Below are 108,302 nucleotides of genomic sequence, written 5' to 3' on the forward strand. Positions count from 1 at the left end.
GTGTGATTTTTTTATTGAGCGGTTTCACCACCACACACTTATTTTTACAAGTTGTGAGCAGCTCTGCCATTTCCTTTATGCATTGCATTGTGGGAGAATAATAAACCGTATTCAATATGCATCATGTCTGTTTTGTGTATGCCAGTGCGAAAACAATACATGCTCTAAATCTGCTCTGAATCAGAATGTAATATGGAATTGGTGTGATAATCCTGCCAATGGATTCATGTTATACTGTTGCTCTTAAGGGGGCGGTGATGCAGCAAGAGATGCAGCAATTTGCCAGCAAAGGCAGTGGAGAAGTAGACCCGTAATAATGGATGCAAACAATGATGCTTTCAAAATGTTCAATAAATTGGCTCTGAAAATGTTCTAAGGGGAAAGACATGCATTCAACACGTGTCCCAAAAAACCCTCCAGGGCACCTTTGAGGTGTTGCTGGTTGTGTGTGAGTTTTTACCATGCTCGAGCTGCGCCCCATTTTTGTTTATCCCTGATTTATGGTTTGTACCGTCCAAAAACACATTAGTGAGCTCTGCTGAGCTGTATGATAATTCTGAACTTTGTTGATGTAACTAAGCATTTTAGTGGAAGCATGCATCATTACTAAATCATTACTCAGCATGACAGCAGGTTTTTAAAAGGAAGTAAATAACTATGACAAATGTTTTTTAAATCACATTTATCATCATTTCTGTATCCAAGTCTGCAGATTTCTCTAAAAATGTAAAAAGAGATTCATTAAAGCATTTATTTGAAATATAAGGGTTTCATTGATGTACACTAGCACAGGTTGATCTTCATATTCCGCTCCACCTGTCAGCCCATCCGTTTCTCGCAAGCTCCATTCAGAGACTGTGGCTGTGCTTAGTGGCATTGTGCTGTCATCTGCTGTTTATACACATCCATCTGGGACACTACAGGATAAGGAGAAGAAAACCATAGACCATAAACATATTGTTGACCTCTGCACTGGGTCATGCACAATGCTGATAGAGTGCACCTGAGTCATCTGAGAGCACAAAGTAATTTATGTTAAAAGTTTGAAAGTAAAGTTAAACAGTCCAAAACAAAAGATGATTTCAAAACTCTACCAGCTCGTTTCAGAGTTAAACATTAATCTGCCGAGTTTATAAACGTATCTTGGTTTAACATTACTTGAGCTGCAGCATCTCATTTTAATCCTGCTTCCTCCTAAAAGATGATGAAGAAGCGTGCACAGCGACACTGCCTGTGGTTTCCTAGGGAAAAAAAAAAGAAAAAAAGATCAAGAGGCAAATATCTCTTTTCGACAATTTTATTCCACTGATGATACATGTTTGAATGAATTATACCTCTGAAGGAGGCACATGCAGTTTATTCATTCGGTTCTCCTTTAATCATTCACTTTCATTTTGTCTTTCACAATGCTGTGAATAAAACTGATATTGCGTTAATGATTTACTAAGTTGACAACGCTGGCTGGATAGATTGAATAAAAGATGCCCGTATATCTACCATCTCGTATTTGAAATGAAATAGCAAAGCGGAGGAAAATATGTGAAATAAACATGCAAAACGAACCTGAACATGCAGCAGAATCCTGTGTTTTAGAATTGTGAGACATCGTGTTTGCAGCTACCAAACAGACAAAATATCTTCATCCACTCTGTCACGTAAAACAAAGAGTAGGAACGGTTCATCCCTTCACAGAGTGGTCTGACCCTTAGCTTCAGTTAAATATTGAATGTCTGTCATATCTGTTGCATTTTGGATAATTGCTTTCTCAAATTTGATCTATAGATTGCACCCCCCCGACCCCCCAAAAAAAATATTCTAAGGCAGCGGGTTTCCAAATTCTTTATAATTTCTTGTGACTCAGAACTGGATTTAGAGGCTGGGTTGTCGGCTGCTCTAACAGGATTTTGTACGCATCAAAGCAACCGAGCATCCAGCCAGTGCTGTGCCCTCCAGAACAATTTGGAGACCTATTTTTAATCTTGCTGCAGTGCATACTTTTGACTACCACCAAACAGCTAAATAATTTATTCCAGAGTCACCACAGCTAAGGTCAACTACATTAATCCTCGTAACCAGTATCACGACATACATTACGCTGCAGCAACTACTTTTGGAGTGAAATTAATTCAGATGACCATGTACAGGATTTAAAGCAAGACAGATTTCAATTTAATAAGATGTGAAACCAGGCTTGACCTAAACAGCAGAGCGTTGCTATGCCGACTTGCCAGAGGTACACGTTATTATCTCTGTCTCTCCTTGCTGACCTCAGGAATGTGTGGACTGTTATTTACACCTTCTGAGGCTATTCTCACTGTGCAGAAACCAGGCATCCTGGCTCAAAGAAATGTCTCACTATATATCTCTTTCCCTCTGTTTCTGGACTGCTCTGATGCGTTGATCTAATCAGATTTTAATGCATTCCTGTCCAGTCCCTGTCCTGGCATCCATATATCACCTGCCAGATCCTAGGACGAATTAAACTAACTCTGCTGTTTTGGAATAACAATCAGGGTGATTCACTGGGTGCTGCTGTGAAGCAGAGCTGGAGGTCACGGCAAGCATTAAGTTGCTGCTAGGTGACTAACTAACTTGTTTTGTGTTGCAGTGTAAACTGGATAAACTCAATTACATAAGGATGATGGTTTCTTTCTTATGCAAGCATTACTTTCCATAAACAGCATTACAGATTATACAGGTGTTACCAGGCAGCACACATCTAACACAGCACTGCTCCCACTTACAAAGACAAAAACCCTGCAACAATAGCATATATCGATTCACAAGCAAGGCCCATTCATCTTTACTTCACAATTATAATTTGGAACTTAGAAATGCAAGACAGGCCTTCTTCTCTGACATCATAACCAAAAACAAAAACAATACACGCGCCTTATTTGCTACCGTGGACAGGCTAACAAACCCTCTGGTGTCGGTAACGGCTACGCTCCAATCCACCTCGGCATGCAATCAATTTGCCTCCTATTTTGCTGATAAAATTCAGAAAATTAGACAAGCAGTCGGTGGCTCCACACCAACCACAGGATATGTGTTGTCCCCATCTTTAAATAGCATCCATTCAAATATCATGACACAATTTCCCTCAATTAACCAAAGAAGCCATTATACAACATCTGAACACATCCTCCTGCTGCTTGGATATTCTACCAACACACTTTTTCAAAAATATTTCACACTGCATGACCGCTGATCTTTTACAAATTGTAAACACATCCCTTCTCTCAGGTGTCTTCCCACAAGCCCTAAAAACTGCAGTCGTTAAACCACTTCTAAAGAAGGCTAGTTTAGACCCCAAAATATTGAAAAACTATAGACCAATATCAAACCTCCCATTCTTAAGTAAAATAATGGAAAAGGTGTTTTTTCAACAGCTGAACAACTTCTTTTCTGAAAATAACTGTTTTGTTGTCTTCCAGTCCGGCTTTCGTCAGCACCACAGTACTGAAACTGCTCTTGTTAAGGTTTTCAACGACATCCACTTAAACACAGACAGTGGCAGAATCTCAGTCTTAGTATTATTGGATCTCAGTGCTGCATTCGACACGGTTGATCATGACATATTACTAGACAGACTGAAAGTCTGGGTAGGACTCTCTGGCGCAGCACTTAACTGGTTTGAATCCTACTTGAAGGACCGACAATACTTTGTGTTGGTAGCTAATTACACATCAGAGCTGACTAGGATGGCATGTGGTGTTCCCCAAGGTTCAATACTGGGGCCTCTTCTGTTCAACATCTACTTGCTTCCACTGGCTCAGATTATGAAAAACAACAAAGTGTGTTATCATAACTATGCAGATGACACACAACTCTACATAACTATATCACCAGGGGACTATAGTCCCATACAAGGGCTGGCTAAATGCATTGAAGAAATCAATAACTGGATGTGCCAGAATTTTCTTCAATTAAATCAAGATAAAACAGAAGTAATTGTTTTTGGTCCCAAGGACGAACGATTTAAAGTCAGCGCTCAGCTTCAATCACTAATGTTAAAAACCTCAAACCAAGCCAGAAATCTAGGTGTAGTTATGGATTCAGACCTCAACCTAAACAGCCATATCAAGACAATTACAAAATCAGCCTACTACCACCTGAAGAATATATCAAGGGTTAGAGGACTTATGTCTCAACAGGATTTGGAGAAACTTGTCCATGCATTTATCTTCAGTAGACTTGACTACTGTAACAGTGTGTTCACAGGCCTCTGTAAAAAGTCAATCAGAAAGCTGCAGCTGATTCAGAACGCTGCAGCTCGAGTCCTCACTAAGACCAGGAAAGTGGATCACATCACTCCAGTTCTGTGGTCTTTGCTCTGGCTCCCTGTCAAACAAAGAATTGACTTTAAAATCCTGCTGCTGGTTTATAAAGCACTGAATGGTTTAGGGCCTAAGTATGTTTGCGATCTACTGCTACCTTATGAACCATCCCGGCCACTCAGGTCGTCTGGGACGGGTCTACTTTCTGTTCCAAGAGTCAGAACTAAACATGGAGAAGCAGCGTTCAACTTTTCTGCTCCACATATCTGGAACAAGGTCCCTGAAAGCTGCAGGTCTGCTGAGACCCTCAGCTCCTTTAAGTCCACATTGAAGACTTTTCTGTTTGCTGCTGCCTTTAACTGAACCAGATTCAATTACTGCATCTCACTACTGCATTTTATTTCTTAAACTGCACTGCAACTTTTATTCAACTTTTGTTTTTTATGTTGCTTTTTCTACTTTCATTTTGCTTTTTGACTGTTTTCTTAACTGTTTTTAAATCTGCATTATGTTTTGATGCTTTTAATGGTTTTATGTGAAGCACTTTGAATCGCCTTGTTGTTGAAATGTGCTATACAAATAAACTTGCCTTGCCTTGCCTTTAATAAGATTCAGACTATGTGACCTGCAAAAGCCTCAGATATCCAGAAGCTTGAGATAAAAGCAAGTATGAAAATTAGGGATGCACCAATCAAATCCTTGGGATAAGCATTCTAACAGCTCTTGCAAAGACCTGGTTAGGCAATGTGAAGCAATCCATTACATGTGTATAAGGTGTTGAGCCTCGGCCCCTGGCTAGCTTTTTACATTCAACCCCTAGTCCTCCATCTCACGAGAAATACTATGCAACATGCTTGGAGACTAAGAGCAGCCACTAAAAGGATTGTTTTCTAATTTGCTGTTTGCAGGGTCAAGATTCCCCCTTAAACCTTGCTTAAAAATGATTCTAGTTTTGTGAAGTGCTACTACCAACACAAGTGACAAAGACTTTCAAAATCCTTGATAAAGGCCTTGTACATAAGCAGGCGGTCTAACTAAAGAGCACACTCTCCAAGGATTGGAAGCAGTTACTTAAGCACCTAGTTGATTAATGAAGTAGCTACAGTACACTCTTACCAAAGAGGAAAATTACCTTGATTCAATATATTAATCAGCTGTGATAAGTGACTTATAGGGATGAAAAAAGGATAAGAAAAAGAAAAAGGACTGATTTCTTCTGCCCAAACGAGCATGACCACAGGGAGGATAGGGACATAAATGAAGTGAGCCAGAAACGGTTGCTAAGTTTTTAAATCACATCTTCCATTGTGGCTGACTTCAACCTTTCATGTGAATCAGTATGATAAACCAGCAGTCCTTCCCTATGCAGGGGAGCAATTTCTTGAATCTTTTCCCAGACCATATGCTACATGTGGCTTGGAAAATCACTGCTCCAGCTGATTATACCACATGTCTTGTGTAGAATAAAACTCTCTTTAAACAGACTCAAGATAGAGGTCGTTTTCTTGTCACCTTAACTGTGATCAAGACAATTCAGTTTGATGAAATCCTGTATTTTCTTAGGCTCAACCGTTAAAGAGTCAACATGCTTCTGGCTCTTGTTTGTTTAACATAATGATCTACCTCAACTCTTTATTTTGACAATTGTCATTGTGACGTTAGCATTAAGCTCAAAGCTCTGCTGTGCCCAAGTACAGCCTCAGAAGCGCTGGCAGGTAGACTCTTGTTTCTGAGCAGAACTTCTCGTCCTTGTTAGTTCGAAAGTTCATTCACAAGCTTGGAAACAGCTGTCAAGAAAATAATCTCAACACTATTAACCCTGTGAGACCCACAGAATCAGCAACATTACTGTTTTTAAGAGGCTGTAGCGAGCTCAGTTTTAATGCCATTAAGATATTGATAATATAAAAAACTTGATCTGGTCGGGAAGACAACCTCAAGCATCCCTGTCTCACAAAATTAACGTTTCCAGACAAGGAAACTGCATTGTGAATTATGTTTTGAGGGGAAAGTGTTATGTTGTGGATAATGTTTGCCTTTGACGTATCATGAATAAGTTTCAAATGTCTCAAAAGTCTGTGTTGGGAAATACCAAGATAGCTGAATGAAATGGGTTTTATGGGTACCCGGAAGTCTCCCCGTTACAGACATGCGATTCAATGCTAATCCCATGCAGTTTTTTGTTGTTGTTGCGTGCATGTATTTGAATATGTCTGTGCACTGGTGTCCCTAAACAGTCTTGGAATAACGTAAATTGAGAATGAGTGTAAAGCTGAAGCTATTGTGGATTTAATGAGCTCAATTGTATTCATTTTTAGTTACCATAGGGGGTTTCTGAGCATTTTCCAGAACAGGAGCTCATCATTCAATGTCATTCTTGCAGAACTTTTTTAAATACCAAAGCACAGCATGAACTTTTCTATGGGGTTCATCAAGGTCTTCATGTGGTATTTTGTAAGGATCATTAATAAATCTTTTAAATGGTCTAAAATAGTAACATTTGCACCAAATCAGTGCAATAATAGGTCTAAGCTCAAAAAAGGCTGCAACAAAATTTGGCCATCACAGACTTTATGCACTCCTAACGAAAACACAAAATGTATTACAGATTCGTGACTAGAAATTATGATATACACTGCTGACCTGCTATCTACCCCTACAGATCCTGTTTCTAAGGCTTAATGGACCTTGTTGACCTTGATTGTTTTTAACTGTTTTCAGGGACAAGAATGTACTGCAAATGTTTAATGCCACCTACATGTGTGCTATCAACACTACAGTCTAGTGTAGCGCTGGAGAGAGAAAGGAAAACCTTTTATTGGTTATGTTACCGCCTGGCTCACGGCTGGCAACAAAAAGGGAGGCCACACTTCGATCTTCAACTCAAACCCTGTTTATTGTCAGGCCCAAACAATTCATGCCATCAAAACCAAGGCTGGTGCAGCAGGTCCTGCTGATTGCGAGAGAGAGAACCTCCCACTTGGGCCGCCTTTTATTCCCTCTTGGAGGCGGACTCCCACCAGGCAGCCATTTTAGGCTGGGGACCCAACTGTGGAGTGGGAGGGTCGTCACACCCCCACCCTTAAGATTGGGGTCCTCCCTGCGGATGATCTCAACCCAGCAACTCGGAAAACTCCCCTCTGCCACTTTGGTACCTAAGCGATTGAAGAGAAGAGAAAACAGAGCAGACTGGAAGAGACACTGCAGGGAATAGAAGAACATAAGTTAACTTAAACACTTACAGCCCGGGACATGGCATCAGCCACTGTATTTTCCGTGCCTTTTACATGACGTATATCTAAATGATATGGCTGCAGGAAAAAACACCAGCGCATCAGCCTCTGGTTTGGGTTCTGGAGTGAGTGGAGAAAGGTTAGGGGGTTGTGATCAGTATATACCACCAAAGGTCTTACCCCACCACCCACATAAACCTCAAAATGCTTCAGCGCCCAGATCAGTGCAAGTGCTTCTTTCTCGATGAGGGAGTAATTTAACTGGTGAGAGTTGAACTTCTTGGAAAAGAAACTCACCTGGCAGTCAACCCCACTTCCATTATCCTGCATCAATACAGCCCCAGCTCCCACCTTGCTAGCATCCGCATACAGGGAAAACGGCTGGTCCATCTGGGGGGCTGCTAAGACAGGTGCAGAACACAACATCAACTTGACAGTCTCAAAGGCTTTTTGACAAGCGAGAGACCACCCAAACTTGACCTTTTGGCTGAGAAGCGAAGTCAGTGGGGCAACTACTGTGGAAAAGTCCCTGCAGAACCCACGATAGTACCCCACCATGCCCAAGAAACGAGACAGTTCCTTCTTGGTAGTAGGAACAGGAAACTGATCCACCGCCAACACCTTTGCTCTCACTGGGCGCACTTGCCCTTGTCCCACAACCTTCCCCAGGTAAATTACTGTTGCCTTAGCAAACTCGCACTTAGCTGGATTAATGGTTAGACAAGCCCAGGCAAGACGGTCAAACAACGCTCTGGCGCGCTGTAGATGATTCTCCCAAGTGTGACTGTAAATCACCACATCATCCAAGTACACAGCACACCCAACCAACCCCGACACGACCTTGTTCATTAGACGCTGGAACGTGGCCGGAGCATTACGTAACCCAAACGACATAACTGTGTAGGAATACAACCCACTGGCTGTAACGAAACTGGCCATCTCCCTAGCTCTGGCCGTTAAGGGAACTTGATCACCAGCACTAAACTCCCGGCGTTCTGCCCGTCGATCATACAGACTTCATTTTATGTTGAACTGCATGTAGGTTCTTTTTCGCCATTTCATTCGCCCGGTGCAGCCGCTGCTTAAAACCGTTTACATGATCTATTAAGTTTTTTGGGGCCTCCTCAGTTTGCCAGTCCCTGTGTAAGGAAGCTAGGGGACCTCACACCGTGTGACCAAAAACCAAGTCATTAGGACTAAACCCCAAGCTCTCTTGAGACACCTCCCTGGCCGCTAACATCAGCCAGGGTAACCCCTCCTCCCAGTCACGGTCCAACTCAGTGCAATATGCACGGAGGAGGGACTTCATAGTTTGGTGAAACCTTTCTAGAGCCCCTTGGCTCTGGGCATGATAGGCGCTGGACTTAGATTGTTTAACCCGTAACTGCCCCAACACCTCTGCGAACAACTTTGAACAGAAGTTAGACCCCTGATCAGACTGAATTACTTTTGGGATGCCAAAAATAGATATAAACAGTCAGCGCCTTTACCACAGACTTTGTTGTAATATTCCTGAGAGGATATGCAGCAGGATAGCGTGTAGCCTGACACATCACTGTGAACAAAAAGTTACTACCAGCTTTAGAGCGTGGCAGGGGACCAACACAGTCAATGATCAGATGTTCAAACGGTTGGTCAGCAACGGGAATTGGATACAGAGGCGCAGGCTTTATTGTCTTATTTGGTTTTCCAGTCAGCTGACATACGTGGCAGGTCTTAATGAAAGCTGAAATGCCTCTTTTCATAAGAGGCCAGTAAAAGTGTCGCTTCACCCGGTCATAGGTTTTTCTTACCCCTAAATGACCTGCAACTCCATCATGAGCCGTCTGCAGTACAGCCAGCCTTGCACTAGAGGGCAGAACAATTTGCAAGGTTTCGTCCCCCATAAAACATTCTCCCTGGGGAACCCATTTCCTCACCAACAGCCCATCCTGGAGAAAATAGCCCTGAGCTGCACTGTCCATGTCCTCCTCTTGCAGAACCTGCTTGTTCAGGGCCTGCAGTGTGGGATCCTGTTTTTGCTCTTCCAGAAGCTCCCTGCGAGAGACAGGCAAGGGGAAAACAGGCACCGGAAACGCAGACTTCTTTTTACTTGACTGTTCGGAACGGGACTCACCCTTGGACCGACTCATAACACGAGTCACAGCACAGGAAGGAAGTACCGCCGCAGGCGTCATGGAGTACTCAACCTCCTCTACCTGGGAGGGTAGAGTATCCAGCAACACATCAGGCCATACCTGACTGCCAGCCAGGTCATTCCCCAAGATGACATGCACCCCCTCCATAGGCAGCGAAGGGCGCACACCCATGACCACGTCGCCTTCCACCAGACTTGAGAACAATGTCAAATGATGTCTTGGGGCAGAAAAGACTGTTAAGCCCATGCCTCGGGCCGCAGCACTGGAACCAGTGTCTGTTTCAGCAGAGAAATCCAACACAGACTCCAAAATAAATGATTCCAGAGCCCCTGAATCTCTTAAAATCTTAACTGGTACTTTTGTCTCATGTCCGACCAGTGAAACATAACCGTCGGATACAAACGCAGCATAACCAGGATCACTCTCATGTTGAGTTGAGGAACCCGTCAGCTCTTGATCCAAACCTGGATCTTCAATCACTGACTGTTCCAAAGACGGCCTTCTGTGTGCCCGCACGGCAGCAATGACACGATCCCTCTCTTCCCCACTCAAAGACACCGCAGCCCCAGATGACTTTGCTGGTAACCCTCAAGGCTTTAACTTTTTTTTTAACACCGGACACTCATTTCGCCAGTGACCCTTGCCAAAACAGTAATTACAGACACGATTGGGGTCCATTCTACCCCGGTCTGCTTTCAGCCTGTACTCGGTGCTAAATAGAACCGGCTGGGCTGATTCAGCCATTCACATTCAGGTCAGACCGTTCAGTGAATGGTGATAAAAAGGGTAAGCTGGAGTGAGGTTTCTAATACTGACTTTGCAACACAGTCGTACGCAGGCCTAGACTGGGACAAAAATTCGGCCCTGGACTTTTTGGTCCAGACTGACCCACCACAATCCGCGCGCAGATACTGTGCCAGCTCAGTCCGCTGATGTACTGTACATATAATCACACAAGCCCTTAATAACACTACTATACTGGAGTGGGTCATTGTCTCCTTGTCTCTTATTTGATGTAATTTAATCTGAAAATGTCCATAAATAAGCTTTCAAAAAAAAGAAAAGCAAGGACAATAAACCATAAACACTGACAGAAACACTTAAAACACTTTAACTCTGGTGACCTGATTTGTAATTATAATTAATCAGCATAGTATATTATTTTCCAACACTTTAGAACTAGATTTACACCACACGCTATCTATTATGTCAAGTAAAGTTCATAGACAACGTTTCTGAACATTTAGTGAATGAGTTAGTGAATGTTTATCCACAACATGTTAGCTAGCACACTCACCTGCTATCACCACCACCAATCTCCTCCTCCCCCTCCCCTATGTTGTAACTTGTTTTATTACATTATTTACTCTTATTGTGAAGAGCATGGAAACAGGAAGTGATTTTACTTTGAAGGCAGAAAGTACAATGATACGTGCTTGTTGACGCTAACTAATGTTGAATGTTACGTGTGGAAAATATATACATGTCGGGTGCAAGAGCGCGTTCTCAATGCTTTAACAGTTGTAATACTGCAGTTCACCAGTAAAGTCAGTCCGTTCATACAGACGTGTCTTGTCCTCATTAGAAGCTCCACTTCATGACACTGTGCCACCATGGCAGCGGGAGCCTCACTTTCACTGTCCGACACCTCCTGAGAGGGACCCGCCGCGCCCGGCGCAGCCAAAGCCCCGGAGCCGGAGGCTCCGCCACCGCCACCGGCTCCCGCAGCAGCAAACATCTTTATTATATTTCTGCTCTCAGCAGTATCAGTTGCGAGAGCTTTTTTTGTTCTTTTCCCTCAGTTTTTCTGCACCGCCTTTTCGTTTTTTCTCCATTTTTGCTTTTTCTTCTCTCACAGATTGCTAATGATGTGTCATTAGCTCATCATTAAAGGTGATTGGAGAGGGGGGGTCTGGAAAATGCGTGGGCGGGACTACTGGGCCTATCATAGGGCCACTGGGCCTCTTATGCGTCTTTACATACAAAAAAAAAAAAAAAAGGTCAGCCACTGCCGGTACTCCATATGGCCAATCCACCACTGGTCGTACGAAATCCAAATAAGAGGATATCCCAGTCATGTCTGATACTCAAACTCTGACCTTGAAGTGAAATAAAGCGTATCAGGGGATTCAGTTTCTCTGCAGATGAAAAACATGTGGAAGTAATACTAACACTCCTGGAGTAAAGCAAAATTATTCGACTGTGAAATATCTTTATTTATTCAATAATGAATGACGGACTGAGTCCAATAAACACAACATGTTCATCATTACAGGAGATCTGTACAAAACAATACATTTTGAAGCAATTAAACCATTTTGTGTCCACATTGGCCAAAGGGAAAGTGTCAAATACTCATAAGACCAAGATTAAGACCACAAAAATAAATATTTTTTTCCTAAAATGAGACTGCAACGCCATGTTAGTTACCAAAGCCGACTTAATAAGTCATACGAACTGTTAATAAATGGCAAATTAGGTCAACATCCAATAGTTAAGTCGTGATTAGGTGAATACTAATCATTTCAAAACATGAATTTGTACTTAGTGAGAGAATAATTATATTAATTTGATAATAATTGTAAAAACACTTACATCTCCAAACAAAATGCAACCATTTTACATTGTATAATATATTCTCTGTATATATACACATCCTTTTTTTCTGTGGTATTATAATTCTGATTTGCATTTCACCCATGTGGTGTTTAATTAATTATTATTCTCCCCTTATTTACAAATAACTATCATTAGTTGAGAGTATCTCAAATATGACAAATGATAGCCATTACTTAACTACTATTAAATTATAACATGCACAGAACAATCACCATTTATCCATTAGATCATCATTTGCCATTTACTAATATTGTACTAAAATGCTTCCCAGCATAAATATTCCACTCCTCTAGTGTATTGTCACGGAGAAAAATATTACTACGTGTGAAACATACTTGATTATTGTGTAGCTTATGCATTGATGGAAATGATCATTGTGTTGTTTGGAAAACAATCTCAATTTGTATTTCAGTTAAATTTCTAGAATATTATACATTTACCAAGGAATGTTAATCGGTGCACTGCAATTACAGGGGCGGCCCGACAGAAAGTCATACATACTTAGTAGTAGTAATCAAACAGCTAATTACTGGACCACATATCGTGTGCAGGCGGGGAAAGAAAAAGACAAGCCTGCTCCCTCCTGGCTGACACGCTCCACTCTGCTACGCAGGGTTTCAGTTGAACCAAGACACTGAGAACTCAGAAGCCTTTTTTCATTCATAACAGGTGAAAAAACCTTGACTAAGTAATCCTGTGACGCAGTGCTTGATCCATATCTATAAAGAACACGCTCAGTGAGAACATGATGGTGTGTCAACACACAGACATTAACTCGTCATAGCTGTTGTCATGTTCACAACTCTACGAATAATACCTAGACACAGTTGCGCGCTCACGCACGCACGCACGCATACACACACAACAATATCTAAAACCTTTCAAAGCAACAATATCAACTTGATAAAATGCACTTTGTCACAAACGCAACACTTTGGTTCAACAAATAAAAAAACTGTATCTCTACACAACAACAAATACAATTTAAGGTCAAACAACAAAAGGTTCAAAAACATACATTGAAAATATTTTTATTTACAATATGTCCTCATAGAAAAATACGTTTGACTTGCACAGTTTTAAACATGGACTCAATTCAACCCAGAGTGCACAAGACAGCATCAGATTTAATCACAAACGTATTAGTTCCAGTGCAGCTGTATTCAATGGATGCAAGGGCATCCGGGTGGAATTTCAACTGGCATGTGGTGTGTTGTACAGTACAATATCCTGCAAGCAACTGCAACTACCAAGCAATGATACTAATGTTGCCAATGATGATCATTTCAATTACGTAGATAAACAAGTTCTGATCACTTTTTACATCCGAGTCTGTCAATCTGTAAAAAAAATGGTAAAACCAACAAACTAGTGTTTAATCTTCCAGGAGTCACAGAAGCCAACAAGCTGCGAAAGTGCACAATCTGCAGGAAAAACAAAAACTACAAACATACAACTCTTTGATTCTGAAGCGAGTGCTGCAGCTGAACTGAGAACCACTGCGGTGTACTACCATAGTGCAAGTGTAACCTCAGGGGCTGAGTCCCGGACCTGATCTGAGGCGGCTGTCGAAAGGGGGTGGGGGGAAGTAAACCAGCCACAATGAGAGGGGGAGGCTGGCGAGGTCGACCCATTGGAGCTGCAGATCTCAGAGCGTGTGTCGAGCTTGAATCTAAATGTCACAGTGCTTCTGTGTCCAGAGGCCCGAACAGGGATGACAAGCGTTGAGTATTTACATCAGCGGAGGGTTACTGCAGGAGTCGGTCTACATGACCACCCGTCAGCAGCAGTCTGGTTGCATCGGGGTAATCTGTTGCAAAGGTCTCAACAGGTTCAAAGTTACCACCATCGCCACATCTTTCACCCCCTGAAGCTCGTGTGTGTGTGTGCATGAATATGCGTGTACATCTACTATCTCAAGTACATTTTGTTTTACTTTACAATTAGACACAATTTTAGCGCAATAGGGACATTCGCAAAAATCCTTGCCATCCCTCAGAGACTGCCTAAAAATTCCGGCACAAAGACTAAGTGACATAACCCACCGAGCAGGTCAGGAGAAAAGGGCCGAACAGGTGGAACAGTGTAGAGGGCCGAGCAGGAGGTAAAGCTGAGCGGCGAGGGATACCAGCAGAGGATCCAATGTACATGTATCTACATGGTGGTAGAGGTGACACTGTCAAAAGAGAAAGGGAAATTATTGTCTCACATTTGATAAGCATGTTCTGTGTCAGGATATTTTGTTTGCATACAGCCTCTCAATGGTGACACAGCTTCAGTTTCCATAATTGCACAAATAATATTTCCAAACATGGAAATGAGTGGATTTCAAGCTTGGAAGGGCAGTTTTAGCTCAGCAGTAGGCCTACTTGCATAATCATCACCATGGGCAAATTTACATTCAGTACTCCAAAGGCAGCTGCTGCTAATAATAGCATCTCTTACTCAGGTTGCCACAGGAATATTACATATGGAGAAGAAGTATTCATTGTTTGTTACTTTCCTGTTTTGCTGATTTTTTTTCTTCTTTCGTGCTCTTAGATTCTACTTTATTTATAAAGTATTATGACGCCTGTGACTGAAAGTATCGGCACATCAAAGAACACAATCTAATCCAGGCGGACGTTTATTGACTTTGTCGGAACTCAACAGTAGCGAGCAAAATCAATCTGTGTTTGCGTCAAAGCTTTGCGGAGCCTCCAGCTCTTAAAGGCTTAACAGACCATGCAGCGAAATAAAAAGGTGAGCGGCTCATTATTCCACGATGCAACAGCGATTGTGATCCTTAAGTGGGAAACCATAAAACACGACTCTGACAATCTTTAACGCTTTGATGCTCTTACCCAACGCCTGATGAGAGGCATGATTAAAACAGGAGAGAAGATGTTTGCTTTGCACGTCATCAAAACCTTTCTGAAATAGCCCTGATGATGTCAAAAGATGGATCTGTTCACTGCAGATTATCTATTTTGTGCATGAGAATAAGATTTACAACAGAAAGACTGTGTTACAAACTGGAGGTGTGGATTGTTCATTATAAGGAGCAGTGTGTAACATTTAGGGGGACTTACTAGCCAGAAATGGAATATATATTGATCACTATGTATTTGATAGTGTACAATCACCTGAAACTAAGACTCGTTGTGTTTTTGTGATCTGTGATCTGGTTCCACAGAGGCCGCTATGTTGCATCAACATGTTTTTACAGGAACCCAGAATGGAAAAAGCCATGCATCTGGTTGTGGAGAAAGCCTTTCACTTTCTTAAGTTACTTGAAGACCACCGTAACTCTTAAACACCCTTTGAAAATGAGGGGTGAGCAGAGGGGTGTTCAGGTGGTTGAAATATGCAACCCTCACTGGCAGATGCCACTAAATCCTACACACTGGTCCGTTAAAACCCCATATTCAAACAGAAGATGTCACCTTGGCCCTAGACAACTTTGTTCTCCCCCTCTTCTTTCTTTCTGCAATCCTTCCATCTCTTTTTTGACGTCAGGGAGTGGTGTCTCCACGGTGAATGGAGGGCCGTCCCCATGTGCCCCCCCCTCCTCCGTGGTCCTTATCTGACTCAGGCTGGCTCTGAGCTCGCTCCGGTTTGGGGTTGGGTGTGCACGGTGGGTCGGGTTGCTGCACTGACATGGTCCTGCGCAGGTGGGAGCGCTTACACAGGAAGTCAGGCTTCGTCGAGAGACCGAAAGAGCCCTTCCTGAGGACCATACGGACTGAAGGGGATTTCTTGGGTCTGGCTCTGTGCCCAAATTGAAGGGTGGAGAGGTGTGCTGCATATCCCTCGCTCAGGAACTACATATGCCACACAGAGAAATGGTTAAAACATAAGAAAGAGTAGGTACAAAACTTTTCAAGTAAAATAGAGAGACAGAAACACTATGAAATACTTATAATAAGAGAGATGAAAGACAATGAAAATGAAACTACCTGGCACTGATTTTGGTACTTCTTCGAAGGTCTGCCAACAATATAAATCTGTGAGGGGCAGAGGCCGAGCATGTTGTAAACGGAGATGTCCTTCATGGAGCCATAAGCAGAGTTGATCTTAATGTGACACTGGTAAGAGAGAGAACAATCAGTCAGAGATGTGTATGGCATATTTGATGCAGCACAACTCAAGGCTACAACGCTATGAGCCTGTGAGTGATGAATCGAATGACAGAAATCAAGATCACTGACGGTGGGAGAACAAAATGTTTCACATGCTTTGTAAGAAAGATGAACGGCCCGGTTAATGTCAGAACAAAGGATTGTCTCAGGAGCGTACCTCCTGCATGAGGTTCCTGAGGAAGATGGTCTTCTGTCGAAGGGGATCATGAACCAGGCCTTCAGAAAAGAAGATCATCCCGTGAGGAAAATTGTGCTGCGACAGCCAGGATACCACACGCTGCTTCTGCATATCAGGGCGGCCTGTGATGTAGATGATCAGATAACCCAGGTCCTGCCAGTGCCTGCAAGTGAATACATAACATCAAACACACTTTGAAGGCTTTCATTTCGATCAGTAGTGGCATCATCATACGGGACACTCTTAAATGCTTCAAGTGCTTGGTGTGTACACCCTCCACAACCTCTTCGTCAATCTCTGAAGTGGGGAATGTCATTTACGGCCACCGCCACACACATCTGGAGGCTGTTAACCGGTTACCTGACAACATCGACAGCTCCAGGGCGAACCTTGGGGTCACTGCCCATGATTGACACACTAGCAGCAAAAGAGCCATCGATGCTGAAGACCACACACTCCATGCCCCGCGGCAACACAGTCACGTAGGCCTCTGCACTTGTTTGATCGCCCCTTGGGAAAGAAAAAGAGGGAGAAACGGCATTTGCTACACATGGTTGTAACTCCCTTCAAGGGACTTTACACCCTCTGGCTAGAAGCACACGCACTTCCCAAATACACAACGTATCATCTTATTTGATAATGCATCACTCTGTAATGCTGCATGGATGCTTACTTGACCACCATTTTAATCGGATAGACTCCCAGGCCGAGCTTCTTGCTCTTGGGTATCGTATATGTGACTCTGCCGCTGCTGTTGGTCACCTCTGTGTCGAAGTGCACCCAGCGGCCGGACTGAGGCTGTGTCATTAGCAGGATGTCCACCTAAGAGGGGCAGGGTGGGTCAACAGCTTGGAGATGCATGTAGGTTTTTCATACACAAAGGTATAGATAGAACAATCTTGTTGCATGTTTTCACCTTTTCTCCAGTCAGAGTGACCATGTCCAAGGGGCCGTACATGAAGCGACCAACCAGAGTTTGATGCCCATCCTCAGTGGCAATGACATCATTCACCCTGTGGTTGGCAGTGACGTTCTGCAGTAGATAAAAGAGCACACAACACAGTTCAGTCAAGGTTTTTATTGCTGCTTATGTGACGGTTTTCAACCTTTTTTCAATGATGTACCACCTGTGGAAAATCAATTTCAGCCAAGTACATCCTAACCAGCACAAAACATTTTTGATTGAAATTATATGTAATACACCGTGCTGTGCCATAAGTGTCTGGATGCTAATTTTAAATATATATATATATATTTTTAAATCTCACATACTTCACGTTCCTCCATTTGAGAACCACTGCTTTAGAGAGATTTTAAAAAATCCAATTAAACCACCTCAGAAGAGCCAGAGATACACGTTTTTTGAACATGAACACATATCTAAAGCTGCTGCAATCTATATTTCAATATTTTCAATGGATCTAATAAACAAGGTTCAATCCCCTGCTCTTACTACCCACGTGTCCTTGAGCGAGACACTGAACCCCAAGTTACAGCAGCCCAATACTCTTATTGTTAGGATGGGTGAAATTTCATGTGTAAGAGCTAAGTTAAAAAAAAAAAAAAATCACCTGACGCAGTTTCTCTCAGCCCTAAGCAGCAAAACTGATCCACTCTCACTGCTCTCGTCAGTGAAACATGATGAAAGAGTTGGATGATGAGGAGGAGCTCCTATTCCTAAAATGAATAAGGTTGCTTTGGTTGTTCTCACGGATGTGAAGTACTTGTCCCAAAATGTTCTGTAGCCTAAAACCTACCCTACACTTTCTTCTGCTTAGCAGCAACTGCTTGCTAACTTGAAGGCGATAGATAATATGTGAATGTTGTGTTTCCAGACTGTTTCTGCGAGCCAAAAGTTAATAAAGGGTCTAAACGTAATGTAACGGAGAAGGTGCATGAGCCAATGCTAAAAGCATTTTATATGGACCGCCTAAAATGTGACAAACATTGTTCACCTGAAAGCCAAATGCTTCAGGGACCTTCCAGAAAAGAGTGTTACCTCTACATTGCTCTTCTATGTCTCATTCTTTTCTCCACTTGGCACAATTCAGCGAGTAGCTCCAAGTGAGTCAGCAGAGAAACCGTAATCCCTAAATCTCTTCTCGCTGAAATGGCAGCATTTCAAAAGCACATTATAAGCACACTAATGAACAGTTCTCCACTCTGTTGTGGGCCACCATAACAGGATTTCAAATTCTCTGATGAACTTCTCTTCTTTTCTGTAACCTAGACTTTATCCGGGAAAGTTTTGCTCGCCACACATGCACTTTTTTTCCACTCCCTGCTTCTCTCCTAAGTAGTATGAAAGCTCTAAATGTGTTTTTTTTCTCTCTGTAGATAGTGTGACAAAATATTACATTTCCTCCACAGGCTTGTGCAGGATTCATGTTTAGAAAGAGCTGGTGAAATGTACACTTTAAAAAATATATAAAACACAAGCATATATACATATACTATAAACTAGATCAGTGTTTTTTAACCTTTTTTGAGCTGCGGCACATTTTCAACAATAAAAAAATCCCGCGGCACACCAACAACCCAAAAAGTTACAGAATGTCACAGTATTCAGTGTTTCCCCTAGGTTTACTGCTTTAGGGGAGGAGCGACTGACGGACATACTACATCGTGGCACCTCACAGTACTACAAAGTAATACTTCACAGTACTAGTGACTCCATCTGTGCTTTTATAAATAATAGAACATTGAAATCACTTTTAAGTAAACACGATTGCTCCATCAGACAAAAACAAATGTGTTATCACTTTGTTAGAAAAATGAAAATAAAGTTATATCCGTGCAAAAAATAACTAATATTTAGTTACAACTAAATAGCTTATTGTGGAAAACAACAAGCTATTTTTTTGCAAAACAGAATGAGTGCAGATGTGTGAGCATAACGTTGTATCATTAATAGTGGCTGCAGTGAGCTTTTGGCGAAATGACAAGAATCGGCGAGTCGTACATGCGCATTAACGCCGTACGGTAAAATCAGCATTTCCTCTTGCGCCCCACCTGTAATACGCCCCAGTTTGATAAATACTGACTTAAAGGAAACATAGTGTTCATTTATTTTAATGATGACCACAAAGTGAGCAGGCTTTGTCACTTGAGTGTGTTTTTCGGGCTTTTGGAAGAATATTTCCAGAGCCTCAGAAACGTCAGAAACGTCATTGATGGAGCGCCAGGCTGCATCCTGTTGGATGTTTGTCTTGACCTGCAAATACCTTAACTGTTGGGCTTTAAACATGAGAGCTCATAGCTTAAAATAGTGATAGCTTAAAGCAGCAAATCCCATTGTGAAAAGCACGCGACATATTTTTCGCCGCTCTCTCTGTCCACTGTGTCTCTCCTGTGTGCATCGCATCGGGGCGGAAAGAGTTGTAGACGCGACTCAGAAATTACAAGCTGTCGTGTACGATCAATAACATACGGCCGTTTAGTTTGTTTAATAGCAGAACAAGGTGCAGACCTGTTCTATAGGAAACTACTAGGCCAGCCACTATATTGCAGGCTCAGACGCTCAACAATTGAAAATTATTTGCGGCAGCTAAATTATATTTTTTTGGACCAATTAAGTGAAATTGGAAATTTTCTCACGGCACACCTGACGATCTGTCACGGCACACTGGTGACAGTGGTTGACAATCACTGCACTAGATTACACCCGTGTCTGTCCAAAGTGTCATCACCTCATCATTTTATCCTATTATATATTTGTGAAATTGTCATAAATAGCAAATGTTCTTGAGTTATAGCCAAAAACATGTGTTTGAAGGTCACAGTAACATTGACCTTTGACCACCAAAAATCCAATCAGTTCAACCTTCAGTGGAAGTTGATATTTGCGCTAAATTCGCAGCCTTCTTCAAAGAGGATTAGAAATATTGCAACAAACAAAAGCAAAACATATCATCTGTTGCTTCCATCTTTGTTTGTTGAAGTAATTTTATCAGGAGCGAGAGGCTGTGATGACATTTTGTTTACTTGAATGCACTGCTGTTTATTGATAGCACTCACCCAAAGATAATGGAGCATCTGCACATTATAAATATTGCTAAGCACTGATGTGATCCAACATGTTGTGGTTGTATTTTACTGTTTCACCTCATCAGCTGATGATAACTGATTTAAAAGGAAGGAAGTTCAACATTTCCAGCTGTTATCCTGGTATTAGCTTTGACAACAATTCATTTTCTGCCAGCACAAAGTCTTACTTACTGATCCAGTGATGGCACGCATGCAGAGTAAGCAAACCATATATGCACACCTGGGCACAGCGCAAAAAACATCACAGCTACTGTGTGGTTTGAGGAGTCCTGACAGTGGTCAATATCTACTTAAATTTCCCAGTCGCAGTTTTCTAGGTTCTCTGTATGGTCATATGTGAAAATTCCATGCACCCCAATATCCCCATCAACTCACAGGCAAAGTGTGAAAGATATGAGTTGGGGAGTCAAACACCCGCCTGCCAGAGAGCATCATGTACAAGAAACAATTGCCAGACTTGCAGTCCCTCTCCAGCCGTCACAACACCTCTTACCAAGGTGAGGAAGATCAGATGAGAATAGAAGCCTCCTCTCTCTGAATAGTACCACTCTGCAGCAGATATGCCGGCTGTGCCCAGATTGAATCAGCACAGAGCGACTCTAAATCTCCACATACTGAAACATATTTAGGATGAGGCAACTTTTTCAGAGCTGCTTTTTTTCTTTGAGCACTTATATCAGAAACGCAGCACTCGGCCAAGGCATGAACAAGATGACAGAGAAAAGAAAACCTTCACGGACTTAAATATAGATGTTTTTATATTGTACTCTAGTTACATAGTTCTATTTGCAGCCTCATGAAAAGCAGGCAGTCACTAAATTATAGTCTTCAGAAAATGCCAGAAAAAAGGAGCACTTGGTGTACAGCCACATTACCTTGATTGTTCTAATCTGCAGGGCTCAGAAGTATCAAGTAATTGTGTGCTTCTGCCTGCTTCTCTGTCTCAAGGTGAGAGTATAGGAGTATTTAAATAAATGTAGGTCTCTGATCACAAAGTCAACAGCAAGCACTACAACCTTAGCAGTTAGCGATAGCTTTATATGTATTATGAATGAATGCAAGGCCATTGCAGCAGAATGACAATATCTGCTGTGTGGGTGGTTGTTTCTCTTTTGAGTTTCCTGAGAAAGAGGGAGACCTTCAAGACAATGTCTCAGGTTGTGCTACAACTGGTGTCTAAGCCAGAGCGCTTTGTTAAAATATTGACAAATTTGTCCAGATAAAGATCGAATGTGCCCCTAAAAGTTAACCGAGTAGCCATAAATCAGATTTTCTGTCAGCAGAGAAAACGTTGGCAAAAGTATCTTTATGCAAAATTAACCAACCAAATAATTCATTACCCTTAGTTTGACATGTGTCCTCCTTCTGAGCCATTTTTCTCGTGGACTGGAGGGAGAGAACAAAGCAGAGCCCAAATTGTCCGCTTCCTGGGTCTTCACACAGTCACATCCCATGAGCTGTCAACAAACACATGCATGTATGAGAGCAGGCATTTCAACACACAGACCTTTGATCTCACATCCTTCTGTTCAGCAGACAGAAGGGATTTTTTTATATCTGTCATAACTCCAGTCTCACCTCAACACTTTCATGAAGTGAAGAATAATAACATGGAAGGCTTACCATCTGAAGCCTAGAAAGAAAATCAGGACTCGTGTTTAGGGATCGTACATCACAATTCTGATGGGACGCTTTTGTGACAAGGGGTGATATTGTAGTATAAATAAAATGACCACACAGAAAGAATCCATGCATATCATTCCTGGCTCTTGGATGTCAAGAGGCTCCTTGTTTCATGCCACACATGTCTAGACATTTCCTTACACCCTGAGCTTGGATTAAGAGAAAAGCAGCCCTTAAATTCCAAAACAATCCTTTAATACAACGCTGCATCCAGTGGAGCTGTAAACCGCTGGACCAAAATAATGATCTACAGGGTTATTAGCTTCCTGATGGCGTCGATAGCACTTATTTTTCCCTGTGTGCTCTCCTTATTTCCCTCACGTTTCCTCACAAAGACGCCATGCTGCAGCAGACAGCGGCAGGGCGTTGTTTTCTCTGGGAGCCCTGCTTTCTAATGACCAGGTTGAAAGAATGCCAGTGTTCCCAGGGGCTTTTAACAGGACATGACGTAATCAGCATTGGTTATTTCTTAATGTCACAATCTTGGTTTTGATTTAGTTTGTTTCCTTTTTTATTTTTGATATTGCCTGCCTCCTGTGTCCTGTGGTTATTTGCCTTCCTGTCCTTGTGGTTGTTCCTCCTTTGTCTGTGATCACCTGTGTTGCATTAGTCTCGTCAGTCTCGCTCTGGTCCCTTGTGTTTCTTCCACCAATCAGCTTTCAGGCCGCCCTCGTGTCTGCATGTTGATACTGGTTACAACATATTCAGTGCTTCATCAGTTTATAAGGAGCCCTTGAACAGCTAAGATTTATATATATATATATATATATGTGTGTATAAAATATATAAAAATGTTTGTCATACATCTTACAAAAAGCTCAATGTATGATGCAGTGACAGCAAAGGGCTTCCTACTGCTCTCATTTGGTTATAACTACATGTCATAAAAGCAATCAAACCTGGAGGCCGTGGGCTTTGAACAGATCACAATTGTCACATCAAAAAAGACACAGTGCCTATGCAAACTTGTGGCCTTAACAAGAGACTGGAGATGTGCCATATTTCGTCACATTGTTTCATCTACTCCCAGAGCAACGTGCTTGGAGAGCCTCTTCATATTTGATCTGACAAGTTCAGTCTTTTTGAGATACCAGGCAATAATTTCAGAGACTACGATTCACACAGCTTCTTTACCCTGCAAAGGGCTTTGTCTTGGTGTGAAGGTTCATTTTAAAACGACCTTTAGATGATGCTCGTTGGCTGCCACTGTTGAGAATAAAGTATGCTAATTATGCAAAGAGTAAATCTTGGTTTTAGCATGCTAATTTATTTAATTTTTTACTCATTTGCGTACTAATTACGGAGACAATACTTTTCTCGAGGGGTGAAATTTGCTGCAGAAAAAACAATAGGTGTCAATAAGGCTTTCCCACCTGCCGGAGAACAAAGGCTGCTACGTCAGTGGACTCCCAGTAGGAGGCATGAAAAAGGTGAGGCAGAGCCACCGTTGGGAAGGCAGTCAGCACATCAGGACAGTACAAAGCATAATCCAGCCTCTTGGAGCCCCACCAGCTGCTGGAAACTGAAACGCACACACATATACAAGCATACATGGGGAAATCTGAGTTGAACTTCAGAGCTGTGAAACTTCATGAACCTGAAAGCATCGACAGGACATAGTTGAATAATGAGAAGGGACAGCTTCTAACTGTCTCCTTCCCTCCCACTCACTGTTCGCGATGGTGTTTCCCAGCTGGCCCACTGAGCAAACTGACATTTCACTTTCCACACTGGTCAGGCTGGCTCTACGGCCTCCTTCTTCTCCGCCTCCTCCTTCAGTCTTAGTCTCAGAGGACGTCTGTGAAGCTGAGCCTCCAGGAGTTTGCTCACCTTCCAGAAACACATTTGAATGACCTTGGATACTCTCCGCTGAGGAGGGTGAGTGAAAGAGAAGAGGCAAGGACAAACGAGGAGGGAAGAGGAAAGGAAATGCTTTGATCACACAACAATTGACTGGCCTCAATCGTAAAATCAATGCTGTTATTGTGCCTAATAAGATAGCCTCTTGCTATGCATCGACTTGCTTTGTGTGTTATCAAACCAAAGACAAGCACCAAGAAGAATGACAGAAACTGCTTCTACTCTTGAATCCAAATGTATTGACTATAACTTTATTAAAAACATCAAGATCTTGGCACCTGTTGACAAGCAGAATCACTTTATCTGGTTTGGTTTCCCTTTCCCATCTCTACGTAGCTCTTTCCTATTTGTTCGGCAATAATATTGTATCATAAGAAAATGAAAATGTTCCCGAGGAAACCTAGTTTCACCAGACATCATGGATCTACTTGCTATTTCCTAAGACGTACGGCATAGAAGGAGCATATTTCATCAATAATTCAATGGCTACCTGCTCAGTTCAATAGCACATGTATCTTACAATTCATAGGTGTCGTTATGAATATTTCTATATTGTCATGTGTAATACACATATTACATTATTTTCATTTAAATATTTATACTTGTGTATATCATATGTATGTTTATTTTTGTATTCCCTTTATCTTCAATATTTGCTTATTTACTTTTAATGCTATGTTCATTAAGTTTCTCTTTTCACAAATGTTGAGTTATTAGGGATGGTAGAGAGGATGTTTGTTTATTTAAAATGAACAAAAAGCCAATGGACATGACATGAGAAGACACTACAGTACATCCTGAGGGCAAAAGGAGACTCACACTGAGTGTAATACAGCTTCCACTAAACAGCAGGGCCTAACATGGCTTTTCCAAGCAGACAGCTGAGCCACACAGGTATGAGGCCCCTTCTCTTTCTTTGAGAACACTCCAACACTGATTTACTCTTCTTAACTCACAATGTTTTTTTTCCAGCCAGACTCTGGAGGGTGCTCATTATCCTGACACCTAGGCCCTGTATGTTGCTGCGGATCTATTATGGCCCTGGATAAGGCTTGACTCATGTCTGAATGAGTCTCTTCTCCACCGCTGCGATACACAGTGTGCTACAGATTAAATGTTGAACTCAGTGATAGCCTACAAACAATGTAATCTATATTTGTACGCATGTCACAAACAAGCCCAGACTCAAGGGCCCCACTTCTGTACCATGTCCTTTACTTTGCTCACAATACTATAATATATATCAATCCAAAGGGATGTCTGCTGTTGTGACGGAGCAGATATAAGGTACAAACGGGGAGCTGAAACAGGGAGCAGCAGGTCTGAGGAGAGCAGAGATAAAAACGGGAGCAGGTGTGCCTGCTAATGTTAACCAGAACACATCGTGTCTGGGTTTGAGAGGATCTTGCTTCATCTCTGGGAAAAAAAACAGATTTTTCAGATTTTTACAGATTTTTCCCAATTACATTCACAATGTACACACAAACATCAGCATTGTTGTTTTATATCATAAAATGACGTCTTACATCTTGTGTCCTAAGTGGCTTCGGTCTCATGTATTTATATCTTCTTTACAGTGTTACGAAAATGAGTGAGCTGTGACCATTAGAGACGTTAGTTGACGCCAGCTAAAAGTTTGACACAGTTTGGCTCACGTTAACACTCGACCAGACCGATGGTTCAGCATCAACAGGGAGAAGAGATATCCGTGTTGCCAGATCTCAGAAGAATGTGTTGCTGAGACAGAGAGAGGTTTTGAACGTTAAGTTAAAGTCAATCTTCTCCGGATTTACGTATTTGTCTGAAAATTGCCATTTTAGTTTTCGAATGTTCGGAATATATGTGGCTTGTGAAAATTGTGGAATATTTAAGAGATAATTTTTTAATATAGACTATGGGGAGAAAGACTGTGCTCACTTCACTTCTTAACATCGGAGTTAATTGACTCAGGACCTGCCACTGTTTTTCTAAAGGGATTTGGTAATCGTGAAATCCACGTGACGCATAAAGAAAATTACTCCAAGTGTGCCATCTTCTTTCTGAACCGTCACTGCGGTTATTTCCCTTGTGTCAGGCATATTGTGCCACTTGACTGGGACTGAGCTGGGGGTGGGGGGGAGATCATCTTGTCATCAGTCAGATTTGCTTCATGAAGCATCCCATTATTGGTGGATTAACCCTTTTTTCAGCTGCCTGCTGGAATGTTTATAAATAAACCGCCAGATGCAGCCATAGGTTGCGTATTTGGTCTTTGAAGGATCGACAACCGTCACAGGAAACATTAGCAGCCGCCCTCTGAGACACGAGGGAGGATCAGGAGGTTAATGAGGCAGGACTCTTAGGATGATGAAGATGATGAAATCTGACACACACTGCGTTCATATCAATGATGCTAGATTACTAGATTGTCTAAGGGTCTGCTTTTGAGGGGCAGAAAATATTACTTTTGTGTTATCTAACCAGAAAATTATTTTTTTGTTAAAACAAACTTACCCTTTAAAATGCCCAAATTCACAAAAACTAACTGATTGAGGCAGACCAGAAACCTCCCTGTTCTGCAAGGGAAATAATACTGTTTTGATACAGTTTCAGTTCCCTGACAGCAAGGTAAAGGGGACAACGTGTTCTAAATATTGCATACACTAAAACTGATTGAGACTACTTTTGCACGGGCTCTCCCAGACCTCATATAACCCTACTTCAAAACATTCAACTTATCTCTTTGAGTGATTCTTTCGGTAAACATGGAAACCATGTTCTATGCCTATATCTCATATAGGAATATTTTCTTTCTCTTGTCTTAACTGTAAACTGAATATCTTTGGGCATTCGACTGTTGGTTGGACCAAAACAAATAATTACATCATTATGGGCTTTTCTTGGATTTTTTTTCCCTCGGATTTATGGACTCCAAAAACTAATCTGAAAATGTAATCTATTTTGAAAAATAAAAATAAATAATAATATAACATTTTTGTTAGCAAAATTCCATGGTGGAAGGCATAGTATTACATTAAAACAACCAGTTGGAGCCCTATGGGAACCACCTTTGGTGCTAATCATTTTTGTTTGTTTTGTAAAATATTCGGACAAAATTTAGAAAGAAAACAATTACTGTAATAAATCACAATCAGGTGACGGTGTGATGACATTGTGGTGCCCAACCACAACAGGTTTCAAAATATCTCAGTAGATTTGTAAAAGACGAGGCAGATTTTCTTAAATTACTGTTCCTGTGGAAAATGGTGGTGAAAGATTGGCATGCACAACAGAATACAGATTATCTCTCTCTCTCACTCTCTCTCTCTCTCTCTCTCTCTCTCTTTCTCTCTCTCTTCCTCTCTCTCTCTCTCTCCCTCCCTTGTGTTAGACATAATCAGGTGAGGCTGATTACTCTGTCCTAAACTCACCTGGTTGGACTGTTATGATGGAAATTGAATGTTACACAAAACCCATTCAATCTCTAATCAAAATGTTGTTTACTTATAACTGAAGACTGGGTCATTGAATATAATGCATTCTGTTTGCAGTGGTACACACACACACACACACACACACACACATCTCTGGAATACGAGCACAACTCCGTCTTTCGTTTACAGCATAATAAACAGAGATAGGCAAAAGGGGAGGGAGAGACTCTTCTGGCTGAGAGAACGATTCACTGGCTGACACATTTTTGTAACATTTCCCAAGAAGGTGAAGAAGCAGAGACGGAGAGTGACAGGAGCATTACAAAACTGCAAGGGCTCGCCTTGAAGATAGGGCGAGTGACAAAGACAGATGCAAAGGCGAGAAAAAAGTACAAGCACAAGCATGCAAGTGTTTTAGTAAATCAGAGAAGAAAAAAGACCAAAAGATTGTGATTTAAGCACAAGGCAGGTGGGAGTGAAACCGCTGATGACAGTGGCAAATGGAAGGACAAGCAGATTATTCATAGGGTGAGGGAGGATGATTGCACTGTGGCCTTGAAACGTCTTAGTGACAAAGAGATTTTTAACTCAGCCCCTTTCCTCCAGTCCTCGCCACGCTCTCAGCCTCCACATACACTAGCACCCCGCTAGGGAATCATTTAATGCAAAAGACACATGTTAAAGCTTAGTATGTTACTTACACGCTTAGCCATGTGATCGATACTGATATAAATTACTGTGATTCCATGTGTATTTGCTGTCTTGGACGATCATATTTCCCGTTGAACCATAGCTTGAAATCAATAGGAAGAGGGCTCGTTCCCTCTATATTAGCAACATTCATCGTAATAAAAGCTCCACTGTTGACGGGTGTTGATGTCAAAGTCATTCGCACAGGAGCCGGATTTGATTGTCTTTTCATGCCTTCATAACGACTAATTACCGTATTACAGAGCAGGAAATTGTTGATGCGTGCTGTTGTTGCTTCTGTGTGTCTGTGTGAGCGCGTGTGTTTGTATGTCTGGCTCTGTCCGTGCGCACCTGTCTATGTTTTTCAATTTAACACATAATTTGACAGCATCCAGGCCCAATCAATGGAACAGGGATGCAGACCCTTAATTAAAACCCGGTATAGCTGGAAGCCTTCGCTGTGCGTCTGCCTTGACACTCCATCACCTTTATCTGCACTACTGGCTCTGAGTTGCGTCAAGCATCTCGTTATGTGAGTGACTGAACCAACCTGATTGAATTAATAAAACACATCTTGGACTTCTGAGTTTACTTGGGTAAAAACACTGATATGTATTACCTTGTGTCAGACATTTTGGGTCACAAACAAGTAAAACATGCAAATTATTTAGCACTGAATTGTCTGCGCCTTGTCTTGTTTATTTTAGAACAACATTACTGTGATTGCTCAGCGAAAACAAAAGACAATTCGACATCACCGGATCTCAGTTTAGCTGGTCCTGATGAAAACACTGCATGACAGCATTCAATTCAGTTGTACTGGATTTCAGATTTGAAAGGTTAGTGATGTAACTGGTTATAAGATAATTGTCCTATTTATACAATAATTTGGCAGTTGTTCGATGTGTGACAAATTATTCTCAATTTTTATTTTTATTTTGGTAAAACGCTACGGAGCTAATTTGTAACTAGCTTGATCTATCAGAATCAGAAACCATTTATTGCCAGGAATGTTTACACAAACGAAGAATTTTGCTAGGCGGAAGGTGCATACATTAGACGAGACAAACAACAATCAACAGTCAACGACAGTGCAATGATATTTAAATCAAGTATAAGATAAAGTGCTCAGACATTAGATAACGTTAATGTAAGTGTATGTTAAAGTGACATGTGTGTTTTAAGTTAAAGTTAAAGTGTATGTTAAGTGGCCTGAGTGTTTAAATATGAAGTGTGCAGTGGAGTGACCGGTAAGAAGAAAAAAAAGAAGGAAAAATAGCCCGAAGTCAGTAAAGAAGGAAAACTGATCATAGATCTGCCATAAATTATCTAATTAGATCTCTACTGTGGTCTTGTCAGAGAAGTCACTGTCGCCACTCACAACCACTTCCAAACTTTTTTAGGACTGTATTTCACAACCTTTTCGTCTTTGTTAAACTGTCAACTTGTAATGTTTGGTAAAGTATGGTTGTCCTCAAGTTTTGTTTGGTATGGTGTATGAAACATGATTATTCTGAAGTCTTTGCATGGATATTTGTTTCAGGCACCTGACAAAACTGCTGTGTCCACCGATAAGATTATCAGAATGACATTAATTTGTAATATATAAAATTCTACCACATATACATAACATTGTGCATGTCTGAGCCAATACTTTTCAATGTTTAAACAATCGGTTTCTGCTCTTGTTGTATGAAATGCGCCATACAAATAAACTTGACTTGAATAAATAACCAACTGTAGGGCTGGGCGGTATGTCCAAAAATTCCTATCACGGTATTTTGTAAGATTCTGGCGGTTTCACGGTATATCACGGTATTTTTTCCCCGAGTAAACACATTCATTCATTGACGCCGAAAAGGACCACTGGACAACTGAGCAGCTGTTCACCGCTCTTTGTTCACAGCTCCCTGTCCAACTCACTTGCAACTGGCAAGCAAGCAGTGAACAGCTGTTTGTGTGGCGTTGTTTTTTTCACCTACATTCCCCTGGGTCCCAAGTCCCTCCATGTTCAGCTTCTTATCACCCTCTATGTACCAATGTACATTTATAGCAAATACCACACAGTAATCGGCGTTGCATATGTGTCTCTTTGGTACAAGTTGTATTGGTGCATCTACGGTCTTTCGTTGTTCCTCCTGCATCGCTGTTTTCCATTTTTTAATGTAGCGACGGAGTTTCTTCTTGTTGTGATAGTGGGCGAGCTGTACCCAGCATGCAGTTCGGCGGTGTAATTTTATAAATGTACAATTATTAGTGTTACAAATTGTTTGTCACAAACTGTTGTGTGGCGGTGTTTAACCCTGTTAAATGGCGTTAGTTGTGGGTTATTAATTGTTGTTATAAAGTTATAACCATGACTCAATCTCAATACATGTAAGACGAGTAGCTCCGACCACTGCGCCCTCAGCGGTGAGTGGTGAACAATAAATTGTGATGCCTGCCAAAGAGCGACAACAGTTGTTGCGGCTATGCACCGGTATGACGGTATATGAAAAATTCATACCATATGGAAATTTGAAACCGGTACAACCGGTATACCGCCCAGCCCTAATTACTACTGTATTGCCCAGTAAAAAGGCATGGATGGAAACAAAATGTAAATATTGTAAAGATGGCCCATTTGACAAGTCTGCTTTGAGTTTTACATATTTCTAATGATTGCATGTTCAGTAAAGGAGTTTTGATTTTGTTTAAAGCCTTGCACCAAACCACAAAGCCTTATCCTCTGATCTGAGTTCATGTTCACAGGCTGTTAGCTCAAGAGATCAGTCGGCGCCCTACTTTCTCTCGGCGAGGTAGGTGCATAGAGGGGCAGGGTATCCAGGCTATGCGTCATCCATGCTGTTTGGAGCGAGTCTCTATGTCCCAAAAGTGTGCTAAAACATGCTTCAAATAATTCAGTGGCTCATTAAGGACTGGCTTTCTACAACCAGGCCCTCAAGAGGGATTACAGCAGTACTCTGCCGTATCTAGCAGACTAATATCTCACAGACTGTGCCTGACCCTCAGAGAGCGATGGCAGGCCAAAGGTACAGCACCACAAGAAGTATAATTACTTCAAACGTCAGGCTTTTGGGGCAGGATTTAGCTCTGCATATGCTGGGCAAGTTCCCAAAGATGGGGCCGAGGCGTGCCTGTGAAAATTCACATTATTAAGTCATAGGATCTGTCTGCTAACATAATTCCTAAAAGATTTCATGGCAGCTTTGAAACGCAAAACCCCAAAATGTATTAATGAAGCAATATAATTATACGAGAAAATAAATTAACCAACGCTCACAAATCGATTTCCAGGGTCGAACCCAACTTCCTACCTATGAGCATTGAGCGTCCATCTCCGAGAGGGTAGCGCTGGTAGCGCGGCACGGCGTAAGGTGGCAACTTGTGGAAGAGAGACTGCAGCAGCGGCTCCAGTCTGGAGGCTGAAGGGTCCGAAGGGTAAAACAAGTTGAAAATCTGAGAGCAGGCTGGATGCAGCTGGCTCACTGAGGGTCAGAAAACACAATGGACAAGCAAAAGCATTAGGAAAAGTGTGAAGCGTACGGAGTATAAAGTGTAGCTAAGTGAGGAGGCGTTGGAAACACAATAGATAAGTAGGGCAACCAAACTTCCAGTGAACATATTTTTTTGTTTATAGGTTTTATTACTTTTGAGGGACTGTCACATAATCACCAGTTTTTATCTTTTTATTTTAGAGTGTCAGTGCTCGCCGTCAAAGGACCTTTTTTGTAGTAAACTACATTGAACAGTAAAGAAGGTATAAATTAAACTTTTTTCTCAGTGCAGAGGTAAAATCCAAGAGAAAACCAGTTTAAACTGATCTGATAATTGATGTTATTTCACTGCAGTCCTCATCAAACTAACTTTGTATAGCACCCTTTATTCAGGTTAGTGTTGTCAAGGGCTTCAGTAGAAATAGAAAGCAAAACAACTGGAGATACAAACTGTTGAATGTGTTTTGAGTCTTACCCTGGACGGCGGGCAGCACGGTGCGTCTCATGGCCAGCACCAGGCCCAAAGGGCAGCCCAACAGGAAGCAGTCGGACACCTCAAAGTCAAATCGACCGGGATTCAACACCAGACCGGTGCTACTGCCACGCAGCTCCACACCTTCCTTCATCAAACTGGGGACGCACAATATTAGAAGTTATCTGTCTGTCGCTCAAAAATAGCTGATGTAGAAAGTTGAATTGCAACAGAGCGTCCGATTAAACCTGGCACAGTTGTAATCGTGCCAACAAATACAGCATATTGAACCACGACAAATAATTACAAATTGTATTGAAGAAATAGTCTTTATTTCCTTTTTTGTTACTAAATTATATTAACAGTCAAAAATGTTAAATTTATAGCAAAGAATAGTTTGACCAGAACTACCATAACCCAAATTATCCAAATAATCTCGAAAGGCTCCTATGCATAGAGTGAACAGGAATTGTGCTGAGAAATATATGCTAATAACAGGTAATTAACAAAGATATATATATATATATATATATATATATATATATATATATATATATATATATATATATATATATATATATATCTTTGTTTATTTAAAATGTTATTTATTTACTATATATATATATATATATATATATATATAAATATATATATATATATATATATATATATATTTATATATAGTAAATCAAGGTTGGAACGACAATTCACCCTAACTAACATATAGCTATTAATTAGGAGCGAATAAAAGCGTACAATATCCCTTTATTACTTAAATTGGTAGTTAACTACTTCTCCCTCGTAAACTCTATTTCTAACAGAGAGAGACCATTAATTCCTCACTATTCTTGTACGCACACAAAGGACTGCACACCAACACAACTATCTAAGGTGACTTTTCTCCGCCAGTCACTAACACTACAGCTGTGCCGCGTTGCATCACCTCAGCTGCACGTGATTGGTGGAACAAACGTCAATATATATCTTTATTTAAAATGGATTGGAGGGAGGCATCGTGAGGACTTTGGGGAAGTGGATTATGAAACAATAACGTAGTGACGGCTGGGTTGCATAAGTGAGACTGTGATTATGCTGCAGGTTTACTTTGAGCAGCTTTTGGGGACATGATAATATATATTGTTCATCACGACCGGGGGGGTGGCGACTGTGGCTCATTGGTGAGCAGGGCTGTCCTTCAATTAGAGGATTGGCGGTTCGATCCTCGGCTCCGCTAGCCCATGCCGATGTGTCCTTGGGCAAGACAATTAAACCCCAAAAGTGCTCCCGTAGCTGTGCCTACGGTGGGTCAATGTAAGCTACTCCTGATGGGCAGGTGGAACCTTAGTCCTTCCCTTCAGTGTATGAATGATGACAAGGTGTTTTTTTAAAAGTTGTTTTCATGACAAATGAACAACACGTAAATGGCTTCAGTTAAGAAATAAAAACAAAAACTCATAATTTTGGGCTATTCCTTTCACAACACTTTGGACTTTCCCTTTTATCTTTAGAACAAAATCTGGGGTAATCATAACATTTGTATGTGTATAATGTGCTTGCTGAAATTGGGAAGGCAAAAGTCAGTGATGCTTTTTGCTTTCTGCTTCATCCTGAATCCACCGTAGGCCGGATAGTTTCAACACTCAGGGCAGCGAGTCCTTATGACTCAGCCTGAGCAGCTCCTCACTCAGTCTTCACACAGGCTGTGTAATTTCCCCATTACAGTAAATCCTGTATGGGGGAAAGAATTAGCTGACAACCATGTTTAAAAGCCAAATCAATAGTGCTTTGATTGCCTTCAGGTTCGATTTGTTTTTTGTCTTCTCTCTAGAAATGTGTCCACTCCTTCACTTCTACCTGCTATGCCATTCACTGTCTGTCCAAATGCATCACTGCTGCAAAACATCCGCACAGGTATTAACTTCCTCCAAACAAAGTGAAAGTACTAGTAGTATCTGTGTGGCTGAAGAGACAGTGAACCATTAGGGGAGTGCATGCAGAGCAGGGATAAGCGTGACTAAACGACTGGACGCTCGTATGTTCTCGACTGAATAGACTCATATCCACTGTTAAATTATTGTCATTCAAATGAAACAGTTGCAGAAATGTTGGAGAAAGGGCCTGGATAGGCTTCATTTCTCTGTGTGCAGCGATAGGGCGACTGTGGATACGTGGTGAGCAGGGTCGTCCTTCAATCAGAGGATCGGCGGTTTGATCCCCGGCTCCGCTAGCCCATGTTGTTGTGTCCTTGAGCAAGACACTTAACCCTAAATTGCTCCTGTAGCTGCGCCTACGGTGTATGAATGGTTGATAATTCTGATGTGGCACCTTGCATGGTAGCTCCTCTCATCAGTGGGTGAATGTAGTGTTAAAATGCTTTGAGTACGGGTTATTGAGTAAGTGGTTGACATGGTTTTATGAGGGATAATAGGTAAAGAAACACATAACGTGTTTTAAAATGCCCGGCTCTCTACTGAGAGCAGCAAATAGATTTGACTGATGCCAACCCATTATACTAAGCCATTGCAAATAGATTTCTTTCTGGGCATTAAGAATACATGAAGCCTTTCAGTAGCTCTGGCTGCACATAATTGTTTCTTTTTTTGGAGCACTTTAGACTAAATAGATGTCCAAATTCAGTCAATTATGTCCATTTCGTCGTTTTTTTTCTCAACTTAAAAGGTTAGCTTTATTACCATATGTTTAAATATCAGTGAAATTAGCTAAAACACACATCCCTAACCAAGATAGACTGTGAGGAAACAAGACCAAGTTCAGTGAAATAAATGGTCACCGTTAAGGACAACAGCACTAATGCGTGCTTCACTGATTGCAGTCTCCTGGGATTTCACAATAAGTGTTGTGACTACTTACATCTGCCAGTGATGGTCAAAGAAGAGCAAGGTGCCTGTGAAAAGAAGTGAACTAGACGTAGACAGCTTTCCAATAGGCCATTCTGAAAGGAGGGATAAGGCGTGCTTGAAAAGGAGCTTTAAGAAGCCCTCTTGGGGACTGGGAATATCCACTGGGAGATGCCGGGGAAAAGAGCACGTCCAGGATCAGAGGTTACCCTCCCCACAGCAAGGCTTGTGATTAATAACAGTGCAACAAGAACTTCAAAGTGCGAGGTGCACCACGTGGACGCAATGTGGCGTAACGGTGAATAGATGGGATCCTATCTTCAGTCACTGTGTTACTTTGTTGGTTAAGCCTAGAAGAGCGTGTGATTTGGAATGGGAACACTGGTTGCTTGAACTGAGTAAACATGGCAGTTGTAGCCCCCCCCAGCCAACCCGACCCAAATAAATTCAGCCGCAGCGTTCGGCCTCCCACACAAACCGACTGGCACAAGCACAAACCGGCTATTTATAGTCCAGCAGATGCAGGTAGGCAGGCCAGTCAAGCTGCTAATATTGATAAAGAGCAGGGGCGAGACAGGGTGACACATTCCAGGAAAACCTGGATGAGGGATGGCATGCAGCATCTGCGTTATCATTTCAAACCCTAACCTAACGCATTCATCATTATTCCACAAATTAAGCTCTAGCGTAAGTTCAGTCAGGAAGACTATACTGTTGTATGCTGAGGCTTGTAGTGTATTTCTCATACATTTGCCATTCACTCCTCATTCATGCTCACTCATAATTCCCTTTCTGTCATTGTTCGGGTCTGTCAATCATGATATTAGCGGGTCTCTTCTATCCAATAGCACAATGAAACAATGACACTATTAGCCTATCCTCTTGCTGCTGTTTTTGTCATATATCATCTGTGAAATTGTAATCTTTATTTCACTAAATCTCCTTTTTCTCCAGAGTATTTAAAGATTGACCGTAACAGATTGTGTTGCTGTAGATTACATATTTGTTTGATTGTACACAGTGCACAGTTTTTGTAAATCTTGTTATGAAGGAGCAGAAGTCTGATTGAGATTTTCACTTTTTCTTTTGTGTGTGCATGTATCCTAATGTATAGTGGGTATGGGCCCGAAACATAATATAACCAATGATTTGGCACTAATGTCAAGAAAGCTCATTTTGAGGATAATTAATAAAAACACTTTTGCACTGACAGAGATCTGATCCAAAGGGTTCTCTTATTTAGAGTATAGTGTAAGGTAAAGTGAGAAACGTCCAGGTTTTCCAAGTAGCAAATGTGGGTATATTTCAAAGGGTACATGTAATTCCAAATCATGATATTGATATATAAAGTGATATAAATCATTTATTAATGATCAATTAAAACTTGTTAATTGATAATTAGAAAGCCAGAGAGGAATGCTTGTTTGTGGTAAATCCAGAAAATAGCTGCAAAAGCTAAGTTCTTAACCTCGGTGATGCAAAGGTGTATATAAAATTGCAATATAACCATAAATCATAAAGAATTAATCCTACTTATTGATTTTTCAACATTGCCCATACTTACCTAATACATCCAGAAATATTAAATGGATAGGTACCTTGCTATAAATAGCATGTCAAGATATTGTATAGTAAACAAAGTAATATTGTCTCACAGCATATATTGTCTACCCTTGTCTGCGGGTATAATCATGTGTACTGTCCCACCTTGAAAAAAAGCTGTGCTGGCCCGAGGACGTGGTGTCTCCATCATAGGAGTCGCTCTGCTTGCGGCTAAGCGGAGGCCCGCTCTGGCCGTGCCCTTCATTGGGGGCGGAGATATCGATGTTGCTCTTACTGAGTCTCTTGCTCGAACTCAGAGTCGGGCTGCTATCCCCAAGTAGGCCCGAGTTATCCTGAGAGGAAGGAGGAGAGTGTGCAACATACTGAAAAGCCTGATACACTTAAAATGAGTGGGTGCACCAGGAAATTACACATAATCAGATGGGAGTTGATTCCCTTAGGTGAACCCTACCTGTGCAAGAGTGACTCTGTAAAGATGTGAGTGGATTGGAAAGGGGGAGGAGAAGAGAGGGAGGGGGCAACAGACAGAAAGTGGGGATCATGCGACGCGTAGCAGGCGGAAAAGGACATCAAATGACAAGCTGCCTCAAGAGTTCAGCTCAAATATTATGATGAATATGTTTCATGCACACAACAGGAACTGCTGAAAGTTGTGCTCAGAAAAATACAGATTGCTAGTATCAAATCACCCAGTGGAAACAGGTGGGTAACCACACACAAAACAGCTCCTTTGTGACTTTTATTTACACCTGTTATGTATGAGACTTTAAAGAACATAGTGCCAAGGACGTTTCCTCTATTGTACAGGGATATTTCTAAAAGTTGTGTATTGATAGACGTGTCGTACTGAAATAAAAAAGACAGGAAATAGACATAGCAGAGGTGACTGTTGTGTATGATAGTCTCCGTTTGTTTACTAAGGTGTACTGGCGGTGCCACTGGTGCACTCTGGGTGTAATTAACTACACTGAGAAAATAAAACCCAAGCATGTAATATTTTGCATTTGGAGTGATATCTTTAAAGATCACCAGTAAAGTGCTGATTCCCCAGAGCCCAGTACAGGTCTGTGCATCACCATCATCTTGTTATCACTGTAACAGCGAGTTCCTACCTTCAGGCTCTCGGTGCTGTTGTCCCTGCTGCTGTTGTTGGGGCTGCCGGGCCTCTGGTGATTGCTAAAGCACAAAGCGTCGAAGCACAGCACGCCTCCCACACAGTCGCCCATCAGGCATACCTGCTCGGAAAAATAGATCATTCAGACAGCCTCCACATATAGCGCACTCAGTCAGGGAAGGACGTAACAGGAGGATAATGGAGAGGTGTGTGAATGGAATAAAGAAAATAAAAAATATATATATTTCACTAGGACAGTAAGGCGTGACACTCATAGTGTCACAATTGTAGACTATATACAAATAGGATACAGTATGTATCACATGCTGTTTTAACAAACTATTTGTGAAAGTAATTATACATTAAATCCATGCATTTTACTATTTTATCCATCTGAGAATAATGTGTAAACACTTCAAAGTCAGCTTGGCTTTCATGTTCTTTCCATTTCATCGTCATTGGGTGAATTCATTATTCGTATGCTTGCTTTTATATATAAACTCAGTATCCTGGGTTTTGACATTTTTGCAGTACGAATATACCACATACGTTTAATTATGATACAGGTAGAAATCAAGTATTCTGATTGGTTGAGAGTGAGTCACGGGGTGTACTGTTTTGAGCCATAATGTAAGCCATTTACTTGATTGCTTACACTGATTGCATGATTGTGCAAATCTTTTCATTATATGCCGATTTTAGCACTTTGAATTATCCAGATAAAACCTCTCCTGAAAAAAATCCTCCATCAATGGCTGATGTCTTAATTGTTTCTAGTTTATTGTAGAAAGATCATCCAAAAACCTTCACCAATGATTCAAAACATAGAGAAATATTGTTGTTATGTATGCGTTATTATGCCATGGTTTTACTGGTCTGGCCCACTTCGATCAAAATGCGCAGTATGTGGCCCCTTAACTAAAATGAGTTTGACACCCCTGCTTTAAGGGCCTGAGCTCCCACAGATTACACAGCCCACTCAAAAGCAATCTGTAATTTCTTTGACAATCATTGGCTTCAATCAAAGTGCCTACAGCTCATTATTCAATGAGGAGAGACTAGAGTCCTCTCTTCTCCAACCAGAATAAGTTTGAGACGGACCTGACCCGTGAATCCCTGGCCGTCCTCTGACTGCAGGAAGCTGTGATAGACCTGGTTGGCTCGGGCGATCACGGTGGCCACGGCATCCTGGTAGCGAGGTGAGACGATGGCGAGGAGGGGGAGGGCAGCCAGGGGCAGGTGGTCCACGCTACTGGACACACAGCTCTCGTCATAGCTGTATGGGTTCAGACTGGAAGAGAATAAATCCAACAGATCATGTAATCATTTAACATCTGAACGAAGCCCTTTGGAGTACTTCCTCAAACTTTGTAAAATGGCAGTCATCTATTTCTAATAAAGAGTAATGTTAAAATAAATGAAAGCTTAGATTATTCAGATGTTTTTTTTAAATACGAAACCCCTCGTCTTCTCTAAATGTATTAATGTCTCATCCAATCTGTTCATGATCTGACTCGAGGCAAGGCTTTTCCCACAATGCTACTGTGTGTGTGTGTGTGTGTGTGTGTGTGTGTGTGTGTGTGTGTGTGTGTGTGTGTGTGTGTGAATATAAAACAATGACAGACGCGGAATAAGACATTTCCTGTGACAACGTGGGGAAGCAGTAAAAGATGGTGTTGCCCACCCTGTCACCATCCATCACATGCTCTGTTTACAGGAGGAAGCATGTGACGCCACATCAAGGCTGAAATATGTCAGGATCAATGGGCACCTACACAGAAGGGCACAACCTCTGTGCAAGTAAAAGGGCAGATAGTTTTGATGTAGCACTGACAAAAAAAATTCTATGATGCCAATAATAATTTCAACTCTGTCTGGTTTAACATCAACACTGAAAGCAAGGAGAGGGAAGGGGAACCTGGCTCTGCCTACCAACAACTTCAAAACCCTTGGGCATTTTTTCCAAGTCCCAAACTGTCTGTGGCACTCAGGCCCAGCGCCTATTTGCTTCTACAAACAAGATAAGGAAGAAGATATATCCGGCTTTGAATATACAGAAAAATGTTTTTAAAAAGCCGATAAAGTTATAATAGGTTTATGCCTTTTCATGGAATGTATTGTAAAAAAAAAAAATACAGAATCTCACCAGTCATGTAAGAATTAAAAAGTCTTAATGAGCAGCTAGCTCACACATTGGGTCTAATTAGCTGATGACCAACAGCTGGGCCCAGTGATCCTGTCCTCATCTCTAAGTTACTGGCTCTGCACACAAACGGCTGACTAGTTTGCCAATATCGCAGGAAAAAGCCATCTATGTAAGGACAGGTTTCTCCCATTCTGGGAACAACTGAGTGACTTAATGTTCTTTCACTGATTGTGAATGTCCCGGTGTAAATTCAGATTAAGCCATTTACTTGATTGCTTACACTGATTGCATGATTGTGCAAATCTTTTCATTATATGCCATTTCAGCACTTTGAATTATCCAGATAAAACCTCTCCTGAAAAAAATCCTCCAGCTCCAATAGCATCCCTTTTTTTATAATCACCATCAGCAATTATGTTGTGCCAGGTCGTAGCAGACGTTGCCTATTTTGGTTGCAACTGCAAAAATGCCATGCTGCTGGCACTGTACAACCTGTTGGGAAGGAAAAAGAAGACAATTGATTGTTGTGCTCCCAGCAACACAGGGTTCACCAGTCAGTCTGGTGGATAAAGCCTCCTCCACAAGCCCCTCTGCTGACACAATAGCAGACAGTGACTGATCTGTGTTGAAGGGTGATTATTTACATCAGCCAGCACAATAAAGGGATTGAAAAATGTCTAAGTCCCTGGTGCCATCCAGCGCATGCTCGAGATGGGCGATACGATGCACATGTGTTTTAGTTTTCCCTCATCGGTTCCTTTCTGCCAAAAGATTATGGAGAAGATCAGCAACAGAATGAGCGCTCAATATTTGAAATGGCTAAAAGTTGCCATCACCAAGAGTGAACATCCAAACTTTGACTTAATAGCTAACGGAAAGCGCTTACTACGCCCATTCATAAGATAAACTATAGACCAGACCACAACTGGACCACAATTAAAAAAGAAAATGTAATCACAGTACAGTAGGAGCAAGCTCAAATCGTGGCACCGGCACCTCGCATAGGCACTTCCTGTGGCAGCTCTCAGGTGCCGCGGCGTGCCACATGGTTTTTGTGGCAAGCTGCCACAAAAACTAGTTTTTATTCATTGGTTTAAACTCAACAGACAAAGACTTTCAAGCTTGTTTTTTTCGTGAGTGCGTGTGAAAACATGCAAAAGCGTGTGTCACACGGCGAAACCGTGAGAGTTGGTAGCTCTGATAATATATACCTTCGAGGACCTTAAGCAAGTTGCGGCACCGCTCTCTCTAACACAGGCAGATGCCTCAAAAACTAATGGCACACGAGGGGCAACTCATAAGTGCCCCGCCACCTGAGACGTGCCATCGGAAATGCTGCCTCTAAAGTAATGGCAGCTTCCGGAACAGCGTCGCCTCCCTCCGGCACCGCGGCGCCTCCCTCCGGCACCGCGGCATGTGCCTCCAGCACTGTGGCAACTGAGCAGTGCCACAGGAAGTGCCTGTACAAGATGCCAGTGCCGCAATTTGAGCTTGCCCTCTCTCTCACAGTAACACCACGTTACTGTGATTATCACGACTTTAATTACAAGAAAAAACTACACTCGACCTGCAACCTGTATTGGGACCCAGCCTCGTACGCACGCTGCTCCAGAGAGTAGCTCTTTGAGACAGATGCTACGCTTTGAGCCGCTTCCATGCAGATTTGTAAAAAAAAAAGGAACCTTTATAAGATATTCTGTGTCACTGGAACGGTACTGCAGACAGTTATTTGCATTACAAAAGTGTCACTTCCTCCAGAGATGCTGCTGTGTGAAATATTCAGCTCAGTTAATTCAAGCAGAGAGATGGCAACGCCTTGCTCCAAGAGGAAGAGTTTGACTCATAGTTGAAACCCACGTTGATATATTTATCAGGTGAGTGTTTGAGTTTTAAGGAAATGAGAAATCCCAACACCCCAGCTGAGTGCCACGGAGGTCCAAACTTTGAAGTGGCCTGGCCTTGATCTTATTGGATTCTTATTTACAACTGCTGCTCACATACTCTCCCAAAAACACATGCTCACTGAGAAAAAAGAAGCTTCAATTAATATTCCAAACACAGCTCTCCCTCTGAACAGAGTTCACAAGTCACAGAACAGGAATAGAGGTTTAACACCTGCTGCTGCTCATTATTTGTGTTGCATAATTACTTGATTATGAAAACACATGTTAGTATTAAGAAAGAGCAGACACTGTTTTACATGCAAAAATGGACACGTAAATTATTGTGAAGCAGTTTGAAGGTGTAGCGTCCTCGTGGACTGTCACTTATTATTTGTTCAGAATGAATGGTTCCTAATTCATAGTTGGCTTTAGATTGGTTGTCAGGTAATCATTCATCCTAAAGCTTTGTAGTTTATTTCTTTTCCAGTAATTACTATGTGAAGTTCTCTCGAAACGATGCTATCAAAGACTCACTCAATAACACCTGAAGGCAGGGTATTAATTACCAAATTATTCCATACTGAGAGACGTACAGAAGTCTTCCTCAGGGTTTCATGGTAATGTGATGATGGAGAGATTCATTAACAACATTGGGGGGAAGATAAGGCTGAGTGAGCCGAATGAGCCGATTAAACCTCGAATCAGCCTCATCTCACGCAGCATAACCTTGAGACGGACTCTAATATGCTGCCCTGCCAACCGCTCGCCATATAATGTCCAACTGAAAACTCTGAAGTCGGTGAAATTCCTGCTTAATTGCTCTCCTTGTTCCTTAATGGCTTAGCTCTGCCAAAAGTTTGCGCAGTTACAATGAACAGCGATGGGCCTCTGCAGAGTCTTCTTAATTAGGGAGAAGGCCTAGAAATAGCAGCGGCATGTCCCCCGCCGCCAATAGCGAAAATAATGAGTCTCTATCTCCCTGAACTGAGGTCACTATTCGTGCACACATACAAAAGAACACCCTGCTCCTCCATCTCCTCTCCCTGATACAAAACTGATCCGGAGACATTGTATCTATCTCTCCTGTTGTTAAGATGAAGTTTTCAACAGTTGAAATGTTTCTTTCTCTTCAGACAGTGACAGAGTCTGTGAGAGGAAATCAATTCGGCAGCCTTTTCACTGTCACTGTTAATTGGACGTGCTCCGACTGTTTTTGTGTGGGATGCATTTGTGCGAGTGTGTTTATGGATTACATGTGTGTGTTGTCTTGACACCCGGCTCCTAACCAGCACTGCCAGGTACGTTCATTAGCAGGCAGAGCTAATAATGAGCGCTCAGAGCCTTCGGGAGCACAGCAGGCATTACACACAAATGGCAACAAGGACGACACAAGCTGAGGAGCATGTTCAGTCTCTGTGGGGACATCCTGCAGCACAAGAGGAATTATGAAGCACTGAGTCAAAAGTGGTTTGTTTATGTGAAAGTTTGTCTTCGAGGCGCTAAGAGGTTTCGCCACCTCCTCCCGCGGTGTGATTTTCAGCTAAGCTGTTTCCCAGAATGAGAGTGAATTAGCCACACAGCAGCAATTCCTTCTCGAGGGGCTGCCTACGCTTCGGTTTATGTTGGCAGGCAAATAAATGAGGCTCCGCACACTGTTAACTGGCAAAAGTATAGTTGAAAAAGTATTGTATAACATATTCACCCCTCATTGTTTTCAGGAGATTTTCAACAAGCTGGTTCTTCATATTATATCTCCTTTTGTACAAAAATTAGGGCTAGACCAAGATATTAGTGGAGTTTAGTGCAAGACATTTCAGGAAAGAAATGCCAAACTAGGTTTGAGATCATTTTCAATCATCATAGTATCATAGTAGTTTGTCAAAGACATTTAAGCCAAGGAATGTACCATTTATAGAAACTGATTATACAGTACAGTCTTGTTACGCACTGCACTTTGAGCGAGCTCTTATACTAGGAAGAGACTGGGAGAACCACGGTTGGATTAACACATGGGGCTACCGGGCTGAGAACCAGAGGTCGCTGTTATTAATTTAGCATTTCTTCTCACACATTCAAAGGGCAAAGGCATTCCCACCAATAACAGAGCCACTAAAGTCCTACTGGAAAACGGAAGGAATAGCCTAAACGTTCACATTAAAAATGTCACAGGAAAGAAACCATCGTGATACTTTTTTTGTTTTTCCTCCTCAGTTTATTTATAGGACATCCAGAGCTGTGTGTCTTGTTATTGTGCTTTTGTGCTGTAATGGTTGACGAAGTGTACCTGTGCTGTATATCCTGTGTATTGAGATACAGGTGGATTTTATTCCATTGGCTTTGAGCGTGTTGAGTATTTAGCCATGTTTTTTACGAGTGAGCACAACAAGTTTTGAAATTGGTCCAGCATTGATTGATCTTGCGCTTCAGCCGCAATTGTGTCCTGTCAATGTTACTTTGCGTCCACTAAAAGTGCTTGTTTTATGCCACGTACAAGCTCAGAGTGTTGTTATAAGTGTCTGACAACATTACAGAAAGGAGCCTACTAACAAGGAGGAGAGAATAGGTGAGGTGAACCAGCTGCTGCAAGGTTGTACAACTTGGGAGACTGGTGAGGTTCCTTTGGGTGCTGAGAACCTATGAGAAATGCTGTAAAGTAGGGGTGCCCAATACGGTGCCCATTCAAAAAAATTAACTTTATTGACAAAACCCTGCTCCCAGCTTCCTTATTAATTACCACTGCATAATACACCAACAAGCATTATGCGCTACAATGCTAAACATGAAAGAGATCATGGATGTGGCAACGAAAATCACCTATTCGAGCGAGAGCTCTTCAAAGACGGCTGTCTGTGCGCATCTGGCTGACTGCGGCCACTCTGACTTCCTGCTAAACCTGGCGTCAGAGCTGGAGACGCAACGGAAGGCGTGTGCGTAACTTGACAGTGCGCGCTACACAGAGCAGCTTGACAAGTGTCTGACAGAGTTTATTTATGTGAGTCAGCCTTTTCCCACATGCCTTTTCCCTGCTGTAAAGAGACGGACCTGTTGCTGCCCGACATTCAGATTTCAGAACGAGGCTTTCTATTTGAGCGGGATTTTGACACAATAACAAACAGACCGGATCAAGTGAAGGGTAAAGGAAAAACGTAATATTTTTTTCTCTGTGGGTTCCTTTAGATAATGTTGACACTTATATATCAGTCTGAGCCTGCCAGTTGCAAAATCAAGCACTGACCCTGCGCAATTGCCCCTGAAGCCCATTTCGCGGCTGCCGGTTACTGCGCTCTCGCTCAATACCAGACCATCTCAAAAAATTGTTGTCCACATTAATCACTCAGACACAAAAACATGGGGAAATAGGATACAGACTGAAAAATACCAAAGTTACCCTTTAACAAACAAAAACAGGAACATTCAATCTTAGTAAAGTCAACAACAGCTTAGCACATGAGGAGGGTGCTTCTTGACACATGTAATCACAGGCTGACGCCTGTTCACTCCCCACGGAGCGACTTTATCCAATGTGCTCTCGGATCTGCACATCCCCATTACCGTAGCTTGTATATGTATTTTTCGTCCTCCACTTTCAACTCAATTTATTTTCTTTCAACATTATTATTATGATGGCAGCCTTATTTTAACATACAATTTATTTTCCACTCCACATGCAAATTATTATATTATTATATATATTAGTCTTGGGGAGGCAAGGATTGCATCAGATTGTTATGATCCATTCAAATACATCAAGTGTGGCCAGTTTACTGACTAGATTGGTTGCTTAAGAACTAGAAAAGGTATACAATATTGGAAAAATATTGGAAAATGCAGTGTAAATTGTATTTTGAGGTTATAACAATTGAGGCTATGAAAATTCTGCTAAAAACAAAACATGTCTACAAATGGACAAATAAAACCCCTGCAGGAAAAAAAATCTAATAAATAAAACATAGATACTGTGTAATCAATTTATTACACACTGCTAAACCTGATTTTGTGGTATGTGCATTTAAATTGATTATATATATGTTTTTTATTTGACCATTTTATTGAATCATTGGTTTGTTTCTTCATGAGGCAGCTTCGGTTCTTTGTGACATAGTGATTTAATATGAATGCGTCTTTTTTCATTGTGTATGTGTTCATGTGTGTGCACAATCTAGACATATTGCAATAACTCAGCTAGACTCCCATGAGCAGTTGTTGTTTATAATAATTCATCTCTGGATGTGGGGAAAGGTAAGCCGACGTCAAGCTGCCGAGCAGCGACAGAACTCAAATCTCTTTACACTGGTCTTGCTTCCAGTCACTACCTCACTCTGTCTAATGTCAATCACAAAACCAGACAGAAGCCTCGCCTTGACTGCCAAACACATTCTCTCAGTCCCGGTGATTAGTGACACCTCAGACAAAAACATCCTCTGCAAATAATTGGAGAGCAGCGGAAACTAAGTGACGGTGTCAAAGATAAAACTGGTCACCACTGGGACATGCGGCGTTGAATGTGAAATGAAATCATTAGTTACACTTCAGCAGTTCTCTGCACAGGCAGCAGACAAGACTTAAAAAAAAAAAAAAAAAGCTAACACACCTTCCAGCAAGAAAGACCTTGTGACCTTTAATGGAGATAAAACTGTTTAATTTATCATAAGGGAAGAATCATCTACTGGCTGCTGTTCATCACTGAGCTACTAACATCCACAATTAACTCCAACCCTGAAATTGGCACCATCAATGTAACCTGCATACAAAGTAAAAGTAAAAGCTAATTATATAGACAGATAATTACACACATTCCTTGCAGAGGCCTCAGGATCAGTAGAAACTGTATAATGTCATTTAGCGATTCATTTTTACCACCTCCAGGACTTAAGGGGAGAATTAACAATTAAAGACAACAGCATTTTAAAAAGGTTACGAATCAAATATTCCACATGGCCACATGCTTGCAGGGGCAGAGAAATGTCTTCAGCATACTGATTCACATTGCCCTGTCTATTTGGGGTCAATACGTTTTCCTCGATTGACCTTCACCACCTGAGCCAACCAGGGATAATTTCCTCTATGCTAATTCTTTCAGCCGTGCGTTCATATTGGACAGATTCCTCAAATACCCCCCGAACAGTCCTGCGTAGTCCGTTAATTGGTACCGAACAGTAATTAAGGCCATCTGTAAAACTTGTGAGAATGTCGGTTGAATACAAAAACATAACACAAAAATCGTAAAGACAAATTAAGCGAAGGTGAACCATTTGAAATCAGTTTGAAGCGCATAATAGTCCTTTTTCACAGCAGACATTTTAAATTATTGTAGCAAAAGAACAGATGTTACTAATAACATTAACTCAGCCATGACAGTGTGTCACAGTACCAGGACCCTGAAACTGAAGCATCATCAATTTACATTTTCACCAAGTGTTTTTCCTACGCCGACACTCTTCTGTGGAAAAAAGGCCTCGGCAGCAAAGACTTAGTTCAGGTAGAGCACTTTAACTGCTCACATTAGCCGTTTTATTAATGCTCAATCACCAGCTGACTAACATTAAATCACATTCACGCAGGTGGACAGCACGGCCAATCAAACCGTAAACTTCTCACTTCTGACTCTTCCTCATCGTGTGTTTCTTGTTGCTAATATAAAATTTCCTCGTCTCTTTCATAGCTTCCTCTAAGAGCAAAGCCTTTCCATCAAATCTCATAATGGTCATTTACTTGGCGTGTCTCTGGCTGAACTGAGCAGATGCTTAAGATGTGTTAATTCATCTGTCTCTCCACACAACTTAACTCTTAACTCCTCCCAAGTGTAACCACGCCAATAAGCAGCTTGTGGAAGTAGCCACTTACAGGGTGTTGCAGCTGATAATGGCAGCTTTAGTGTCACTGAAATTATTATTTTTTCTCCTCGTGACATGTATGTGTCAGAAGGCGGCGGCAGCAGCAGCTGTTGTCATACAGAAGGCATAACATGAGCACCATCAAGTCTCGCTCATAGCCCATCCAAGTGTTTGAGTTTATTAATGAATAGTTATAGCTAGCTAGCATAACTGTTGTTTAAGCACATGTTATTCCTCAGGCATGTTTTTGAGTTACTCAACATCTAGTTGCAGCAGTACCACTGCATGTTGCTTGGGAAAACTATGATGGATTCAGTCAGATCTGGCTGAAGGACACGCATATACAGACGGGTAAGAGATCAAAGGAAATAATCATTATTATTATTATTATTTTTATATGCCTCGCCCCAAGATACCTTGATTGAATTATGAAGGCAACTATCAGTTATTCTTTTAATAAACCTGTGACTGTGAGAGTTGACGGTATGCAAGGTGTTTACCTCTTTTTCCTTGAACACGTTTACATGCTTTACTGTGAAAAAAACACATTGTTTTTCTCCTACTGTCCATCTGACTATACCTGTATTCACCCTCACGCTCCGTTTTAGCGCATGTCTATTTCAGCCCCACTCACAAAAAAAGCACAGTCTGCTCTGATTGACAAGTGTTTTCTGGTCGTCCGCATCTGCGCTTTTGTCTTAGTTTCTGAATACGGGTTGTGAGCATTTCACCATGGATTGAGTGTTTTGATACTTTTACATTATTTATGTAGCACCTTGACCTGCTTTATAAGGATACAAATAAATGGAAATCTAACTATTTTTAATATGGGACCTTTCAATTGTCTGCAGTGTGTATGTGGCCAAATTTAAACAAAAGCCTTTTAAACCACATCTGGATTTTATCTTACACTTGAAAAAGTGTAAACCGGGGCAATGAGACTCCCTGTTCTGGCAACAGCACTCACTTGGACACCAGGGAGAAGGCCTCGGCACACACAGCCAGACATGGCACCAGCTTGATCTTGACGTGTTCCGCGACGGCCTGGAAATGCGCCCGCGTCACCTTCTCCAGCACTGAGGCCAGCGTGTCCACATCGCCAGCCTTTGAGCTGGGGTCTCCGCCTGCTGTGTCCAAGATGTTTCCTCCATGCACCACCAGCAGCAGCACATGCGTCTTACATTTCCTCTGCAAAAGGGTGAGGGCAAGTTTGAGAACAAGAGACTTAAAAGACGGGAAAGAAAAGAGGCAGCATTCTGTACAAACAGTGAGGCCACATATTAGCAAGACCAATAACTGGCTACTTCTACATGCACTCGGCTGTTGGTGGGCGAACTGAGAGGATGTTCGTAATTATCCTACCTCTGTGTCCTCCAGTCCTTCAATGCTGCTCTGAGGGGCACAGCGTGGACCACCCAGCTGGTAGAGACCCTCTGTATTGGATGTGTAAAGGGTAGAAGCAGGAAGTGGCAGGAGGGAAGAGGGAACATAAAGAGAAGAAAGGGTCACTGCAGAAGCTACTTCACCCAGATGCACAAAGCATAAATGAATATTGATCGGTGAATAAGGTCAATATCACTAATGCCTCTTCATTACTCTTCATTCGTACTCCAAACTGGGTGATGGGTCGATGTACCTTTAGGCTCAAATGGCATACGCATAAGATTCAGAAGTCAATACTGACAGTAAACACAGGACCGTGGTTGATTTTCTGCTGCGCCATCGACAGCTGTCACATCCAATTGGATTTTGACCTCTTTGATGCAGAAACAACCATAGACTTATTTTCTAAATACAAAGGATGAAAGGATGGGGACATTTTTATCCCAACTGTGACGACTAGAAGCCTCTATCCCTCTCTCTGTGTGCTGCTCAGCATTTCATGGGAACCTGGCCAAACTCATTACCCTCTCCGGAAGTCGCTGTAGGCTGTGTCATCCTATTCCCGAGCTCTCTCCCGTCTCTCTTACTATTTTGTATCTCCAGGCTCAAGGCAGGGCTCTGTGTTTATTTATACGCAGCTTCCTCGTCTGGGACCGCCTGTCATGGGAGACTCTCACAGATTCACGCACTGTCATCTCTCTTCTACTCGGCTCCCAGCCCACAGCCTGCCTCCGACTGCCTGCTTGTCTAGAACAGCTCAGCACACACAAGGGACTCAGCACACTACACTTTTTTGGTCACAAAGTAAAAGGAAATCAATGGAGGGAGGTTTTCTTTTTTTCTGAAAGCAGGAGGTAGGGAAAAAAAGTTACTCCGAAAACCTTGTTTTGAATTTTAGGGGGAAATCTGTGCGGTGGATTTTAACAGCGAGCAGAGAAACCAATTGGCAACCTCCGATGCTAAGAAATGAAGCCAGCTCTGAAGTGCCAAAAACTGCAATTATTCAAATGTCTGGCTCCAAAAGTGAGTCAATCCCCATACAGCCCCATGTTAAGATGACCATCTTTACAGCACAAATACACATGTTAACAGCCTGGTACAAATAATGATTTAGCAGAAGGTGAATTTGTATATAACTCACCCATTTAAAGCATATAAAGGTTAGGCATACTTAGGGGCGTGACCACTTTGAGTAACAGGCGGTTTTATCTCTTTGTAGGGCTAGATTGTTCAAACCAAAGTAAACTGCAACAATTATGAACAAGTTGATTAAATGATTAGAGAAAATGAATCAGCAACTATTTAATAATTGATTATTTTTGTAATTTTTCAAGCAAAAAACTGCCAAATATTCTCTGATTTCAGCTTCCCCAATCTGTACACTTATCATCAGTGGTGGGCCGTCAGGGCCTGCTAAGCCTTCTCTGCTGGCCTAAACAGAATCACAAAGTTTAAATTTTTTTTTTTTATAATTTGTTCCTCTGTTGCCTTGCCTTCAGCCTGCTATATGGCGCGGCGCAGCCACTGGTTAACAGCGTTCATCGTAATCACATTTCACTTCTGTTTCTGTATGGACTCGAGAGCTGATTAAACCATATGAGAAGGCCTTCTAGCATCTGTTTTAATAACCTAAACCGCAGCCGTCGGTACCCAATCCACGGCCCGCCACTGCTTATCATTGTAAACTGAACTGTTGGTCTGACAAAATAAGACATTTGAAGATGCCACCTTTTTATTGTTTTACTATTTTCTGATCCTTTAAAGACTAAGCAATTTTTCTAATTTCTCAAAATGATATATGACATTTAAAGTCATTGCTTGCCAAGTCACATACATCTCATGATTTGGCTATGATGTCAGAGATTTAAAGCCAAGTCCTAAATGGTATAATAATTGTGTAATGGTTAAGTCTGAAACATGTTATCTTTATTTTCTGCTGCTCTGCCAAACACCTTTCCCTTCAATTGTGCAATATGATTGGCTGCTCTCAGATAGATTCAAAGTATTTCCATCGTCAGGAAAATAAGTAAATTATTTATTTTTTGACTTGCAGAGGATATCACGTCATTCCAAACATTTTATACAGTTGCTCATCTTTTTCAGTAATGAGTGTGAGGATTTACAATATAAATTTCAGTAATTGCATCACAGTTACAATTCTGAGTAATTAAGTAATTAGTAACATGGTCAATAGCCCCTTTCACTGCTTTCTACCCAGCTACGTCTGGCGCCCTTGCTCAGACTACACGCATATTCAAACTCAGCTCAACCGTCAACTCCACCCCTGTAAAGTTTCACGACTGCACCTTGCATGGGTGTGATGATATTGCTGTGATACAATCTGTCCTCAGACAGACAGCAAAACACAGCGCAAAGTACTAAAAAAGCGACTCGGTGGTAGTTCCTGCTCCAGTAGCACACATTCTGTCATGATGACATAGGTGAAAAAGGTGAAAACAATACCAGCGTGACTGTCACAGCTGGTATTGTTTTATGTGGGCAGAGGGCTCTTTAAGTTGGGACCAATCTTCAAGAAATAGTCATTTGATAATTTCCACACTGACAAAACCCTTGAAACAGCATGGCATGACACCCTGGACATATACATGTATTTTAGGAGGGTTAGAGGATTGGCTTTTTGAACACCATAGAAGCCAATTGGGGTCGTTTTTCCTTCTGTACCTCTTGTTCCCCGTGTTTAAGTATTCGTATGAACCCCAAATGAGTTATAATACTTGTGTTATTTACATAATTGTTTCAGAATAAAAAATAAATAAAAAAATGTATATTTAATATATATTTGTATATAAAAAATATATATTTTATATTTTAACACTTTTATAACATATTTTGATCATAACTATGAACATCCAGCATGATTATGAGCAAGATTTGACAAATTCCCTCCGAGCGGTCCTCGAGTTTTTTCAACTCCATGGTTCACCACATCCCACGAAATCTGCAACAAAAATCACTGCAGGTATTTTAGTCAAAAAAGCGTGTCGTTCGGTTCAAAAATAGAAAAAATGACTTGTTTTATAGGAAAACCTTTTTCATCTGAGGCTTGCTGGGTACTGAAATGTTCAGAAACATCCGCTGGTCAACTAATCAAAATGTTTCACAGACTACAGACTACAATTCCTGTGGCTTATTATTGAGTGAAATATTAATTCTCCAGTTTGGGGGACAGGAAACATTGCAGCTACATGAAATGTAGTTTAGCTTTCTGACCCTCCAGCAAATCAAATCATTGATCCTGATTCAGTTGTTCCTTAATCTTTGAAGGCATTCTATTAATTAAGAGCAGTAAAAGGTACACAATTGTTTTATCATAGAATTCACGAGATAAGACAATAATGATGTATTCAAGCACACACTCCAACACACACAATATGAAAAGTCCTGCATCTCACACACAGCATTGTTCTAAAACATGTACTGGCTGCCAATCTGCAGCAAGCAGCTGTGTTCAGCAGATTGTAGGAAAAGACAGTCAGAGGAAATAGCAGAGCTTCACTCGCCTCATCATTTGCGAGAGCAACACACACGCTGGGCTGCTCGTAAATCCAACAATAGGTAAGACTTGTCTGATATTGGAGAACACTGATAAAATCATCTCTTTGTTTGGCTCAGCTCAGTGGTATGAACCGGCTTCCGCAGTTACGAGGCCGATTTCTGTTTTTACAATTCTAACAGCTTTTCGCTTTTTATTTCTCGGAGCTTCCTCTCAGAGGTTTGTGTTCTGCCAGTCAAGATGCACTTCATGAAACTTAGTGGTATTTAGCAGCTCCTTATCGGCACTCATTCTCCACAAACGAATGACCAAACCGATAAAACTCCCTGTGGAAAGTCAACAACAATGCTGTAGTTCAGCAGCAACCGTGGCCATTTCCAGTGGCTTAAAGCCCAGTCAGGCGCACACTCTCACTGCACACAGTGCATCTGTTATCATACTGCAGGCTAAGATATATCTTGAGTTATGTTCGAGGGAGAGGAAGAGAAAATTGCCCCCAAAAAAAGGTTTGTGAAGATGAAAGGGCTCTACAGGGAAGTCTACGAGAGCCGAATGAGAGATGATGAAATATTGATCTGTTGATCCAAGTTTGGATTCCGCTTGTTGTTGTTTTTGTCTGCGCAACGGTACAATATTAATTGTAATTTTCCCATAAAACTAAGGAATGTCTCTTTTTGTCTCCAGCATACAAAGTGTTTGTTTTTAGTTTTGTGTCTTGACGACATTTATCACCTTCGGCTGAGCAGATGGGAGAAAACAAGAACAGGCGAATGAGAGGGAGAGGCAAAATATTACATTCTTCATCGGGAAGATTGGCTTCCAGACTACTGATTTGTATCTTCCCAGGGCAAATGACAAATGGCAAAACCTACTCAATGTGTCCTGCCTGCTGGAGTGGGAATCATCTCATTAGAGAGATTCAGTATCACAATATATTCTGTTCTTCCGAAAAGACGTGCACAGATAAATAAAGATAGATTTCAAATAATTTTTGCCTCAAAGATTTCAAGAAACTGTGGTCATGAGAGGGAGCACTCCTTCACTTATTTGTCATTCAATCATATTTTGGTTCCGTTTTGCTGAAAAATATTCAGTTTGTCAGCTGCCTGTTGCTGGAAACATTGCTGATGATAGAAGTGAGACTGAAGCGAAACAGTGGAGATGCAAACCATAAAAAACAAAACAATTAACTAAAAGAAGCTAAAACGCTTCATGAAGCAGGTTTACATGGTATTACACGTTTACTTACTTCCAAACAACTGAGAGATTTTCTCCAAAGGGTGCCGATAGGGTGAACTCTCACTTACACTCACACACACACACACACACACACACACACACACACACACACACACACACACACACACGGGCAATAACTGATTAATGGGTAAATCTAAAATGCTTCATGTAAATTGTGCTTTTCGCTCGCTGCATTCATGCGGAAATAAAGAATAACTTAAAGACATTTGGTGGACGGTGAAATCTAAATTACTGCAACAGGTTGCACACACATTTGTTTGTGATAATTTGGGCTGTGAAAAGTGCACAACACATTTTCTGCATGAGCACATTTATCAGCGATGTACAGTTAACACTAGAAAAGCATGGTGTGCATGGAATGATTTTTTTTCTTTAAATATTTTTAAGATATTAAAAGAGATACTTTTGTTGAATATTTGCCTTTATCTGACAAAGGTTCCCAGTTTGAATAAAACCGAGGACATCGCCATTGCATGGATTACATGACGATGAGGGTTTGTCTGCTAAAGATATAAGTGAAGAAATATAAAACAGCTAAGATGCTGGGGAAAGGAATGTGAAGAGGTCATGCATCACTTGATTTAAAAGCGTGTGCCGTTAAGCAGCAACAGGTGAGGGTGCTTGCTTGGAGGTATGTTGCCTCCCGACTGGTTGAACAGCCCCCTCTGACCCCTGGCATGGTGCACTCCTGCTAACAAGCTCAGCCATCTGTTCACTGCTGTTGGAATCAGGGTCTGTCGTGTTGCCTACTGTGAAAAGACCTCAGGAGACGCCGCCAGCTCCACTGCATGACAAACCGTCTCTCACATACACACACACTCACTCACACACACACACACAATAAGGCGATGCAGCACATACACTCAAAGACACATACGTTCCGACACACACACACACAGTCTGTCCTGAACAGCTCCCAGCTGCTCCCTGTCTATATGTTGCAATTGCTGGACTGCAATAAACACTCCCACACACAAACATGTGTGTGGGAGTGTTTGGCTCATTCAGTGCCTAGAACTGGGGACATGCTGGTCTGACATTAACCAAAAACACAGGATCGAACATGTTGATAAATATACCCTGAAATGTCATGTGAAGAATTGATAGAAGTGGTAGCAACAGCTCTCGGACGATATTTTACATTAAAAGGACAAAGAAAAAGAAAAAAAACATGAATAACATTGGTATTGTATTTTTATCAGGCAAATATATACTCAATGTTTTGGAATCAGTTTTGGAGAAGGAAAATTGTTAGTTAAATCAAGTCAATTCTTTCAATATAGCCCAAGGTAACATTTGTCTCAGATGGCATAATCATTTGTAAAACGCATGACCAACTATATCCTGAAATGCTGGATTCGTATGAGGAAAACTGCACAAAGTCCTTTAACATGTCTATCTATTGCACTTCTGTCCATCCTGGGAGAGGGACATATACCTCTAATACAGTGCATGGCCTAAGTGCCTACGTCAAATATCATGATGTTATGTGTAAATATGTTCATAAGTTAAAACAGGCAGAAATAGCCAAATACCTATTTTAGTTTCTTTTCATGGCCTAAGGTCTCTTAACATGCTAATGAAAATGTAAGATGTAAATCTGCAGGTCTAATATTGAGACATAAGAAACAAAACAGGCAGAACTGGTAAAATAGTTTTTTATGTGCAAAGGTTAAGACAGAGATACTTTCACTCAACTAATCGACATCTAGTGTTTAAACTATGATGCATCCAATGCACACACAGTACAATTAATTCAGAATACGCTCAAGCCATAGTCTCTTTGATTTAAAAAAATTCACTGCAGGCCATTTAATAACAATCAGCGGGCCGCAGTTGGAACGCAGGCCTTAGTTTGGCCACCCCAGCTTTCGGTGGTATTGACCCATTTCCACCTGCTACACTGACGGCGCTGCATTCCATCCTCACGCTCGATCAACATATTTAAAGGGTTAAGGAAGGTGTTAACCATCAGCAGGAGAAAGCCATGTGGAGCAGAGTATGCAAGGCGATCAACACGGGTTTGTTCCTTTTCATTTCATACAGTCGTCCTCCCTCTTTCAGTCCCCTCCTCCCTGTTCTCCCCCCCCCCTGAAGCTCCAGGCAATAACAGTGTTGTTTGGGTGTGATTATCTGCTTTCAATGTGGGATCACACAGCATTTCTTACTTCTTATTCTCTGAGACCAGCATGCACATATGCACACAAAGGCAGACTTGCACAAACAATATTGGCATCCAGATATGAAAACAGAGCAAAATAAATAAAGACACACTGGAGAAAAAACCTTAAACAATGAAGGGCTGTAAAAATAAGAGATGAAGCAGAGCAATACTCCTGACATTGAATCAGTTGTTTTCATTATGTGACCTCTCTCTTTTGTTTGCCGTCTTTTACTCTAATTCTGCAGAGAAATTGCTTTTGTTTTTGCACCTTAGAAGCCTCATCAAATTGTTTTTGTTTGCAAGAAAAAAGACAAAAAGGAAAACATATTTATTTAAAGTGATAGGGTGATTGTGTCCAAGCGAGCATCGTGTGCTAAAAATGACCAAAGGGAAGGCGGTGGGCAGAATACAGATCTTAGATTGATGTTTTCTGTCACTCTCCTGCTCTGCATGTGTTTCTGAATAGAGATAAAGTGTGCATGAAGAAGAGAAAGCTGTGGTGCTCCATAGAAAATACATAATACATTTCTCTCCGGGTCACTTAGGAGTGTTTGCATAGTGAACAGCTGGCAAGCCTGAAAGACGCTGGAGCAGCAGATGATATCAAATCACAGGGTGTCAGTGAGAAGAGAACAGGAAGAAAGAGTACAGTGGAAAATAAGCGGCAGTTGTGCTCCAGGCATTCCTCACCATCACTGAGCTTTCCATCGCTGTTTACCTCCATTGGTTGGAAAGGGCTTTACAGTCACCCATGGCTTGTGGGGTAATGAATGGAGGAAGATGGAGGGGGGAAATATAAGAACACGATGAGGTGATGCGATGGGAGGGGAGTGAGGGAGCAGCCGGGGCGGAGCTGGATGGTTACAGAAGCTGAAGAGAACAAAAGAGGGAATGAGGGCATAATGTAGAGCAAAGGATGAGAGAGGGGCTATAAACCCAAAGACGCTTTTGAGGAACCGACAAATAGATGGAGATGAAAGGGTAGAGGATGTCGCCGCTCAACCGCTACACAGGCTGAGATTAGTGCCGCTGCACCTTTAAGGTTTCCTTTTCTTCTCATATTTCATTACGAACCACCAACAAACAAAAAGGTAATTAAGCATACGGGTAGCTGCAACTACCGTGAGTCATTAACCCGAACAGAGACTTTTCAGACATGACAATTGAACGTCACAGTATCCCCGCAACGGACAATCAAGACACATTTTTTGGGACGAAAAAGAAGCTCCACTGATTACAGGTCAACTTGTATGTGAAAGGACCCAGTTTGCACCCAACGTTGCAGTTCCCCTCAGCTCAATGGAGCTCTATAGTGTCTTTTTCAAATTGTGTTGATTTCTGCACTCTCAACGCATTTATCATCATTTTCATCAGCAGCAGCGGTTGTTTTTATGAGACTTTTATGAGATGGTAACTGTGTCACTGATGTGTTTTCAGCTTGTTGTGTTGCCCCACCAAGGCCACGATGAAATGAATCAAGGCAAATATTGTGACAACAGGATATTTTGGAGTAAAAAAATAATGAATATCAAATTTCGAGATACCCGAGACCTCAGACACTTTTGCTGCAGCCGCTATTGTTGGTGTTGCTTTGAAGTTTTATGTTGTCTTTTTGGTTGCTCTGCCTAGTTGCACACAGCTAAATGTATGTCTTCCTGTGCCCCCACGAGTGTAGGATGTAAACAAACAACCAAAGAACCTCAGCAGGCATTTGCACATTTGTATGCAGAGAGAGAGAGAGAGAGAGAGAGAGAGAGAGAGAGAGAGAGAGAGAGAGAGAGAGAGAGAGAGAGAGAGAGAGAGAATGCAATTACCATAACTTAGACAGTTCAAGCCACATTCTCCACCATATGAGATTAAACATCTACTGGAACCAGTAGTCCAATATTTCCTTTCTATGTTAGTGGGTCTTGAGTGGAAAAATACAAAACAGTCCTAAATGCAGGGTCTGATAATACGTTCATATTTATGAAGATATTACTAGTGTTTGCACGAATGCTTTGCAATTTCAGTGTTGATGAAATGTAAAGCCCCTGCTTTATGAGACACACATTGATTATACAACAGTTGGAGCATCCCATCTCAGCCCCCCTTTATATTTCATGAAGAAGATGGGCCAGCATACTCATGATGTTTTCACACGATATAAAATATAGAAAGAGATGGTCTCGGGGTGAGTCAGTTTTAAGACGCCGGGTGCACATACATTTTTACAGAACAGACAGTGTGTGAATACGTAATAAACGTTAGTTTCAGCGTCTTCCACTGTGGGCAGACGCCAGCTTTAAACCTCTACAGATGCCACATACATTACACACTCCATTAAGGTAACAATTCCCCAGTCATCAAAAGCGGGTCTTTTTTCTCTATGAGCCCTGTGGATACTTCTCTTCTTAAGCACCATTGATGTAAGTACCTGTTCCATTTCTCCAGCAATAGACATCAACAGTGTCACATTTCATATAATTCTGTATTGTGTTTCTTATGTATTCAGATCCCAATATTTATATTTTAGTAGAAGTATGTATATTTTAGCGTCAAAATGCTATTTTTTCAAAGCCCTTCTAAAAACCTCTTCCCCCTTGACCTGACCTGGTTTCTGCATGATTATCCAGAGTTAGCGGTTGGCACATCTCACGTGTTCTGCAAGGGAAAACTACTGTTTTGTCAATGCATGACTGGGTGCCTTTGAAATGAGCACTATAACGACTTCAGTTCCTTGTCGGATACGGCCGTCTGATGAAAAGTAAAGCAGTCAAAATATTCCGATATTGCTAGTAATTTACATTATTCAATACCTTATTGATTTGAATAATTAGCTTACTTTGGTAACCTACGTCACAGCTTGTTGCTAATGGTTGAGTGGGCTTTTCCATTGGAAACAACAGGAAAAGAACGCTGATTGAGTCAATCTTTAAATAATACGACTCATGATATTCTATATTTTGGTTAGTAGGATTCTTTTATTGTTAATTTTGAAAAATATTGCAATACTTAAGTTTTAAGATATACATGGGGAAAAGATCCTTTAAAATGAAGCAACTCTGTTATTTCCACTCATCTGGCGCACTTTAGTGACTGACTTGTGCTGCTGCGGCAGTGGACCACTTCACAGGTCATTACTGTTTTTCATGAGTGGTTTGTTGATGGGATGTGTGGGGGGTGTAAAATATTCACGTTTCTTTCCCCTCTGCGGGGCCCGACTCCGCACGCACTGAAGCACAGTGATTAAAAGCATCCACTCCAGTTTGTCAAACCTCGGTGCTGACCTTTATGACAAATGCTGGTACACTTGTCAGTAAACAAAATACAGAAAAAAGTGCCACGCTATCAGCACCGGACTAAGGAGCTGTAAAGCGCAGTTGGTATTGAATCTATGTTTTTATCATTGAGTTCACTCAATATGGTTAAATATGATGATTGTTTCTTTGCTGCCATCCAATTTAAAGCCACATCTGTTGCGACAGTGAAAGAGGATTTTATCTTTGGCCGATTAAGCAAAAAAAGAAAGAAAGTGAATCGTTAAAAAAACTAATATTAATCTTTCTTTACTTGTATGGTATGTTGATAGTTAACAGAGCCACTTGATCTTCACACATTGCTTTAAAACAAGAATGGAAAGGTTAACATCATTTCTGTTCTTTGTAGCACGAACAGATTTAGCTCTTATTGTGGGTGAAAAATACTGTGCTGTTAAACCTCAAGGCGATATGTTATTCAGTTACTGTGGTTGGATAATCACACCAGTCTTTGATAAATGAATTTAATTCAATAACTTTCTTGTCAGAAGAATTCATTAGGAGAATCGCTTGATTGTGGGTCTGTGTTGAAGACTAATATGAAAACCAGCTGAAATATGATATTCCTCCTGCCCATGCTGATTGCTTCAGAAATATTCTGACCGCTCCGTACAGACAAAGCACCTGTGTTTTTCTTTTTCAGGACTCTACTTACAACACACTAACGGAGCAGATGTAGACGTTCTTTGATAAACGGAATTCAGTGGCGGGCCGTGCATTTTTTACCTAGGCCTGCTGTCTGATATGTATACATAAATACGCGCATAACGGAATGCTGTTCAGCTTTGAATTTTTTTTTTTTAACTATAACTTTGTGATTCTGTTTAGAAAGGTCTTCCAATCTGGGGTTGAGGCAAAAGTAAAGGATATCAGTTGCCATTTTAGTCCTCAGGATGTTTAAGTGAGAGCATTGAGGAAGAGTGGAAATAACACAAAAATAAGGGTTAATGGAGCATGGACGTTGTTCCTATATTTACTTCTTTGGCGCCTCATTAAGGCATTTGAGGAATGGACTGAAAGCCAAAATGAAGCCGAGAATCCACACGTATCTGTGCTCAACCCAATTTGTCTTCTTGTCAGGTTTTGTTTTAAATGTCATGGTACTGAAATAGAAGTGAAACCCCTTTGCCTGAAAAGAGTGAACTGTATTTTCCGTGATGCTTTAAATGATTGCAGAGGACATACGTGTTTTGAGCTGAGCGTTTACCTACCAGGTAAAATCAATTGAAGCATTGTGCTAATTTCACAGTTCACTTTGCAAGAAACCCAAACATATTTTTGACACACTAACACAGCCCAGTTGCAGTGTTTATCTGGACAGCTACTGTGGGCCCAAATGCATTTGAAGTAGGCCAATATTTGCTTGTACCCATTACACCTCAATAAGAATACATCTTTAAAAAATGACTTAATGCAGCTATAAATAGAAACAACAATTCAGTCTAGCCACCATTACCATTATTCAGTGACTCATGGGTGTGTGTGTGTGTGTGTGTGTGTGTGTGTGTGTGTGTGTGTGTGTGTGTGTGTGTGTGTGTGTGCGCAAGTGTGCAAAGCGTACCGTGCGACTGGTCCTCCATGTGTCCCAGAGTTTCAATCTGCTCCACCAGGTCATTTGAGTTCCACTGACTCATGCCCAGCAGAATGGCGCTCTTCCCCTCCATAACATCTGCTGGGACACACGCAAACACACACATACAGACAAACACACACACAAAAAGAGGAGTAAGACAGTGCAGCAAAGACAAACACCCAGACCTCTCTGTGCATATCAATGAAATGGAAATGATTTAGAACGGACAATACCCCTTTTTTAAGTGCGCGCCCCAAAACCTGACCAACACCGGTCTGATTGGTTTCCACCTCGTTTAAATGCGGCTCACTAAACATGCTGCTCATGCCAACCTGAATAGACAGCTTAATGTGCAGCTACAAAGCAACATAACGGCACATGACGGCCAAATACACAAACGACAAACCCTTTTTGAACACATACATTCACAGGGCCTGTCTTGGCTGAACAGAAATGGAATTGCTATTGTGCTGCCTTTGCCAACACTTGTAAACTGTCCAAAGATAAAATGTAAATTTGGCTCAAATGATGTTGACACAGATTAATTACACCCTAAAGACTGTGGTGTGACATGTTTATTAAGCTGGCCCACCAGATTTATCTGCATTTATATTATTTCCAACGGGAAGCACGATCACACCTTTAGCCATACTGCCGGCTACTGTTTGATTATTATCTGATTAAAATTCGGTGTCTTACGTATCTGCACTTCATTTAAAAAGGAACCCTGTGGATTTGTCTTGTACACAAACACTGTTTGTTGCCTTGAGATCTGACAAAGTTCATTTAAAAAGTCAATTTTTCTAATTCAATGAAGCCTGAGGCTAACGACACTTCTCTTCCCTGGACCGTCGGTGGGTACATTGATACAGTTGCTGGCACTTGTACACGTAGAGCAAAAAAAAACAAGGACTTGCTCATCAAAGCACTGCTTCATAGGGCTGATAGCGGTCAAAAGCTCCACAGGATATTTTAAAGGAAGGTCACATCAGTTCGTATTTTTGTAGCTCTGGCCATCGGCTCTATGACTGCCGATATCCACGAACAATGCAACATTGCTAACAAATAGGTTAGAGTAACAAACATGAACAGTCAAACAGGATGTAAACAAGTTCAACAGGTTAGTCAAACTCATCTGGAAGAGAAAATGAAGGCAGAGCTTCACTAAATTAAGCCTGAGCCGCAGTCTAAACAACCATAAAATGTTTGGCATGGAGACCCTTTCAAACATGGAACCACCACATTGTCGCGGTAAATGATGAGCTCTGTTGTCGTGGCGAATATCAACCAAAAAGACAAGCTTGGCGTGTTGTGCGGTGTCTGAGACAGGATGAGTCATGCAGGACGACATCCCTGTACCTGGCAGACTTCTCGCCTCTCACACATTCCTGCCTGGCAGCTCTGAAAGACTTTGACGTGGGTCTCCACCGCCTGTCCATGTGGATCACACAGCGACCGGTCTACTGGTCACAGTTTGTCTTTCGCTATCTGCTCTGACTCCTCTCCCCCCCCTCTCTCTTCCCTCCGGACAGACGGTAGTGAGCCGGATGTAATAATGCAGGGACACAGCGCACACACTTGCTGATTCAAACATACATGGACAAGCACAAAGAAAATGGAGAGGAGCGAGAAAGAGACACACAGAGAGGTGCATATTGGATCTGAACAGCCTGTTGCAGGGTTTAAGAAGATTTGGAGAGGAGGAGAATGCAAAGCAGACTTAACACCCTGAAAGGGCAGGTTACTCTCTCATCTCCTGGAGGGAGAGCCGAGTAAAGACACTCGGAGCAATAACCCAAGCTCCTCTGAGAAGCATGGTGTGTTTAAGCCGAGGTAAAAAGAGACTGAAAACCTTGTGCAACACAAACAAAAGCAGTGCCCATATAATTAGGAGAATGACGGCAACCGATTGGAGCTCCCTTATCTCTTGCTTTTCAAATATACAAATAAATCTGATTTGAACGACAGGTGAGAAGAGAAATAGAAGTGTGAGATCTGCCTGCAGCCAAAAGCCCCGAGAGAGAAAAGAGATTTAGAAACATCCTTCACTCTGTCGGCTCGGTGATCAAGTGTCAGAGCGGAAGGGAGAGGAATAGATGCCTTGATTGTGAAATGATGAGGAAAGGGCCTCTGGTGACCTCGACCACTCCAATTGTTTTTTCAGTGTCCCATTCTCAATTTCTTGATCTCATCATCATGCATTAGTTGAAGGGGTGGAATTATCAAAATACCACTTCTGGCTTTATTTGAGGCTTTTTCAACTCCCGATACCAAGCACTATAAAAAGGAGATTGCGTAGGAGATTATCCCATAAAAAGGCATGAACAGTCTGTCAGGTAAGTAGGCTACCGAAGACGGATGGCAATGAAACACCACGAGTAGAGCTCTCAAGCTGTCAACATGTGTGTAATCGGATCGAGTGAGAAAGAAGATGTGTGAAAGAACGTGTAGTTATGATTTAATTCATAAACACTGCTTAAAATGCTGCTTTGCAGCAGTGCCTCTCCCTTTATATAGTATGTGTATTTTGAATGGCTCATTGAATGTGCCTTTATAATTTCACATACACATGCTGTTTGCTTTGTATTGCTTTCCTAGAACTTAAATGTGTATTGCCTTTTTAATCTTGCTTTTTAAACTTGTAATCCCTGTTTTATCAGAAGATTATATGAACAGGTTGTGCAGCAACAATTCATTTTGTACTGCAGCAGCTGATTTTCCTGATCAACACACATATAATCAGAAAGAAACAAGAAAATCAGTGAAATCTCCACCTGCAGTGACAGAATAAAATATGTCTGTTTATGTGGTACATGGCTCAAATCAGATTTTTTTTTTCGATCACACAAACAACAAAATTGTGCAAATTATTCCTGTTTGACCTTGTAGGACGAGGACATTCCCATCAAGATGTGGAAGCTGTGTAGTTCACGCCATTTCCAAAATGAAAAAAAAAAAGGTCTGGATCCAAGCAAAAAATGTAATCAAAGGTTCTTGGCACAGCGGCCTACTGGTGCACAACATTAAATCCACATTTGCTCATAATTTCTTGAGATGGCTTGAACAGAAAACGAGCACGAAAACACACTGCCCAAAAATAAGTGAAGTGACAGGAAGTTTGAGTAAATGCACTGGCTGATGGGTCTATTCTCGAGAAATGTAACATAAAAAAACAGACAGAATTGATCATTTCCTCTGTCCCAGAGCCGTACATGTCACAGAGATGCAGGATTAAAGTGAGTGAAGACTGGCGTGGGGATGGAGTGGATTCCTTTACAGACACATTCTTTCACCAATAATGCAGACAACCAAAATCAAGGGGGATGAATCGTGTGTGAGTGTGTCTGTGTGTCTGTGTGCTCCTTGTTCTCCTATCATTGTGAGGACCAGCTTAGTTTCCGATCTAAAGGGCGATGACATATTTGAAAAGGGAGTTTTAACATCCTCCTACTTGGTTTTACAGTTAAGGTTAGGGCTCAGAATGGATGATGCCAATGCTAAGTCAACAAAGCACAGAGAAGCTCTGATAACACGGACAGAGGCAGGGTGACATCATTATCTGATCAGGTAGAGATGACTCTACTATATCCTTACATAGCAAATAGGGGGACAGTCCCCAACGTGTATAGATGCCAACCGCCATAAAACTCGGCAGGAGAAGAAGAAGATGGGACTTAGTCAGGTGTACGTGGTGGAAGATTATTATTTAACAAGCCGGCTGGGTGACAGTGTTCTTGTCATATATTTAATATTCAACAAGTTTGCAAGACTTATTAGTTAAAAAAAAAGTTGCATAAAAGCATTGGTAGAAACAAGTTGCAGACTTATATACATCATCAGTGGAGTCTTGTGAAAGCGGACGTACACCTTTAAGCGCTTGTCCCTGCAATGCTACATGTACATGCGCTGGATGGCAAATGATGTTGAATGGACAGACTTGAGAGTATTAACCTTCTCATCTCACGCTGGGCAAGAAAGCGTTTTTATTCCTTTGAGGCAGGTCTTACTTTGTCATGGGGTATATAGGCTGTGAACCAGCACATTTTAGGATTATTCTGATAACCTTTATTAATGACATTTGTCATTAAACGCCATGACAGATTTGCAAATACTTTTCCTATCACTAATAGTGCGGAGTAGATGCCCTACTTGCATACAGACTTCCTTTACCTTCAATTAATGATGTCATTAAGCTATGAGAGTAGCCAACACCATGACTTTTCTTTCAGGGTCAGTCTGTCAATTCAGCTCATTATTTAAATTCATGTCATCAAATAATTAATCTGGATTAACGGACAGCAAATTTGTCAATAGCTCACATCAATAAACAATGTGACAATTGCGTTGGCATTTGCTCGAGCAGCCTGAAGGCACATTCAGTCGTTTCCCCCTTGCGCGCAACTGTGAGTGGATTTACATGTGTGACAGGTGGAGGTATGATTTTTCATTTGTGTTACTAGTGGTGAGTGGAGGGCCACTGGAATTCATCAGATTCTTCAGAGGGAGTAAAATAAGGAAATGAAAGCAATCCTGCACAATTACCTCCCGCTGCTGCTGCTCACCTGCGGCAGAAACAGCCATGAAGGAGCAGAAACACTTGCTATTAAACATGCATTGTCGACAGATATATGTGAATACGATTACACAGCACAGAGAACATTCTGTACTTCAGAAATACAAGCCTGATTTCACACACCAAAACTATTTATTACCAGAAATGAATTCTGTTAACGGGGTAAAACCGTCACAAAATGCCATTTTATGAAGCTTTTCTTAATCAAGCGTTCAAATAGAAACAGACTACAGAAATCTAAACATTATCTTGTTCAAATTTCATAAATAACTAAACTGACACTGTTATCCTCAATCCAAAACAACGCCAGCATTTTCTGGCCGAAGCACAGTGTTTCATCTCGTTAAACAAATATTTAAAATTGCAGGCTTTGGTCCCAATGAGCATTTTCAGCAAACTGATGAAGATGAGATGGAGCTATTGGCAAAGGGAAAAACATGGCGCTCTTCACTGTAACTGATTATAATAAAAAACTTGATTCTATCGGCTTGTTTATAGTACAACTTAAGGATCTCCAGCGTATTTGAGCATGTAGACCACTGCAATGAGTCAAAGCCTGTAGCTGCTTGTGTGGGGGAAAATATGTGGGAAAAAGTGGACTAACCTTGTAGCTAACTCTACTGTGATCATCCAGTTGAGTGGCCAATGTAGTTGAACAATTTAACATATTCTTAACTACAGTCAAGGTATTTGATAGTTTAGTAAATCCTTTACAATCAGTGACTTACGTCTAAAAGGACTGAAGACGCTGACCTTCAGACCTTAGCAGAAGGTTGGTATTTTGCCTAAAGAGGCTTTGGCAGAACTACACGACACCCATTTAAACTTTGACGGCCTTTTTGTTCCAGAGGTGAGGTCGGGTGACAGACTTGGCCAGGCAGGAAATAAAACTACTGCGGCCACAACTCAATGGTTGCTTTGGCTTTATGCTTGAGATCATTGTCCTGCTGCATTTTTCTAAAATGTTATATTAAATAAAAAAGGGCTACTTGTCCTACATTGTTCAGCCAGTATGACGACATTGTCAACGCCCTAAAATACCCTCAAGGACAAAAGTCATCTTCAGCTCGGTTCTTGAACACCTCAGTGGGCCAACACTGAGCAAGTACATTGAATAGTATTAGGAGCATCAGAATAGAGCCACTTCATAACACTAACATTCAACTTCCAGGATGCAGGAAGAGCCCCTTGAGATGCCTCATCTTGTTTTCAAAAGGTTCCTGACAATATATTACATTAAATAATCTATACAGATACAGTGCATGAGCAAGAGAAATGGTTCAAAATAAACAGTAGAAAACACAGATAAAAAATAACAGTCAGGGCTCACCTTTTTAGCAGAAAGCTGAGCACATATTTTACAGTCATAGATTTCTTGGCATACTGGGTTACACAGTGTAGCTGAAAGAATTCATCATAATCACATAAATAAAACTTCCCCACGACCTTACTGTGACGGCTTGAGTGGTAGGCCTATAATATGACAAACACCCCGTTGGTCCCTCTTCAGTGTAATTCTTTCAGTTTCGCTCGCTGCTTTTCTATAAAAGGCTGAAATTGCTTTTGGCTAAAGAAAACATATACCCAGTTGAAATAAAAGCGACCAGATTGAGCGACTATATGCAGCTAAGATTGAGAGCCACAGTCTTGCAGTTAGCAAGTGACTCTAGTGAGCCTGCAGAGTTCTGGTTTCCCTTTTAAGGGAGGCATCCTTCATACTGAGCATGTTTATGTTTGGAATAACTTTCTCTGTTGCCATTTCTGCAGGACTGAGCTCCACTTTCTCCATGACCTTAGACAATAAAGTCACATGGCAACTGTAACAAAAAAACATCTATTTTCTTTTCTTGGTTTATTTCTTTGGCTTTGTTGTATTTCATGTTTCAAAGTTGCTCTTGCTATAATGGAGCTTCTTTGTTGATTTGGGACAGCTATGCTTTCATGCAACTAGAAAGGATAATCCAAGTTTTTTTTACAAACTGAGACCTGACAAAATACCGGCCTGTGTGCATCAATGAGCGATGGCAAAAATGAGATGTGATACGTTTGGTCTCTGAAGAACAAGCCAGCAAATAAGCCAATTAGAGACATGACAAAAAAGCAAAGTGGAAAAACAACAATTTGTATGTGATTTTATGGGGTTATGTCCTGACTATTTCGTGGCTTCCTGGCAAGTCATTTTACACTTTTTTTTACAGTTTTGTATGGATTAAACAAATGATATTTAAATGTGCCTGTTTTTTTGTATTAATCTTTGGACAGAGCCAGGCGCTTGTGATCATATTGTTTGACACATGACACATGACACACCAGTGTGCAGTCTCCCCCCAAGCTATTTAATTAAAAAAGATGAAAGGACATCTTTGCTCTCCATCCTTTCACACGTGGTAAAGATATTTCACGGCTGAGTGGGGAATCTCGTGCAGCAGATGTGTAAGCCAGGACGATGGAGTACATCGACTCACATGCAGCACATGCACGTTATCTTATCCCCTTATCAACGCTGATTGCCGCCTTGACACCGGTCTCACAAAATGAATTTTGCGCAACGTGCAGCACTGCTGCGTGACAGCTGTGATAAGGAGTCTGCAGTGAACGTGCCTTTTATGGCAAACAGAATGTGCACGGGAAGGGGAGTGCAGGGAAATCATAATTAAGGGAGGGAAGTGAACAAAAGATTGAGGCAGGAAAAGCAAAATGAGATAAAACAAAAGTGAGTGTGAATGACAACAGACAATGAAAAGATTTATTAAATCGCATCTCCATACACAAAACATGTAACTTCAGACTGCAGCATTTAAAATTCTAACCACCAACAAAAATGCAAATGGAGCAGAGTAGACGGTTTATAATCTGTTTCCCACTGAGCCTAATTTTCATCGTGTTTTCATAGGATAAGAAAGATTGTTGGACACCAAAAATTCTCAACACACCCATGGCTATTGACTGGCTTAATGTAAAATAAGAACATGCTATAATAAAAACAACACAGCTAGGTATCTCTACCAAAAAAGTCTCTCGGGATGACCACTTGTAGTGGATAATTGGTGGGATGAGTATTCTACTGATTCACTCCCTCTGGTGAAAAGGCTAGTTGATGAACATCTTCTCAAGTGTGTCTATTTCTGGTCAGTCTGACAGCTTCAATACATAGACAAGTAATATTGGTTTAAAACAATGAGGAATGATTATTAAAACATGATCCATTTGTCACTTTGTCTGCTTTGTTCTGAGAAATGACTTTACTGAGGACCTGAACATCGTCCAACACGTGTTCTGCACAGTTATTTTTTGTGTTTCCATTGGTTGTCCTGGTCAATACAGCTACATGGAAACAAAATCAGAACCTGTGGCAATGACTCAAAGTTAGTTCCTGTCGTGAAAACGGGCTTTAAGAGTCACACGTTTGCACACTAGAGGGAAAAGGGTCCGTTTAAAATGCTCAAAGAGATGTTTGGAGAGATTACTGTTGGAGAGACAGTCAAACTACAAGGTGAAGATAAAATGTGAAAATAAAATGTAATACTAACCTCTGGCATCAAAGAACTCCTCATCAGAGCTTTCGACTGATTGTTGAGCAATATTCTGCAGACACCAATGAGCGGCGCTGTGCTTTCGAGATGATCCTGTGGGTCAGAACAGGAAAGTAAAATCAGCTTTTAAACTGAAAGGATGACAGCGGGGCCGTGCCATTAATCACAGAACAGTTTCCTTTCTTCTTACCTCACGGTTGAAAAGCAAAGTGTCAATGCCCCAGGTGGGGATAGATGGCCTTTTGAGTGCCACAGCAGGCGAAAAGACCCAAATGGACTTTCCTTTGTGCAGTGTCATAGCACACAAGTGTCTCAGCAAGGAGGCCGGGCAGTGTTTTTATGACCTTCTGATACAAGTGCAGGGATGAAAAGGGATTTAGAGCATTTTCCATTTGTTGACAATATCCACTCTCAAGTACCCAGATATAAAACCATTGCAAACAACAGAGAGCAATTTATTTCTTAAAACTCTCCGAAGCAGAAAGTGTCTATAACACAGCCGGGTGAAACTAACAAATCCTGCTCTGCCGAGGTTGGTATTAATTTACAAGATTAATTAGGTGTTGCAGTAGCCTTTTCTCCAAGTGTAATTCTGCTCAACTGGGTCAGGGTTAAAATGTTGTGCCTTCAAAGAGAGACTAAACATCAGGCTGTGAAGCGGGGTTTTGCTCTACTAATGCAATTAATGTTTCCCTGCTTTTGCATGTTCTTTAGGACAGCAACTTTGATAACCCTTGAGTACCTCTCGGTATTGTTACACTCGGCTGATGTAATGAACCGTGTTTCCCTTCTGGTCCAGTGTCATAAATCATAAAACTCAATTTTCTCATAGTATGCATTCCTCCTGACTTTACAGCACAGACTCAATGTAGCAATCTGTCAGATGTTTCACTATTAAAGCATTCACACAAAACCTGCTACATGACACTGACTATCATATAAACCATAGGAATTCGCCCATGTTTAATAATAAGGCCCAAATGCCACCAATAACATTCACTAAATCGACCTGCTTTCAAATGATGTGAGATAGTCCAACTAGCTATTCATCTAATGTATCCTGTAGACCTCTATGCATACAACAGAAGGCCTTTTTGCTCATTACAACATATGCATAGAAGTATTTACTCTGTGCTGGAGGAGACATTTCCCTCCTGGGATAATGGACATTTTCCACCCATCACTTTTGCAATTCACACAGTACACAACCCAGTTACATCTCCTCTTCATCCCCTGCATTTCAAATGGTGTCGCTAACAAACTCGTCCCAAGGGGTTTTGTGATAAATGGTCATCTCTCCAGCAGCGCTGCAATTAGGAATCATTTTCAAGAGAGAATGTCCATTTTATGTGTGGGGGTGGTGCAATGACACTGACATTGGAAATCTCAATTATTGATCCACTGCTACTGCTTCACGAAAAACACACCAACTTATTATTTCTGTTTGTACATTTCTCAGACAAAGCAACTGTCATCCCTTCCAAATGAAGCAAAAACATGTGAAACACTCTGTAAAAAGCCTCTTTATCATTTCCCATTACTGTCAAGAAACCACGTAGAATCTGAAAAAGAGCAGTGACATCCTCCACCGCAACAATATTTAAAGAAAAAACCTTGCAACTGCTTTCTAAGCATTTTAATCCTGGCGTGGTTTCAACTACAGGGGCGTGGTCTCATGAGTGACAGTTTAACAAAGAAGACTGAGGACCGCCTCAACCACGTTGCCTTCAGGTAACGTGGTTGAGGCATTATGCTGCGTTCACACCAAACGCGGCGCGAATTCGCGCAAGTTTACATTTTCCAACCTTGGCGAAAAATTCACATGACGCTGAGTTTGATGTTCCGACGTATGTGGAATTTACACAACAAGTATAAAGTGGTTATTTCCATGGTGGATGGCGGAAACAGTATCTGTTTTACGGAGATAAGCTAGACGCAGGTTCTGGAGGACACTGAGCTGTGTGCGGCTACCAGTGGCGGTGCGTCAATAGAAAAAAAATATAATATATACTGTCAAAAAAACATTATATACCAAATAATTTAAATAAGAAATATACTGTGTTGACGTGCTAAATGTGTGTGGGAGACCGTACGCCCCTGTCAACAACCACTTAAGTTAAATGTGACCAAATATAAAAAAAATCGCCGTTCATCATCACTGAGGAAAGCCCCTCCCCCTGTCGGGGTGCCGGCCAAATGTGAGTCTATGGCAGCGAGTAAACATTTCACGGTCGTTACGGCGAGGACAGCTTCTCATTGGCGGATGAAACGCGAATTTTCGCCCTAGCCAATGAGATCGTTTCTTATTGCAACGTGGTTGGATTATTCGTCGAATCAGAGACCTTTATCATTCCCTCACAGCCAATATAGCTCCAAAAGCACTGACAGCAGCAAAGCACTGACCGTGGGAGGACGTACACCCGGAGCTTCTCCTCAAGCCGATATGCTAACCGGAGCTGGTTAGCTGGATGCTCAGTGTGGAGCAAAGCAGTGGCTCTGAGCAGCAGAGGAAGCGCCGGGCTATGAAGGAAGATGAGCTTGAAGGATTGCTGCAGAGGTGAGTGTCAAAATCAGCAGATGCCTGTGTTAGAGTTTAATGTTTTATCTTTCCCACAGCAGAACACATGTTGGACATTGTTAGATTTCGGTGGATATCATGTCAGACTATTACTTTATCTAAAATACCAATTCAACCCCCAACAAGTTTGTGTGTGTGTCAGTGTCATAGCTCCAGGCTAGAGCATCAAGGTGGTTCCCGGCCTTTTGTGTATGTTGATGAGCCATCAAGACACACAAAACGTTTTTTGTCAACTCTGATTGTTGGCTTTTGTCTGTAGTATGAAGCCTGTTTGTAGTAGATATTTCCCCACAACTTATGTGTCTGTCTCTGTCTCTCTCTATATATTTATCTGTAGGTTTGTGACACCATACTTGGACACACCAGGGAACGCTTTGCCTTCAAAGACCACCTCACCAGTGCCACCTTACTGCAGGTCCCCAGTTTAAATTTCTTTACAAGCAGTGGGGCCTACTCTGTCAAACACCCAACGTAAAATGTGATGTCTCTCTTTCTGAATCTATTCTGCTCTAAGCCTCTTTCATGTGAGGGTGTGGGCACCTCTTTTATTCTGTAAACCTCTGAAACCCAACCCAATGTTTCTTAAACCATTCTGCTCTGAACCTCTCATGCCCAAAGTTACAGTTTGTTGATAGTTGTTATTGGACAGTGTTGAGCACTGTTTTCTTGAAATAAAGCTTTGTTTTTTAGAATATTCTACTCAAAACCTCTTTTCTTCTCATTGTGGAGTGCTATTTAAACCGCACCGCCCAACTGCGCCCCCCCACCCCAAAAAAAATCACCAGCCGCCTGGTGTTATGAACCCAAACACAAGGGCTTTTGATGTTCCAACATTTTTGGGACTTCCACAACAAGTATAACGCAGAAATAATGTTTATTTCTTCCATGGTCGATACGGAGATAAGCGTTTGGTGTGAACGCAGCATAACAAGATCAGCTGTCGGACATCAGCGGTTCAACTCTTCATGGAAACGTGTGTCCACCGTTTTATGTCGACAGTCAACAAGTCATGAAGATGGATAATTTGTCGTGATAATGCTGTCAAAATCCTAAATGAATAACACAATGAGAGTTAAATCATGTTTAATCTGGATGAATGCATGCTGCAGAGGGTAGAATATTGCTATTATGATAGAGATGAAAGTCCGTAGTCTTTAATATAAAACATTAGCGATGTGGAACAGCACACCGTGTTGTATCACAAATTAATCTGTGCGGATCATAGTTTCCACAGCTGACCGTCATCTGTACACGGTGTTTGAGTATATTTCTCTCACAGGTGTATGAATGCATAGACAGGCATCAACTTGACATCAGATTAATAAATCTTTTTTTTAAATGAACAAAACATATGACTTAGATTTAGCTCCATAATAGTTCACCATTGCAAGGGGAAAAGCTCTTCAGATGAGGATTAATTAAAGTCTGAAAGGCAAGTTTGAGGTTGCTGGGGTGCAAACCTCCCTCTTGACTCCTACACAGTGGGAAAAACTAAGCAGTGGACGTGCTAGTCATGAACTTGGCTTTTTATTTACATTACCTATAACCCCACACAATAATGTTGTATAAAAGGGCACTAGTAAAGTAAAACTAGTAAAACGTGCTAATGTTTGCAAAAGGCAAAACCCAAACTTGTACCCAAATGTCTGCCTGTTGTTCGGCATCTAATATTGGAGCCGTCACTCCACTGTGCATCCTACTTGACTGTCTGAGGCTTTGAGATAGTCATGCTGATGAGGCTTTTGGATGGGCAGAGGCGTTTCTCTGTGCCACAGTGTTCAGAGCTCATGGAGGCGGAGCTAATGGAGTGCACAACAGGCACAAAGGAAAGAAACAACTTTGAAAAGTTGAAACAGTCTTGATTCAGCCAATGCCAACTGCCCTAAACAACAGCCAACCAGCTCTCTCCATCCTGAGTGCATACACTGTTAGTCACCTTACAAGGTCTTACCAGTGATCTTAAAGTGCTGCTTTTAACTAATGCATCCACTGGTGGAACAGACACGCATGTGTTGTGGATGTTTCTCCTGGAGCTGTGCATGCTGTGTTGAATGTCTCGTTTAAGGAGTCGAACCGAACCGTGTGTGGCTAAAGTCTCTCACCGGAGCGCCTATGGCCAAGTGCTGCTTTTCCCACTGGGGTAATAAAAATGATTGCTGTAGCTCCCTGCAGAGCCTTACACCACACCATAGTCCCACGGCTACTAAGTGAATGCCTGAAAGAACTACAGATTAGGATCACACAACCAGCAGCTGTGCTAATCTGAGCAGACAATCCCGCTTGAAGCCATGAATTAGAAATAGGAACATTTTGTCAATAGTGAGAGCTGATGTCCCATCTATTCACATCTACAAGCTGGCATGTTGTCTCAATTGGTGACAGGAGAGTGCTCCGTCATGTATATATCTCCATCCCTATGAGAACAAGGCCCATGATTGTTTCACCAGACGGCGGTGTGGAAATCAGCGTTCGTGTAATTCAATTGTAGTCCCAAGCAAATTAGATGTGTTTGGTTTAGCAATGTTGTTTAATGATGAACAACATCACTTACAAAATGAAAACTCTTTGTGAGAGGCTGAACCAGATCAGTGAAGTGTTGAAACAAACCGATCGAAATATACCGTGTCAATAAGTATTTCCAATAGTCACACTGACGATATAATTATATGTCAAAGCAGTGTGTGTGTGTGTGTGTGTGTGTGTGTGGGTGTGTGTGTGTGTGTGACCTCGGGGGTATTTTTCGTACGTGGTTCAAGTCGAGCAAATGTCCTATTATCAAGCTTAAATTAGCGAGATGATTGACTTCAGGCTAACTCGGTTTCTTCACGGCTGATCCGCGCTGAAACGTCTCGTTAATTCTAACCAGACGTCAGTCATCTGGATAAATGCGCGCGCCCGTTCCACTTCAGAAGGGATAATAATGGAGCACTGACACCACGATGTTCTAACAGTACAATGGCAAATAAAACAAATAAACTCAGAGGAACCTTCTTTTTATTTCTCCGCTGAGAAGCAGGAGATGATCATGAACGCATATGCAACGTTGTTGGTATGAACGCAGCTTAACAGTGCCCCCGCTGCGAGACATAAGTGTCGCAAATATATCAGACAAGTTAAATGCGTCAGTGTTGGGAAAATGTATCGGCTAATTTTAAGTGCCCAAATCAATCAGATTATATTTATTTAAATGTGCCTGCTGGCAGTAGTATACAAATAGATATATACTTATGAGGATATATGTGCGTATCTATCATGTACTGTATATGTGTATATACATGTACGTCTAGATTACCATATAACTAGGAGTTTGAATATGTGTATGGGTTGATCAGTATGTATGCATTATTCATAATCGGAAATTCAATCAATTGAATTCGTGAAAAGACATTGTGTATCTCTGCATTCTTCTTATCAGTCCACCTTAATCATTTTCTACAATAATGATATGTATGGTGTACTAACAACACTGTCATATAATTATGAGTGCTTTCAACACATCCATAAGTTTCTTAAGAGCTAAATAAACTTAAGAACAGCGGCATGCAGCGGCTGATAGTCTGTGTCTGAGACGGGCGATCAGCTGCGCCTGTGGTGATCATTGTCCATGGCTCGAGAAGCTCTCGTAAATAAATTATTTCTTGCCGGCAAAATCTATATCGCCGCGTACAGGAAGTCATGATAATGTAAAGGATGGATCTTGGCGATCTGAAAGAACTCTCTCCCTATAAAACTAATATAACTAATATTGCTCCTTCATCAATGAGGAAGTGAGATGCCTTTTTTGTCCGTGGGAGTGTCCAGCTTATCCAGTGAATTTCAGTAAACCTGCCCGGGAGCAGGTTTACATTTTTGGATGTGTTGCTATGGTGATTTATCTATGCTTGATTCGAGAAACCGAGAAAGCCTGACCTACGTCATCTTATCCTGACAATTAGCCCGCTAACTCAGGAAGCAATATTTACGAGAAGGTATTTTAGAGAGGCATATCATTTTTGATATACATTTCATACATTCGTCTTGTTTTTGGCCATTGGTGAAGCGTACCTAAACATGAGTTTGACTGATTTTAATTTGAATGGTACTGAAAAATGGCTGAAACAGACATTTGTGAAGGAATTTAAGTAATATATCCAGACATGACCCTGAGTGCGATATTCCTTAAACTTGATTATATTATCTTTGACCAATGGACGTTTGGCTAAAAATATGCCTTTTCATGCATTTTAGTATAATTACGCATCAAGACAGATGTAATGGAGATCTCCCAGTGAGAACAAGCATTTATTTCACGCCTTTTCAAACCTAATTGAGTACCTTTTTTTTTTTGCGATATAAACACGACTCAATTTCTAGTTAGCATAATGTGTTATGGCAATGTTTTTTGCCAGGTATTAATAGGTTACTATAGATAGAAAATTAGAATAGCAAACAGAATTTTATAAATGACATTTTAGGATGTTCCAGTCCTTCTCACTAATTAGACATGCTCAAATTTTCACATTTTCAAAGTTTCACAGTGTTCAACAGAATCTTCGACCAAAAACCGTAATGGGTGATTCAGCAGTTACTTTGATCAATTTGCTTTTGTCTCCTAAATGAAAGCATGCAAAAACAAAAACAGCTTGTCTTCTGAATCTAAATATGCAGCTTATGGAAACTAACAAGAAGAGAGGAAGAGAAGTGGGAGAAGCCCGGCACTTCAGTTTGCAAGTATCTAAAAAGCTTTACTTCAGAGCAGCACAACACAAGCTTTTGCTTGTGACTCATCTATTTCCTCTTTCATCTCTTCCTTTCCATTATCCACTTCCAACGATGTTTACACAGCGGCCTGCAGCCGGTTGAAACGTTGGGCTGACAGCATCAATTACTGGAACAGCTCCATTGCAATCACAGGTCATACCTGTCCATCGCATACAGGTATGAATCTCCAGCTTCACTATAAATACATGGCAGCAGTACTACCCATTAAAGAGTCACAGGGGCAAATGCTTGACTTTTAATGTAAGAGTGGGATGAATGGTAGACTTCACAAATGCTGCAAATACTATTTGGTAAAACAGACAGTAAACACCTCGGCAGGCTTTTTAAACCACTGTGCCTCGTTCCTGCTGGTTTTAAATAAAGCCTATTAGACATGTGCGTGTGGAGAATTTTGAGTTGTTTAAAAGTTAATTTCAGCTAATCCACAGAAACAGCAAAAAGAAGCCCACTAGTGCCTTAGAGAGCTTTCACAAGTGAAAGTCATAATGACCAGAGTGAAACTGCTCCTTTCAGTTTGTTTTCTATTTAGTCCGGTTTAGTTTCACAGTGCACAAATTAAAGTGGACCAATACAAAAAATATTTGCTTGAGGGGCGTGTATGAAGGAGCACATTTTTCGGGAATGGCGGACTAATGATGCTGTAAAAGTTTTTTCACTTTGATTTGGAACACCGCACCAGAGTTTTATAAAGAAAATATATTGCAAAGCTGCTGTTAGAATCTAAAGTTTTTTATATATATATATATATATATATATATATATATATATATATATATATATATATATATATATATATATATATATATATATATATATATATATATAGCTTTATGGGCAACAGTTATTGTATAGAAATCTGTAAACAGTGTACTACCATATATATATATATCACCTTCATGGGTGGCCCATTTGATATCCAGCTATACCTGGGTGACTATTTGCTGCAGATGTTTCTGTATTTATGAATGAAAAAGCTCAAGACTTTTTTCTAAGTGGATATTAACACCCTAACTCCTGCATGACTCATGTTACACAATATTCACACAGGAAGAAAATCTCTCTCGCTCTGACTCAGAGGTTATTCTCTTGAAATAAACCTATAATTTATGAATCTATGTGGTATTTTCCATTGATTGTCAGTGTCATTTGCACAGTCGATACATAAGATTTATGGGAAATTCAATACAGACATGTTACCTGTAAAGCTGTGATATAAGGGGACATTTTTCTCTTGGGAGGCAGCTGTTAAAGACACTGTGAGGTTATGGATTCATGATGAAAACTCTGGGAGATGAGTAAGAAATAGCTTGACTGCAGCCCCTGAAATATTTGTTGTTGAACTTGTTTATTTATTATTATTTCTATCTTTCTTATTACATATATTTATCTTGAAAACTGACAAAGAAATTATCCTAAGAAGCTGCAGAGAGAATGAGTTGGAAATGTAAAAGCAAAAGTATAAACATCGACCCCCTCTACTACGTCTACTCCACTGTTGAGAAGGACTGCAGGCCTTTAACAATAAACTGGGTAATTTATGGTAACAGCCCCATGACTCTTATCCACCCTCTTCTGTGTCATCTTCCCTGTAGCTGATGGCGTGTCGGGACGAGGGCTAAGACCGGCGGTGGGACTCGCTGTAGCCTCAGCCCGACAATACACAAAAAGTTTCAAAAACAAACAGGTGAGAACTGCATGTTCGCCAAATGTTTTGATAATTGCTGGTATTACCAGCAATGGTCTTACTTGTCAGGGTTTTATTGCATTTGACAGTTATCAGCATCTACACTTTGAATCTTTTCCTTCTCTCTGCAATGATGTGTGCCTCCCGCTGTGCTGTGCTCCCGCCGCCACTTATTTAAAGACACAGAGGAGGTTTGCAGCGCTGCTTTTTTGAACATATATCTCAGCCAGTAACTTCCTCCGGCTATTTGCTCGTGTCTTATCGATTCCCATTTAGAAGCTGGTTTCAGGAGGCATCCCGAGCTACGGTTGAAGCTTCAAAGCATTCGAGTCAGCCTCAGGAGCAACGATAGAAAACACTTGAACAGACAGATAGATAGCATATTGTGTTGTTTGGTTGGGAAGCCTTGGTAGTATTATGGTGACATGATTGTATGTTACAAGATTCTGTGATCCCAATTAAAGTGTCCAGACCAATAGATTCATTTCAGGCAGAATACAAAACAGTCCACATGTATAGATAAGTACATGAAAGATAAAAAGATTCCAGCTTTGAATGTGAAACTGCTTTATCTTGAGCTTGAAGAAAGTTCTCATAGAGTGCTCGCGGTTTTGAGGATAATGAGCGAGCCCTCAGTGTCCACAGCCTCATAGGAGGAATCAGTTTTTAATCAGTTTCTACCATCCTCAAATAATTTCTCCTTGCCGGAGCGTTATCTCTCATTGCCCTCTCTCCTCTCCAACCCAGATGGTCTGTAAGCTAAACGAGTGCCAATCTCCAAATTTAGGAATTAGCAGCCTTTCATATTCACTCTCTCTCTCTCAACTCTAAGCAACTAACGGTGCCCAAAAGATCTACCGGGTCATGAGCGATGGCAGCAGCTGCCCGTCACGCAGAGAGAAAGTGCAGGAGGGCTCTCTGACGATGCAAACCACTTCTGCATGAACACTGGACAAATACACAACATCAGAGTGCGATGTCGAGCACGTCAAGAGGAAATACAACAAGGTTTTGCTTCTGCGCATGTGAGAAACGGAAGGAAATGAGTAGTGCCTCTGCCTTTCATTTAAACATGCAACATGGCCAAGTAGAGATGAAAATGGACCTGACAAGACTGTGATTCTTTGCGTGCGTGCGTGCGTGCGTACGTGCGTCCTTCCACAGTGAACACCCAGTGGTTCACAGGCGGTACACATAAAAGAAAAGTCTGCCTGGTCCTCTGTGAGCTGGAAATAGCTATTAATAGCCTGTCCTCTAATTAAATTAAAGCTAATTTTAGCACAAAGTTAAAATCAATCTCTACAGCCAATGAGAGCAATTAGAGAGCTTGATCGCTCCTCAAAAATGTATCGTTCACAAACACACCTTGCAGACATCACCCCTCGATGCTATTTATCTGCAGTGCAGCTACGCAGATCAACACTTGCATCAACTCTTAATGGACTGCAACGCCTGCACACTCTCCCCTCCTGATGCAACAATGACCGCACATAGTACTGTATATTCAGCCTGAGGAAGACTGCGTGTGAAGGGATTACATTGTAAATGGCATGTTCTTATGCTTTTAAATGAGTTAATCTAATTGACATTTCAGCTCTTCAAAGGACAATTCAAAAAAGAAATGATACAACAATTTGTGATTGACAATTTAACTGACAGGTGCTTCCAATTAATCACCAACGTAAATAATTAGCCGAAACCCAAAATGGTCTGACCCTCCCAAAAACATCTACTCCAAACTAATAGATTTTAAAGTTAACGTGCCATCGAAAAGCCTCTGTTGATAGTCTGAGAGCTTCGACGCAGCCAAAAACCTGTGATGGAGAGGCAGAAAACACAGCTTCTGCCTCACGCTCTGTATTCAGACACCAGTGTGACGTCAAGACAATTGGCAGTGACAAACAACGAGGACACTGGTGGCCGGCTGCCGGTGAGGCGGTCCCCTGCCGCCGCCTCGTCTCCGACCTCAAACAGCAGCGGGTCATCTGCCGTGTGCATTGTGAATAGCTGCTCCCCGACACAGGCCCAGTGTGCCTCCTCATGACAAACACCTATTAGATGTAAATTAGCACTGTTTTGTATGATCAAATAAAATAACAGAGGTCACGGGCTGAATGCATTAGCTATCGCCTCTGTAGCATTCAGAGAACACTGTGCGCTGCTTTTCGAGCAGGCTGTCTGGGGACCAGGACAACAACCCCAACACACAACAAGCTGCTGTGGTGTAATATCATATATAAAGTGTATCATCAACTGAGTGACTGAGCTGGATGTGGGAAATCACTGACAGCGTCACATAAAATATTTTTTGCAGAAAACGTGCCAGCAGTCTATTCCCAGAACAACGTGGCAAACATTACAGATCCAACACTAAAATGCTGCCAAACATTCACTGTTCACCTTCACCTTCACAGAGAAGGAAGCAGAGAGAAAGAGGGAGAGAGAGAAGGAAGCAGAGGGAAAGAGGGAGAGAGAGAAGGAAGCAGAGAGAAAGAGGGAGAGAGAGAAGGAAGCAGAGAGAGAGACTGTTCATCAGCATCCTTCAGCTCTATTTTTAGCTTGACGCTGAATCTCAGCAAAACAGCAGGTAGGCTACCCATTTTTTCTATTTGGACAGCAAATGAAAAAAAAAAAGCCACCTCGGACCAATTCCATTTCATCAAATATGACAAAGTGTGCTATCTCACACAGAGCGTGGAAATGGTTCATAAAGTCTTAGGGAGGACCAACAGTAGGGATCAGTTCGACTCTGGGAGGGAAGGATGACGAAGATGACTGACAATCAAAACACTTGGGACATTTGGCAGCACAAGACCCATCTGTCTTCAGAACACAGCTGGAACTGAGCATCTGCATTTCCGTATAGAAAGTAAAAAAAAAATACATTTGTAAAATGGTTAATAGCCAATAGTCATCTAATGTGTATTCAACAACATTAAGAGTCAACAGCCGTGCTTGCAGCCCTGTGAGGTTGTAATGGTCACAGTAGTGCTTTGGCAAAAGGCTAACACGTTATTGTGGTCAACTAATAAGAAGAAAGCACATCTGGAGCGGATAGGAATTAGTTTTGCAGGTTTTTGGTAATAAACCAAAGTGTCGAAAAAAATTAAACATTGTCCAGATACTAATGTTAGATGAGACATTAAAGGACCAGTGTGTAGGACTGATGGCAGATGGCAACCGACTCTTACACCTCTACTTGCCCCTACTTTTCCAAGCGCGTCGGCGAGCTACGGTATCCTTCATGTAACGTAAAAACGCAAAGGGCTCCCTCTACAGCCAGTGATTACTTTGTCCATTCTGGGCCACTGCCAGTGCAACATGGCTTACGAAACCCAGAGGATCCTCCACACAGGATCTTAAAAGGCATCACCTAAGTGACTACAATTCACCTTCAGGGGGACATGAATGTAAAACACCCAAACCAATAGTTGTTGAGATGACTCAGCAAGGACAAAAGTGGTGGACTAACCAAATGATTGAGTCCCACCTGCTTTGTTTTGAGGGACTGACGTAGGGATGGGCGGTATGGCCAAAAATTCATATGATGGTATTTTGTAAGATTCTAGCTGTTTCACGGTATATCACGGTATTTTTTTTCCGAGTAAACACATTGATTCATTGAACAGCTGTTCTCCACTCACTGGGTAAGTTGGTACATAGAGGGTGTTAGGAAGCTAAACACGGGGGACTGAGGACCCAGGGGAATGTAGGTGGAAAAAAACAGAGACTTCCTGTTTCTTCTTGTTGTGATAGTGGGTGAGCTCTACCCAGCATGCAGTTCTGTAGTGTTACGAATTGTTTATGTCACAAACTGTTGTGTCGTGGTGTGCCTGTTAAAGAGCGTTCGTTGTGGCTAATTAATTGTTGTTATAAAGTTATAACCATGACTAAAGTTATAACCCTGACACGTAAGTAGCTCCGACCCATAATTCCTCAACCCTTATTAGTCCTCGAATTATCTTTCAACATTTGAAAGATTAAAGCTGGTTTAATATACAGTCAGTTAATCTGGGCACAAGGCCATCGTTTCTTCAGAAGCTGAGAAAAGGCACTGTGAACTGTAAAGCTTAGATGCTCCAGAAATGCTTGTTGCCATACTTTATTGATGAAAAGATAGACACAGCACTCCTGTATTACCCCTGCCTTATATTTCATCATCCTTTCCCGAGATAATAGTTCAGATATAGCTCTCAAGAGAGAACGTTTAAACTAGAATTAAGAAGTGTTGGAATTCCTTGCAGCCCTCTAATAATTGAAAATGACAAAGACAAGATCTGCGTACATAAGTGAGTCTTGAAATTAAAAAAAGGCTGCCCTGTCCATGTACATGTTGACTTTGAAAAATGGTGTTTCTTTGAGAACCGCTCTACTTCACAAGGTTCTAATGTGAGCTGAAGTCAAGCGATGTTTCATGAAAACAGAAACACTGCATGCTTGAAATATGAATGCGCGACCAGTAAACCCACACACAGGAAAGGATTCACAGTGTAGTTTCTGTTAGCGAGTGAATTCTACTATTTAACTGGAGAGGCCATCCAGTTGCAGCTAAATAGTCTTGCATGCATTCAAAGAACCAACGTCGTCTCACAACTAGCGTGGAACCAACTCTACAACTGTGCCTCAGTGTCAGAATGACCTTCAGCGTTTTATGTTTGGATTTATTCCTTTTTTGTATGTGTATCACAAACAAGTTTTTGGTTTAACCATTTTACTGGCTTATGCCTTAAGTTGAATCTCCCGTGCTGCCAGTCTTTGTTCACATTCTCATAACTCCATTTCAAACTTGAAAAACCATTGCACTCTGATATAATTGTTGGCTTCAGAATGTTTCAAAAAGAAAGGACTCACAATAAATCCAGATACAGAAAATACATTCTATCGAAATTTAAGGAGCCCAAGTGGAGATTTAACGGGGTAATAATTCAACTCCTGATCTCGGCCCGGCACGCCTTCTTGACGACAGGCGACTATTATATTATCTACATTCTATTTGAGAGACTTTCCACTTCGTACGGCAGTGCACCCTCGCATCTAGTGAGGATGTTACTTTAAATCAGAGACAGCAATAATTTAAAGCCTTAACCAAACTGAATAAAATCCCCTCTCTTTCTTGACACTTAATTGCCACTCGTGCCGAGAGTAATAATGATCTGATATATTTTATTGATCTCTGCAGGGAATTTTTCTTTCTGCCCTCGCCTTGTGGGAAAGGGCGGAGCACAAACCCCACATGCAAACAGCCAGCCTGACGCTGAGAGAGATGTAGTGACTTGCTCAAAGGCTCTTCAGCTGGGCAGAGATGCTTGACGTCACAAGGAAATAGACCCCATACCCCAGAAAAGCCGGACTAGTCACAAAGCCCTCATCATGATTATCGGGTTAGAACTCTGTTGTTGTTGTCAAATCAAATACACACAAAAAGAACCTCATGGGCTTTCAGTGGTCTTATCCACTTGCTCAAAGTCTGAACATTGCAGTGCTTTGTATTCCATCTATTGTTAGGATATCCTCTTTCTTTGAGCATCATTTTATGGACAAACCACTTTGGAATGGGCAACAATCAAGCTTGTATTCTCCTGTAATGTCACAACCTCAGAAGACTGCTGTCCTGTAAACACTGTCCCGCACACCTTGTGTCCAATTAACAATCAAATGAGCTGCATGAAAAAACTGCCTGCTATTTATAGCAACGCACTGAACTCCTCTGTGTTAACCTTGTCCAGGATATTTATTTCCGGATTTATTGTGAGATGTTATGAACAGAGTATAACATCAGGCAGTGTGCGCTGTTTCTGTCGTGTATCTCCGGATTCTGTGACCTAATTGGGGATTTCAGCAAAAGTTGTTTTCTCTCTCTCTCTCTCTCTCTCTCTCTCTCTCTCTCTCTACTAGATACGCTCACATCCGTGAATCGTAATATGTGTCATCATCTGCTACGCTTTTCGGTTTGTGTCTATGTGACCCTGCAGCGTCACAGAATGTAACGGGTCACACATTTCGATGCAACACTGGACGCGCAGAGACAGACAGACAGTATGAGGACAGTCCACCGGACCAGGCCGTTTGACACACACAGGTCCGTTTTCAGACCGTTGCACATTCCTACAGATTTGCCTCCAAACATGCATCACGCGCGCGCGCCAACATCCAACAGCACGAGACGCGGGGCTGTCTACCTGTTAGCACGAGACTATACGCGTAGTGTGTCCTTACCTTTTCCTCTCGTCTCTTTTGACATAGTGTCCTCTCCCGCGTGCGTCCCCCCCACTCTCTCTGCGGTCACTCAGCAAAGCCGTCACGTCAGTCTGCGCGTCAACGTCTCGTCGGACAGTTTATTAAACAGCGCCTCTTCCTCCGTCCCTCTCCCGCCTGCTGCACATTGACGCCAGCCCGACTGAAGCGGGGTGAAGCAGGCACGGAGAGCTACAGCTGCCGCGTCGGTCTCCTCTCACCGAGGAGGGGGGAGACACGAGAGGAGAGGGGTGGGGGGATAAAATAATTCTGCAGATGTGCTCTCATTCACCTGTGTCAAGCCTCAGAGCATCCACCCGCCCATGCCGCAGACATACTTTGTCTATTTGTTGTCTCTGTGCAGACCTGGCTCATGTCATGCCCACCCTGCAGTTCACTCCTCTCTCTCCTCTCCAGCCGCTAACATCAGCCAGAGTTCCTCCAAACAAGACCGGTCTGTAGCTCGACTGCCTCCGGCTGAATGGCGTCCGTCCTCTTTTCTCTGTGTCTGACTTTGCAAAATGCTCAAGAAGTAGACTATCCTCAATGAAGGAGGGGGGGCTATACACATATAGTCCCTGTTTGTAGGCTTTATATTTCCTATGTATAAGAAGGTATGAAGATGATGTGCAGAGGGACAAAATATATAATAACCACCACCATAATGAGAGCCAATTATCTGGAATATTGGTAGTTATACACATAGGACTATTTAAAGTTAAAGTAACCCTTCGTGGTTGAAGTGTATTTATTAGGCTATATTAATATGAAGGACACTTAACTGCAGTGGAATCATACGTCTGCACATTAATATTAGAAGAATTACATGTCATATTAAATACAAAGTAGGTAAAATCCTTGAGTGTCACACAAAAACCCATTGTAGGCTACAGGATGGCTGTTACAAAGCCTTTTTAAGAGGATGAAGAAAAGATGATAGGGATGAAGAGCAGGAGGACGATAAATCACTGCAAACTAAGGATGAAGTGGGTGACAGCTAACACACCCGTCAAACATCCATCAGTGAAGCAGCAGGTGCCACCTTGGTCACATCGGGGCAGTCACCCAGGAAATCCAGAAAACCTATCAAAATAAGCCCTCTGCACAATACTGATTCCTTTTCTCCCCTTTTGCTTATGGGGATATAGGAGAAATGAAGCATATGAATTATGTTCCCTAAACTTTAAATCCTTTAAATCCAGTTGTGCGATCTGGTCTAATCTGGCGGATGCCTCCAATTCATTGTTAAACTCATTTTGACCTGCACTACTGCAAAACCTGACCTGCATTCCTGCAAAATAGGATTTCTCACTTACGGCAAACATTACACTATAGCAGGTGAAGCCGTTGTGACGTTAACACCTGCGATGTTTAGCCTTCTTCTTCTTCTTCTTCTTCCTCCTCCTCCTACTCCTCCTCCTCCTCTTCCTCCTCCACACACGAGGTCACAGAGTCCCAGAACGATGGTCTGGTCGGGACGTCAGTGTGCCGCATGCATACAAATGAATATTGATAGAGGAAAATGCCTGTGGCCGAAAACATTGCTCTAGAATCTGAGAGCTGATCACACTACATTACCAAACTCTACTAGGAATAGATGAAGCCAATTTGTATTCATCATGAAAGCCTGTGACAATACACTTCTGGTCCAGAACACAGAGAGATCCCACTCAGAAAAACCCATTGGAGAAAGCCTGAAGGCCAGCAAGACTCATAGCACTGATTACACCAAATGGCTGCACTGACTGGATACAAGTGAAAAAAACAAGAGGCTAATTGTATTAAGTGAATTTCTTCTGCAAGAAGAATGCCATGAGGACATCACTCCCAATCCTAAAGCAGGTCCACATCAGGAGAGATTGATTTTACAGCAACATCAAAAAAGGGAAAAAAATAAATGATTGAAAAATGAATCAAAAACTAGAGACCACCAGCCGTGATGTCAAATCAGAGGCGTAAAGTGTGTTTGTGTGTGTGTGTGTGTGTGTGTGTGTGTGTGTGTGTGTGTGTGTGTGTGTGTGTGTGTGTGCTTTACACGAGGGAACCTTTGACTGGAAATATGCATTTAATTCACAGCTGTAGTTATTGGTTACTTTGCAGATCAATATTTGATGTACCAAACATATTAATAGACTCAAAAAATGCTCAGCATCATGCTTTTTTAGATTAAATAAATAAATAAATGTGTTACCTAGACAGCTACAACTATAGCTTGATGTCTAGAAATGAATGCATCAATAGTAATACTCTCAAAGGGGCCATTTTTGCAGAATAATTTTTTTTTACTTTTGATTCTTTAAGAAGGGTACATTGTTATATTTCTTTTGTTTTACTGAAACATTTTCTGTAGGACTAAGGTTACAGACATACATTGCAGTATTGCTACTTCTCCATAAGGACATGAATACTTCATCCATCCAATGATGAAGCATAATATCAAAGACTGTTATTAAATCTCCATCTTAATTTATTTTGGTTGATCATTTTTTTTGCTCCAATCTGAAACCATTAAATAAACTACAGAGGCTCAGTTCAGGAGAGTCGACGAGTGAGGAACAGGTGGCGCTGCTCCTGCTGCAGTGCGTTGTTCTGCATGTCCATTCTCCATCTTAACACCGTAATGGGTTTTTATCCATAACTCTGCTGTATCCACTGCTTCAGACTCACATCTGCTTTGAGGTCGACAGAGAAGCTTTACAGTCTCACAATCCATCAATGTAAATTTAGCTGACTCTCTGCAGGGACTCCGTTTCTTCACTTGTTTCATAACTAGCTTCTGGCTCTGAGACCGTTGATTATCCCCAAAAAGCAAAGCCGAGACTGAATGACAAACAGATGGCAAACAGTCGAAAGCTGCCCAGCTGTCCCAGGTGTCTCCAAATGAAGCCTAAAAATAATTTGACTAAAAGGAACTTTCATGAGGCGTAAAATGCAAACAATGCAAGTATTTGCATGACAGATGGCTCCGGGAGAAAGCAGAAAACCTTCCCTCCAACAGAGCATCATTGAGAGAACAGCAAACATGAGCAATAAGCCAATTTAATCTAATTTGAGTCCGGCGCATCGGCTGAAAAGGTTGCATAAGCGACCCACGTTACAACGAAGCCCTGATGCACCTGTACGGCCAAGTGCTCTCTCAATACATCATCCGTGTTCTCACCAATTCTGAAATTAGCTTTGACAATGAGTCAGTGTTGGCTAGTGGCAAGGTCGAAACCTCTCTGACCATTTGAAATTGTAATATGTGCAAACCAGTGCTAATTCTGGTCTCTGACCTGTGACATCTGCCACTGAATGTTAACGCTTATGCGACAGATGTACATGAAAGTCAGGAGCTAATTCTCTGCTTCACTGACAAGTCTCACAGTCAAATCTGAAGTGGTGCCAACTGAAAATGTATTATCTTTTAAATTTCTCTTGGCAGACTCGTTTGACATTTCTGAACCATAACAATGAAACAATTATCAGAAATTTGCACTTGAAAAAGAACAGTCATTTCCCAGTCGCCAATGTCAGGACAATCTCAGTCCTGTTCGTCAGGGTGATGGAGGCAACACCACCTTCGCTCGAGGCCAACCCGAGTTCTGTCAGTCCTGGTTCAGGAGGAAGAAACAGGGCTCGAGCCTGTGAAAGCCTGCACGTATGCAGACGCCCACGCTAATTCGTTCAGTCACTGAATGTCCCCAGTCAAAGGCTGGTCCCCACAGGCCAATGCAACATCTGGATGTGTCCCCTCCGCTTTCACTGCACGGCTTTCATGTTGCTCTCAAGGGACTCCGACATTCCTTGGTCTGCAGAGTCCGTCACGTTTATTTTCCATACAGAATTGACATTTCTCACCATTATTGTACAGGATTCAATTGGTCGGAGGCCATATTTTATTTGGCTCCGAGAAAAGAAATAAACATGAATTAAGAAAAACGCTTAAGAGATCATTAAAAAAAAAAAGTGGTCAAAACTTACTGGGATAACATGTTAATTAGTGAGGGGAAATAAAGCGTTTTGTTGCGTTTAGACCTTTTATTTAGACATTAATACAAAAGAGGAAATCAAGTTGTCCAACATCGTTTTGCCGGGGAACGTATGCAATTAATTTATTTCCGTATTCCAACGTCAAAATAGAAAGTGTGCGTAATCCTGAGAGAGATTTAAACCAAGTGCAAGGGGAGGGCGGTAATCTTATAATCCGCTGTAATGTCGCAATGGTCTCTCCAAGCTTATCGCAACTAAACTAACTTTCCCAGCGGAATTCAATCACAGATACAGATAGACCAAAAAGAGTCGTGTGAATAAATGCTCCCTGTGCAATTCAACAATCTCCTCTGCTGCGGCTTCATAAAAAAAATCCACAATCTCAATTAAGTATAGATCTTTGTAAATTAACAAAATAAGTACAAATGTATTATGAAAGAGTGAAAGAGTTTCATTCTGAAATGAAACATCCGCCTGAGAAACTAGAGAGAGATTACAAATAATCATCGTCCTTGGTCGACAAAAATAATAAAAGTCTTTGATAATTACATCTTTTGGGCTGAAAGTCTGAAAATACAGATTTTGTACTAAAATAAATACACAAGAAACTGCTACATTCATGATGCCGGAACATTGTATTGGCTGACCGAAGCCGCAGCTGAAGCAGGAGGCGACTGGGTCGGCTGGAGAAACTCTGAGGTGAAGATGGCCTCGGCGTACTCCTCCACGACATCCTGAAACTCTGCTGCCACGTCAGCCAGAGCCTCGGACAGCAGCTCCTCTGCCAGGCTGAGGGAGCACAGGAACACAGGCAGCAGACAAAACAATCGGTTAAACACGGTCGGTTAAATAGACATATATACAAACTTGAATTTCTGCATCACAACCAATAAAACACTTGACTACTATTTCATAAAACTAGAAACGATCAAGACGGTGGTGATGGTTGTAGTATTCCTTAGTATTATTTATTGTTCTGGGCATAGATATGACTATAATTGCAAAAATAGAAAAAGTCAAGGAACTTAGACACAACTTGACAAAAGTTGCACGTGAGCTGAAAAAAAGTCAATCCTCAACCTTGCGTCATTATTTAAAAAAATACTGAAAGTGCGATCAAAACAGGTTTTTGCAAAACAGTGCGTCTGACCTTCTGAACTTGATGTTAAAACAAATTTTGTCGTCCATTCATAAAATGAAGGAAAATAACAAACAATTTGGTGCAGCACCAAGCTAAACTTCAGTGTTTTACACATACCAGGAGACTGGAGCAGGGGCACAGGAGATAAGTGCATGAGTTAATTGTGTGTTGAACTACCGTGACCTTTGAAGATTCAAAACATGAATACTTGCTCTCGACACCAGGCACAGGGTGAAACAGAGTGAGGAATGGATTTGTAACAGACACTAGGAAATATGTATAACACTAATAAGCTCTCCTGAATGACTCAGGATGTTCCAAAATATAATGAAATCACATCACAAAAACTAAATTAGCTTTTCAGTTCAAATGCACAAGTACGCCACAAGCTTGATATTCATGTCTGAAAGAAGTATTATCCTACTCTGTCTTCCTGTGTATTTCCATATGAATATGTCCACAAGTATAACAAAAAATAGCTTGAAGTACAAATGTTTTCTGTCCCAAAGTTTTGCTATTTTGCAATCAATCCGTTAGCAGACAGAATGAACGAGCGAGCTCCACTGCTGGGCGGCTTATTTCTAGAATAGCGGGGGGTTTAGATGTCTATTTGTTTGTGTTCTCTCTGCAAAGACACTGAGGTTATTGGATGGCTTTTCCCTTCACAACATCCTTGTTTTTCCTCCAAATTCAGAAAAGTAAAGATCCATCTCTTGAAAACGTGGATTCATTGATGGGGGATTGTTAATGAGCCAGCGGCACCAGCAATCAGGTCCCATGGGTGGGACTGGGCAGCATCAATTTATCGAGCTGCTCACAATCCCACACACATATCTGTGACGCAGAGAGAGAAAATAGTTTATCTCTGGGAAGTTTAGAGCTGGTATATCAAACGCATTCAGATCCAGTATGTTCCCACAGATGAGAGGGAGTCTTCTGCATTGCACCAACTTAAGAATTCTGTTAAGGATGCAAATTTGTGAGTGGGAGAGAAGAATACTGGTGAACACCAGAGACGCACTATGCAAATCATAAACTGCGTGATCCTCTCAGAGTGGGAAGACTGAACACATCCGTGGACAAAACAGAGAGCAGGGCGGGGGGCAGATCTTGTTTCCATGTGGCTCTGCTTACAACAACTGAGCGTGCGATGCTGCTTATATGTAGTAGAGATATTCTTATAAAACCGATGACATAATTCATTAAAAGCGCAGTTTAAATACAGATTCTGTCACACACAGGGGAGGATCCCTGTTAGTCTTTTACCGGTCTGTGACGGCCCAGGGGTTGAAGCTGCCGACAGCCTCATGGGCCACAACGCGCAGGTAGGTCTCGTAGTCTTCCCGGTACTGCCGGATGTTTCCCAGCATGCCGCCTGGCACAGAGATAGCAGTCCCCCTGCTTCTCACCGCTGCGCCTGGGAACACAGTGTTGTGTCTGGGCTGCCGTTCATCTTGGGATGCCTCGTCGGCCAGGCTGTTCTCAGAGAGGATGCTGTGTCTGAGAGGAAAGACAGGAGGAAGCTCATGAGGCGAGGCAAACGGGCGGATTTCCGCGACACCTGATCGTTCTGGGTAAAGGCTTTTCGAGTGCTGTGGAGAAGAGAAAAAGTCATTTATCGGAGGGAGAGCAGAAGGGATGCGATTGATCAGAAACACTTGTCGTTATAAGGATATAACGCCATCGAGGAGGATGAATTTTGGCGAGAGGTGTCTCTCGCTTGCACTCTTGATCAGAGTAGAGTCGAGGCACAGCTGGGCATTGCCATGGTCAGGCTTTATAATCCCGGCTGCTTGGACAAATCAGCCTGGCTGTTGCGACAGCGCTCTCGGTGCTATATTTAGTGTTGCAGCGGTTCCCAAAGCGAAGTGCCTCTCTATTGTGCTCCACGGCCTCAGCTAAACTTGTTTCTGTTTTGACTCTGGTGGCTGCAAACTGCGGCGAGGCCATAAATATCAAAAGGGTCAGCACAGTCAACTTGGCATCCAGTCTGAAATGGGTCGATTCACAATCTGATGGGCATCTGAGGACCCAGTCACATTCAGCTACCTACAACTTGGCCTACACAAGACATGCACAAAACAAAAATGGATGGACAGAGATTATAGTTTCTCAACAAAAGCTCCAGCCACGTTTCACCCAGGAAACCGGGGACCTGGCAAAAGGACAGTGCCATATGCGATACGTCAAAAGGGAGCCAAGTTGGACAAAGACGAGTGTGACTCAGAGAAAGTAAGGGCCGATTGGATTGAATGTGAGGCCATGACTGGTTGCGCATGGTGTCTACCGAGCAGCCGTTTACTGTGCAACGCGGCATGTTTGTACTACACGTGACACTTGGCCCGTGAGGACAACTGTCGCTGTACACAAAGGGGCCGTGGAGTGAGAGAGCAGATAAAAAGAAACTGCATGAAAGGTTTAGAATATTGCTGAGTGGAGCTTTCATCTTTTCATTGATTTGTTTGACCTGCTGATGCGGCTGCAGTTGGTTGTTCAGCATCAGCCGAGTGTGTGTGTGTGTGTGTGTGTGTGTGTGTGAGACACACAATCGGCTGTCTGTGCTCCTCACCATGGATACATATCTTATCTGGCGCTCCCCCATTGTCTGTGTGGTCGCTTGATAGCTCGAGCACAAAAGCAGCCGAGGTATTGCCGTTTTGGAAACACTCTTCAGGAGGACGGCGCCGGTGTCGTGACTAGCGATGCATAATGGAAGGGTTGAAATATTGCCGTAATGTAAACAACTACCTTTCCACAAGTAGTGAAGTGAACTCTCTTCTGAGAGGTCCTGATGTTGGAAGTCGTGACTCATAGGTAACCACGAGCCTCAGCAGAGACCGCAACCATAGCCTGAGCAACCGGAAACAACTCAATTAAATCTGCTTCGTTTCATCTTTTACCAAACCAGCTGAGAGTAATTGTTTTGAAAAGCGCATTCCCCATCAGTCTTCCCTTCACCGACTACATAAAAGCCCCTGAAATAAAAATCGGGAAGCAATAACCTCAAAGTCATCAGGCAATACAAATTAAAGAAGCTTTAAAAAATGTCTGCTGTCACTAATTTCCTTCCTTTGGGTGTTTAAATGCATGTGTGTGGGGTACGAGATCGCATGCATTACTCTGTTTTCCTTCTGACAGAAACGACTGATGTGTCCCTCTGGGCTGAGAAATGTGGGTTATAAACAGCCAATCAGGGCTGAGACGGCACACATGAATAGCTCTTAGCACATTTCGCTGTTAGAAACCCCCTAAAATCAAACCTTGCTATGCTGCTACACTGAACACTAGAGAGAAGCCAACACTGACGGAGGATTAACACACAAACAGACTGCATGTGTCATTTACCTTCATGCTGATGCAAATGATGTACAAGCAACATGAAAGCATTCTCCTCTTCTCTGTTGTAAAACGTTTCCCTTTCTCCTAAAGCCCTTTATAGTTCATGCTGCACAAACTTATTTATTATCTGATCTGTTGGCAGGTATACAAATAGCTGGGATGTAAGGGTTTGTCACAATCACATTTTTCTTCATCTGGAAAATTAACTTCTCTTAATGAGGTCAGTGTATTGACTCTGGCACCAACCTAAGGCATTATTATTAAATCAAGATTGTTTTTCCTGGAGACTATAATGCAGGTCTTTAGCTCAGGTTGTAGATTTAAAATAACTTTCAAATCAAGGGGTAAGATCAAGAGGGAGTAAGTCATTTTACACACACACACACACACACACACACACACACACACACACACACACACACACACACACACACACACACACACACACACACACACACACGAGATTCAGCAAAGAGGACAGAAAAGAGAGAGCGCCTGATAACTGAGAAATGAATGAATATGACAACAATGTATTACTGTTACTTTTTCTTCATATTTTTATCAGCTATGCCTTTTTTTCCATCTTGTATATGAGGTAAAATGTTGGTTCCAAAAAGGTGTATGTGACCCTTTTCTTTTTCTTCCCCTCATGTCCTGTTACGTGATGTGAAATGTGTCCCCCGGGTCATTTAAGCGCCTGCAACACAGGTCGCCTGCTCATCTACAGTCCGTTTACAAGGCACCTTCTTGGCCCCAGAAGACAGCTCCATAAAACAATGTGCCTAATTAACACACTTCCCCTTTCCATTGCACACCAAATGACTCCCTTTGTCCGACTTTATTATTTCCAAAGGGACTCTTCTCCGTCTACTCTTTGGAAACACAAACTTTGGATTGTTTGCTGGCACAGAAAGAATCCCAATGGCACTTGGCGAAGAAGATTTTAATCAAATAGGTAAATCTTTCCAGACAAAAGTGCTTAATTATCCAAGCAGTTGGCAAGTTACGACTAAATTAACGGGGTCTTCATTCAGAGCGGAAAAAACATGACTAATGTGGACAATGTTTTAGAATCTATGGTACTTATTTTTACAAATAACAACGATTATAAATACTGTCATTGTTAACTGAAGGACTATGCTGATTGATGCACCGACAGAAAACAACAGGCACAGCTGATAAGAGATCTCAGATGTTCCATTAAAAACCTGAACCAATAGTTTAACTTAGAATACATAAACCACTTCAAATTAAGAGCAGACTAGTGCTGAAATGATGAGCTAATTAATTAATTGATGATGTCTTGTATTCTAAAACTTTAGCTCCTTTTAAAAAGGGATTTGTTTTCACTTTGACATCAAAATATTTTTCCCAACTGATCAATGCAAAAAAAGATCCTAATTACATCGACAGTGATTCAATAAAATGGTCCAGGCAGGTGCCGACGCTTTTTCCAAAGGTGCTGTAATTTGGACAGAGGATAAAAGCGATGGAGCCAGGTTTGTCTCAGTTTTGTGCTGCAGGGATTCAGGCAGTTTCAAAACTGGAAACAGGCTGGATACCTTTGAAGAACGAATAAGTAATGACTTTCAACACACAACAACTCTTCAAAAAGACTAGAGACTAAATAGCCTGACTTTCGATAACCCTTGTTTGCAAAAGTAGAGCTATTAGTTGATGGATGTGTTACAAAGACAGAGTCTATGATGAGTCACAGTGGATGTGAGGGCCAAGTATCCAACGAGGGAACGGAACCTGAGACACTGACTTAATTTGGCTGATGCTGCTGCTGCTTGAATTGGTTAAATGCGGCATACTGCTGGCTTGTCTGTGTCAACAGTTTCTAGTCCTTAGACTCTCTTTTCTCCTCCTTCCAAGCTTCTCATTAATTTCAGCAGAAGAGCAGCTGCAGCCAGAGAGCCCTGGGCAGTGGAGGGTCTCTCTGTGGAGTCTGTAGCCCAAGTCAGGAATAGACTGCCCTGGGTACGGGAGCCACCAAGTGAGTTTTTGCAGGATGAATAAGGCCTCCCGGGGGAGAGTGATTACAGAGCAACAACACGTCATGTGGAAGAAAAAACTAACACTAACTGTGCGTCGCTGGAACAACATAAACCACTTTACTTTTCATTAAAGCCTAATTAAACCAATGGTGACTGACTTCCTGTGGATGATGATGCTGCTGTGCTTAGTTTTGAAGCACAACAACACAAGTCCTAAACTGTGCATTAAAAAGTGACCTCGACTCTGTAAGTAATAGAAACTTGTATATTTTACTTGTATTACTTGTATATTTTTACAGAGTGTCATATAATCGTTAGTATTGTGTTGGAGCCCGGCTACTTAGCATGAGGGCTTAGACCTTTAATTTCAGCTCAAAAGATTAAATAGGTCAAACATTGATACTGCTCTCCAGTTAATATTCTGGAAACACGACAAAATGTCCCAACTTCCTCTTGAAGATGAATAAAACAGCAAGGAGGGGAAGTCAATCAGCAAAATACGAGAGGTAGAAATGATGTGTTATACGATTGCAAAAGAAAAACAGGTAAAGGACATAGTAACCCACCCAGTCTCCACAGGTTTCTCTAGGACAATATCCGCTGCAGAGCTCTGAATCGGCACTGGCCTTGTGAGCCTAATTGGCTGAGGAGATCCTGGCCTGGAGCGCGGAGCATGGCACTGGGGTGCTGGGAAGAACAGAGAGGGATGGAGTGGAGCAGGGGGAAGACGGATGCAAAAAGCAAAGAGCAGAGAGCAGAGTAAGAATGACACGGATTTGCCTACTCGTGTCAGTTAAAGCGCTGTCTCCACCTACAGGAGACATTAGGGAACTTTTCCTAATGCAGTTACAGAGGATGAGGAGGAGTGTGTTTGGTGTTTTTTTTACCTGCTGCTCCTGGTCTGTCCCAGTAAAGAGGGTCTGAGTAGGTGATAGAAGCAACCCGTCTCCTCACTTCTTCCTGGTCGCTCTGCTCAGAAAAAAAATATAAATGCATATCATAAGCAAATGGTCCACCTGCCAGCAGACATCATCATCATGCATCAGTAAACAACACCAGACCAACGCTGTCACAGGAGCGCTCTATAAATATCAGCCCGATCACAGGTGACCTTTCGGGTTCGATGCTGACCTTCGGTCGCTTGGCCTTTCTCTGGGGCAGCTCTCACCTGTATCTCCTCCATACGAAGCAGCATACTCTCCAGGGTGGGGGCCTGCAGCCGACTCTGGGCCATGTGCTCAAACTGTCTGTCTGTCTCAGCCGCCCACGCCACCCGCGCTGTGTCCTCCAACAAATCCTCCAGCAGCGCCTCACTCAGCTGCTCAGCACTCCCTGCTGCCTGTGGAGGAAAACACAAACACACACACAAGAATATGAGCAGAATATTGGGCTGAATCGGGGGGCATGATACAAAATTCTAACTTTATTCAATAGCAATTTTCCTCTCCCTTGGGAAGTATTGGCAACCTCGCCGCAGCTCACCCTCTCTGCAGGCTGCTCAGACAGCCGAATCCTCAGCGAGGGGCTGATCCCTTTCCTGGACTCCCCGAACTGCTAAAATGAACGGAGAAAAACAAACTCAGTCCCACCAATCAAGCATCATTTACTTCCTCTCAGTCTATAAAAACAATACCGCTACTCAAAAAGTCAAATTTTATTTGACTTTTGTGACATAAGACTTGCTTTATTTTTCATTTTAACCAATAAGATGCATTGATTGTTCCCCCTGTCATATAAGGTAGCATATAAAGGGAAGGAAAGGGATGGAAAAATCTGTAACTACGCAGACAACAGACAAGTCTTCTTACCTGTGCTTCATCCAGAAGCGGCTGAATTCTCTCTCTGGCCTTCTGCTCAGCCCACTGAGTTGGCGAGACAATTTCTGACCTGTAAACCAAAACACACCCACACTGCAAGCTGTCACAGAAGTTATAGAAATCCAAACACATTTTAATTGGTTTTCAAGCTCGAATGGGTTCGACAGAAAACAGCCGTATTTGTCGGGCTTGTTGTTTGCCAAAATATTAATATTTACTGCAAAAAAAAAAAAAACTGGTCGAAAGCATCAAACTAACACCACTCGGCAGAGAGGCAAACCTTGTGAACACTGTAGTGAATTAATCCTGGTATATTTAACTGTAGAGGTTGATTATTACAACGACTACAGCTGAGATAAGTTTAAAAGGAGAGATTGATTTCAACTATTTGCCATAAAGTTTACTGGAAGATTTATTTGTACTACTTAAAAAAAGTTCAGTCCTATATTAAATGTGTATCAATGCCGTAAAATGTAGAGGCCTGAAAGAATGGTACACCAGGCCATTGGTATACATTTTCTTAAAACATAGTGATATCTTATTAGGGATGTATAGTTACTTGCAGAGATTTTACCTTGTAATTGCAGGAAATACTCAAGTCAAACTAATAATATTAACTATGGTCCAATTCCATTAAGTCGTCGCAATGCCAAGTTCAGCTCTATTGGTTGTTTCTTTGTGTTGCGAGGAAACAGAAAGCAACAAGGACAAACCGACACACTTGCTCTAATGCAATTCAAGTTTTATGGCCCAAATGTTGACTACAACCCATACACTGCTCACGCTATGTTGTTGCTGGCCTTGCAGGATTAAACTGTCCAATGAGTAATTAGGAAATGTGAGGTGATCTATGGGAGCATATGCTCTCTCTGGTGCTGATGGGATGTTGCTGCAATCACAGCCTGCATTATTGTCTGTTCTATTGTTTGTAGGTAATTATGTCCATGCGGTAATTCCCGCTGTAACTGTTCTTATAATTGTGAGGCATGGTGCATTGAGCTGTATGGCAGATTACTGTGTGGATTACTGGCTTGGGTTGGCAGCAAGAGGCATTCAATATTATTGATGGGAAATGTTTCTTCTTCTTAAATAACTTTAGTGGCAAACGTTTATACAAGGCACATTCAAGCATATATTATTATTATTATTATTATTACTAACCAGGACTGAGCAGGGCAAACTGACAGATGCTGCTGCAGTAAAATGAGTTTTGTAAAGGGAACACTACTGCTTTTGTCCACAGGGACTGACAAAATCAACACAAAATGAAAGTTCCTCGTAGTAGCTTTAAGATCTATTCAATTTGTCTCATGAGGAATTTTATTTTATTTCAAAGTCAACTGTTTTAGCTGTCAGCATGCTTTTCTGTGTTGTTTTATATTTCTTGTTTTAATAAACGAGGTTGCAATCTGGGGACAGATGGGATCAATAAAGTATCGTTGTTTGGCTCTATTTATATTCAACAACTGATACAACATTATGACCATCAACTTACATCCCCTCAGATACCGCTAATTCTATAATTATACTTCTTCTGTACCTTAATGCTTGAATGCGTTGAGCCTCTTCTTTACTCAGCTGGTTGAGCTCCTTCAGTCTCTGCATCGTCATCTTATCCAGCCAGGCGTTCCTGTACCAAGCCAGTAATCATCAAATGAAGCAAAATGCAAGCTCAATTAACTATTTCACATAACTACTCATAATACTCATCTCTAAAATCAGGCTGTTAGCCCTCGATTAATTGGAATGCACAATTGTAGTAATTAGGTTTGATTAAACAGAGACGCATGTGGAACACTCAATCAATGTGTCGCTTATAACGACTGAAAACAGGCCAGCTATTAATCACAAAGAGAAACGGCCTCAATCTAGCAACCACCTAGATTAATTTATTGGAAAGAATTAACTTTGAATTAGAATCAGATTATTGCGTGTGGCTCTCAGCAAGTGGGGTCTGACAAAGAGGTTAGAAATAACTCCATGAATACAGAGGAAGGACTCATTAAGATTCCATTCATATTGCTTTTTTTTTCTCTCTTGCCAGGACAGACTTCATGATGTACAGCATGTACGCCTATGTGCAATATAAACACAATTGGAGTGTTGTATTGCAAAGCAATACAACACTCCAATACCATCAAGTGCACCTGTCTGTAATGACGTGGACCTTCTATTGAGGACAAGACACGTCTGGTATGAACGGAACCACTTTACTGGTGAACTGCAGTAGTACAACTGTTAAAGCATTGAGAACGCGCTCTTGCACCCGACATGTATATATTTTCCACACGTAACATCAACATTAGTTAGCGTCAACAAGCACTTATCACTGTACTTTCTGCCTTCAAAGTAAAAGCACTTCCTGTTTACATGCTCTTCAAAATAAGAGTAAATCATGTAATAAAACAAGTTACAACACTGGAAAGGCTTTCAGCCTGGGCAGTATTGTTCTGACCCCAAGGAGGAACAGGCTGTCGGATAAAAGATTCAAGAGACTTTTACTCATGCGATACAATCGCTATTTTGAAGGGTAAGGGAATAGAAAAAAATGATAAACTTCATAGGATATAGTGCACTTTCTGTTTATATAGGCAAAGATGAAGTGGATTTTCTGTTTATTTAATTGCATTTTCAGTTTCTATTTTTTGGGTTATGTGCATTTCTGTTTCTATTTTATGGGAAAAAGTGCCATTAATTTTTCTATTTTTCTTAAACCACTACAATGATTCCTATAACAAGCTGGCTTTGTTCTTAGGAGTCGGCCCCCATTTGGTTTAGTGGGGTCTCATGTTTTCAAAAGCCTGTTTTCAACGTGTTATGCTGTTTGACCTGAATGTCCCCACCATACTAGCCTCTTGTATCCTGTTGTTTGTGGATTTTAAAGTGAGGCATATTTCTTTGGTCAGACAGTGTGAACAGGGTTAATGTTCGTTCAAGTTAATGGCTGAGTTTTATATGCCATTTTGTTTTACATGTTTACAATACACTATGTGGAAAGGCTAAGAGATGCCCTTTATTGAAAATAAAGTGATGAAAGGGCCATGATGTTTGTCCATGTATCTTTGCGGTTAATTTGGACATTTGCTTAAAAAAAAAAAGGAAAGTAAAGTAACTAGTAGTGTAGTTACTTTTCAAATGCAGTAACTAGTAAAGTAATCTAGTTACAATTTTCAGAAGTAACTAGTAACTAGTTACTTTTTCTGAGTAACTACCCCAACACTGCTGAGGAACTATAACATTTCATTATGAAATATCTGATAATTAGAAGAGATTAAAAGTTGGACATGATTTGCAGGCGATGGGCTTCACCTTAATGCCTCATTCTGAGCTTGTGTCTTCTTTTCGAAGCTCAGGGCCGGCTCTGGTCCCAAACCACCGTTCACCAGCTGCTTGGGAGGGCTGGACGAGGGCTTGATGGGAGAAAAGAGACATCGAGGCTCTGGTTTTCTCCTTTGAGGGGATCTGTTGAGGTAATAGCAGTGGGGGATATATATGTATGTATATATATACATATACATATATATATATATATAGATTATAGGGAATAGGAGTGATTTTTTGTGTGCTGTAATTTACCATTGCATATTCCGTTAATATTATTTGGAGACTGATTTGGAAAGGCCTCCAATTACATAGTGAATGGAAGCTATTAGTCCAGCAACACTATTTTATGATGCAACCTGCTCACTTCCACCTTCTGGCTGGAAACTGAACAACCTTTTAGTGTTCTCTCCGGGCACTTTTCCCCATTAAATATTTTTATGTTATCGTGTCATGGACACATTAATTCACAATGCGTTAATATATCCATACTGGAAAACTGCTACCGTGACATTAGAGACTCTACAGTACATAACATAGACAACTATAATGACTTCAGTCATCCAGTGTGCAATGAGGGCAAAAACATTGGTGAACAAGAATAGCTTCTGATTATATATTTTTTTTCTTCTTTAAAAAATAAAATGAAATCAGTTGTAGTGATAAAAGGCTCACCGCTGTGGAGGAGGAGAGTGAGGGGATGTAGGTATCCAGGGCACAGATTGCTCTTTTGGAGGGAACTGGTTCACTCTGAGCTGAGAGGAGACTGTAGGCTGCTGGAAACCTGCTTCTTGTATCTGATTACGGGACAAAAAATTACAAAATACATATTAAGATTGTTTTCATGAACCTCACATTGTTTACATCTTTGAAGTGACGTCTGGCACACCTTCATACGCATTTTTTTACAGTGGGTTTTAATGAAACCAAAATTCCACTGTGTCTAATATTATATGAAGCATTTCTTGTGTGTTACAACATATCTGTATTCAGTATTCAGCTTTGTAGAAGTAAGGCCAACACCTTAATTATAATGTCAGCCTTGCTTCTCCCAGAGTGTAGAGCCCCTCCTTTTCTGCAGGTGGGGTTTGTCTGAGGTCGTCCCTGCAGCTCTTTCTGGGCAAGGCTCTGCAGGCCAGCCCTGAGCACCTCTCTTCTGTTCATGAGCTGGTGAGAAGCAGTTCTGGGCTTCTCTGAGGTCATTCTCTTACCTGATGACATAAATGAAAATGAAACATTTGACTTGTTGTGATCTTAACATATTGTATCCCATATAAAAATAAATTCAGGAATAGCTTTGGCCCTTCATCACTATTAAACATGAGTAAATCATCTTGGAGCCTGGGGGGCTGAGGCATGACACAACACCACACCTCCAATTAAACAATTAGATAACACTCTTGACAACCAGTTGGATCTCTAAGCTCATTGTAGGTGTTTGTGTCATCTCTTCCACATGATGCCTCTCAGTCAACTCACGCTGGCTCCCAGCAGGAGTTGACTGCTCATAAGACGAAGCAGTGGGGGACCAACAGTCAGAGTCCTGCACTTCAGGTCCTGTTTTTCCCATCACTTCCTCGAGGCTCCTTACCAATTTTAAGCCCGGTGCAGCCGTTTAAGCACAGTGGGAGGAACAAACACAACCGCACAAAAGTCCTGAGGTGACTTCCAGATACTCTGGAGACTTAACGGTTTAGCATTCATCAAAAGGCCTAAACATAATGTACTTTCTGGGCAGGAAAATATTGCATAATAAGTTTTTTGTTCAAGAGATAAGAAGAGATAATTGTTTTTATAAATTATATTGATAACTACTGTTGCTGAGGGTAGAAATAAAAAAACAGTATCAAATTACTCATAATGTTACACATTTACAAATGGCTAACTAAAGGGAAGTAAACTCTTTTAAACATGCCAGGCCAGGCAAAAGAGCACTCACCGCGGACTGCTCTTTTGGGATTTGCTGGTTTGCGAGGACCTCGAACAGTTGAGGTGCTGGGACCCTTGGGTGCACTTGTAGGAGACGTGCTGCGAAGAGGAGACTTCCTGCGTGGAGGACGTGCTTGGGCCTGCATCTTTTCGAGCAGCTGCTGCTTATGGAGGGCAGAATCCAAAGTCTAAGCAGAATAGAGTGACAAGACATTAAACAAAGCCTCCATAAAATAAGCTGCATTTGTAGAAATTTCAATTAATAAAACATGTTAGAAAAAACTACAAGATTTGTTTGATTCACCATCCTTTACCAAAAGGGTAACACTTTATAATAACTGCACGCTATGAAGCATTAGTTAAGTATGAGTAAACACTTAATTCATCATTTACAAAGCATTGTTCCACATTTTATGAATGATGGATTCACCATTTGTAAATGAGGTATTGTATAATGCTTCATAGCGTGCAGTTATTATAAAGTGTTACTGAATCATAGGACCAGAGAGAGACTCCTCTAGGCCACTGCTGGCTCAAACATGACCAATTATTATAGAGACAAACAAAAATAAACTTTATAATAACTGCACGCTATGAATCATTATATAATAATTATTTTACAAATGGTGAATCCATCATTTATAAAGTGTGGAACAATGCTTAATAAATGATGAATTAAGTGTTTGCTCATACTTAACTAATGCTTCATATCGTGCAGTTATTATAAAGTATTACCAACAAAAATTGTTTTAAAAAACCATAAGAAAGACACTTTCGTAACAGACCAACAAACCACAAGCGGTGTAGTCATAAAGTATAAGGAGGAAATGATAAAAAAAAGTGACAAAAGTGTATTATATTGTACTTATATCAGCATCAGATTAATGCTGTGGACCTTTCTATACATGATCACACAAAGTAACTGGAAATGTTAACTTAGACTTGAATAACCCTAACATATCACCTTATGTACCAGTCAACGACAGCTATTAGTCTATAACCCAAAACTGCAAAACAATAAAAATCTGTGTTATGGTCCAAATACTTTCTGATTTGTACTTCATGCTCCTTGCCTCTAGTTTCTGCAGGATGTCGAAGGCCATCTCTGAACCCTGTTCTGCATCAACCTTAGCTGAGCACAGAGAGAGCTGGCGAATCAACTGGCCCAGCTCTTTGTGATAAGGGGGTACCTCGCCATGAGAAAGATCTGAAAGCTGGTTGACAACTAACTGTAAGACCCTGAGTGTCCCACGGTGTGCAGCTGCAAGCCTGTTTATTATCGTGGACTGAAAGAAGAACAGAAAGTAAATCAGTTTACCATTAAGTAAAACAGATAGATTGATGAGTTTTGCTCAATATTATATAACAATATTAATTTAAAGGATTGTAGAAGGTGGTAAAATACTTGCACATGAAACTGTTATTTGAGCTTTGCTTGGTCTTTTGTTTAACGCCTCTCATAGAAACAAATAAAACTAATATATTGTGTTTTCACACCACTCATTGGTGTGTTTATATACATAAATGGCGTGAACAACATTTATCTTTTGAGGGACCCAAAACAAGTTATTGAACGAAGTCTTCTAAATGTTTTATCATCATCAACAAATAAATGAGCTCTAAACAGCAATACATGTGTGACAATGCTGCAGACATACCTTTTTAGTGTCACACATTTTCTGGCTTTGTAGTTTCTCGATATCTTCTTGGATCTCTTTTACCTTTTAAATTGCGATTTTGAGGAATAGTGTTTATCAATAAAGAGCTAATTAAAAAGTCAATAAAGGTTTATTTCAATTATATGTGGTAGAGATTTAAATACCTGTTGCTTGAGAACATAGATGACACGTGCTGAGCGGCCTGCCTGCTTCTGCCTGCGCACCTCCAACTTGTCTTGCTCTTCTGGCTCCAGTGGCTCCTCTACTTCCCCCCCTGATGTTTAAATACGATTGTTCATCATTAGACTTAATGTATTATCATATGAAACGTGTACTGATTTTGGTGGGTACAATAATGTAATTACTTTTGTGAAATAATCGTATCAACAGTAAGACACAAGCCTAATGTAACAAGCTGTTGTTGTGGGTTACCTCTGTTGGAGAGCGCTTCAACTTTCTGAATATACACTTCCAGCTCATTTTGCAGCTTGCCGATCTCCTTGCTTAAAGGTACATTTCTGCCTCCTTCAAATTGCCTTGGCCCAAGGTCTCTGGTCGGCGGTGATCGGCCAATCAGGGGCATGGGATAAATGGGACGCTTCTGGGGTGTGTTTGCTGACAATTTGGCTCTAGATCGGGTTGAGGTTTTTTTTGGACTGGAAGTGTTAAACTTGGTCTTATTCGGAGTGGTGGTAAGCTCCTATAGAGAGAGAAAAATACAAATTTACTGAACAAAGCAGCAATAATTCCTTAAAAATGAAATAAACCAGTAAACTATTAATTATAAAATGCGTGCCATTATTCTACATCACTTACCTGGAGCAGCTCTACATCACTTGTTTCATGGAGGGAGGCCTCCTGAGAGGGTTTGGCAGGAGATTTCAAACACCTTCTTCTCAGGTCTCGCTTGGCCAGCTGCACCGCAACCCGCAGTCTCTCCTCTGACAGAGTGGTATAGCTGATGGAGCTTCTGGTGCTTTCCACATTCTCACGCTCCTCTGACGGCGGCGGCAGCAGCCTCTCTATCAGGATAGGGGCTGGCGGCCATACATGGGTGGCACGATTGCTGGTATTTGAAGGGAAGTCTTCATGGAACAATAGCTGTGGTGTGTAAGATACCAATCTCTTAATTCACCTTGTATGTGATACAAACTTCACGTTGTCACAAAGTTATACATTCAAATTCATATAAAAATATAAAGAATAATGGTCCAGGAGAATGTAAAGCAGCTTCAAGGAGTCAACAGAAGGAAGGAGCCTGAACCACATAACCTCCTCTCCACCACTATGGGAACCTGGAAAGAGGACCGGCTACACAAATACATTCAACCGTGCGTTTCACAGCCCTTTTTCAACAAGAATTTGTTTAGTGAGAGCGGTGGGTGATTGTAATATCTACTCTATCCACACTTCTATCGGTAAACACAATATTAGAAAGACCTCTTTGTACAACGCAATACAAACCAACAGCATTCCACACCACAGTCCCATAAATAAGCATATATTGTTAACTTCAATCAAAACTCTCTCCCGCTCTCGAGCACAGTTTCAACGAAATATATCGTCATATTCATGAATGTAGGATGTATTGCAGCGCTGTTGTGTAAGACTGAATCTGATTCGTTAGGTGTAGCACATCAATCCATTGTTGTTTACCTTGGTCTGGGACATGACAGGAGTTACACTGTTTCGGTTCGAACCTGAAACAACCCAGTTTCTCCCTCGACTTTGTGGTCCTTCAGAAACCGTGTGTCCACTCAGCAGGAACTGTGCAGTCATCACAGCGGAAACAACCGCAGAGCTCTGTCAAAAAATAGCTAACAATGCTGAATGCAAAAGGTTAGCATTGGCAAGCTAACTACGCTTTTTAATTATTGGTAAACATTCAATTAATCCCAACATAACCCACTCGACCATCATTTGTATCGTCTGTTTTTAGTTTATGCAGAAATATAAATTATCTATGCACGTAGCGTCGCTAACTGGAAGTGAACTAGCATATAGAACATGGTTAACTTATTCAATATTCAATATTAAGTCAAGTGTTTGAATCGCCGCCATGACGATAACAGACCGCAGCTGAACGGAAGTTACTTTTTCTTTTTTCTTTTTTTTTTTTTACAAAGTACGGATCGTCAAAGAAGTCAAACAGCAACGCAACCGCATTCAAACAAAAACGATGTTCTGTTATAAAATATGCACCCTTCTGCGATACTTTCTTAATGTAGGAATATCTATCTAATGTAGGAGTATCTATTGTGATTAATTAAAATGTAAAACCTCTCTATGACAAATGACGATTTAAAAAGGTTAAATAAAACTAAAGGGACGTGGTCACTTTAATAACTTTTGCACAGACCGGAAGTGGTACTATCAACAAGCTAGTGTTTCTAGCAGGTCCAGTTTTCAGAGGAGTAGTATTTCTGATCACACTTGTTAGTGCTTCGTATTAGGTAGTGCTTTCTCATAATAACTCGGTCTAAACGATGGCCCTGTACGAAGAAGTGGCTGTGCACGGATATGACGAATTCTGTCAGGCGGTATCTGAGAGAAAGGGAAAGGATATTTTTGTGTATTTCTCTGGTAATAAAGACGGCCAAGGAAAGAGCTGGTGCCCGGACTGTGTGAAAGGTAATGCCATATAATGTCTACCTGGAATTAACCTGCATAATATAGTCAATAGATGTGTGTAAGTTACTTTTATTTTGAGTAGATTTGATTAAATGTATGATCATCTAACCGTATGGCACACACTTGCTGTGGTACTGAGATGTTCGTCACCTGCATTTCTTTAAGTGATCTTTACTTATTTTACATTTGGTTCATTGTTCCTTTCAGCGGAGCCAGTTGTCAGAGGGCAGATGACTCATCTTCCTGAGGGCTCTGTCTTCATCTACTGTCAAGTGGGAGAAAGGACCTAGTCAGTATTTTACTCTTCTGTCTTTAATGGCAAACTGTCACAAAACAAGAGCGCGGCCCAAATTAGGGCTGAATCATCTGCTCTATGAAATATGATACATAACGGCCACCGTAGGTAATGAGAGCTCAACAACGTAACAGAACATCTTAAAAACTATTGATTTACAGTCCGACCAGCAGCAGAAAACTCAAATTGATTTGATGTAACATGATTTTAAAACAGCATGAAATGGAAAGACAAGAAATTCTTTGTAATTTGTGAAGCCAGGAACAAGTAGGTACTTGCCAAATTAGAATACAATAGTACGTGATCAACAACATACAATTCGAACATTTTCTGTTGTTCAATTGGCAATTTGAGCAACTAATGGTTTCAGAATTAAATTATGAAGTTAGATCTCAGTTTACATTTACATTTTAGGGAACTGAAAAGCTACAGAGCGAGTCACAGTGAGCTCGGTTGTACAATATTACATTTCTAGACAGAAAGTCGTTCAATAGTCACGGCAGAAGTATTTCTTAAGGAAACTTTATTATTCTAAAAAAAATAGTTTGATAAATGTGCTATTTGAACACATTCAGTCAAAAATATGTATCACATGTTGACCATCTGCATGCAAACAATGGATTTGATAAGGCCATAATGGTACGAGACATATACGATAGAAAAAGGGATTTTCTGCACAATTGTTGAATATTATACATGTATAATATAAATTAGAGCACCAAATAATGCTTATTCATGGGTTTCATAATCATTTACTTCCCCAAAAAATGCAAATGCAGTTTCATGTTGGAAAACCCCTCTTCAGCCTTCCCATGTCTGTTTTTTTTTTTTCAAAAATGGGTACGAATGAATTACATCATCTGCCTAATAATGTTTTTTGTTGTTGCATTCTTTAGTTGGAAGGATTCAACAAATGACTTCAAGAAGACACTGAAGTTGAGTGGAGTTCCCACTCTGCTGCGATATGGCACAGTAAGAATAATTTGCCTCTCTATCATATTGACACGATTAGTTTAGCTATAAATGTTTTTCAGAATTAGAATTAGATAATAAGAGACACTATTCAGGTATCACCCAGTCTTATATAAAATGTTGCATATTAAAAGGTTGAAGGAGTACATTTATCATCCCCCTCCCTTGTAATCCTGTTTCAGCCTCAGAAGTTGGTGGAGGAAGAATGCTTCAAATCCGAGCTGGTGAGGATGATGTTCACTGAGGACTGAGGGATCCTACGCTGTTCACATCCGTCATTTCATAATTTCTTCAATGTTAAACTGTTAAATTCTCCACCATTCAATTCCTGCATTATTGACAACCATTCACAAGGTACATCTCCTTCTGGGATGTGATGCAAATCAGCAACTGTGTAAGTGTACAACCAAATGAATGAGCATCCAGTGTAAGACACAGCTATTACATTAATTCAGTACTTGAACGTCTGCAAAGAGAAACATGAAGAATGGATGTAACTCTAATAGTAATTCTTCTTGGGCTGCTTTATGTGCAATTACTCAATTCTTATTTGTAATTTGAGTTTGATATGTTTCTTCAAATGTAACGTTAATCTAAAACACTAGTTGATTAAATTTTTTGTATTCTTTGGATTTTCTTCATTGTGACCATTTGTATGTGATTATGTATGTTGCCTTGCAGTAAGATTCAAATAAAGTAACACTTGATGTTTATGATTGTAGCAGAAGAAAACATTCTTTGTAGTGATGATGACTCCGATGAAGGCCGCAAGCTTAAAATGTGCTAGTTTCGCAACATTTTTATTCGGTGATTTCCGTTCTTGAAAACTTGATATTTGAACAAAGTTTATATTTAAACTACAAGTTATTTGCCAGAAAAATCTTTACTCTACTTCAACGTCTGTTGCAGCCCGTGTAATGCCCTCTTGTGACCACTAGGTGACAACATATCCATAGGAATAGAGGGTAATTTACCCAAGCCCTAATCTTTGTTAAATTTGCAGAATTATTGTGTAGAGTTATCGAATAAAACAATAAGTGAA

General features: G+C 41.4%; 3 protein-coding genes across 3 annotated transcripts; 1 reads left to right on the forward strand and 2 right to left on the reverse strand.

Annotated features, from left to right (window-relative positions):
• Positions 1-15,764: 15,764 nt before the first annotated feature.
• Positions 15,765-84,192, reverse strand: pitpnm3 (PITPNM family member 3; the record flags this gene model as incomplete). Its single annotated transcript, XM_079224557.1, has 19 exons — positions 15,765-16,073; positions 16,209-16,337; positions 16,549-16,732; positions 16,930-17,079; positions 17,243-17,391; positions 17,486-17,602; positions 21,957-22,073; positions 23,673-23,821; positions 23,971-24,168; positions 31,580-31,750; positions 32,235-32,389; positions 36,797-36,984; positions 37,765-37,887; positions 38,868-39,057; positions 48,597-48,817; positions 48,992-49,062; positions 60,811-60,921; positions 68,926-69,021; positions 84,168-84,192. The coding sequence occupies 19 exons, from the start codon at positions 84,190-84,192 to the stop codon at positions 15,765-15,767; spliced, it is 2,853 nt and encodes a 950-aa protein (XP_079080683.1).
• Positions 84,193-88,244: 4,052 nt separating this feature from the next.
• On the reverse strand, positions 88,245-105,033 carry kiaa0753 (KIAA0753 ortholog; the record flags this gene model as incomplete). Its single annotated transcript, XM_079224458.1, has 18 exons — positions 88,245-88,946; positions 90,565-90,798; positions 95,204-95,324; positions 95,525-95,606; positions 95,806-95,976; positions 96,120-96,191; positions 96,446-96,524; positions 97,995-98,084; positions 99,764-99,916; positions 100,451-100,572; positions 100,799-100,986; positions 101,715-101,892; positions 102,778-102,990; positions 103,363-103,425; positions 103,527-103,636; positions 103,795-104,062; positions 104,179-104,463; positions 105,019-105,033. 18 exons carry the CDS (start codon positions 105,031-105,033, stop codon positions 88,775-88,777), a joined length of 2,616 nt encoding a protein of 871 aa, XP_079080584.1. The 3' UTR covers positions 88,245-88,774.
• Positions 105,034-105,769: 736 nt separating this feature from the next.
• Positions 105,770-107,967, forward strand: txndc17 (thioredoxin domain containing 17). Its single transcript, XM_079225163.1, has 4 exons — positions 105,770-105,993; positions 106,201-106,282; positions 107,185-107,260; positions 107,443-107,967. Exons 1-4 carry the CDS (start codon positions 105,849-105,851, stop codon positions 107,509-107,511), a joined length of 372 nt encoding a protein of 123 aa, XP_079081289.1. The 5' UTR covers positions 105,770-105,848; the 3' UTR covers positions 107,512-107,967.
• Positions 107,968-108,302: the final 335 nt, after the last annotated feature.

Source organism: Taurulus bubalis (assembly GCF_910589615.1).
Source record: "Taurulus bubalis genome assembly, chromosome: 10".
Classification (NCBI taxonomy): domain Eukaryota; kingdom Metazoa; phylum Chordata; class Actinopteri; order Perciformes; family Cottidae; genus Taurulus; species Taurulus bubalis.

What these genes read in the sequence shown, in the direction of transcription:
- txndc17 (XM_079225163.1), top strand. Translation starts at nt 105,849, where the DNA reads ATGGCCCTGTACGAAGAAGTGGCTGTGCACGGATATGACGAATTCTGT. An exon ending in CAAGTGGGAGAAAGGACCTA is followed by an intron (nt 106,283 to 107,184) that starts GTCAGTATTTTA and finishes TGCATTCTTTAG; the next exon opens with TTGGAAGGATTCAACAAATG. An exon ending in CTCTGCTGCGATATGGCACA is followed by an intron (nt 107,261 to 107,442) that starts GTAAGAATAATT and finishes ATCCTGTTTCAG; the next exon opens with CCTCAGAAGTTGGTGGAGGA.